Source organism: Loxodonta africana, chromosome 11, assembly GCF_030014295.1.
Source record: "Loxodonta africana isolate mLoxAfr1 chromosome 11, mLoxAfr1.hap2, whole genome shotgun sequence".
Taxonomy (NCBI): Eukaryota; Metazoa; Chordata; class Mammalia; order Proboscidea; family Elephantidae; genus Loxodonta; species Loxodonta africana.
The window spans coordinates 967,914-1,112,092 of NC_087352.1; the positions used below are offsets into that span (position 1 = coordinate 967,914).

The 144,179-nt window shown below is 39.5% G+C and overlaps 4 protein-coding genes and 1 long non-coding RNA gene across 23 annotated transcripts in view; 3 read left to right on the top strand and 2 right to left on the bottom strand.

The window, feature by feature from the left end:
* Positions 1-428: 428 nt before the first annotated feature.
* ZNF529 (zinc finger protein 529) lies at positions 429-24,272 on the bottom strand. Of its 10 annotated transcripts, none has more exons than XM_064293250.1 (6): positions 23,471-24,207; positions 22,872-22,932; positions 19,698-19,760; positions 18,945-19,038; positions 17,680-17,806; positions 431-6,408 (listed from the first exon to the last, which is right to left on the bottom strand). In XM_064293250.1, the coding sequence occupies exons 1-6, from the start codon at positions 23,556-23,558 to the stop codon at positions 4,985-4,987; spliced, it is 1,857 nt and encodes a 618-aa protein (XP_064149320.1). In that variant the 5' UTR covers positions 23,559-24,207; the 3' UTR covers positions 431-4,984. The 10 variants fall into 10 exon arrangements, with proteins under 10 accessions (XP_064149327.1, XP_064149320.1, XP_064149324.1 ...); XM_064293254.1 differs by having other exon boundaries at positions 19,698-19,845; positions 23,471-23,494; XM_064293253.1 differs by having other exon boundaries at positions 19,698-19,794; positions 22,872-23,584.
* On the top strand, positions 24,269-32,618 carry LOC135232706 (uncharacterized). The gene is made up of 3 exons (XR_010323267.1): positions 24,269-24,792; positions 25,279-26,875; positions 27,074-32,618. It is a non-coding gene; the product is annotated as an uncharacterized LOC135232706 (long non-coding RNA).
* Positions 32,619-39,460: 6,842 nt separating this feature from the next.
* Positions 39,461-64,267, top strand: ZNF382 (zinc finger protein 382). Of its 10 annotated transcripts, none has more exons than XM_010601606.3 (7): positions 39,715-39,913; positions 43,045-43,107; positions 44,353-44,454; positions 45,359-45,384; positions 45,592-45,718; positions 45,984-46,079; positions 61,632-64,267. In XM_010601606.3, the coding sequence occupies exons 3-7, from the start codon at positions 44,376-44,378 to the stop codon at positions 63,038-63,040; spliced, it is 1,737 nt and encodes a 578-aa protein (XP_010599908.1). In that variant the 5' UTR covers positions 39,715-39,913; positions 43,045-43,107; positions 44,353-44,375; the 3' UTR covers positions 63,041-64,267. The 10 variants fall into 10 exon arrangements, with proteins under 10 accessions (XP_010599907.3, XP_010599908.1, XP_023397284.1 ...); XM_010601607.3 differs by lacking the exon at positions 39,715-39,913 and adding an exon at positions 41,206-41,238; XM_023541513.2 differs by lacking the exon at positions 39,715-39,913 and adding an exon at positions 42,037-42,913.
* Positions 64,268-80,093: 15,826 nt separating this feature from the next.
* ZNF461 (zinc finger protein 461) lies at positions 80,094-112,528 on the bottom strand. The gene is made up of 5 exons (XM_064293259.1): positions 112,507-112,528; positions 111,112-111,202; positions 91,008-91,134; positions 89,855-89,950; positions 80,094-82,575 (listed from the first exon to the last, which is right to left on the bottom strand). The coding sequence occupies exons 2-5, from the start codon at positions 111,118-111,120 to the stop codon at positions 81,188-81,190; spliced, it is 1,620 nt and encodes a 539-aa protein (XP_064149329.1). The 5' UTR covers positions 111,121-111,202; positions 112,507-112,528; the 3' UTR covers positions 80,094-81,187.
* A 31,482-nt stretch (positions 112,529-144,010) lies between these two features.
* Positions 144,011-144,179, top strand: part of ZNF567 (zinc finger protein 567) — a 22,561-nt gene continuing 22,392 nt past the window's right edge. The window contains exon 1 of the mRNA XM_064293231.1: positions 144,011-144,091. The gene's annotated coding sequence lies outside the window, so the exon portion shown is untranslated. The remainder of the gene's footprint in view (positions 144,092-144,179) is intronic.

The window sequence follows — 144,179 nt, forward strand, 5'->3', positions numbered from 1 at the left end:
TGAGCTACTTGGATCAGGTGGACACTTAAGACTATGTTGGCATCTCCTGTCTGGAGGCGAGATGGGAAGGTAGAGGGGGTTAGAAACTGGCAAAATAGTCACGAATGCAGAGACTGAAGGGAGGGAGCGGGCTGACTCATTGGGGGAGAGTAAATGGAGTATATAATAAGGTGTATATAAGTTTATATGTGAGAGATTGACTTGATTTGTAAACTTTCACTTAAAGCACAATAAAATTTAGAAAAAAAGAATTAGTCGATGTTCAACCATTTGAAGAGGGGGCATATGATCAGCAACCGATTGTACTGAAGGAAGAAGTCCAAGCTGCTCTGAAGGCATTGGTGAAAAACAAGGCTCCAGGAGTTGATAGAATATCAAGTGAGATGTTTCAACAAACAGATGCAGCGCTGGAGGCGCTCACTTGTCTATGACAAGAAATATGGAAGACAGCTTCCTGGCCAACTGACTGGAAGAGATCCATATTTATGCCTATTCCCAAGAAAGGTGATGCAAAATGTGGAAATTATAGAACAATATCATTAATATCGCACAGAAGCAAAATTTTGCTTAAGATCATTCAAAAACGGCTGCAGTAGTATATTGACAGGGAACTGTCAGAAATTCAGGCCAGTTTCAGAAGAGGACATGGAGCCAGGGATATCATTGCTGATGTCTGAGGGATCCTGGCTGAAAGCAGAGAATACCAGAAGGATGTTTACCTGTGTTTTACGGACTACGCAAAGGCATTCGACTGTGTGGATCATAACAAATCACGGATAACATTGCAAAGAATGGGAATTCCAGAACACTAAACTGTGCTCATGAGGAACCTTTACATAAATCAAGAGGTAGTTGTTCGGACAGAACAAGAGGATACTGATTGTTTTAAAGTCAGGAAAGGTGTGCGTCAGGGTTGTATCCTTTCACCATACCTATTCAATCTGTATGCTGAGCAAATAATCCGAGAAGCTGGACTATATGAAGAACGGGGCATCAGGATTGGAGGAAGACTTGTTAACAACCTGCATTATGCAGATGATAAAACCATGCTTGCTGAAAGTGAAGAGTACTTGAAGCACTTACTAATGAAGATCAAAGACCACAGCCTTCAGTATAGACTGCATCTCAACATGAAGAAAACAAAAATCCTCACAACTGGAGCAATGAACGACATCATGCTAAACGGAGAAAAGATTGAAGTTGTCAAGGGTTTCATTTTACTTGGATCCACAATTAACAGCCATGGAAGCAGCAGTCATGAAATCAAAAGATGTATTGCACTGGGTAAATCTGCTGCAAAGGATCTCTTTAAAGTGGTGAAGAGCAAAGATGTCACCTTGAAGACTAAGGTGCACCTTATCCAAGCCATGGTATTTTCAATCGCACCATATACGTATGAAAGCTTGACAATGAACAAGGAAGAATGAAGAAGCATTGACGCCTTTGAATTGTGGTGTTGGCAAAGAATATGGAATATACCATGGACTGCCAAAAGAACTAACAAATCTGTCTTAGAAGAAGTACAGCCAGGATGCTCCTCAGAAGCAAGGATGGTGAGACTGGGTCTTACATACTTTGGACATGTTGTCAGGAAGAATCAATCCCTGGAGAAGGACATCATGCTTGGCAGAGTACAGGGTCAGCGGACAAGAGGAAGACCCTCAACAAGGTGGATTGATACAGTGGCTGCAATAGTGAACTCAAGCATAACAACGATTCTAAGGATGTCGTAGGACCAGGCAGTGTTTCGTTCTGTTGTGTATAGGTTCGCTATGAGTCGGAACCAACTCGACGGCACTTCAGAACAACAATAACAACATCCATGAAAAGACCTACGCATGATTATTCATGGCAGTTTTACCCATAATACCAAAAAACATGAAACAAATCAAATGTCCATCAAGATATAAACGCATTAAAAAAATTGTGGCTTATCATTTTTTTTATCTATATAATATTATCCCATAATGAAGAGAACAAAGTAATACCTAAAAATAAAACATTTGTAAATCTCAAAAATATGTTGGTAAAAGAATCCAAATACAAAATATTACATGCTGTGTGTTCCCATTTGTATGAAATTCTAGGAAATGTAAAATAAATTATACTGATAGAAAGGAGATCAGTGGCTGCCTGGGGCAAGTGGAGATAACGGAAAAGGAGCATGTAGGACTATCTGAGGATACGGAAATGTCACTATCTTGACTGGGAAGTTGATTACACAGATGCATAATTCATTAAAACTAAAACTTCATAATTATGTTAGGTGTGTTTTATTGCATGTAAATCACATCTCAAAGTTGATTTTTCAAAAAATCAATGCAAAAATAAGGTCTTGAAAATACTTTGTCAGTTCTGCCATTAATTTAAAGGTATTTCAACAAGCAGTATTTTTGTATACCACAGTCTCTGTGCACCTCTATCACTCATATTTTACTCTTTAATACTATTTGCCATTAAATGGAACCAAGATTCCTTTAAAAGGAAAAAACAAACCTGTTGCCATCAAGTCGATTCTGACTCACAGTGAACCTACTGGACAGAGTAGAGCTGCCCGATAGGGTTTCCAAGGAGCGGGTGGTGAATTCAAACTGCTGACCTGTTGGTTAGCAGCTGAGCTCTTAACCAGGGCTCCAAGATTCCTTTATAGGGGGTAGCTTATTCCATAGGTCAGGGCAGCAATAAATATCCTCCTCTATTTGGAAAAAAACACAAATACAAAGCTCCCAAATAGGCCAAGCAAAATGCAGAAAGGATAAAGGGGCAGAAGAAAATGGAAAAGAATGATGACATTTTATCAACCTGAGCACCAAACAGTAGTAAAAATAACAATAATAAAACAACAATTCGATGGCTTATTGGAGTAGCACAGTCTGTTAAAAGCCCTGAGGTCATAAAAAAAACTCAAATGAAAAACATTAATGTAACGTGACAAAAATGAATACAAATAAGGGAGACCACGATAAGGATATATTTTATTCATTAATGATTTAAAAAAGTGACAAAACTCATGGTTATTTTGTATAATGTCATTAATTTTATGTTTTTATATAAAGTTTTTTACGTAAAGTTTAGATAGGCTTTTGTGTTAATTTGTTTAAGCTGGAAAGAAAAAAACAACACAAGGAAGTATAGAACAAGGAGTGTTACACCAAGAAGAGGGAAATTAAGCAGCACTGACAGTAACTCAGAATAACCAGAAGACTGGGAACAAGATTAAGTCAGTGGCAGTGGTCACAGAAAATCACAGGAAATAGTGTTCCCCTCTTCCAAAGATACGAAATACGCAAATATTCCGGTAAACAGAGTAGTAACACTCACTGACTTACAGCTCAGGACATGAAATAGCTACAAAGACCCAAAGCACGCCCACTGCTGTCAAGCCGACTCTGACTGTCAGCAACCCTACAGGACAGAGTCGGACTGCCCCCCGGGGTTTCCGCGGCTGTGACCTTTACCGGAGCAGACCGCCACGTCTTCCTCCTGTGGGGTAGCTCAGGGGTGCCGACCGAGCTTTTGGTTAGCAGACAGATGCTTAACCACTGAGCCACCAGCATCCCCTAAAATAGCAGTAAGTTGGATAATTTAAAAAACAGCTTATTTCGATAAAATACTAATAAGGAATACTTAGAAGACAACTCAACATATCCGATAAAAGAATACCTTAGTTACTATTGCTGATCATGCAAAATTGTAATGAGTATACAAACTCTGGGAAAGTCACTCATTTCCAAGATTAAATGATGGTGACATATATGTACCCAACTATAACGGGTAAATTTTCCCATAAAAATATCTAATAACCAGTGGCTCGTGGTCACACTGATTGCATAACCAGGTCTACAGTCCTAAGAGGGACGATGGAAAACTAAGATTTGCAACATCATCTCTTTGTGATTGTCTTGTTTTTTTTCAGTGGAGTCTGGTGAGAATACTCAAACCAAAGAAAGTCTATTGTTTAACTGCCCAAACCCAATTAAGGCAACTCTGACAGAGAAAAAAAAAATAAACCATAGTAAGAAAAGACAGAAACCTCAACTGAAGCCATGGTAATAGTACGGTTGTAAACCCTCTTTATGTAAGTTCAGCGATCAATTTATGGTAACTACATGTGCACTTCTTTTCTCTTTTTAAAGGTGTTTTACAAATTTAAGAAACTGACAGATTCGGTTAGTAATTTTTATCAAACATTTTAAAGTGCTTCTTTCATTTGGATCCTGGTTGGTAATAATCGGAGGTGAAAAGGCTGCTTAAAGGAATTGTGCTGTAGGTATTTAGAGGCAACTTGTGTCAAAAACAAAGTAGAAATTCAAAAAGAATTCAACCATTTGATGAAAACAGAAAGGCGATTACACAGCTATCATTAAAACAAAAACAACAGAAAACAAAAATCTGCAGAGCCACAGAACTTTTAAACCACATTGTATGTAGATGGCAGTTCTAACTAGGGTTCTCTGGAGTGAGACAAGCATGTCGTAAACAAGTAAAGAATTAGGATGCAAAAAAAAATGTATTTGAGTAATATTACAAATCAACAAGCCAAAAACAACAAACAGAAAATAGGGCAAAAGCACAAACAATAAGTCACTATAAACAAAATATGCCTGGACAAGAAACATATGAAAAGATGCTCAAGTCACTAATAATTAGGGAAATACACATTCCACACATTTCTGAAATCGACTAACAGGGACCCTCGTGTGTCAATGAACATTAAGCACTTAAATTGATATAAAAAGGAGAAATACTCGGCAGTTATCTGACAAAGCTGAAAGTATGTACCACTATGACTAAGCAAATCTGTCTTTAAGTACAGAGTGGCCATAAAGTGTGGAAACATTTTTAAAAAGAGAGAGAGACTGAATCCCCTGGATTACTTCTTGAGTGCACAAGTTTTTCCAGTGAAAAACAAGAAACGAAGGGCTTTTATACACTCCTTTTTTTTTCATTCAAATGACTTCTCATCAGTATGACTTTTCTGATGTCAAGTAATGTGCCTACCCAAGCGCAAGGTCTTCCCACATTCTTTACATTCATAGGGTTTCTCACCAGTGTGAATTCTCTGATGCTTTGTAAAGGATGAACTATGTCTAAAGGCCTTCCCACATGCCTTACATTCATAAGGTTTCTCTCCAGTATGAATTCTCTGATGTTCAGTAAGGGCTGAACTGTGTCTAAACGCTTTCCCACATGCCTTACATTCATAGGGTTTCTCCCCACTATGAATTCTCTGATGTTGAATAAGGGCTGAAGTAAGTCTAAAGAACTTTCCACACTCCTTACATTCATAAGGTTTCTGACCACTATGGATTCTCTGATGTCGGGTAAGTTCACTTCCTACCCCAAAAGCTTTCCCACAATCCTTACATTTATATGGTTTTTCACCAGTATGAATTCTCTGATGTCTAGTCAGGGATGAACTATTTCTAAAGACCTTTCCACATGTCTTGCATTTATAGGGTTTCTTACCGGTATGGATTCTCTGGTGTCGAGCAAGTTCTCTACAGACTCCGAAAGCCTTCCCACATTCCCTACACGTATAAGGTTTCTCACCAGTATGAATTCTCTGATGTTCAATAAGCTGTGAACTAATTCTAAAGACCTTTTCGCATTCCATACATTTGTAGGGTTTCTCACCAGTATGAATTCTCTGATGTTCAGTAAGCTGTGATTGAAATCTGAAGTCCTTGCCACATTCCAAACATTTGTAGGGCTTGTCATCACTATGGATTTTTTGATGTCGAGTAAGCTGTGCATGCATCCTAAAGGATTTCCCACAGACCATGCATTCATAGGGTTTCCCACTAGTATGAATCTTCTGAAGTGAAGTCATTTTTCCAACTACTTTAAAAGTCCTTCTGTATTTCTTATATTTATGGTACTTCTCATTATTATGAATTTTCTGGTGTTCACTAACGTCTTCATAAAAATTCAATATATTCTCATATTCAATACACTTAAAAGGTTTCACACCAGTATGGAAATTCAGTTGTACAGGATATGGGACATCCACACCAAAGGAGTTCCAACATTCATTACATTCATATATTTTCTCACCTGCATGTATTCTTTCATATTCTTCAACGTTTGAATCACAACTAAAGATGTTTCCATATTCCTTATATTCATAGGGCTCCTTGTTGTGGTGAATTCTCTGATGTAATAGTCTAAGACATTTATGATTCTTGTAATTGGGCACTTTTTCAGAGATGATTTTCATTTTACCGAAATATCCCACTTCAGGTCCTTGTACTTCAATATTGCTCTTGCTCTGCCAGTCATTTCTGAAAATGAAGCTCTCAAGGCCAATGGACTTACTACTTTCCATCATGTCCCACTGAGAATCACTGTTCTCAATAATGTCTTTTTCTATACCTAAACTCTTTGTTTCATGTCCTGACTCCAAATCTGAAAGAAAAAAAGAAAACAAAATTTCTTTTTTCACCTGTCACAAAAGTAAGGCAATGACAGAAAGTGGAAGAAAAAAATTGAAAATAATTAACAATCTACATGAATAACTAAAACACTGTTATGAAATTTGAAGAAAGGCAAAAAGAGCTCAGAGAATGATAACAGTATGGAAGATTGTGAGGTTTGTGATAATGGAAACAGATTAGGACAGAGGATCTGATATTGAGGTGTTGTTCATCGCCCAGTAATCCTGTCAGAAATACCGATGTTCAGGAACCAATACAGATAAACTGAACCAACACCTACATGCAGGAACTGGCCATCAGTATTTCACAGAGGTACTGCTGATGCAAATCAAAACTTGACAATCTATCCTAAGAATATTTTGATGTTTTCTCTTTTTTCTTACATTAAAATCTAAACACTTTACCATGGATAACAAGCTGTTGGTTTTAAGACCTCAATTCAGCCCACTGTCCCCTTTTTCCTAATCTGTTTTCACCTCCTACATCAATCCTCATTCCCATTTTTTAAAGCTGCTCATAGGCTCTGTGTCACCTCTCGCAAATGAGCTCTTTGTACGGCCAGTACCTTTTCATCATTCAGATGGAAAAGTTAGCACCCTCAAAAAGGATGTACTACCAGACCCTAAGTTAATATGTATATCTCTCTTCTAATATTTAGTTCCTTGCCCTTATATCCATTTTTTAATTATGTATTCAGTAATTTTTTTCTCTTTTTTTAGTAACTTTCTCTTTTGTTATATCACTTATTTTTTAATTCCTTAAACTTAACAAGAACAAATACAATCATTCTTTTCCATGCCACTGAATAACAAGCTCCAAGAACACACACAAATGAAACAGTTGCCGTCAAGTCAATTCCGACTCATGGTGACCACACATGTTGCAGAGCAGAACTGCAATTCAGAGCTTTCAAGGCTAAGGCATTTTGGAAGATCACCAGGCCTTTTTTCCAAGGCACCTTCAGGTAAGTTCAAACTGCTAACCTTTTGATTAGTAGTCAAGCACTTAAGTCTTTGCACTACCAACGGACTCAACAGTTGATAATTCAGTATCTGAAAAGTAGACCATTGGATGAAAAGAATTTAAGTGAGAATAAAGATAAATATTGCACAGATAAATCACTGGAGGAAAAACAGCCAGAATGCTCTTTAGAAGTGAGAACGAGACTTTACTCTAACATACTTTGAACATGTTATCAGGAGGGACCAATCCCTGGAAGACATCATGCCTGGTAAAGTAGAGGGTCAGCAAAAAAGAGGAAGACCCTCGGCGAGATGGACTGACACAGTGGCCAGTGTTTATAAATGACTGTTCTCTGACTGCCTCTCCATTTATCACACACATTGGTATCTCCACCCACTACTCTTCATTCTCTCCTATGCAGAACCATGACTGCTTTTCTTCATTCCACATGTCAATCAGATGAGATGTTTTATTTACTTCTCTTCAGCAGCATTTTTACTATTACTCCTCTATCCTACTAAAATCCCAGCAATTTTTTACTTTGATGCTGTTTCCTAGACATTCCTCTTCATTTTGTTATCCTCAAATTGCTATACTTCCCAGAAAAGTATCACAAAGTTACTTCAAATATTATAATAGGTATACAGAACACTGTAAGGTTTATGCAATTCTGAGCAAAGGCTTCAGACTAAAAATAATATGCTAACAGAATAATATGGTGAAGTAGTGTGAGGCAGGCAAGAGTATAAGGGACTTTTCACAAGAATTTATTGGACACTGGTGGGAGGTTGACAATCAAATGAGGGAATAACCTGAGGAAAATCTAAAGTGACAGATGACCTTTGCAATGATATGGGCAAGAATAATTTCCTGTGACTGAATTATGTGTAACAGAAGTAAAATAATTCAAGCAAAACTATTTGGACTGTAAACAATAAAACTAGGTATGAATGCTAGTATCAGTAAACCAAAAGCACTTCCACCTAGAAATGAAGATGTTCCCTCCAAAGAAATGTTAAGTCAATGTGGAAATGCAACTGAAATTACAATATCTCTACAGAGCCATAATGCTGTAAACATTAAAAATTATGACCTGTGGAACTCAACTACATTGATCAGAAAAAAAGTAAGGATTTAAATGCTTATAATACAATTGTAAGAATAAAAATAAGCAATATACACATCTCACTCAAGAAGTCAGAAGAGAACCAAGTGAGCTGAAGAAAAGGCATGGGGAAAAATTCATAAACATAGAAGCAGAATATAAGTTAGAACGTACAGTAGCTAAAGTGAAGAAGTACAACCAGAAAGCTCCTTAGAAGCAAGGATGGCCAGACTTAGTCTGTACTTCGGACATGTTATCAGGAGTGGCCAGTCCCTGGAGAATGACATCATGCTTGGTAAAGAAGAGGGTCAGCTAAAAAGAGGAAGACCCTCAATGAGACTGACTGACACAGTGGCTGCAACAATGGGCTCAAGCGTAGCAAAGTTTGTGAGGATGGCACAGGACCAGCCAGTGTTTCATTCTGTTGTATATAAGGTTGCTATGAGTCGGAACTGACGCAACAGCACCTAACAACAATAGAAAACACATAACAAACAGAATTAACAAAAATAAAAATAACAAAAGCAAAAGAGACGGTATTTTAAAAAATGTTACAAGAGTCCTACACCATAAATTTGAATTTTGTACACTAATGAATTATTTTCTACATAATATTTAAAATTATCCACAGAAGCCATAAAAGATGAAATTGACTGAACGATGGAAAGAGGGAAAATTGTCAAAGGCTGACCTCTTGCCCAAGCTGTGGCAATGAATCAAGTCACGAACCAAGGCTCCTAGAGCAAAGGTCTGAATTATGGTCTGGAGCAGGGAAAATATAAGAGGTGCCCTGCACTATTACACCAGAATTCAAAAAAAGTTTTAAAACATTAATGGGTCACATCAAAAGAACACAGTAATCACTTTAAAAAGCCAAGCCACCATTTTGATATTGTTGTTAGCTATTATGAACATGGACCCACGGCGACCTCGTGTACAACAGAACAAAAAGTTGCCTAGTTCTGCATTATCTTCACAATCACGAGCATGTTCAAGGCCATCATTCGAGTCCAGCAAGGGCCTCCATGTCCTTAATGGCTCTCCATTTCACCACACATCTCATCCTCCTCTAGCAGCTGATCCCTACTGGTGACATGTCCAAAGCAAACAAGCTGGACAATGTTCTGTTGTGATTCACAAGTTTTCACTGGCTAATTTTCAGAAGTAGATCACCAGGCCTTCCTTTCTAGTCTGTCTTAGCCTCTACTGACAGATGGGTGGTGCCTGTGCTTGAGGTGCATTGGCTGGGAATAGAATTCAGGTCTCTTGCATGGAAAACAGGAATTCTACCACTGAACTATCACTGCTCCCTCTAAAATGAGTACCTCATAGTGACAAAAAAAAAAAAAAAGAAGACCAGAAGAACTCACTTGTAATCAATTCAGGTGTCTAGGGAAGGTACAGGGTTAGTATGGGACAGCTCATGTCAGAAAACAAAAGTAAATTCAAAGATTAAAGGATTAGGTCAAAGGTACACAAAAATCATCATAAGCAATTTACCGTTATGTTCACGAACTGATCATCAATGATAAAAAATATGGTAAGCTAAAATATACTGAACCAGTGAAAATCAATAAATCCATGAGACATAAGCAAGAGAAGGTCAGAAACTTTCAAGTGCAGTACTTGGGGTGGTTAATTAGTTAGAAACACTTAAAGTACATAACCAAGCATTCTTACTGCCTTCTCTCATTAGAACTACATTTCAAGTTTATCAAAGAACTAGCTCTATTTCTTGAGGGCAGCTAATAAATGTACAAGGAATGACAAGGTTAGAAAAACATTAATTCAGACAATGATTGCCAATTGTAAAAATCATTAGGAGAATCATTGTTAGATGTCAAGTTGGTTATAAAATAGAATGAAACACTGCCCGGTCCTGGGCTGTCCTCACAATTGTTGCTTCTCTTTGAGGGTCTTCCTTTTCTTTGCTGACCTTCTAACTTACCAAACATAATATCCTTCTCTAGGGACTGGTCCCTCCTGATAACATGTCGAAAGTATGTGAAATGAAGTGTCGCCACCCTCCCTTACAAGGAACATTCTGTCTGTACCTCTTCCAAGACAAATTTGTTTGTTCTTCTGGCAGTCCGTGGTATATTCAATATTCTTCGCTAACACCATAATTCAAAGGCATCAATTCTTCTTTGGTTTTCCTTATCCATAGTCGACCTTTTGGATGCATATAAGGTGACTGAAAACACCACAGCTTGGCTTTTCAACATTTTAAAGACGTCTTTTCAGCAAATCTGCCCAATGCAATGCATCGTTTCATTTCTTGATTGCTGCTCCCGTGGCTGTTGATTGTGGATCCAAGTTTAAGATGAAATCCTTGACAACTTCAATCTTTTCTCCATTTATCATGAAGTTGTTTACTGGTCCAGTTCTGAGGATTTTTGTTGTCTTTATGTTGAGGTGTAATCTATATCGGAGGCTGTGGTCTTTCATCCTCATCAGTAAGTGCTTCAAGTCTTCTTTCCTTTCAGCAAACACAGTTGGATCATCTGCATATTGCAGGCTGTTCCTGAATCTTCCACCAATCCTAATGCCACATACTTCTTCATATAGACCAGCTTCTCGAATTATTTGCTCAACATACAGATTAAATAAGTATGGTTAAAGGACACAACCCTGATGAACACCTTTCCTGATTTTGAATCATGCAGTATCCCTTTGTTCTGTTCAAACCAATGCCTCTTGATATACAGGTTATTCATGAGCACAAGTGTTCTGGAATTCCCATTCTTCCCAATGTTATGCATAATTTCTTATGATCCACGCAGTCAAATGCCTTTGACTAGTCAATAAAACACAGGTAAGCATCTTTCTGGTATTCTCTGCTTTCAGCCAGCATCCATGTGACATCAGCAATGATATCCCTCATTCTACGTCCTCTTCTGGATCTGGCCTGAATTTCTAGCAGTTACCAGTTGATGTACTGCTGCAACCATTTTTAATTTACCTTCAGCAAAGTTTTACTTGCGGTGATATTAATGATGTTGTTAGTTGCCGTCGAGTCGGTTCCGACTCATAGGGATCATGTGTACAACAGAACGAAACATGGCCCAGTCCTGCGCCATCCTCATGATTGTGGTTATGCTTCAGCCCACTGCTGCAGCCATTATGTCAATCCATTTCATTGAGGGTCTTCTTCTTTTTCATTAATCCTCTACTTTACCAAGCATCATATCCTTCTCTAGGGACTGATCCCTCCCGATAACATGTTCAAAGTACATAAGACAAAGTCTCACAACCCTTGCTTCTAAAGAGCATTCTGGTTGTACGTCTTCCAAAACAGATGTGTTCGTTCTTTTGGCAGTCATAGTATATTCAATATTCGTCAACACCATAATTCAAAGGCATCAATTTTTCTACGATCTTCCTTATTTGTTGTCCAGCTTTTGCATGCATAAGAGGCAATTGAAAACATCGTGGCTTGGGCAAACATCTTAGTCCTTAAAGTAACATCTTTGCTTTTTAACACTTAAAAGAGGTCTTTTGCAGCAGATTTGCCCAATGCAAAGTTGTGTCATCAGTTTGTTGTACTGTAGGGGCTTGTGTGTTGCAGTGATGATGGAAGCTATGCCACTGGTATTCAAATACCAGTAGGGTCACCCGTGGTGGACAGGTTTCAGCTGAGATTCCAGGCTAAAACAGAGTAGGAAGAAGGACCTAGCAGTCTACTTCTGAAAAAAATTAGTCAGTGAAAACCTTGTGAATAGCAGCAGAACATTGTCTAATATAGTGCCAGAAGGTAAGCCCTTCAGGCTGGATGCCTCGAAATATAACTGGGGAAGAGCTGCCTCCTCACAGTACAGTCGACCTTAATGACATGGATAGAGTCAAGCTTTTGGGACCTTCACTTGCTCATGTGGCACGACCCAAAATGAGAAGAAACAGCTGCAAACATCCATTAATAATCAGAAAGTGAATTGTATGAAGCACGAATCTAGGAAAATTGGAAATCATCAAAAATGAAATGGAATGCATAAACATGAATATTCTAGGCATCAGTTAGCTGAAATGGCCTGGTATTGGTCATTTTGAATCGAACAATCATATGGTCTACTATGTCAGGAATGAAAAATTGAACAGGAATGGGGTCACGTTCATTGTCAACAACAGTATTTCAGGACCTATCCTGAAGTACAATGCTATCAGTGGTAGGATAATATCCATATGCCTAAGAAGAAGACCAGTTAATACGACTACTATTCAAATTTATGCACCAACCACTAAGGCCAAAGATGAAGAAACTGAAGATTTTTATCAACTTCTGCAGTCTGAAATTGATCGAACATGCAATCAGGATATTAATGATATTGTTCTACTCAGTTGATTCACCTTTCTTTGGAATGGGCACAAATATGGATCTCTTCCAGTCAGGTGGCCAGGTAGCTGTCTTCCAAATCTCCTGGCATAGATGAGAGGCACTTCCAGTGCCGCATCCATTTGTTGAAACATCTCAATAGGTATTCTGTCAATTCCCAAACCCTTGCTTTTCGCCAATGCTGTCAGCACAGCTGTGGTTTCTTTCTTCAGTACCATCGGTTCTTGATATATGCTACCTCTTGAAATGATTGAATGTCAACCAATTATTTTTGGTACAGTGACTCTTTTTCTTCCACCATCTTCTGATGCTTCCTGCATTGTTCAATATTTTGCCCATAAAAAAAAATAGAATCCTTCAATAGTGTAACTTGCAGCTTGAAGTTGTCTTCAGTTCTTTCAGCTTGAGAAATGCTGAGTGTGTTCTTCACTTTGGGTTTCCTAACTCCAAGTCTTTGTACATTTCCTTATAATACTTTAGTCTTCTCAATCCACCCTTCAAAATCTTCTGTCCAACTGTTTTACTTCATCATTTCTTCCATTTGCTTTAGCTACCCTATGTTGAACAGCAAGTTTGAGAGTCTCTTCTGACATCCATTTTGGTCTTTTCTTTCTTTCCTATCTTTTTAAATGACCTTTTGCTTTCTTCATGTATGATGTCCTTGATGACATCCCATGATTCACCTGGTCTTTGGTCATTAGTGTTCAATGTATCAAATCTATTCTTGGGAGGTCTCTAAATTCAGGTGGGATATACTCAAGGTCATACTTTGGCTCTCATGGACCCGTTCTACTTTTCTTTAGCTTCCACCTGAACTTGTATATGAGCAATTGATGGTCTGTTTCTCGGTTGGCCCCTGGTTGTACTCTGAATAATGATATTGAGCTTCTGCAGTAGCTCTTTCCACAGATGTAGTAGATTTGATTCCCGTGTATTCCATCTGGCAAGGTCTACGTGTATAGTTACTGTTTATGTTGTTGAAAAAAGGTATTTGTAATTAATAAGTCATTGGACTCGCAACATTCTATTACACGATCTCTGGCATAGTTTCTACCAACAAGGCTGTATTTTCTGACTACTCAACCTTCTTTGTTTTCAACTTTTGCATTCCAATCACCAGTAATTATCAATGCATCTTGATTGTATGTCTGATCAATTTCAGCCTGCAGAAGTTGATAAAAATCTTCATCTGCCCTATGCAGATGACATAACCTTGAATGCTTTAAGTGAAGAGGACATCAAGCACTTTCTGATAAAGATCAAAGACTACAGTCTTCAGTATGGATTATACTTCAACACAAAACAAAAATCCTCATAACTGGACCAATAAGGAACATCACGATAAATGGCGAAAATACTGAAGTTGTCGAGGACTTCATTTTACTTGGATCCACAATCAATGCCCATGGAAGCAGCAGTCAAGAAACCAAAAGTCGTATTGCACTGGGCAAATCTGCTGCAAAAGACCTCTTTAAAGTGTTAAAAAGCAAAGACGTCACTTTGAGGACTTAGGTGATTCTTACCCAAGCCGCATTATTTTCAATCACCTCATACGCATTTGAAAGCTGGACAATGAATAAGGAAGATGGAAAAAGAATTGATGCATTTGAATTATGGTGCTGGCAAAGAATATTGAACACACCATGGACTGCGAGAAGAACGAACAAGTCTGTCTTAGAAGAAGTACAACCTGAACGCTCCTTAGATACGACCAATGTGGGACCTTGTCTCATGTACTTTAGACATGTTATCAGGAGGGATGAGTCCCTGGGGAAGGATATTATGCTTGGTAAAGTAGAGGGCCAGTGAAAAAGAGGAAGATCCTCAATGAGATAGACTGACAGTGGCTGCAACCATGGGGTCAAATATATCAACAATTGTGAGGATGGCACAGGATCCGGCAGCGTTTTGTTCTGTTGTACACAGGGTCACTATGAGTTGGAACTGACTGGATGGTACCTGACAACAACAACAGATAATTTATCTTATTTTCCCAACTGCAAATAGACATCTCTAGATCACTTATCTTATCCTCCTTACACTCAACATTCATGTCAAATTATTTATGTCTTCTCTTTCCAACAAAATTATTCCAAACACCTGTCTTGACTTACTCTCATAAATGCCCCCACCTCCCATTCTCTTTAAGTCATACTAGCCATGGCTTTCATCCAAATAACTTCACTGGAACCTCGTTCTCTTGACAAGGTCACTAGCAACTTTCATCTTGTTACATCCTATGTAGTCATTTCCTATCCAGTTAGTCCTATGAGGTAGTAACTTTCTTTAAACATTTCTTTCTATGGCAACATTTTGCCCAGTTTTACCTCCTTCTATTCATCTAGAAGTGTGCCCAAGGGCTCATTTGTACTTCCTTTCCTAGGTGATGTCATCCTGTTCCATGGCTTTAAATTCCAACCGTCTGTCAATGACACCAAATTTGTGTGTGTGGTCCTAATTTCCCCACTGGATTCAGACTGTATATTCAAGAATCTACTCAACTTACAACTTAGAAGATAGTCACTTTAAGTGTAACAAATCCAAAACAGTTCTTTGGAAATTAAACCTTCAACCTACATATTACCTGTCTTCCCCACATCAATAAACTGAATCACATTCATTCACCTGGTTAAGCCATAAACTTACTTGATTTCCCTCTTTTCCTAATATCCCGTTCATAGTCCACTAGCATGTTCCATTAGCTCTACCCCCAAAATATATCATGAATACGATATCACCTTGCTCTTCTAGAGTTTTAATCCAAACACCATCCCCTCTAGACTGGACCACAAAAACAGCCTTGTACCAGGTTTTTCTAATTTTATGCTAATCCACATTCACTTCCTTTTTTACAAAAACTCCAGTGTAATCATTTAAAAACATGGCTTAAAATCACTCCTAAAAAAATCAATTTATTTTATTTTATCATTACCAACAAATCCTTATATAACCTACTGCTTAACTCATCTGTAATTACTTGCTCCCTAACTGTGCTCCAAACCATACTGGGCTCAAAGCTCACTTCCCCTCTTAGGGCCTTTATATTTGCTGTTCCCTATGCTTGAACTGCTCTTCTATCCCATATTCATATGGCTTGAGATCACATTATATTCTTTTTTCAAATATCACCTTCTTAGGAAAGCCTTCCCTGACCATACTATCACAATTAGCTCTGCCTCCTTCATTCTCCACACTCTTATCCCGCTTAATTTTATTTACAGCACGTATCACTATATGATGTATTTTCTATTCATCTGTTTACCAGTTTATTATACATCTCACCTACTAGCACAGTAATTCCAGGAGGGCAAGGTGTCTACTGGTCTTGCTCACACTGTACTGACACAGCTAGTACAGTATCTGGTTCAGTGTAGATACTGAATAAATGTTTAATATATGAATTACCACACTTTTTGTGAATAGAGACATATATGTAAGTCTAAATTCAAAAGGGGAATTGGAATACAGTTGGTTGTATTGGGAGCAATCTTAATTCATTTCCCTGGTATCACTTTTTTTCTACAGGCCTTTGAAGGGAGCTTCTGAACATTACAGAGGTCTACCTCCTCCCTGACCAGATGGTCTTTTTCCTCTGGTGATGGCTTTCCCTGACTCATTAGCCCTCATTCACCTTGCCCGGTTTTCTTGTCACATCCCTTAAGACCCTCCAGAGCGCCTTCCCAGGCTCCAATAAGGTGATCACAACTGACTTAGATATGGAACATCCTGCTTACAACAAAGAAATGTGACATAGTTTATAAAAAACACTTTTGAGAATTTGTTAAAGTTTTACGAAATGTAGTAAAAGTAATATTGATAGAGGCTTCAGAGGAGAGAAATGTGAGGGAATTGAAAGAATATTTACCTTAAAGTGCCCAAGGAATTACAAAGCACAAAGAGACCAAACAAGCAAAGAAAGGTCTAATTTAATTTAAATCAGGCAGTATAGTGTAACACTTAAGAATACCAGCTTTGCTGCAAGATTGCCTGAATACAATACCTGTTTCAGACACCAGCTGGCTGTGTAACCTTGGGGACATTACCTAAATACAGTGTTCTCAAGCAATCTCTTCTATAAAATGGTAAATACAGGTACCTAAATAGTATGTTCTCAAGCAATCTCTTCTATAAAATGTAAAATCTAGTTATCTAAATACTATGTTCTCAAACAATCTCTTCTATAAAAATTAATACAAATGTCATAGGATTGTTGTAAGAATGAAATGAGTCAATATATTTAAAGGGCTTAGAACAGGGCAGGAAGTACCTTAGTTGAGAGGAAAACAAGTAGCTTTCTGGGATGTTAAAATATCTTTTCTGGAGCATTAATGTTAAATGCAAAGTTCTTTAACCACAGAGCAAGTATAAGATAATATTTGTGGCAGGAGGTGAATATGTTCACTTTACTCTTCGATGAATTTTGTTGATTCAACACAGAAATTGTAGAGATTCTTTTGATAATCAGAACAAATCGGGACACATTGTCTTATCTGTTCTCTCTAAAGGAGGGTAAGAAAATAACATAAAAATCTATAGCAATTCTGAGTTCAAATAAAATGTTATATTTTAATTATTACGTTGTATGTATCCCACAAGTCAAATCCAGCTTCCTGGGTATCAAAGAAGGTAGAAGTTACATAAAAGGCCTAAGAAAGATATAAACATCCTGAGGAATGGTGAAGGTGTTTAATGGAAATATCATATCCAACACAACAAAGTTTAATCTACTTTGAACAGGGAGAAATTCACCTAATTTGTTAAAAAGACTATCTTGAGGCCTGCTGAATTATCAGCTGATATTACAGAAAGCATATTCAAAATTGTCTGAGGTAGATTAAATTTACCCAGTGAGACCAAGTTGCTGTAGTTCTCCATCATGACATCCCAGTACAAATCCTTCTGAGAAGAATCCAGATATTCCCACTCCTCCTGAGAGAAGCTGATGACCACATCCCTGAATGTCACCATTTCCTGAAACAACAATCCCATATATTACGGGTAAAACTGATGGAAATTTTTTTGATAAAAAGAAATAAAGAACTGCATCACAGAAAAGGGACTAGATAGTAAACAAGTAGGCCAGGGGTAGAAGCAGATGATATGGGAAGTAAGAAAATTAGTGCTTCCAAACCAGACTATCTACACGTTTTAAAAGAATCTAGTTTATTCAGAGGAATACTCCTACATACTATGAGATTTAATTATCCACATGTTTATAAATCAGTAATCATGCTCTGTGGCTGCCTCATGAAATATCAGTAAAGGTGAATTTTGACATTCTTCCCATTGTACAGGAAAAATCACGATCGTAGAAAATAGGGTAGGCACAAAGTTTTAAAATTTCTTGTAGCCCCAACTTCATCATTATGTCAAGTACCATTATTTCAGATTATATCATAAGAATTATTCCTTCTAAAAAAAAAATACCAAATTATTTAGTAAACACCTTTTAGTGGCTACAGAATATACTGGGTGAAAATACATCAACCTATATTCATGGTTGGAAACCCTGGTGGCGTAGTGGTTAAGAGCTACGGCTGCTAACCAAAAAGTTTGGCAGTTCAAATCCCCCAGGTGCTCCCTGTTAGCCCTATGGGGCAGTTTTACTCTGTCCTATAGGATTGCTGAGTTGGAATCGACTCAATGGCAGTAGTAGCAGTATATTCATGATTAAGACATTTATATTGGACAAGATCTGCCCCAGTTTTGTGAGTCTATAATCATCAACACCAAATCCAATCTACCTTGTAATCTCACGTCTGCAGATAAGTTCAGAGTTTGCCCATGTGTCGCCAAATGGATCCATCTGCTCTTTTTCTCTAGCCAAGAATCTGATAAAAGATGGTAAAATGCCTCCATGTAGGGATTTCATTTCTACTCTAAAACTGATCTTGACAAAAGCCTGAGCACATAGCAATGTTGAACATTATTTGGAGAATAGTCAAGAACGTGGGAGGGATACTGTTTGGCTCCATCCATCATTAGAAGGTGAAAAATGGGATGTGGAGTAAATTATTTATTAGGACTAGTTGGTAGGAAGTATCAGAAAAATGAAATGTTCAAAAAGTGTAAACGATGCTATTGAGGAAAGAGAGAAATAACAACTTACGTGGTCCATGGGTAAAACTGCAAAGAGTTGGTCAGGGAATTCTACTTCTGGCATGACAGCGTGACGTGCTCTGTGGACCTGCTGTCCAGCAAAACTGGTGGGAAATTATTTTAAAAAACATTTAAACTGTCTGGAAACAGCCCAGTGGTCACACAGCAAACAAAGAAACATTTATGAAAGAAAACCTACCAAAACTTGGAAAGAACTGAGAGAGTCCGTGGTGTTCAAACCAAGATCTGTGCTCTCTTTCTCCACTCCCACATCAGCAAGACAGAGATCTACTCTAGACTGGCAGTTTCAAGATCACAGGTCTCTCTTTCCAGCCCCCAGAAGGAAGGCTATCTTCTAATGAGAGACAGGAAGTCAGCATTTCTCACCCTGCCCCCAGCTACCTGTTACTAAGGATAAGTTTCTGTAAGTGTGTGTGTGGCGGGGGGGGGGGCTTCCTTTTCTCACCTCACCCTTACTCATGGACATGGCACCGCTGAGCACACTGGGGCCCTGACAGTCCTTGCCTCAGACTGTAATTTTAAGTATAGCTCTTACTGTGGGTCTGTGAGTCATTCCAGAAAATCATCAAACCCAAAGGAGTTGTGGGAGCCAGTAAGTCAGTAGTTAGGGAGCCCGGGGAGGGGGACTCCTGAGCTCATTGCTGGCATACTGAAGGGGTAGGGGAAAACCCTGAATCTGTAGCCTGCAGGTCTGAAGTTAGGGAGCCCAGGGGGAACTCCTAAGCTTGTGGCTGGAACCTACCTATCCGGCAATCTGAAGGATGGTGCCCTTTTAACTTGTGACATCTGAGCTTGCTCCGGGTGACTATGGTCAGAGAAAGAAGGGCTGCATGTTGTAGCTGGTGTCACAGACGTAAAAAGTGGAGATCTGATTTATGTTCATTATTATCCTAATAGTCACCAAACAGATACACAAGCAAATAACAATAACAAATTCTGAAGGTGGGGACCAGGACCCAGAGTTGCTACAACATATCCTAAAACATTCAGTTTCTAACCGCAACAGGAATTATGAGATGCGCAAAAAAAAATGAAAATATGACCCATATACCAGAAAAAAATGCAGGAAAACAGAACAAAACTGTCCGTAAGAGCAAACAGATGTCATATTTATATAGACAAAGACTTTAGAGAATCCATTGTAAATAGAGTTAAAGAACTAAAGGAAACCATGATAAAAGAAGTATGATGACAGTGTTGCATCAAATCAATAACACTAACAAAGAGAAATAAGAACTCAATGAAAATTCTGGAGTTGAAAAGTACAATACCTAAAATAAAAAATTCATTGGATGGCTTCAGCAGATTTGAACTGGCTGAGGAAAAAAATGAGTGAATTTGAAGACAAAATGATAGAGATTATGCAATCTGAAGAACGCAGAGAAAAAAGAATGAAGAAAAAAGAACAGAGCCTCACAAAAATGAGAGACACAACTAAGCACACAAATATATGGGTAATAGAATTACTAGGACAGGAGAGGAAAGAAACAGAAAGATAGTCAATGAAATAATGCCTGAAAACTTCCCAAACTTGTTGAAAGACTTCTGTCTACACATCCAAGAAGCTCAATGAACTCTAAGGGATCCACGAATAATGTAGGAAAAAATACAGAAAGCTAAATACAAGGACAAAACCTTGAAAGCAGCAATGAAAAAAATGACCCTTCATTTACAAGGGAACTCCAATAAGATTAACAGCTGACTTCTCATCAAAACAATGGAAACCAGAAGGCAGTGAAAGAACATATTCAAAGAGCTCAAAGAAAGAAAAAAAAACCTGTAAACCAAGTTATCTTTCAAAAAATGAAGGCAATGTAAAGGTATTTCCAAATAAAACAAAAACTAAGAGGATTTGTTGTTACGAGTCCTGACTTACAAGTCTCAGAGACCCTAGACAGTAATTCAAATCCGCAGAAAACACAGAGAGCAGTGTTAAACAAAGGTAATTATATAATTATAAAATACCGTATAAATGTATTTCTTCTTTTCTTCTCTTAATTGATTCAAAAGGCAATTATATAAAAAAATGTGTATGATATATTGTTGGGACTATAACATATAGAAATGGAATATATTTGCCAGTAACAATGAACATGGAGCCCTGGTGGTGCTGTGGTTAACAGCCCGGCAGCTAACCAAAACGCTGGCAGTCTGGATTCACCAGCCACTTCTTGGAAACCCCATGGGGCAGTTATACTCTGTCCTACAGGGTAGCTATGAGTCTGAATTGACTTGACAACCACTGGTTTGAATGGGTGAGCCCCACAACAGAGAAAAACTGCTTCAGGTTAATAATTCCTTATGAGAAATTAACTTGAGCTGTAAACTTTCACCTAAAGCACAACTGAAAAAAAAAAAAAAAGAATTCCTACTCTAGGACATTTGCAAACCTGGTTTTTAAATATATTTTTTAAGTGTCCAACAAAATTAACTATGTTTTCTTTGCTCTTGATTTATAGAAAATTTATGGGGAATACTTAAAATCTTCACATAATTAGTTTTTTTTTTTTTCCCCTTGAGGACTTATTTACTGCTAGACACTTCTCTAGGGCTTTAACCATATTAATGTATCCAATCCTCATCAAAACCCCAAAGCACTGATATGATTACTATCTACATTTTACAAGAAACTGACTATTGATCCCTTAAAATGTGGCTAGTGTTACCAAGAATTTTTATTTTCATCTTAACTAATATAAATCTAAATACAAAACTAATATAAATGTAAAATGTTTTTGTATTAAACACAACCTTATTATTTTGGTAGGACTACATTTCATTTTAACCATTGAGAATTTAGCATCCAAACTCAGAAATGCTGTAAGGAGTGGAATATGTACCAGGTTTTGAAAACTTAGTACGAAAATATAAACGTAAAATATCTCATTATTTTTTTATAGTATTACATGTTGAAATACAATTTTGGATATACTGGCTTCATAAAACACATTATTATAATTAATTTCAGCTGTTTCTTTTTACTTTTTAAAATGTGGTTGACAAAAATTTAAAAATTACATATCTGGGTCTCGTTATTTTTGTACCGGACTGTGTGGCTCTCGACTCAAGGACCATCATACTGCACTGCATCTCAAAATCCACACCAATGTGTGATCTGAAACAAGTCACACTACTAAATCTCAACAGTTTTTTTTTTTTGGGGGGGGGTCACCACTCAAATCTCTTCATGGATTCTCTGGAAAAACTCCATGTCCTTATTGACATGGACCTCTCTGTGCAAAAAACCAATTGTATTCCCATTCCTAAACGACTGTAAGGAAACCCTGGTGGCATAGTGGTTAAGAGCTACGGCTAACCAAAAGGTCAGCAGTTCATATCCACCAGGCGCTCCTTGGAAACCCTATGGGGCAGTTCTACGCTGTCCTATAGGGTGGCTATGAGCTGGAATCGACTCAACAGCAATGGGTCTCTGGATCAAATGTCTGTAAAGCTGACTTTGTCACTTACTGATTGAAATCAATCAAATCATCTATTTTGCTTTGTTTGAAAATTCAGTCTGTGAATAAGATCAAACGTATCTAGTGTTACTCTACCTGACCACTGGTCTCTGCTTTAACAAATCATATTCTAAAATAGACCTCTAACATTCGCCAGGTGTACGTCTATACTATACGAATGGTTTGGAGGGGAAAAAAAAGAGCACACAGGGGAGCTGAATGATCTAGCCATTGGTATGTGAATGTTAACTGGAAAGGAGAAGAGCACTTGGAGAGGCAGAGGAGTATAAGGGAACCCACTCTATGGTCCAGTAATTAATTGGGAAGAGACAGCCTAGGCACCATGTAAATGGACAGGCCACAATTAAGCAGGGTAATTTAGGAGGAGGAAAGCAAATATTCCATGTTCTGTGAAACAGAAACGCATCTGACAGGGCAAAGAGAAAACACAGACAGACCTTGAGTTTGCTGTTAAATAAGTAGCGATGCTCTCCTCCTCTTCGTGTGCCTTCTGCAAAACTATAGTACCAGGGAGAAGAGAACTGTGAAACCCCAGGCTGGTGAAGTAAAAACACACTGTCCACCACCAGACACACCCATTATCCACAACGAACACATCCAGACGGAAGCAAGAGGGAAATCAGAATACAGCTGACTCTTCCCAGTATCAAGAGAAAAAGGTCAGCATCACTAATGCCTGGAGCTGGAATCTAAGCTCACAGCAGTTTCTAGGGGGCACAGCTCAGGGAACGCTGTGGTTCTGTAATGTGAAGAGGCCCCAAAGATCATACAAGAATGGTTCTACCACCAAGGGATCCTACTCCTGTGCCCTCCTCTTGTCTTCCCAGGAGTCTGTTTTAGAGGCAAGCACAAGCCTTAAATTCTCATCCCATGAGGTAGCATGGACTTTTCTGCTTTGAACTTTTACTCTAGGGCTAAAATTAATGACTTCCCCACTGATGACCCCTTCTCTGCAGCTGGACCCAACTGGCTACAGGGTGTCAGAACCGAAGCAGAGAATGGAGAGAAACATGTTCCAAGAAACCATGAAACTTACAACCGGACCCTGGATGGGCAACACACACTCCACCAATGCCCCTCTGTGTTAAGCACCAGGATGGTCTCTCGAGACAAGGTGCCCACATGAAGACCACAAAGGGCAAGCTTCAGTGCTGGGAGACTGTTAATACAGGCACCGGCGTCTTCACAGGCACAGGGAGACTCACGGAGGGGGCTTCTTCCGCAGAACTGGAGAAATGAAACGCTACACAACCTAACTCCTACAGGTTAACAGAATAAGGGGGAAGAAAAAAATCAAAACTCCACTTCCTTCGCACTTACGGTCAGTCACAACAGCGCTGTTACACTATCACAATGTCACCTGAATCAATGTCACGGTCACACAATAGGCTTTGCCCCTACTCAGTCACACGAGCCCAATCAGGCACCAGTCAGGGCCTTCCCTGGGAGCACACATCGGGGCCCTGTCACACACACACACACGCACACACACACACACATTCTGTCTCTCACTCAGCTCTCTCACACACACACACATTCTCTGTCACTCAGCTCTCTCTCTCTCACACACACACATTCTCTGTCACTCAGCTCTCTCTCTCTCACACACACACATTCTCTGTCTCTCACTCAGCTCTCTCCCTCACACACACACACACACAACTACGCCGTCACAAACAATCGCACCCACAATCATCGTAGACTTCAGCCCACGCAATACAGACCTGAGGCTCCGGGATCCACATGCCCCATCACCGTCCCAGGGGCCAGCGGCCGCCTCACCGTGAGTTTCTCCCGCAGGCCGATCCCTGGCCACTCAACTCACAGCTCACCTACTTCAATTACCACCACGACACCGGAAGGAAAACCAGACGTCGAAGTTTATTCGCGGGACCTTGGGGCCTCTGGGAAACGTAGTCCAAGGCCGAAAACGTCCAGGCGTTCGATGTGGGGAGCGGAGCCTAGCCGCCGGGAAGATCACCCAAGCCCCGGAGACTCCTGGGAGCTCCAGCCTGCCCAAAGTACGCAGGCGCCAAGGGCTCGCCCTTGATGGAGGCTTGTGGCTATAGCAAAAAAAGGGAACCAAACCCGTTGCCGTCGAGTGGATTCTGACTCATAGCGATCCTATAGGTCAGAGTAGAACTGCCCCATAGAGTTTCCAAGGAGCGCCTGGTAGATTCGAACTGCTGACCTTTTGGCTAGCAGCCTTAGCACTTAACCACTATGCCACCAGGGTTTCCTTGCAGCTATAGTGTCCTCAAAAGGCTGAGGAGGCGAGTGATAGCTCTGTGGGAGCGAGGTGCAGTCGAGGAGGAAACCGGAACCCAGGCTGAAAATCTAATCGGAGCTCTGTGCTGGGTAGGACAGAGAAGGGACCCGGAAGCCCAGGGTAGACCACTGGAAGCCACGTGGGGGCGCAGGGCCGGGGGCCCGGGGCCGGGGGCGGGGGGGGGGCGGGGGGGGCGGGGAGCGAGGAGGGAACTGGAAGCTCCGGCTGGGGACGTTGAGAAGGTCGGAGGGAAAGAGGTACTCCCGAGTGGAAGGCGGTGGAAGGAACTGGAAGGCCAGGCCTGCTAGGGCCAGAAGAAACTGGAATCCTAGGCCAAAAAGAGCTGAAGCTGTTCCTGCAGCTTAAGCTGGGGAGGGCTTTAGTGAGAACAGGAAGTACAGCAGGCAGTTTACCTCCACTCAGGCCTATTGTGGTGGGAGAGACCAAAAAACCCAAACCCATTGCCGTTGAGTCGATTCTGACTCATAGCGACCCTATAGGACAGAGTAGAACTGCCCCATAGAGTTTCCAAGGAGCCCCTGGTGGATTTGAACTGCTGACCAGTTGGTTTCCAGGTGGAAGAAAGGGGATGCAGATGATTGACGCACTGGTAACCGGTTGGAGTTCACCGAGAGGCCCCTTGGAAGAAAAGCCTGGCGATCTTCTTCTGAAAAATCAGCCACTGAAAACTCCCTGGAGCACAGTTCTGTTGTGACACACGTGGGGTCCCCGTGAGGCTGAATGGACTCATGGCAACTGGTTATACGTGAGGCTGAATGGACTCATGGCAACTGGTTATACGGGTTATATGCCCCCAAGGAGGGCCCGGGGCGTGGCCTTTGGGCGTGATCCTAAGGGTGGGAGGGGGCTGTCGGATTGTCAGATCAGTCTCCTGAGGAAGCCTCAGCTTCCAGAACAGGACCTGGTACATAGCAAGAACTCAAGAACTTAAATGTGTGCCTGCCCTGGCACAGTTTTGTACCACCACCTTTAGAAAGTTCTCTCCTGCCATTAGTCCCAAAACAGGCAACCACAGTTCTGACTTCCGTCACCATAGTTCTGTCTGTTCAAAAATTCTAGAATTCTACTCTAGCTCAATCTAATGTATCTGAAATTCGTTAATGTGGAAACGAAACCAGACCCCGTGCCGTAGGGTTGACTCCAGCTCCTAATTTGCCACCCTAGAAGACAGAGATGAACTTTCCCATAGGGTTCCCAAAGAGCAGCTAGTGGATTCAAACTGCTGACCTTTTGGTTAGCAGCCAGGCTCTTAACCACTGTACCACCAGGGCTCTGACTGTACCACCAGGGATCCATTAATGTGTAGTTCATCCTTTTTATTTGGGAACAGTGTGCCTTTGTGTACATATGTCACAATTTGTTCATTTTCCTCTCTTGATGAACGCTTGGTGTTTCTAGGTTTTATTTATTGTGAATAAAGGTGGCATATTTTCATTTTCCTGGGCAAATAACTAGAAGAGAAATGGCTGGGTGATGGGTAAGCTTGTATTTAGTTTTCTAAGAAAGCAATAAACCTTTTAGAATGACTAGTTTTGAGTGATTTGTGTTTCCGATTGTATGCAACCGTTAAGGTAAATGGTTTCTGGGTTTGATTTTGTATTCTTTTATGGACTATCTGATAGGCTCAGTGAGATTGTGTATGTCATGAAGGGCCCATGGGATTGTGGCTGTGTGAAGTGCTGAGATGGTAGGCAACAGTGACTTTGTCTGTATATAATTTACGTCATTGCTTTGTGTGTATGTTCCATGCTGAGACTTACGGTGAATCACTGTTAGCGGTATTAATGAATGACTGAAAAACTGTGTGTGACTATTTTGTTGAGTATATATAATGATGATTTGGCCTAAAGAATTGTGACTGTTGCTAGCAGGTAAAATAAGTATGAGAATTACAAAATAAGATGTAAGCTTACCATAATTTCCAGATGACAGGATTGTATACCTGGAAACACTACATAAATGAAATCCAGTATGTTGAAAAGACTGTGACTCCATAGGTAGCACACAAGAAAAATACTTACCACCCCTGTCTGCCACTTTGTTCAGTTAGATTTGAGTGAGTTCTTTTTCCTCCTTCCTCCTGGATGAAATGATTTAATAACTTCTTCAAGCAGTCTAAGGAAGAATACCTGAAATGCTTCTAATCTCAAGGTCAGTCTTGTAGTATCTAAAATAGCCATTTTCTAATTAAGATACTTACTGTAAAAATCAATATTTCAAACTTCATTTAAAGGAAATTTTTTTTCATCTTTCTGGAGCCTGCAGTGTGGAAAAATTAATATCTGATCAGTTTCTTCTCTGTGTACCCAACCCGTATTACTAAATAGTTAATATTTACTATGTTCTTAGGTGCCATCAAGTTGGTTCCAACTCATAGCAAGCCTGTGTGCAACAGAACGAAACACTGCTCAGTCCTGTGCCATCCTCACAATCGCCGCTATGCTTGAGTCCACTGTTGGAGCCACTGTGTCAGTCCATCTCGTTGAGGGTCTTCCTCTTTTTTGCTGACCCTCTACTTTACCAAGCATGATGTCTTTCTTCAGGGACCAATCCCTCCTGATAACATGTCCAAAGTATGAGAGACATAGTCTCACTATCCTTCGTTCTAAGGAGCATTGGCTGTAGTCCTTCCAAGACAGATTTGTTCATTCTTTTGGCAGTCTGTGGTATATTGAATATTCTTCACCAGCACCATGATTCAAAGGTATCAATTCTTCTTTGGTCTTATTCATTGTTCAGCTTTTACAGGTATATGAGGCAAATGAAAAGATGTTTCAGAAAATGGATGCAGTGCTGGAAGTGCTCACTTGTCTATGCCAAGAAATTTGGAAGAAAGATGATCCAACCAAATGTGGAAATTATTGAACAATATCACTAATATCACACGCAAGTAAGATTTTGCTGAAGGTCATTCAAAAGCGGTTGAAGCAGTACATTGACAGGGAACTGCTAGAAATTCAAGCCCAATTCAGAAGATAGGGATATCACTGCTGATGTCATATGGATCCTGGCTGAAAGCAGAGAATACCAGAAAGATGTTTACCTGTGTTTAACTGACTATGCAAAGGCCTTCAATTGTGTGAATCATAACAAATTATGGATGACACTGGGAAGAATGGGAATTCCAGAACACTTAATTGTGTTCATGAGGAACCTGTACATAGATCAAGAGGCAGCCCTTCGAACAGAACAAGAGGATACTGCATGGTTTACAGTCAGGAAAGGTGCGCGTCAGGGTTGTATCCTTTCACCATGGTTATTTGATCTGTGTTCTGAGCAGATAATATGCGAAGATGGACTATATGAAGAATGGGGCATCAGGATTGGAGGAAGACTCATTAACAACCTATGTGAGGCAGATGACATAACCTTGCTGGCTGAAAGTGAAGAGGATTTGAAGTACTTACTGATGAAGATCAGAAACTACAGCCTTCAGTATAGATTACTCTTCAAAATAAAACAAAAATCCTCACAACCAGACCAATAAGCAACATCATGGTAAATGGAGAAAATATTGAAGTTGTCAAAGATTTCATTTTACCTGGATCCACAATGAACACCCATGGAAGCATTTCCTCCTTTTGATCAGGTTTCTTCTATGGAATGTTTAATCAAAACGTTCAGTAATGGTAGCCAGACACCATTCAGTTTTGGTCTCATGGCAAAGGAGGCAGTTGCTCCTGGAGGCAATTAGCCACACATTCCATATCGTCCTCCTAGTCCTGACTCTCCTTCCACTGTTGCTCCAGGTGAATAAAGACCAATTGTGCCTTGGCTGGCGACTTGTAAGCTTTTAAGACAGCAGGCACTACGCAGTGAACTAAGAGGTAGAACAGAAGCACCAAACACGTTATTAGGCCAATTAACTGGGATGTCCCATGAAACCATGACCCTAAACCTGCAAACCAAGAAACCAAATCCCATGAGGTCGTTGGTTGTACATAAGCAGCCTCAGCAGCTACTCCTTTCTTTTGTCATTATTGTAAATATATCTATCATACAACTTTTGCCACTTTAACTTTTTACAGGTGTACAACTTATTGACAGCAAATACAATAATCGTCCGTGCAACCCTACCCTTAATCAATGTGATTTTTCCATCACCGTTAACCCCTTTTTCTCCCTCCCTGCTGCCCCTGGTAACCACTAATAAACTTTGGTCTGTATACTTTTGCCTTTTCTTGTCTTTTTTATATAAGTGAGGTCATACGATATTTATCCTTTTGTGATTGGCTTATTTCACTCAGCGTAATGGGGTCCAGCTCCATCCATACTGTAGCATGTATCAAGATTTCATTTCTCTTACTGGCTAAGTAGTATTCCATCATATGTATGTACCACATTTTGTTTATCCATTCATCTGCTGATGGGCATTTAGGTTGTTTCCACCTTTTGGTAATTGTGAACGGTGCTGCAATGAACATTGGTGTACAAGTCTCTTTTTGAGTCTCTGGTTTCAAGTTTTTTTGGTATATACCTGGGAGTGCAATTGCTGGGTCTTGTGGTAGTTCTATTTTTAGCTTTTTGGGGACATACCATACTGTTTTCCACAATAGCTGTACCATTTTTGCATTTCCACCAGCAATTAATAAGGGTTCCAATTTTACCACATTCTTGTGAACACTTCTTATTATTTTTTAATCTTAGCCATCCTTGTAGGAGTGAAATGGTATCTCATTGTGGTTTTGATTTGCATGTCTGTGGTGGTTAATAATATTGAGCACTTTTTCATGTGTTTGGTGACCATCTGAATCTCTTCTTTGAAATGTCTACTCAAGTTCTTTGTCCATTTTAGGATTGGGTTATTTGTCTTTTTGTTGTTAAGTTGTTGAAGTTGTATACGTATTTTGGTTATTAGATTCTTGCTGGATATATGGTTTCTAAAGATATTCTCCCACGTGGTGGCTTGTCTTTTCACTTTTTTGGTAGTCTTTTGATGAACATAAGTTTTTAATTTTTATGAGGTCCCATTTATTTATTTTGCTGTTTGTGCTTTTGTTATTTTATTAGATGATCCATTGTTGACAGCTAGGTTTGCCATTGTTGCCCCTACTTGTTCTTCTAAGAGTTTTATGGATTTTAGTTGCATATTTAGGTCCTTAATACATTTTGAATTTGTTTTTGTGTGTGGTGTGAGGCATGGATCCTGCTTCATTTTTCTGCATGTGGAAATCCAGTTTTCCCACCATCATTTATTGCAGAGACTCTCTCTCCCTATTGAATGGACTTAGCCCCCCTCCCCTTTTTTTTTGAGGGAAGTGATAGACTCAACCATGGACTTGAAAAATCTACACCTTCGCCTGGGAATGTGGGCTGCAAATATCTGCTTTTATATTACACGTGTGATACAAGAATTCTAAGCTAAGAAATTAAAAACTAGCACAGAACAAATATACAAAACCTTAAAGTTGGCATGACTCTAGTAATATCAGACAACAGACCTCAAGACAAAGTGTATTACAAGGGATACAGAGGGATACAACATGATTATAAAAGTGATTCATTAAGAATGTGTATGCTTTCATTATATATTCATCAGAAATATATATAACCTATTACAAGACCATTAAATTTCATGAAGCAAAAACTGACAGAATAAAAGATAAATCCAAAGTCATACTTGGAAAGCCATAATTACATCCCAGTAACTCATAGAACTTATAGGCAAGACACTGAATAAGTATACAGAAGATGTTAACACTATCGACCAAAATGACCTAATTGACGGTTACATAACAGTACAACCCACCACTGAAAATTTGTTTTTCATGTATATGGACTTTCTCCAAGATCAGTTATGTGCTCAACAGAAAATAAGTCTCATCAATAAATTTCAGAAGACATAAAATGGAAACCAATAGCATTAAGAAATCTACAAAATCCCCAATATTTGCAGATTAAATAACACGTTGATCAAAGACGAACTCACAAGGAAATTAGAAAATGTTTTGAACCAAATGAAAATAACAATGCAACATATAAAATAACGACAAAAAGACAACCCAATCCTAAAATGGACAAAGAACTTGAATAGACATTTCATCAAAGAGGAGATTCAGATGGCCACAAAACACATGAAATGTGATGCAGTTGAAGAATTTTCTAGAGGGACATTTATAGTTTAAAAATGGCAGTACTACAAAGAGCGGAAAGACTTCAAATAAGTGATCTGTGTTTCCACTTTAAGAAACCTGGCGGGGTGGGGAGGGCAAACTAAACCCAAAGTAAAAAAGAAAATAAAGATAAGGGCAGGAATCAATGAAGTAGAAAACATCCAGAAAATAGGGGAAATGAACAAAACCAAAAATTGTTTGTATTAAAAGATTTCAGAAATTGAGAAATCACTGCTAAAAATTCATAAAAGAATAAATTGCCAATGTCAGAAATGAAAATGAGGATATCATTATAGATACTACAGAGAATTAAAAATAAGGGGATATTATGAAAACCTTATTCCAATAAATTCAACAACTTGGATGAAATCAAATTTCTTGAAAAGCACAACTTCGTAAAACAGACTCATGAAGAAACAAAAAAGAATGAATATCAAATTTAATTTTTAATTGTTGAAAATATACACAGCAGAACATACACCAATTTCTATATGTACAATTCAGTGACATTGATTACATTCTTAAAGTTGTACAACCATTCTCACCCTCCTCTTCTGAATTGTTCCTCCCCCATTCACATAAACTCACTTCCCTCTAAGCTTCCTATCTAACCATTTGAATTGTTGTTGTCAATTTGATCCCATATAGATAGTTCTTTAAACGAACACACTGCTCAAAGCTGACATTCTTTACTACCAATTAAGCTGAACAGTTGCTTGCTTTCATGAAGACTTAAGGAGAAATTTTTGGTTTAAGGCTTAACAGTTATTCTCCGGGGAGTAGTTTTGGGGGGTTCATCTAGCCTGAGTGGCTTCAGAAACTGGCTTCCACGAGAATTTGAAATTGTTTTGAATTTCTGCCCCTTTTGATCAGGATTCATCTATCGAATCTTTGATCAAAACATTCAGTAATAGTAGCTGGGAGCTATCCAGTTCTAGTCTCATGGCAAACAGGTAGTTGTTCATGGAGGCAATTAGCCATGTGTTGCATTTTCTTCCTCCTGTTCCTGACTCTCTTGCCTCCATTGCTGCAGGCTAATGGAGACGATTTGTACCTTTGATGGCCACTATGAACTTGGAAGAAAAAACTCAAGTCTGGAGTTACAATATTGAAGGATTCTATGGGGAAAATATTAAATGACGCAGAAAGCATCAAAAGAAGATGGAATACACAGAGTCACTGTACCAAAAAGAATTGTTCAACGTTCAACCATTTCAGGAGGTAGGATATATATGATCAAGAACCAATGGTACTCTCACTCCAACAAGGCTGGCATTAATCCAAAAAACACAAAATGATAAATGTTGGAGAGGATGTGGAGAGATTGGAACACTTACACACTCTGGTGGGAATGTAAAATGGTACAACCACTTTGGAAATCGATCTGGCGCTTCCTTAAAAAAAGCGAGAAATAGAACTACCACACGACCCAGCAATCCCACTCCTCGGAATATATCCTAGAGAAATAAGAGCCTTTACATGAACAGATATATGCACACCCATGTTTATTGCAGCACTGTTTACAATAGCAAAAAGATGGACGCAACCAAGGTGTCTATCAACGGATGAATGGATAAATTATGGTATATTCACACAGCGGAATACTATGCATTGATAAAGAACAGTGATGAATCTGTGAAACATTTCATAACATGGAGGAACCTGGAAGGCATTATGCTAAGTGAAATTAGTCAGCTGCAAAAGGACAAATACTGTATAAGACTGCTATTATAAGATCTTGAGAAATAGTTTAAACTGAGAAGAACACACTCTTTTGTGGTCACGAGAAGGGGGAGGAAGGGAGGGTGGGACAGGGGTATTTACCAATCAGTAGATAAAAACTACTTTAGGTGAAGGGAAGGACAACACTCAATACAGGGGAGGTTAACACAACTGGACTAAACCAAAAGCAAAGAAGTTTCCTGAATAAACTGAATGCTTCGAAGGTCAGCAAAGCAGGGGCAGGGGTTTGGGGACTATGGCTTCAGGGGACATCTAAGTCAAATGGCAAACTAAAATCTATTAAAACATTCTGCATTCCACTTTGAAGTGTGGCATCTGGGGTCTTAAACGCTAGCAAGCAGCCATCTAAGATGCATCAATGAGTCTCGACCCACCTGGAGCAAAGGAGAATGAAGAACACCAAGCTCACCAGGTAATTATGAGCCCAAGAGACAGAAAGGGCTACATGAACTAGAGACTACATCATCCTGAGACCAGAAGAACTAGATGGTGCCCGGCCACAACCGATGACTGCCCTGACAGGGAACACAACAGAGAACCCCTGAGGGAGCAGGAGAACAGTGGGATGCAGACCCCAAATTCTCATAAAAAGACCAGACTTAATGGTCTGACTAAGACCAAAAGGACCCCGGTGGTCAGGGTCCCCAAGCCTTCTGTTGGCCCAGGACAGGAACCATTCCTGAAGCCAACTCATCGGACACGGATTGGACTGGACAATGGGTTGGAGAGAGATGCTGATGAGGAGTGAGCTACTTGCACCATGTGGACGCTTGAGACTATGTTGGCATCTCCTGTCTGGAGGGGAGATGGGAGGTTAGAGGGGGTTAGAAACTGGCAAAATGGTCACAAAAGGAGAGACTGGAACAAAGGAGCAGGCTGACTCATTAGGGGGAGAGTAAATGGGAGCATGTAATAAGGTGTATATAAGTTTATATGTGAGAGACTGACTTGATTTGTAAACTTTCCCTTAAAGCACAATAAAAATTATTAAAAAAAAAAAAAAAAGAAGAAGAACCAATGGTATTGAAGGAAGAGGTCCAGGCTGCACTGAAGGCACTGGAGAAAAATAAGGTTCTAGGACTTGATAAAATACAATTTGATATGTTCCAACAAATGCATGCAGCATTAGAAGTGCTCACTCATTTATGGCAAGAAATTTGGAAGACAGTTACCTGGCCAGGTGACTGGAAGAGATCCATATTTGTGCCCATTCCAAAGAAAGGTGATCCAACAGAATGCAGAAATTATCAAACAGTATCATTAATATCACACACAAGTAAAATTTTGCTGAAGATCACTCAAAAGCGGTTGTGGCAATGCATCGACAGGGAAGTGCCAGAAATTCAATCCGGATTCAGAAGAGGATGTGGAACCAGGGATATCATAGCTGATGTCAGATGGTCCTGGCTGAAAGCAGAGAATACCAGAAGGATGTTTACCTGTGTTTTATTGACTATGCAAAGGCTTCAACTCTGTGGATCGTAATAAATTATGGATAACAATGTGAAGAACGGGAATTCCAGAACACTTAATTGTGCTCATGAGGAACGTGTACATACCAAGAAGCAGTTGTTTGAACAGAACAAGGGGATACTGCATGGCTTAAACTCACGAAAGGTGTTCATCAGGGTTGTAGCCTTTCACCATACTTACTCAATCTGCATGCTTAGCAATAATCTAAGAAGCTGGACTGTATGAAGAATGGAGCACTGGGATTGGAGGAATACTCATTAATAACCTGCGATATGCAGATGGCACAACCTTGCTTGCTGAAAGAGGACTTGCAGCACTTACTGATGAAGATCAAAGATTACAGCCTTCAGTATGAATTACACCTCAACATAAAACAAAAATCCTCACAACTGGACATCATGATAAATGGAGAAAATATTGAAGTTGTCAAGGATTTCATTTTACTTGGATCCACAATTAATGTCCACAATTAACACCCATGGAAGCAGCACTCAAGAAATCAAATGACACATTGCATTGGGCAAAGCCACTGCAAAAGACCCCTTTAAAGCGTTAAAAATTAAAGATGTTACTTTAAGGACTAAGGTGCACCTGACGCAAGCCCTGGTGTTTTCAGTCGCTTCATATGCATGTGAAAGCTGGACAATGAAAACAGAAGATGAAAGAACTGACATCTTTGAATTGTGTTGGTGAAGAATATTGAATATACCAGGGACTTCCAGAAGAATGAACAGGTCTGTCTTCAAAGAGGTACAGCCAGAATGCTCATTAGAGGCAAGGGTAGCAAGACTGGGTCTCACATACTTTGGACATGTTATCAGGAGGGACCAGTCCCTCGAGGAGGACATCATGCTTGGTAAAGTAGAGGGTCAGTGAAATAGAGGAAGACCCTCAACAAGATGGATTGACACAGTGGCTGCAACAATGGGCTAAAGCATAACAACAATTATGAGGATGGCACAGGACCTGGCGGTGTTTGATTCTGTTGTACATATGGTCGGTATGAGTCGGAATTGACTCAGTGGCATCTAAACAACAAATTGAGTTTATTCCTATACATATTTGATCTTCTTTGCATAATGGTGAGGAACTTATCACTTTTTAATGCTCAGGACTCCTCAATTACTAGAATAAGGTCTGGCGTGTTGTGGGCAGTAAATTTTTCCACAGGAAATAAATAGATTTAAAAGTAGGATATTCATCACAAAGTAGTTTTTGGTAACCATATATCCAAGGGTAGGGAAGAGGTTAACTGAGTTATGGGTAGCTTTTTTTTTTTTTTTTTTTTAACCGTGGTAGCAGAGCAGTTAAGAGCTACAGCTGCTAACCAAAAGGTAGGCAGTTTGAATCCACCAGGCACTCTTTGAAACTCTATGGGGCAGTTCTGTCCTATAGGGTCGCTGTGAGTTGGAATCAACTGGACAGCAGTGGGTTTGGTTTTTGGTTTATTATTAATATAAGGAGACCTGGTGCTGCAGTGGTTAAAGCCACTGACTGGTAACTGAAAGTTCAGCAGCTTGAAACCACCAGCGGCCTAATGGGAGAAAGACACCAGCGGCCCCGTGGGTGAAAGACACGGCAGTCTGCTTCCATAGAGATTTACAGCGTTGGAAACCTTATGGGGTCTCTATGAGTTAGAAGTGACTCTGTGACAGTGTGTTTATTATTAATACAACAGCCCTGGTGGTGCAATGGTTCAAACACTCTGCTGCCAACCAAAAGTTCGGCGGTTCAAACCCACCAGCTGCTCCATGGGAAGATGTGGCCATCTGCTTCCGTGAAGACTACAACCTTGGAAACTCTATGGGGCAGTTCTGCTCTGTCCTACAGGGTTGCTCTGAGTCAGAATGAACTCGATGGCAATGGGTTTTGGGTTACTAATATAAGGTGTTCTGGTGGTGCACAGTTAAGCATAGGCTGCTAGCCAGAAGGTTGGCGGTGTGGGTTTAGTGTCTCTGCAGGAGAAACGACATGGCAGTCTGCTCCCATAAAGATTACATCCTAGGAAATCCTATGGGGCAGTTCTACTCTGTCACTTGGAGTCACTGTGAGTCGAAATTGACTCGGTGGCACCTAGCAACAATTATTAATATGTGTGTTGCTTGGTAAAGTAGAGGGTGAGCGAAAAACAGGAAGACCCTCAAGGTGATGGCTGCAACAGTGGGCTCACGCGTAATGATTGTGAGGATGGCACAGGACCCCGCAGTGTTTTGCTCTCTTTACATAGGGTCACTGTGCATCGGAACTGACTTGATGGCACCTAACAACAACATTTTTATTGATGATGAGACTATTTCATGCCTTTCAATCCATTATTATTAAAGAAGATTCTTTTATGGCCTTAACATTTTTTCTGAGTAAAATATGAGTTTGTTAGGCCTGCTCCTTCTTATATGGTATTACAGAGCACAGCCTGCAAATGTAATTAGTCTTCACTAAGAAAACTAACCACAAAGATTTTCAGAAAGAAGAGGAGGACAGCAGCTACAGCAAGACAGACCATTCTGCCTCATAAAACTAGTTCCGAGAATCTGGCCTGATTAGGTAAAAAATGGAGAATATTATCAAAACATCCTTGTTCCTTGTCCAACTTGAGACTTTTGTACATATTTATAAGTGTGCATCTAAGTATTAGCATGTAATTCTGTTATCTGAAATTATAAATTCATCCTTGGCGGTGTGATTTGTATAATGTAAGACATCTGGTGAGAGATCATTGCTGTCTCACGAAAGTTATTTAAATCTGTTTAAAATACTAATAATTCTGAGATGCTGCCTTACTTGATAATTTGTTCTCCTGGTAATTATCCATAAATTGATAGTGCCTAGTTCCAAAAGACGTAAATACTGAGAAGGTTTGTCTTAATCAGTTGGATATCACTTTTTATCTCTACATGCACAGAAGTGTAACAAAACCGGTGACTGGGGTGGATTACTTTTACAAACGAAGAGTTAAAGAGGTCTTTTCTCATTTAAATGACCAATTAGTGTGATTTTTTTCCTAAGGAAACAAACAAAAACCCATGAAATATGCACAAACAAAAAATGTGGAAGAAGGTACAGTGATTATTTCTGGATGCTGGAACCGTGAGTACTTTTAACTTTCTGTTTTATAAGTGCAACTAAGTTTACTCAAATTTTTTTCAACAGGTCTGTGTTAATCATCAGGAATATGTAATAAAACTTATTTTCATTTAAAGCCTTTTTTCTAAAAAGAGTTGGAGGGAGGGCTATACTCATTATGAAAACCAAGCAAAGAGCTGGCAAACGGATATGAAACAGCACTAAAATCGCTGTGACTGAAATAAATCAGCTGATCAAGCCTCATGAATGCTTTTAATGTGTCACTTTGAATATTACGATTGTCCTGTGAATGAGGATAATTGAGATAAGTGGCACTTTCAGACTGAATAATTCTGGCCCACTATAGAGGCTTAATAATTGTAGCTTTATCATTTGCCTCTCTTCATTGACTGACCAATTAATGTATCATGTTGGATATAGTCCTTGAAAAAACTGCTTATAAATGCCTGTCATAGTTAAACTGAATTTATGATTTAGTAATTTCTTGAGTACTTTTGACAAAGACATGAATATTGCAAATGTTACATCTTATATTTTTATATTAGTATCTTATTTATAATATATCACTTGAATGTAATGGAATTAATGTTTTACATAATACCAAAGTTATTCTTGGACGGCCTCCTCCTAAAGTTCATTACTAAGTGTTAAGGTATTGATTCTAGGTCAGTGAGTCAAAGTCTTTTTCAGCCATTGTCACTTTTGGTAGTCTCACCAAATTATAGACTTTCTCCTCAGAAAAATATGCATTGGTTAAAAATAAACATACAATAATTTGCTGTGTAATTGTAAGATAATTAAATTTCAGGTTCAGAATTCCTGCTGTTAGACAATAGGAGCATCTGGCTCATTTTTTTACTTCCAAGTGCTCATCACGATGAGCTGCCTGTTTCATTGCTCTGATCTATGGGTGTGTAATGACTTAGAATATAACACAAGAGATTTTTTATTTAGGCAATTATTGTAAGCCACTGTTTTAGTTCTGTTTCTATTAACTCTCCCGATGCTCATAAAAACTCTTTGAAATTCCTGCTATTACTATTTGCATTTTACAAATAAACTATTGAACATAAAGATACTGTGTTTATTGTCCAAACTTACACATAGTAAGTGGCAAAGCCAAGATTTTAATTCAAGTACTCTAAATTAGGGGTTGGCAAACTGTGTCAGTGAACTGTTAAGGGCCAAATACTAAGTATTTTATGCTTTATGAGTCATGAGAAAAAACAAATTTCAATAAATATTTTATTGAAAAAATATGATGGACACTGAAATTTAAATTTCATATAATTTTACAATTATCACAAAATAGTTCTTTTAATTTGTTGTCAACTGCTGAAAAATGTAAAAACCATGTACATGGGTCATACAAAAATAGGCTACAAACTGAATGTGGCCCATAGGAGGTAGTGTGCTGACCCTTACTCTAGATCTAGAAGACTATACACTGTTACTGCCTCTCACAGTCTACACAACTGAAAAAACAATGCCTGGTTGGTACCACACAAATCCTGGGATCTTGCATTCTCTAGGAAAAAAGTCCCACCCATCTTGACAGATCTCTCTTCGCACATTCCCGATCCTAATCTGACTCCTAAATACCTCACAAATAGACCTTACTGAAGCCAGTCAGACCATGTCCTACCTTGTTTTCACAGTGCTCTCTAAGGAAGATATAAAGGATCTTGTATGCAACTCTACCTAAATTGTACTTAAAATTGACCCCTGAATACGCTACACGTTGGGCTGCCTGCCCACTGCGTATTAAGCATTAAGCTAGACAACGGATATTAAGCGTTAAACTGAGGAAGGCTACAGAGGCCATGCTTTAGAAGAGGCGGCTTCAGTGGTTAAGGAGGGCCTCGACTGGGACAGATGGAGTCACAGGGGATCCTGCCCACAGAGGGGGTCCTCAGCCTCAGAATTGCGGAAAGGAAGCTCTGGCCTCTTAGGAGGAAACCCTGGTGGCGCAGTGGTTAAGAGCTCCAGCTGCTCACCAAAGGTCAGCAGTGGGAATCCACCAGCTGCTCCTTGGAAACGCTATGGGGCGCTTCTACTCTGTCCTGTAGGGTTGCTATGAGTCCGGATCGATCCGATGGTGGTGGGTTTGGTTTTTTAGTTTGGTTACCCTCTTAAGAGGAAAAAAAAAAAAAAAGCTACACTCGGCCACATTTGATTCGTCTTGCAATCGGTCCCAAGAGCGCGGTAACAGTGTGTCACACCTCAGTCACCACCGACCACGGTCCTACAAGAGGTCCCGCCCCCACTCACAATAAGGACCAGAGATTCGCTACCGCGCGCGCAACGTGGCTGCGTCTCTCACACACACACACACACACACACACACACACTCACTCTCACTCATAATCACACCCCACACTGACGCAGTCACACACAACCACGATCACCCTCGTCCGCAGGTCACACACACGCACAAGTAACTCTGAGGTTCCAACCTCCACACACCTCATCCGCGCCAGAGGAACTCCAGGCCTCCACACTGAGTTCCGGACCCGGGTCACCTTAACTCACCACACGGATGCCGAAGACCACAAGGCCAAATGCAAATGAACCAGAGCTCAAAGTTCATTCGCCACCCGGGGTCCTGTGAGAAGCGTAACCTCACCCGGAAAAGCCCGGACGCCGACACACAGCAGAGCACCGGAAGCCAGGGGCGCGCCACTCCTCACACGACCTCCCGGGAGGCTCCCCGGAGCGCCGGCCCACGCGGGAGTGCGCACGCGCACTCGGCCGGTCCTCGCGCGGGCTGCGGCTGGTGGGTCCGGGGGGCCGGGAGAAGGCCGAGGGGGGGAGCGTGCGCTCAGGGCCGGAAGGCGACACGGGGAGCGGGAGCCGCGCGGGGAGGCGGGCAGGGTGCCGAAGCCCGGGCCGGGCCCGATGATTCTGAGGAGGGAACCGGAGCTGGCCCCGCGGTTTCCAGACACCCAGACCTGTAGGAGCGGGGGCCCCGGGTGCGGCCCGTGGGCGTGACCCCGAGGGTGAACGTTTGGAGCGAGCTCCACGGGGCCGGGCGGGGAGTTGTCTGTTTTGACCTAGGGAAGCCCCGGCGCCGGGAGCGGGCCTGGCAGCACCGGGCGTTCCTGTGTGCCGTGTGTGTGCTGTGGGCGGGCGGGTGTACCGAACGGGGGCGGTCTCCTGGGCCCCACCTGCAGCTTTTTGGATGCGTGCTGCTCCGGTTTGGTGCGGCGATTGCGTGTGCAAGTGGACACAGCCGTGTTGTTGTGCGGGGTTTCCTCCACTTGTGTCTGTTTTCAGATTAGGTGTGAGTTGTGTGTGGGACTGTGACTGAAAACGCGAAAGTGTTTTGTGACTTTTCCTGGAATTGTGCATGCGCTGTCTGAGATTGTGAGTGGCATGTGGGGACTACGGTGTTGTGGTTTTGTGAAGTATGTGTGATTGAATGTACCTGTATATGTGTGTGTAAGGAGCCCTGGTGGTGCGGTGGTTACAGCGATGGACTGCTAATGAAATGTTGGCAGTTCAAACCACCAGTGGCTTCGAGGGAGAAAGATGTGGCAGTCTGCTTCCGCAGAAATTTACAGCCTTGGAAACCCTATGGGGTCGCTGTGAGTCGCAGTCCCCTGGAGGGCAGTGGGTTTGGGTTTTTGGTATACATGTGTCTGTAACGTACTGTTACTTGTGATGGTTTTGTGACCAAGTTGACCTAGATAGTTGAATGAGAAACTCTCTTTGTATGCCCATGTCTAGTTAGGTATGTGAAATTTGATTATCTGGACATTGGCCATTAAGTGTGCCTCCAGAGTTGTGACTCAGTAGCAATTTAGCAAATAAAATTAGAGGTATAAGTAGTGGAAAGGAAGAGGTAGGAGATTTTCATAGTTGCCAGATGGTTAGGTTATCTGGAAACATCGCATGTTGAAATGAATAGTGCTCCATGGGTATAGCATGGGGGGGGGGACTATTTTCACCCATAACCCAGTGTGTTGACATGAATAGTGCTCCATGGATATAGCATGAAGGAGAAAAAAAGAAAACAAAACTATTTTTACCCGTAACTACCACTTTCAACACTTCTATAGGAGTGAGCTTTCCTGCTCCTGGATGAAATCTATAACCAGGGTGAGTAGCTTCTTCTAGCATTTTAAGATAATAAAAAGTATTTGGAACACTTAATCACAAAGCTGGACTCATTTTAGTAATTAAAATAGCTGTGTTACTAGTTAAAATATTCATTGTGGAAGTCAATATTTCAGACTTCATTTAGCAAAATATTATCCTCTCTGTCTAGATGCACACAGAGGGGAAAGAGTACCTATCAGTTTCTTTTCTATTTCCGCTACCTGGGCTACTAAAGGAGCCCTGGTGCGCAACGGCTAAGCGTTTCCCTGCTAGTCAAAAAGTCGGCAGTTCAAGTCCATCAGGCGCTCCTTAGAAACTGTATGGGGCAGTTCTACTCTGTCCAGTAGGGTCGCTATGAGTCGGAATTGCCTTAATGGCAACGGGTTTGGTTTTGGTTTGGACTACTAAAAAAGAGCCCTAGTGGCGCATTGGTTTACCGAAAGGTCAGAGGTTGAAACCCACCAGTCAATTCTGGGGAGAAAGATGTAACAGTCTGCTTCTGTAAAGATTTACAGCCTTGGAAACCCTATGGTGGCAGTTCTACTCTGTCATATAGGGTCCCTGTGAGTCGGAGGGAGCCCTGGTGGTGCAGTAGTTAAGTGCTCGGCTGCTAACCGAAAAGTGGGTGGTTGGAACCCACCAGCCATTGGGAGGGAAAAAGATGTGGCCGTCTACTTCTCTAAAGATTACATACAGCCTTGGAAACCCTATGGGGCAGTTCTAGTCTGTCCTATGGGGTCCCTATGAGTCAGAATAGACGCACCTGGTTTTGCTTTTTTTTTTTTTTTGAGTCAGAATCGACTTGATGGCAATAGGTTTGGGTTTTTTTGGACTACTAAAAAGTATTGTTCAGTAGTTAATACTTACATTAACTATTAGTGAACTAATGATAAAAGTAGTTAATTTTTAAAAATTAACTGTGCTTGTTAAGTAGTATGATACAGGCAAATCAGTAAGGAGATGTAGTAGAGAAATAGAAAATCCAGATATTTCAAACATATAGGGGGAGGTAGTATGAGAAAGATGGCATTTCACATCAATTGAGGAAATGTACATTATACAACATGTGGTATTGCTAAAACAACAGACCATACGGGGGAAAAACGTTCACAAGGCAAAAATACTTGGTCATACGAGAAACTAAGAAAAATTATTTGCAACTTAGAACAGGTAAAGGGTTAATTTCCTAAATTTTTAGAAAAAGAGAGAATGCCAAATAATTAGGAAATGAAAACCCACTAGAAAAATAGGCGTACTATAAGGAAACAAAAAAATTCTTAAATGCCTTAGAAGATTATTCTCAGTTATAAGAAACATATCAATCAGAACTATAATAGAGACCTGATCGGCAAAGATTACAAAGTTATCATCAGCTGTATTCATCAGGTTGTGGGGAGTCAAATATTCTCACACATTCCTGGTAATAGTGTAAGGTGGTAGAAGGTCCATGAAGAGCACTTTGAAACTATGTCACAAACCTGTGCTGCATGGGTGACGGAAGGCAGAGCTGCAGGGGCAAAGCATGGTGTTCCCCCTCTCCAGGTTACAACAGGGTGCCCAGAATCCATTCAGCTTCACCAAGAGACTGGATTCTGGCACTGCGGAAGGAGGAGGATTTGTCCATTCTCTCACAGATCTTGCTGCTGGGTTTGTGGGGGATACACAGAGTGTGCAGGTACTAAACCGGGGAAAATTGATGCAGATTTACCTGAGAGTTATTCTGGGAGATATTCAAGTCAAGTGTGGTTTCACATGATTGTTTGGTCTCACATGGTTCCTTATATCCTTCCATCTCTGCCTTTTCAGAACTCCTCCCAGAGCTCAAAAGAGAAAGTTTCATCTCTTGCAAATCTCAAAGCCATGTCTCAGGTGAGATAAGGTTTCCTTTCTCCTTTCTGAAATAACTTTTTTTTTGTCCTCTCCAGGATATATGAACATTCGCTTCCCTATCTTTAAAGTCCTGGATATTGGGATTTGTTTCCATGAAAGTGGTTTCCAGTCAGGGTCAACTAGGGTGGGGCAAACATGTAGCCTACAGGGCAAAATTTAAGGACACGCTCACTCTCAGGGCTGTGTCTCTTTAAATTTTGCACCTTTGGTGCCTCTCCTACCTCATGATAGTACTGATTTTTTCACAGTTTCTCCCACTCCAGCCAGATAAATTTTAACCTTTTCCAAGTGCACCTTCTACTTGTAGCCAGTGTTAATGTATTGATTGGGTATGTCATTCATCATCTCTTTTCTCAGTCTTCTCTCAGAACTGCGGCTGGACTAGAAATTTATTATCTTGATTTAAATGAGAATATATGACTTGGAGGCATCTACCTTGTCTAGACACTGATTTGAGATCTAAGTTGTGAGTGGTCCGGGGGCGGACAAGGAAAAGCGACCATCTCCACCGACCTAGGTTTTACAATAACAGGATAGAAAGTAGAATTGGTAGATCATATTATTAGTTTGTGGCAAGATATTCTGTCTTGTGAGATTTTCAGAGTAGAAGTGGAATTGCAAGCCTGTACAGACACTGAGATTTTGCATTCCTCCTCTCCGATCCCTCTATGTCACCCACAACTGCCAGCAATTCCTACAAACCAGTCAGCCAATGAAAACCTTCCAGTATTCCAATGCTATTCCAGACTTATTCTGATCTTTTTAGTTTCTCGTAATTATTTTATGTAGCTGCAGGAGAGAGCAGTGCGTATGCTTAGTTCACCCTACTCAACTAGAGGTGTAACTCTTGAAATATTTAGTTCTTGACTTAAAGGTGGTACTTTGTGCTGCTTTCATATCTTTTTTTCAGAAAATTCCTCTTCATCTACCAACATTTAAAATATTGGTGTCCTCCAGATGCTATATTGGTTCTGTTCCCTCTTTTTCTCTATGCATAATCAGATGCACTCTGAAGGCTCCTCTGATCATGTGTCTTCCAATGACTCTCAAAATACCTCTCTCCATCTTAGACTCTGTCCAGAGTGTCAGAACCATACATCCAGCCTCCAGCAGGTAGAACCACGTGTACGTTCCACGGACACTTCGAGTGCATTTCCAAGGCTGACCTCATTACCTCCTTCAGTCTAGCCTACTCCTTATTCTATTTCTATTTCTCTTTTCTAGTCCCAGCATCCACCCATTTGCCTATGCAGATAACCCAAGAGCTACTCTCTCTTTTTTTCACTGTACAACCAATTTATGACCAATCCTTTTGCTGCTCATCAGGTAGGAACCAGTTCTTCCCTGTCCAGCCCACTAATACCACTGTAATCTAGGTGGCATCTCTCACAGTAGTTATGTAATTGTCTTTCCCGTCTAACACACCTCAAGCCTTCTGCAGTCGTCAAGAGTGTAGCCTCTAAAGTATAAATTTTCTCACATAATATATGTGCTGATGCAAAGTGGGAGAAATACCACAGTGGAATGTGTAAGACATTACACTGTGGGGAGGAAAGTCTTTACAATCTACACCAAAGACTAGTAATCATTAACAGTGTTGATTGCCATTAATGCCTATTGATGATTAATAAATATATTGGGAGTGTCCTTGATATGGTTTTTCAGATCATTGCTCTGAAAGAAGAAATCCAGTATTATTTCATAATATGCCCACTGCCTATTTATCCAAAAAAAAAAATCAAACCTGTTGCTCTTGAGTCAATTCCAACTTATAGTGACCCTATGGATAGGGTAGAACTGCTCCATAGGGTTTCCTAGGAGTGACTCGTGGATTCAAAGTGCCAACCTTTTGGTTAGCAGCCAAGCTCTTAACCACTGCACCACCAGGGCTATCTCTATACACCCTTTTATTCTTAGAAACAGCCCAAAGACTGTTTCCTAACATACTGAGCTTTTTCCTATTTCCTTATTTACTAATTGATTTTCCTGTCCCTTTGAATTTTTGAAAGCTGATACCCTGTATTCCTACAAAACAGATTTTATTGTGAATACAACAATTCTATGTCTTCAGTGAAACTAAGAGTATAAAATAAAATTTTTCTTTGTGTTGTGACAATTTACCTTATACATACTTCTATCGTTGGAACTGTAACACTTGTTATTTATTTACATGTATGCCTGTCTTAGCTTGTAACTTCTCATGAGCAGGGTCTGTGTTTTTTGCTTTTAGGTCTACCAGGCAACCAGTCACTCAAGGTAAATAGGATAATCTCAGTATATATTTTTAGCATAAGATGATAATAAATACAGAGGAATACATTTTTACAGTGTTTTTTCTGTAATATAACACATTCAAGAAGAAAACTAGTTCTGACCAGTGAATATGGTCAGAACTAGGTCCCCAATATCTAGTTTTCATCCAGCTCCAACCACTAAAGGATGAACTAGAGTGTGCCCTTACAGGGGTCAGTGTCATTCAAGGATGTGACTGTGGACTTCACCCAGGAGGAGTGGCAGCAACTGGACCCCGCTCAGAAAGCGCTCTACAGGGATGTCATGCTGGAAAACTATTGTCACCTCATCTCTGTGGGTAAGGAAAACTTGAATCTTTCAGTGTTACGCATCTCTTTCAATAATTCCTGAAACATATGAAACTTTGAATTTAAGGGATCATAGGTGACGAATCTCTCTCGTTAGCAGAAAGTGGTATTCTGCCCTCAGTTGCTCAGTGCAAGATACTAACTTTGGTAAGACGTAAATGTATACCTAATTTGCCACCCTGAAGCTGTACCTTTATCTTCCCTCAATAGCTCTGAAGCCCAAGCAGCTTAGACCGTCTCATTTTTCGTTATCAGGGTGTCACATGACTAAACCCGACATGATCCACAAGTTGGAACAAGGAGAAGAGCCATGGACAACAGAGAGAGTTTATCCAAGTCACGCCTACCTAGGTGAGTCTGATTAGATGGAACCTGGCAGACATTAAATCTCAGGTAGTTGACATCTTTAAACGTTTTTTTCCCTATCTTTCTTTTTTGTTATTCTTGTAAAAACACATGATACAACATTTGCCAACTCAACATTTTTTGCGTGCACAATTTAGTGACATCATTTACATTAATCATTTTGTGCAATTTTCACCAATAATCATTGCCAAATTTTCCATCACCATAAACAGAAACTCACTGTGTCCTAAATAATGACTCCCCTTTTCTCCTTCCTTCCTGCCCCTGGTAACCACGAATAAACTCTGTTCTCTGTACATTTGCCTAGTCTAGATATTTCATATAGGCAAGATCATACAATATTTATCTTCTTGTGACTGACATGTTTCTCTCACCATAATGTTTTCAAGGTTCATCCATGTTGTAGCATGTGTAGGACTTCATTTCTCTTTATGGCTGAGTATTATTTCATTGTATGTATGTACCACATTTTCTTTATCTGCTTATCTGTTGGTGGACATTTAGGTTGTTTCCACCTTTTGGCTATTGAGAAGAGTGCTGCAGTGAACACTGGTGTACATGTGTCTGTGTTGCTGCTTTCAAGTCTCTTGGGTATATGCCTAGGAGTGGAATTGTTGGGTCATATGGTAGTTCTGTGTTTACTTTTTTGAGGAACCACCAAACTGTTTTTCACAACAGCTGTACTATTTCGAATACTCACCAGTAGTGGATAAGGATTCCAGTTTCTCTACATCCTCGCCAACATTTGCTGTTTTCTACTTTTTTTATCTTAGCCATCCTAGTGGGAGTGAAATGGTATCTCATTGTGGTTTTGATTTGCATCTCCCTAATAGCTAATGATGGAAACCCTGGTGGCATAGTGGTTAAGTGCTACAGCTGCCCACCAAAGGGTCAGCAGTTTGAATCCACCAGGCGCTCCTTGGAAACTCTATGGGGCAGTTCTACTCTGTCCTATAGGGTTGCTAGGAGTCAGAATCGACTCGATAGCACTGGGGTTTTTAATAGTAATGATGTTGAACATTGTTGGCCGTTTGTATGCCTTCTTTAGTGAGATGTCTATTCAAGTCCTTTGCCCATTTTTTTGATTGGCTTTTCTGTCTTGTTGTTGTTAATTTGTAGAAGGTCTTTGTATATTCTAGATATTAAACCTTTACCCTATATATGGAGTTCTGGTGGCACTGTGATTAAGCGTTTGGCTGCTGACCAGAAGGTCGGCAGTTCAGATCCACCAGCTGCTCCTTGGAAACCCTATAGGGCAGTTCTACTCTGTCCTTACAGGGTCGCTGTAAGTCGGAATTGACTCAATGGCACTGGGTTTTCTTGATGTTTGGTATCCTGTATATGGTTCCCCAAAATTTTCTTCCAGTCTGTAGGTCATCTCTTCACTTTGTTGTTAAAGTCCTTTGTTGAACATAGGGCTCTATTTTTGAAGGCCTGAGATCTTTGAAGTGAATATACATGGTTGACTTCCATGCCTCTGAAATCGAAATTTTAGTTTTGAACATCACTATCCCTGTGTAAATCCTTTCCTTGTTTGCCTTGTATTTAAAGAAATATTGGCTGTTTTTACCTTACCAAGAATCCCCTCCCTGCTTTGTAGTATAATTTGCACAGAGATCTTGAGTGTAAAGTTCTTTGAGTTCTGACAGAACTATAAACCTAGGTATCCCACACCCCAGTCAAGGATGACCCGCAGAGTTCCATCAGGCCCTTTTCAAGTCAGTCGCTCCCACTCGGGCAGTCACAGTTATGACTTCTACCAGCATAGACCGCTTTGCTCTATTCTAGACCTTTTCATGTCAGCTGTCTTTCACTTAGCTTAATGTCTGAGAGATTCATACATGTTTTTGCATGTGTAAATAATTTAATTGCTGACTAGCATTCCATTGTACAAGTGTACCAGTTTGTGTATATATTTCCTATTGGTGGACATTTGGGACGTTTCCAGGTTTGGGCTATTACGGATAAAGCTGCTCTGTACATTCGTGTAAAGATATTTCTGTGGACATGTGTTTTTATTGCTCCTCAGGAAACACCTAGTAATCGTATTGCTAATTCATGGGGCAGGTGTAGGTTTAGCTATTTTAGAAACTGCCAAAAAGTTTTTAAAAGTTACTATACCATTTTATACTTTCACCAACAGTGTATGAGAATTCCAGTTGCCCTACATTCTCTCCTACTGTTGATATTGTCTGTGTGTCCATTTTGACTGTTCTGATGGGTATATTATGGTATGTCTTTGCAGTTCTAGTTTAGATTTCTCCTGTGGCTAATGATGTTGAGAATTTTTTCAAGTGCTTTTTATATCTTTTTTGGGAGTGTTTGTTCAAGAGTTTTACCTATTTTTTATTGGGCTGTATATATTTTTCCTTGAATAGTAGAAGCTCCTTCCATATTCTATATAGAAGTCTTTTGTCAATACATGCATTTCAAATATTTCCCCTAGTCTGTGGCTTCCCGTTCATTTAACAGACTTTTGATGAGCAGAACTTTGATGAAGTCCAATTTATCTCTTTTTTTCTTTCATGATTAGTTCTTTCAAACAAATACTTGCCTACCTCCTTGGCTGTGAAGATATTTCCTTTATTTTCTTGTAAAAATATTGTGTATTTTTTGCTTCTATTATTAGTTCTGTGGTCCATCTCATGTTAAGTTTTACATATGGTATGAGGTAGGGTCGAGGGGCTATTTTCTTCCATGCGATTATCAATTTGTTCCATCATGATTTGTTAAAATGAATTTCTCTGGTGATCTTGTTGGAAGTTATTGTATGTGTGTGTCGGCCTGTTTCTGGGCTGTCTGTTCTCTCCTTTGATGCGCTTTAAGTCCTCTTGCCAGTATCATCTACTCTTTGATTACTGTAACTCGATAAGTCTTGAAGTCAGAGTAAGTTCTCCAACTTTCTCTAAAATTATTTTGGCTATTCTACAGCCTGTTCTTTGTCAAATACATTTTAGAAGTAGCTCTTGATTTCTTTAAATAAATGTGCTGGGATTTTGGGGTGAGAATTGACATTTTAGCAACATCGAGTCTTCTGGTTCATGATCACGCTGTATCTTTGTATTTTATCTAGCTTCTTTAATTCCTGTAAGCAGTGATTTATTATTTTTAGCATAGAAGTCTTACACATATTTCATTAAATTTATCTCTAAACTTTTTATATTTTTTGATGCAGTTGTCAGTGGTGGGTGTATTGGTTTCCCAGGACTGCTGAAACAAATCATCACACAGTGGGTGTGGCTTAAAAGAACAGATATGTATTCTCTCACAGTTCTGGAGGCTAGAAGTTTGAAATCAAGGTGTTGGTAGGGCCATGCCCCCTCCAAAGCTTCTAGCAGAGTATCCTTCCTTCCTTCCTTCTTCCAGCTTCTGGTTGCCTTGGGTTGTGGCAGCATAGCTCCAATTTCTGTGTCTGTCTTCATGTGGCTGTCTTCCTATGCATCTGTCTGGCTCTGTGTGACTTCTCCTCTCTTATAAGGACCCTAGTCATATTGGATTAAGGCCCACCCTGCTCCAGCATGACCTCATGTTAACCAATTAGATCTGCAAAGACCCTGTTTCCAGATAAGGTCATGTTCACAGATGCCTGGGGTTAGGACTTCAACATATCTTTTGGGGGAATACAATTCAACACATAACAATAGAAATTTGTTTTTTTTTTTTTTTATTGCAGTTTGTTGCTAATATATATAAAAGCAATTGATTTTTTGTATTTTGACTTTGCATACTCCTACTTTGATAATTCACTGATTGTAGTAAGTTTTGTTTGTACATTCCTTTGGACTTTCTATGTATAAAACATGTCCTCTTCAAATAAAGAGACTGCATTTCTACATTTGGAAATTTTATTCCTTTCGTTTCTCTCTCTTATTCTGTTGCACTGGCTGGGATCTACAGTACAATATTGAATAGAAGTGGTGATAGTGAATATTCTTAGCAGTTCGCTAAATTTAGAGGCATTTAATATTTTACCTTTAAGGCTTAACGTTAACCGTAGGTTTTTCATAAATGTCCTTTATCAGATTATGGAAATTTTCTTCTTTTTGTAGTTTCCTGACCATTTTAACTGTGAATTAAGCTCACAATTAACAAATGCTTTTTTTTTGCACCAGTTGAGATGATCATATGATTTTTCTTTTTTAAACTGTTACTATGGTGTATGACGGCAACAGGTTTGGTTTTTTCCAACGGATTTATGGTATATTATATTGATTAATCTGAATCATAAACCAGCTTTGGACTCGTGAAATGAATCCCACTTGGACAGGATGCATTATCTTCTTACAGATTGTTGAAATTGGCTTGCTTATATTTTGGTTAAGGTTTATGTATGTTTTCACAAGGGTTATTGGTCTGTAGTTTTCTTTTCTTGTAACATCCTGGAAAAGTCTTTTTTTTTTTTTTCTTTTAAATCAGAGCTGTATTAGCCATATCAGACAAAGAAGACAAAACTGGGGGTGTTTCCTCCTTATCTATTTTGTAACACACTTTGATAAGCTTAGTATTACTGCTTCCTGAAGGGTTTGGTGAAAATCATCACCAAGCCTTCTAGACCTGTGTTTTGTTAATAATTCAAGACTTCTGCTTCCAGCCCTGAGAGAGTAACAAGGTCTGCAATTATCCTCCTAAGATAGTTAATAAATTTGGATAAATTAGCCCTGTAGTAAAGACTGTGCACGTTTTGTCCTAAAAGAGCTTAAACACAAGCGTCAGAAGGATTAAACTAATCCAAAAACAACTGAAACAACCAGAAAAGAGGACAAAAATGTTTTCAGATAAATTGAACAACAGGCGACATAGGTCTGGATTCTTGAGAAAAGAAAAACAAATAGTGAGTCCTGCTTTATTCCAGGCTCTTCATCTGGAGGCAACTTCCAGACTGTAGTCCAGAGAAGGGAATCCAAAACACCTGAAAATTTTACTGATTGAAGGGGACCAACATTGGAGTTGCGGGGGGCTGAGGTAGTTAGAATTTGCGGGACGCAGTTCCCAAGGATCAGGAGCTATGCAGAGGCTTCTCCAGAGCTGCAGAGGGCTCCCCAGTTTTTCAAATCTGCAAAGGGTTCCCCTTGCTTGTGTGTAGGTGAAACTCTATGAGACTCGGTAAGGACCTGTTCCAAGGAAAATACAGTTAGTTGCCACTGTGCTGTAAGGTGAGCAATTCCCAGCCCCTACACCGCACCGGGAATCATTTTACTTCCCCATAGCCACAGTGGAAGGAACCTGTTAATATACAGGCCATTAGATGGACACCCTGGAAAGGCCACACGTAAGTGTGGCTAAATTAGCCCTACAGTAAAGACTGTGCATGTTTTGCCCTAGAAGAGCTTAAACACACATCTAAAGGATTAAAGTAATCCACAAATAAATGTTAGGCGTCTGTTAGGTCCTCCAGGAAGGAGTTGCAGAGGTGGAGTAAAACTGTAATGTGTTTTTTATATATTGTGACATCTGTGAAAAATAAAAGGAGAAGAAAGCAAGATTCGGCATAGTAAGCCATCAGACCGTGCTACAGATCTGACAGCAGGATTGGCTGGGGAGAGCCTGTGATCATCATGCAGATCTGAAAAAGTCTCAACCAACCAAACAGGGCAAAGATTATCCACTAGAGAAGTCTCTCATGAGCACTAGAGATGACCAGCCCCTAGTGCCCTCATGGTGTTCAGCCATTGGATGACGGCTCCTTCAGAAGACCCTGGCTTTGGCTCACAATCTAAGGAGCCTCCTGAAGACACAAACAATTAGAAGCTGTCAACAAACTTGACTTATTGCACATGAATGACAAGTCCTTCTTGAAGAGAGGTCTTAGTAGCACAACTCTGTAACTCCCACAGAATACCAGAAAGAGACTAATAACCTTTATGAGAATAAAGCCATATCATGAACTCAACAACATAAAACTCACGGTGTCTGGCATCCAATAAGGAGCCCTGGCGGTGCAGTAGTTAAGTGCTTGGCTGCTAACCAAAAGGTTGGCAGTTCAAATCCACCATCTGCTCCTTGAAAACCCTATGGGGCAGTTCTACTATGTCCTGTAGGGTCACAAAGAGTCAGAATTGACTCAGTGGCAACAGATTTGGTTTTTTGGTTTGGTTTGGCAGCCAATAAAAAGTTATTAGACCTGTGAAGAATTTGGTTCAGATGTCGAGATCAACATCTGACATAATGAGGCTTTGTATGGAAAACAGGGACGATTCCCAAACTGGCCCTATGGCGTGTCTGGCTTTGACTTTTATTCTGTGGCTAGAGGGTGGGGCCAGGGTGAGGATTACACACCAGGCCAGGGCATGCATGGTCTGAACTTCCCGCCAGCACCAAGGGAGAGAGCACGTGGGCTTTCTGATTGGCTTGCCAGGTGTGAGGGAAGAGGGGAATAGGGAAAAAAGCGTCTCAAACGTTGTCAGCAGTAAGACATCAAAAATGCAGTCAGATGCTGTTACACACGCAGACACTAAGCAGAAGAAAATGGGAGTGGCTGTATATCAGAAAAAGATTTCAGAACACAACATTAAAAGCAACAAAGAGGGACATTTCATCAGAAGTCGTGACAATCTTTAACAGAGATTTAGTATACAAAGGTGTTTCTCACCATTTTTTTTTTTCCTTTCATTATCACTTCTTCCATGGAGCCTTTTTAGACTTTTTTTTTCTAAATGGCCCTCCCCCATGAAATTTTAGTACCACAAATATATATATTATGTATCTGTTTATGTTGCTTTTTGGAGTGCCACAATTCATTGTAATATCTGATACTTTTTTTGGCCTTCCCCCAAAATAATTTTTCCCTCCTTAGGGGCAGTGTCATCCCCATTGAGAATGCACTAAATATGTGATGTGAAAACTGACAGAACTAAAAAGAGCAATGTAATTATAGTTGGAGATATCAACGGCCCTCCCTCAGTAATTGAGAGAACAAAGAGAAAGAAAATCGTAAGGCTGTAGAAGACTTGAAAAACACTATCAATCAATTGCACCAAATTAACGTTTACAAAATATTCTGCACGGATCATTCCCAAAGATAGACCATACATACTGGGCCATAAAACAATTCTTAAAAAATTTAACAGGATTGCAATCATATAGGGTATGATCTCTGACCATAACAGAATTAATTTAGAAATCTGAAACAGAAAAAAACCTCCAAATTCCCTGATTATTAGGAAATTAATCAACCGATTTCCTAATCACCTATGGATCAAAGCAGAAATCCTAAATTAGAAGATACATTGAGCCAAATGATAATTAAGACACAACGTAGCCAAATCTGAGATGGAAAAATAAAAGGGAAAAGAAAGACTGTTTCTAAGAAAAAAAGTCAAGAAAATTCATTACCAGGAAACCAGCACTCTAAGAAATGTTAAATGAAGCTCTTCTCAGGAGAAAAAAAAAAATTATGCCAGATGGGAATTTGAATCTGCAAAAAGGAATGAAGAGCACTGGAAATGGCATATATTTTGATATATATAAAAAATGGCGATTTTTCTAACTTTTAAATCTCTTACAATGATAATTGACTTTTTAAAGCAAAAGTTGTAACAGTGCATTGTTTAGCACACTTACACACTGTGTTTATATCTAACAACAGAACTTTAAAACACATGAATCAAAACTAATAGAACTGAAAGATATAGACAGATCTACAATTATAGTTGTACATTTCAACATGCTTCTCATTAATTGTTGAAACCGAAAAACACCACTCTAATTTACCTTTATATAACCGTCTGTTCAACAGAAGTAGAATATATATTCTTTTCAAATGCACATGGAACATTCGCAGTGGTAGACCATATTCTGGGCTATAAAATAAGTCTCCATAAATATAGGAGGTTTGAAATCAAACAGATAGGTTCTTGGACTACAGGGAAGGTGAGAATTCAGTAACAGAATGATACCTGGAAACTCCCCAGATATTAGGGAGTTGAATACCTTAATGCGTTCCTATTCACAAAGGGACATGGCAGCAGTGTTTAGAGAAGCTTTATGTGTGGTTATGTGCCACACGGAAATAATAAAAATGTCCATCAACAAGAGCGAACAAAAAATTATAAATAGAATACTAAAGAACAGTAAATATTCATAAAACACAGATATAGGAAACAACATGAATGGATCTCAACTGGTATTTTCAACAAAAAATGAGAGGCAGAATATAACAAACTTTATGAGTCCATTTACACAAATTAACAAAAACAGGGATAATTAAGGCCCCTTTCTATAAATATGCTTAGGTGAGAATACTATAACAAATCAATAATTTACCATAATTCCAGAATACAGTGACTAACTCCAACAGAGGAGATATGATTGGAGAGGAAGCATGAAGAGGGTTTCATGAGGGTGATGACTGTTCTGTTTCTTCATCTAGGAGGTGTTCACTTTTTAATAAATCATTGAGCTTTAAATGACAGTTTTTATAATTTAAAATAATAGCTAACTAACATAATTAATGTAATTGATATCACTAGATTGTAACCTGAAAAATGCTGAATTGCAAACTGTTATATATATATATATATATATATATATATAAATAATACCTTAAAAAATCTGTGGGATGCACTAAAATAGCATTAAAAAAATTGTCCTTTTAATTCAGGGTCTGAAATCATCAGGGATCTAAGCTCTCACCCTAAGTAGCTAGAAAAGCAAAGCAAATCAAACTCAAAGTTAATAAAAGGAAAAAAAAAAAGACTAAGGTGGGAGTCAATGAAACGCGTAACAGAAACACAGTAGTGAAAATGATTGAAACCAGAATTGATTCATTAAAATAATTAATAAACCATAGACTAATCAAGGAAAAAGACAGAGATTACAAATATCAAACTTGAAAGAGGCTACATCATTATAGATCAATAAAATTAAAAAGATAATTAAGGAATATACAATTTTATGCCAAAAGAGAAAGTAGGCAACACTTCCCAACTCATTTCATAAGACCAGCATTATCCTCATGGAGCCCTGCTGGTACAGTGGTTAAGAGTTCGGCTGCTAAGAAGCCGGTATAAAAAAAAACCTCCAGTTGATAATAATTATAAACTATGGACCAAAACGTCAGCAGTTCAAATCCACCAGTCACTCCTTGGGAACCTTGTGAGGGACTGCTACTCTGTCCTATAAGGTCGCTATGAGGCAGAGTCAACTCGATGGCAACAGGTTTTTGAGTATTATTCTCATACCAGACCCAGACAAAGACTATGAGAATAGAAACTATACATCAATATCCCAAATGAAGCTAGACAGAAAAATTCTTAACAAAATATTGGAAAACTGACTCCAGTAATATTTATGAAGGATAATGCATCATGACCAAGAAGCAAAGTTAGTTTAGTATTCAAATCTATAAATCAATGTAATTTGCCATATAAAGGTGAAAAGGGTCTAAAATCAAGGATCTGAACTGCCACCCTAAGTAGCTAGAAAAGGACTAAAGGAGAAAAACCATAATAAGATCATCTCAGATGCAGGAAATAAAACAAATTTAATCCCTGTTTATAACAAAACTGCTGAACAAATGAGCAGTCACAGGGAATTCCTTCGGCTTCGTAAAGGGTATCTTTGAATATCCTATAGCTGCCATCACTTAGTGGTGAAAGCCTGAATGTTTTTCCCTAAGATTAAGAACAAAGAAAGATGCGTACTGTCACCACTTCTGTTGATATTGTACTGAGGCCTTAGAGAGGAATTGTCTTTATTTGTAGGTGACATGATTGTGTACATAGTAAATTCTAAGAAATTTACAAAAAAGCTTTTAGAACTAATAAGTCAGTTTAGTAAGTTTTAGATCAAAGTTGGGAAGATTTTGGTCGATATTTTTACAATTATTTTTTTTGCCCCATTCTCAATTATATTTTAAACTGCTTTATGCTGTCCTATAAGTCGTTGGGATCTATCATTCTTTTTTTTTTTTTTTTTAAGTTTGGGTAATTTCTGCTAACCAGACTTCCATTTTACTGATCACTTACTCTCTTGCATTTATTTGTTGTTAAACCTATCCAGTGAATTTTATATCTGAGATATTGTGGTTTTTTTGTTTATAGTTTCCTTATTTCTCCTGAATAATCTGCCCATTATTTCCCTATAGATTTATTTAACATATTTATCATACTCACTGCCGTCGAGTCGATTACGACTCATAGCGACCCTATTTATCATTTTAAATTCCTTGTTTGCTGATTTCACCATATGGGACATAGTATCAGGTGTGTTTCTGTTGACTGTTTTCAGTCTCTCTGTTGGTCGCATTCTCCCGTTCTTCCCAGGAAGGCCTAGGCTATGTTGTGAAGACGCTGCATCCTTTTTCTTCCTCTGAAGATTGCCGAGTGTTAGTCTATCAGGCAGTTATTTGAAGCTCATGTTGATTCTTCTGTAAGACTGCTTTAAAGTTTTTTAGGTTATTTATATTTTAGTTTCAGGGTGTCTTAGGGTGTTGCTCCAAGCCCTGGGATGCGGCCTTTACTTCTAAGAATGGCTTTTCTGCGGCTTCACTGGAAAGATCAAGGTTTTAAAAGCCTCAGGACTGGAATTGCAAAACTGTTTCCCGGAGCTAAGCAGTTGCTGAAATCTTTGCCCAGTTCTTTCATCGCTCTAGCTTTCTTTCTCCTTTGGGCTCCGAGCAGTCTTACCCTGCATGAGTGCAGTTAACCAAGGATTTGAGGGAAGTTTATGCCAGCTTTGGGGCACTCCTTCTATGACTTCTCCGTTCCAGGATCTTGTCCTTAATGTGCAGTCACTATGGTAGCCCTGAACTCCAGCTCCCTGAGATCTGTCCCTTTACGTGCTTCATCACGTGCTGAGGGCACACAGTGGAAAAGCTGGAGACGTGTGGATCTTCTCAGGTGTGGTTTCCTTCAAAGGCTGTATCCACTCCAGTTTCTGTCTGCTCTTGGTCACTCTTTAGTACCTTCAAACAAGTTGTTTTTAACAGTTGGCCCATAAAAAATCCGTTGCCATCAAGTCGATTCCAACTCACAGCGACCCTATAGGACAGAGTAGAACTGCCCCATAGAGTTTCCAAGGAGCACTTGGCGGATTGGAACTGCTGACCTTTTGGTCCATAGTTTATAATTATTGTCAACTGGAGGGTTGTTTTGATGCCAGCTTCTTTGCTGTTACCAGAATCTGGATGTCAAAGCCAGCAATTCTCAAACTTTTCAATCTTGCGACTTCTTTACACTCTTAAAATTATTAAAGACTTAAAAGAGCTTTGTGTGTGTGTGTATGCGTGCATGCATGCATATATGTGTATACCCTATTAGGAATTGAAATATAAAATTTAAAAATATTCACTTATTAATTTATTTAAAACAATAATAAACCTATTATATATTGGCATAAAAAGCCTATTTTTACAAAAAAAAAAATTTCTGAAAGAAAAAAATTGTGAGGAAAGTGGCATTATTTTACATTATTGAAAATTTATTTAATCTCCAGCTTGAGAAGATAGCTGATTTCTACATCTGATTACATTGAATCTGTTGCAATACGTTGTTCTAATCAAAATATATGAAGAAAATTTACCCGCACACATATACCATATTTTTACACACATAACATGTGCCTTCTACATTTGCCAACCGCACCACCCACAAGGTATTTTCATAAGCACTGCTATGCCCATTGATTTTACATGTTGCTGTAAAAAACATCGTAGTGCCCTTACAAAAATACCTCACACGGGGAGGGCGCAGTTGGCAAACAAATGTAGAAAGCACACATTATGTGCATAAAAATATGGTATGTAGTTTGAAAACACATAAGTACCTTAATATCCTTTTTAGATTATCATGGATATTCTTCTTTGATACTACAGCCAAATTTAACAAGTGGTAATTTTTTAACAGTTATTTGCAATATAGAATCTGAAACCGTAATGGTGAACTCTTGTATATTGTTACATAAAAATTCATTGTATATTTTGCATTTTGAATGAATATTTTATCCATGCATTTTTTTATAATATGTATTGGTCATTTGGGAAGTATCGACTTATTGACTTATATAAATCTTCTAAATGTTGACACATTTCCCTATACAATATTTAAAGGCAAAAAAAGGCACCCCACATTTGTTATTATCACCAGTGATCTCATCAGAAAGTCTTTAATTATTGGAAAGCTGACAAACTCACAGTGGCAAGTACATGCTCTCCAACATAATGATATTCACTTGAAAATTTGAATTTTATCATGGCAACAAATATTTACAGATGTTTTCCTTAAAGCAACAGGCTCCCTCTGTTTGTTTTCAAGAAAATGTCTACCACGTACCCAAGTCTGAATAACTCGCAGTCATACTTTCAAATGAAAATACTGTTCCCAGAAAAGTGGATATTCAGTTCTCAACTCAAATGACACGAGAACTTTTCCTCATGAAATACATTACACTCTAGTGTGTAACGGAAGTGCTGCATGCATGCTTCTTAATTCACACACAGAATATAGAAAAAATCTGTACACAGGTAGTAGATTTAATAAAATTTGTGATTTTTTCCTGCTTTTTTAAGAACATTCTAAAGTGAAACTTCTCTTTCCTGTGAGTGTGCGGCAGTTAAAAATACAGTGACTACTCTCACAGATGGAAACCCTGGTGGCGCAGTGGTTAAGAGGTACGGCTGCTCACCAAAACGTCAGCAGTTGGAATCCACCAGCCACTCCTGGAAACCCTGTGGGGCAGTTCTGCTTTGTGCTATAGGGTCGCTATGAGTCGGAATTGACTGGATGGCAACAGGTTTGTTGTTGTTGTTGTTGTTGTACTATCACAGATTGGTGCCAGTGGTCTAAAATTAATTAAGGTGCCAGCATTTTACTTGCCATTGCTTTTGCCCCATTAGTGCAAATGGTAACTCAGTAAAAGACAAATGAAGTGGTGTTATATTCATGAAAATAGTTTGACCTTGAAGCCCTCCCCCTAAGTATCTTGGCTACGACAGGGTCCATGAATCACACCTCGGGAATGGCTTGCTTATTTAGGCCTTTGTTGTTTTTCTTGTTTCTTTAGCATTTTCAGTTCTGTATCTTACTTAGACTCCTGTATTTAGGAATTTTTAAATCTATCCCCAAAATAAAAAGGAAATCCTTGTCTAATATTTGTCTTCCTCTTAGTTTTCATTTTCTTTCTTTCCATTCCGTTACTTCTTTTCTGTATTCAGTCTCACATCCCATTCTCATCGAAAGACCTGCACTCAGATTTCAAAATCTGTATGACTTAGGCCAAACTGATACTTTTAGAGTCACCATTTTCTTTCCAGTAACCTTTGTGCTTCATATCATAGTAGTGGGCATCATTGCTGATATCTACCCACCTTTTTCCCTGAGTGTTTTTTCATGTCTTACTTGTTTATCTTCCCTTTGTCAAGCAATAAATATTGGTTGAATAAATGAATTTTGTTTCATTAGGCTCTCATTGGTGTCCTTCTGATGTGTCCCTAAAGGAACTTTATTCAGTTCTTTATAAATGTCTTGCAAGCTACAGTAATCCAATCCATTCTCCACTTGTGATTTGTTTTATATGAATGGCTTTCGGATGGACGTTTTCGGCCTGTTTCTCCCACTTGCACTCTAGTGATTTATTTTAATCTACCTACAGGAAAACAACAGCGGGCTGTCTCACCTTTTGGTTATCAATAACGTCAAAAGTAATGGTTGTTATCTTAATTTTATCCTTATTTATTTCTGTATCCTTTTTTTCCCCATAGTCAGCCTTTATAGTACCAGGTTCATTTTATAATCTCTGTTGTACTTTCTTAATGATCTCTCTACAATTTATGGTATTTTTTCACTCTGTGAAATATTTTTACATTCTCTCATAATCTCATTGCCACTGACATCTTCCAAAATGAGAGCCATAATTGTTTCATATGTGGAGTACTGTGATTACTATTTGGATTTGTCATAAAATTTTCCCAGTTCTTTAAGTTTATATTAACAATATCATAAAAAGATATTAGTATATGAATTTTAAATCCTTTCTTTTTCAAAGGCTGACAATAATACTGCATCTAGTTATTCCAAATGTATTTCTGTGACAGAGAACTTGCTAATCTCTATTTGTTCTAGTTTCCTACAATATGCCATACAATTGGGTTTATTCTTACACTGCAATTTTGATTATGTTACAGATACTCTGTGTCCATCATAGATCCTACATATCCTTTAGTTAAAGGATCAACTGTCACTTCCTCCATGAAATGTTCCTTGACTACTCCAGACCATGTCTATCCTTTTTTTCTATATTCCGTTTCTACTTTGTGTCTGTGACACATGAACAAACATATCCTCATATATAATCCAATAGTTTGATAACCTGATTCAACATTGTTTTGTCTGAGGCTTCTTTCCCCGTCTGGATAATTCCTCCAAAACAATGTCTTCTGTTTTTACCATTCCATACTACAGTTTGTAACTGAGGCTAGGTATTAATAATTTACCCCATTGGTTGCCTGTGATACCATGCAGGGAAGATATCTTTCTCATCTATTCAGAAATCATTTACGGTAAGTTCTCCGTATGTGTACCTGCTGAGATTACATCCCCTTCCCTCAGATGACAGTGCATTAATGTATAATCAGAAGGATTCAAAGAAGATAGTCAATAAAATATTGATTTCCAAGAGCATAAGTTTTAATTTAGAAGTCAATATTATAAAAATGGATCATTTTACATATTTATGTAAAGATATCAGGTTGTTGGAAGATTTATTGAAATAAATGATCCAGGCCATAATTATATTCCAATTTTGGACATATTAAGTCATTGAACAGTACAAAAAATATGTGAAAGCTTTTGGAAAAATTGGATCGTAGCATGTCCCTGAAGGTACCTGAGGTTCTCGGGAAGGCAGCCTACGCCCATTGATGGCAGCAACAATTGGGATATACAGGTGTTATTACTTGTGTTGCAGATAGGCTTTGCCTTCTGGCTTATTTTATATTCCTAATGGGAAAAGTTTTCCTAATTCTCCCCTCTCAAGAGAAAATAAATGGCAGCTACATGGAGAGTTGGGGCCTAGATTATTGATTAGTGTTTCCCAAAATACTAGGAAATGAGCTTTAGAGAAAGTTTATTTGCCGTGGATCGGCTAAATGGAAGTGAGAAAGAAACAAGTGGAAGCATTTTATGACAGTTATTTAGACATTAGGAGGTAAATGCATAGGCTGTCATCGCCACCTGAACAATTTTCCTTGTCACCATTGCTTACTGTTTAGTACTATATGAATCTGCCCATCTCAGGAACAATCCCTCTTTCACCATCCTTTGTCTTCTGCCGACTTAACTTTGTGTTTGTTACACGTTGGTTCAGCTTATACTTGCAACATGTCAGAGACATGAGTGTTTTTGCATATGCCAATTTCTCCTCATTTTAACAGGGTTTGAGTTAATGTTTTGTTCTTTTTCCCTACCAAGAGATAATTTATTTTGGTCTTTTTGTAAACCACAGCAACTAGACAGATAGTCCCACATAGGTTGTTTGTATCTAAATCCGGTCCACAGCAAATATATGAAAATTCACAGCATTGTTAACTGTATTCTTTTTTAGAAGAAGATGGAAAAGCTGAAGATGTTTTAGTGAAAATCAGAGAATATCAAGACAAGCATTCCCGATCAGGTGTATTCATCAACCACAGAAAACTAATTAAGGAACGAAGTAATATTTATGGAAAAACATTTACTCTAGGCAAGAACCGTATTACTTCAAAAACATTATGTGAATATAAAACTGATGGAAAAGTTTTGAAAAATATATCAGAATTAGTCATTAGAAATATAAACTCTATAAGAGAGAAATTTGGTGAGAGTAATGGATGGGAGAAATCACTCCTCAATACTAAGCATGAGAAAATTCATCCTGCAGTGAATCTCCATAAACAAACAGAGAGGAGTCTCAGTTGTAAACAGGAGCTTATTCAACATCAGAAGGTCCAAACTCCAGAAAACCTATTAGAACATAATGAATGTGAAAAATCCTTTCTTATGAAAGGAATGTTATTTACACACACCAGAGTTCACAGAGGTAGAAGACCATTTGAATACAATAAAGATGGAATAGCCTTCATCCAGAAGTCAAATATTGATGTCCATCCACAAACTCTTATGGAAAAGAAGCCCTATTCATACAGTAAATACGGGAAGTTCTTCTGCAGGAAGTCTGTTTTTATAATGTGTGAGAGATCACAGGCAGAGGAGAAACCCTTTCAATGTCCTTACTGTGGGAATGGCTTTAGGAGGAAGTCATACCTCATTGAACATCAGCGAATTCACACAGGTGAAAAGCCTTATGTTTGTAGTCAATGTGGGAAGGCCTTCCGTCAGAAGACAGCCCTCACACTTCATGAGAAAACACATATAGAGGGGAAACCCTATATTTGTATTGATTGTGGGAAGTCCTTCCGCCAGAAGGCAACCCTCACTAGACATCACAAAACACATACAGGAGAGAAAGCCTATGAATGTACTCAGTGTGGGAGTGCCTTTAGAAAGAAATCATACCTTATTGATCACCAGAGAACTCACACAGGAGAGAAACCATATCAATGTAATGAATGTGGGAAGGCATTTATCCAGAAGACAACTCTCACTGTACATCAGAGAACTCACACAGGAGAGAAACCTTATATTTGTACCGAATGTGGGAAATCCTTCTGCCAAAAGACAACCCTAACTCTCCATCAAAGAATTCATACTGGGGAAAAACCCTATATTTGTAATGAATGTGGGAAGTCCTTCCGCCAGAAGGCAATCCTCACTGTTCATCACCGAATACATACAGGAGAGAAATCCAATGGATGTCCTCAGTGTGGAAAAGCCTTTAGTAGGAAGTCAAACCTCATTCGCCATCAGAAAACTCACACAGGAGAGAAACCATATGAGTGTAAAGAATGTGGAAAGTTCTTCAGTTGTAAGTCAAACCTCATTGTCCATCATAAAACTCACAAGGAGAAACTGTAGGAATTTAGTAAATGATGTGACTTTTTTGGTAAAAACTTTTTAAGTCATAGTAGACCTGATACCCTGTTTATAAGTATAATACTCCACAGTTTAAGGTACTATATCACATATTTACCTACTGTTTGTTAACCTATATAACGTAAAAAATGAGTTACTAGACAAATGACAAAAGTCATTGAAAATTGAAAGTGACAAGCCAGGTTTTTTATTATTAGGTGAGGTAGACATAAACTTCTCTGTCAAATTGCTAGGGGTCCTGATGGTGCAGTGGTTAGAAGCTTGGCTGCTAACCAAAAGGTCGGCAGTTTGAATCCACCAGCTGGTCCTTGGAAACCCTGTGGGGCAGTTCTGCTCTGTCTTATAGGGTCGCAATGAGTCAGAATCTACTTGATGGCAATGGGTTTCATTTTGTTTATTTTCAAATTTCTATAAACATGTAAAATTACTTATTTCAATACATATATTCTTGTGAACCTGTAATAAACAGTTGGCTAACTGGCACTGTTCCATGAAGTGTGAACTGTATTTCTCATTGCAGTATGGAACAAAAATTAGTTGTAACCTCCTCGGAGTTAACCACAGTTCTGACTTCTAACATTATAAATTAATTTTTGCATATTGTAAAGCTATATAAATTAGGAAATACACTGTGTATAAGGAGCCCCGGTTGCACAATCGTTAAGCTCTTGGCTGCTAATCGAAAATTTGGCCGTTCAAACCCGCCCAGCCATTCCATGGGAGAAATACCTGGTGATCTGCTTCTATAAAGATGACAGTCTAGGAAACCCTATGGGGCAGTTCTACTCTGTCCCATAGGGTCGCTATGAGTCAAAATGGACTCAACGACACCTAACCACAACACCATCGTTACGTATTTTTTCATACATGGATGTTCCGCTCATCATTACTTCTCAAAGACTCATCATGATGGCATGTGGCAGAAGTTCGTTTATGTTCATTCTGTGTAGAAGTGTATTATATGACTATATCACCATATTTTGTTGTTGATGGAGTTTTTCATTGCTTACAACTTAGGGTCATAAAAAATGCCTCTGTGAACATATTTGTCTTTGGGCATACATATGTATGCATTTCTCTTGTGTATGTACCTGATAGTGGAATTGCTGGGTTTTTTACAGCGTATGTGGAGCCCTGGTGGTACAGTGTAAGAGCTCAGCTGCTAACCAAAAGTTCAGCATTTCAAATCCACCAGCTGCTCCTTGGAAACCCAGTGGGGCAGTTCTAACCCTGTCCTATAGGATCGCTATGAGTCGGAATCAACTTGATGGCAACAGGTTTGGCTTTTTGGATTTAGGGCATATGTATGTTCCATCAGTTTTGATATACTGCCAAACAACTCAGAACGTTCACAGCATAATTCACTCTGAATGGAAAACAATTATGAACATGGCCGATATGGTGGTGGTTCAAACCAGGGTATACAGGTATAATACATGTAGAAAGGTTTTTTTTAGTCACAGCCCAAAACTTATGTAATACCAGACAAATGTAATAAACCCGGGATTGACTTTCCAAAAAAAAAACCCGTTGCCATCGAGTCAATTCCGACTCATAGCGACACTATAGGACAGAGTAGAACTGCCCCCATAGGGTTTCCAAGGAGCAGCTGGTGGATTTGAACTGCCAGCCTTTTGGTTAGCAGCTGAGCTCTTAACCACTGTACTACCAGGGCTTTAGTCACAATTAATACCTTATTTGAAATAACGTCATGATAGAGAAAGGGAGATACTCAGCATCTCCCTTGCTCAACATTGGGGAATTCTAACTAGAGAAAAATGCTATGAGTATAAATGAAAGGGGGTATCCTTTAACAATGGCCTACATCTTACTGATCATATAAAAATAATGAATATGGAAAAGGCTGTAGGCAAGGTTCACTCCTTATACAACATCAAGGGATTCATACTAAAGAAAGGACGACTAAAAAGAACATGAGGCCTGTCTTGAGGGGGGATGGGAGGATAGAGAGAGTTGGAAGCTGGCAGAATTGTCACGAAAGGATAGACTGGAAGGGTTGACTCATTAGGGGGAGAGCAAGTGGGAGTACGGAGTAAGGTGTATATAAACTTATATGTGACAGTCTGACTTGATTTGTAAACATTGACTTGAAGCTCAAAGTTAATAAAAAAAAAAAAAAAAGAACATGAGGCTTGGGACTCTGACTGGGGAAAGCTAGCTGCCATGAAAAGTTCAGTCATACTGTGACTGTAATGCTAAAGAGTCCATGTGTAGGCGCTCCAGTCAGTACCCGCAGGTGAGCTCACAGTCAGCCAGCATCAGCTGCCACCATGTGAGTGAACCATCTTGGACATCCAGTCCAAGGCGCAGACAGCACCACTGCCCTTATCTCAAGCAAGAGTCGAAGCCAGATATTCAGGCATCACTGAGATACTGTGACAGCTTTTCTAGTCCACCGCCTACAAAACATGGTTTTCACATCTCCAGTGTATTTTCTGATAATGTGTGTACGTGAACAAGCAAGTGTCCTGACGCCCTGTCTCCCCAGTATCAAATCGTGCACAGTGCATCTCAGACTTTCTTGCCAGGTAATGTTTGAATCTCCACTCAATTTCTGATCCACCAATAAAGCCAGGCTTGCTGTGCCCTGCCTCACAAGTAATACATAACAGCAAAAGCCATAGGCCTCAACTCTGACCTCCATCTGGGATGTTTTCCCATTGGAGATATCCATCAGTTCATAATCTGTGGTTTTTCAAAACCCCAGGTATATGGCAATACCAAGTGCTAGCAAGGATAAGAGTGAACTCTTATGCGTTGCTAATGGGAAAGCAAAATGTTACAGCCTGTCTGGAAAACAATTTGACAGTTCCTTAAAAAGTTAAACAGACACTTACCATATGACCCAGCAATATTACTTATGGGTATTTATCCTAGAGAAATAAAAATGTATGTTCACACGAAAACCTACGTGTAGTTGTTTATACTATCATAAAAAAAATAATCACCCCAAAATGGAAACAACCCAAATATTCTTAAGTGGGTATATAGATACATTATGGTATATCCACACAATGGAATGGAGCCCTGGTGGTGAAGTGGTTAAGAGCTCAGGCTGCTAACCAAAAGGTCGGCAGTTCAAATCCATCAGCTGCTCCTTGGAAGCCCTATGGGGCAGTTCTACTCGGTCCTATAGGTTGCTATGAGTTGAAACCAACGCGACGGCACACACCACCACCACAGTGGACTACTACTCACCAATAAAAATAATGAGCTATTGATACATGTGACAACATGGATGAACTTCAAATGCATTATGCTTATGAAAGAACCTAGTCTCAAAAAATTACATACTGTATGATTGAGTTTTTATGACATTCTGGAAAAGACAAAAATATAAGAATGGAACAGATCAGTGGTTGCCAGGGGTTAGAGATGGGGGGAGGTCTGATTACAAAGGAATTCTTTCAAGTGTTGGGATTGTTCTGTATCCTGTTTGTGTCTGTGGATACAAAAATCTATGCATGTGTAAAAATTCTTAAAACCAAAAAAAATTTTTTTTGAGTTTTGTACTGTTTGTAAATTTTTTTTAATTAATAAAATCCTAGATATGTTCTCCAGCTCCATTATCAGCACAACCTCTTGGTTTATCCTCTCCCCCCACCCCACTAAAAAAAAAAGGAACGTTAGACTGACCTAATTTTATATTCCAAAAGCCTGTACATACACTGGCTTTGCCCACCTTGTCCCGTAGTTACTTGTTGCCCACATCAACTCACCTGCACCACAAAGGACACACTGTACTTGGCCCGTGTTTGTAACCGCTGTTCAGCTGACGGCGCCCTCCTCTCCACAGAAGCTCCAGGGTTCATGTCTGGGGGGTGGGGTTGGAGCGTACACCTATGGGATGGGAAGATGTAATATAGGCTTTGTGTTTGGTGGGGCTTTCTCCAACAGACCACCAGGCAGTGCACACACATCAGTGCGCACGCGATCATTAGGAAGAATGGTAAGCGGAGCCAATCCTGTGTCTGTCTACCCCTTGGTTCTCAGGCATTCTTCCTATCTGGAACACAGTGTCACAGAGGTCTCTGTATGTGTGTACTGCATCCTTAAGAATGGTACAGGTAGTCCCCAACTCCATTGTAAGTCAGTTCTGGTGTAAGTTGAATACTTTTTTTTTTTTAGTTTTCATTATGATTACCTTTCATTATCACTATCTTTATAAGTTTGATCTTTATTTGTCTTTGGGGGTTGGAAGCATTACATATAAACTTACAGATATATTGTCATACATACATACATTAAAAAATACACAAATCATAATTTACTCTGACGAAGAGTTGGACGATGTTGGCATTTTGTCAGTTGCAGTAATAACTCCACTTGTGGAAGGTTCTGGATCATCTGGGTTATACCTGGCAATAGGGTTGGTGATTCTAGTCAGATAATTAGGGAGTTGCCTGTATGGTCCTTTTTTCTCCATATCTTTCATGGTAACATCTCACTGCTTCCCAAATCTGCCTACTGACTTTAGCAAAACGATCAGTATTTGGGTCCATGTTTTCAAGCAACTGAAGCCCCTGATCTAAAAATTCCAGCTAATCCTTTCATTGTAAAATCTTTTGACAACTTCTCTCCCTCCTCTTCCTCATTATTTTTTTTCTTCATTTCTTTCCTCTTCAAAATCCATTAAACCCTGATCTGTCAATTCCCCTTCTTCATGATCTGTGAGCTGCTTCACGTTGGCAATATCAAGGTCTGAAGAGTTCTTGCCATATGGATGATTTTTTCACCAATCTCTTCCATCACATTATCCTGATCAAATGGGTGGAATATGTTCACATGACTCAGCATTTTTTTTCCATATCCCCTGCATGTGTTTTTCCATAACTCCCTCCCAGGAAGATGGCAATGTTCCTGATAAGCGGAACATCTGTGAGTGAACATCTGGGAATGATAAGCAAATTATACACTGCAACACTGTATGTAATACATATTACTAATAAGATGTAAAAAAAATGAAGGTCGGATTTCGTCATAACTCAAATACCTCTTAAATCAAGGACTTGCTGTACTTCATCCCTACAGAACATCACCTTTGTGCCTGCACATTGGCCATTCCAGTGCTTCCTCAGCTGGGACACTTCTAGATGGTGTGGTATGACCTGTTCATCCCATTGTTATGGACCTCCTCCCACACCTTTTTTGTCATAAAGTGACTTGTCAAGATGCTCTGTTGTCTGAGATCCCGTACCTTTATATCAGGCATTCTGTAAGCACACAGATGGTGGTGCCGGCTGGGGTGTTATGGGCAGGAAACGCAGACCCACATCCAAAAATACACGTCTGTTCCCCTGGGAACAAACTGCTGACTCCTGCAGGATGGAAGAGACCCATTATGGTTAACTTGGCACCAAGTGGCCCAATTGGTCGTCTCAGAACTTCTCAGCTTTTGTCTCTGTTACTAGGAGACTGGGCATCGGTGGTAGCGGTGACTAGATCACCCTTGGTAAGTGGGAATCCATGATATTGAGGCCATGCATGCCCTCCAGCTCTGCCACTGTGGCCAGTTCCTGTGCTCGTATGCCTGCACTGGAGTGCCAGGTGACGGGGCTGTCTAATAACAATAGCCTAAGTCATTTTTTTTCTATTTGGATGCTGAATGACTCTTCATGGTGAATAGGCGTTAGTGTGTGATACAAAGATCTTCACACTTCATGCCCAGTTTCGTATGTCCATCAACATGTGTTTACTGCATACCTTCTTGTCTCTGATTGTGATGGTCAGTTTTGTGTCAACTTGGGTATACAACAGTCCCAGTTATTCAATCAAACACTAATCTAGGTGTTGCTGTGAAGATATCTTGTAGATGTGATTAAAGTCTATTTAATCAGCCAACTTTAAGTAAGGGAGATTATTTTAGATAATCTGGGTTGGCCTGATTCAATAAACTCAACCCCCTTAAGAAAATTGCCCAAAGAAGAAATTCCACTTGGGGACAGCAACTTCAGCTTGTTCCTGAAAGTTCCACTCTTCCCTCCTGACAGCCTGCTCTACAGATTTCAGACTTGCCTTAACAGCCCCCACAACCATGTAAGCCAATTTATTACAATAAATACCTAAATATATATCTCCTACTGGTTTTGTTTCTTTGGTTGAAACCTGACTGACACAACGATCTTCTAACATTTCTTCTTCCAGACCCCTGACTAGGCCATTTGGCCCTACCCAGAAGTATAATTCTTTTACTCTTGAGATACTTCTTCCACACGAAGTTGATGACCAAGCACAATAACTCAAGTTCCTCCCACTGGGAAAATTTTCCCTTACCAATATCTTTCAAGGCCACCTATGTGAAGCTCCAGTGTAATGCTGCTGCTGTTTATTTCAGTTAGCACCCATATAAGGAGCCAACCAACTGTAAACCAAGCTCAATCTTTTTCTTCTTCCCTCAGCTGGTTATATGGGACCCCATAGGTCTGTAAGAGTGCACTGAGAGAGGGTGAAACTGTGATGGGTGACATGCTCATGTAGCTTGCATGTGCCCTGTAGACCTTCTTGTGCTCAATCCTGGATGTACCATTTTATCTTTCGAGGACTGCTGCTGAGCTCACCGAACTTAATCATGTTGTGCTTCCCACAGGACCTAGCTCATAATAGGCATTTCAGCAGGTATGGTCACTGGGTGTCATGTGGCCTAGCTCATAAGGGGCAGTTCAGCAGGTATGGTCACTGGGTGTCACATGGCCAAACGGCCCAGTAATGTGCCGGCAGCTCATTTTCAAAAAGTGTATAATTAATTATCTGACATAGATGGCATGTTCTTGCACTGAAACCCCAGGATACTAGGTTCTATGACTGGTTCCTGCCATGAATTACACGCTGCATCCCTTCCATCCAGATCTCTTCACACTGTACTTTGACAGTGGAGGTGAAATTATAACTAAATATTTTGTCTCTTCCTTGCTAACTGTTTCTTATTGCTTTTCCTAATTGGGATAGAAACTAACACAATCTCCCAAATAAATGACTGTATGCCATATACCTGAGCCCATATTAACCTGCTAGAGCAAAAATACCACTAAAATAAAATATATTAAGAGCGATTGAATTGTATACTGTAAATGGATGAATTGTATGGTACGTGAATTATATCTCAAAAAAGCTTTAAAAATAAGAACGAGATTCATGTAGTCTCGCCATCCTTGCTTCTAAGGAGCATTCTGGCTGTACTTCTTCGAAGACAGATTTGTTCGTTCATTTGGCAGTCCATGGTATATTCAATATTCTTCGCCAACACCGCAACTCAAAGGCGTCAATTCTTCTTCAGTCTTCCTTATTCATCGTCCAGCTTTTGTGTGCACATGATGTGATTGAAAACACCATGGCTTGAGTCAGGTGCACTTTAGTCTTCAAAGTGATTTCGTTGCTTTTCAACATTTTAAAGAGGTCTTTTGCAGCAGATCTGCCCAATGCAGATTTCTTGACTGCTGCTTCCATGAGTGCTGACTGTGAGTCCAAATAAAATTAAATTCTTGACAACTTCAATCTTTTCTCCATTTACTATGATATTTCTTATTAGTTCAGTTGTGAGCATTTTTGTTTTATGTTGAGGTGTAACCCATACTGAAGGCTGTGGTCTTTGATCTTCATCCGTAAGTGCTTGAAGTCCTCTTCACTTTCAGCAAGCAAGGTTGTGTCATCTGCATAATGCAGGTTGTTAATGAGTCTTCCTCCAATCCTGATACCCTGTTCTTCTTCATATAGTCCAGTTTCTCAGATTATTTGCCCAGCATACAGATTGAATAGGTATGGTGAAAGAATACAACCCTGAAGCACACATTTCCTGACTTTAAACCATGTGGTATCCCCTTGTTCTGTTCCAATGACTGCCTCTTGATCTATGTACAGGTTCCTCATGAGCACAACTAAGTGTTCTGGAATTCCTATTCTTTGCAATGTTATCCATAATTTGTTATGATCCACACTGTTGAATGCCCTTGCATAGTCAATAAAACACAGGGAAACATCCTTCTGGTATTCTCTGCTTTCAGCCAGGACCATCTGACATCAGCTATGATATCCCTGGTTCCACATCCTCTTCTGAATCTGGTTTGAATTTCTGACAATTCCCTGTCGATATACTGCTTCAGTGGTTTTGAATGATCTTCAGCAAAATTTTAGTTGTGTGTGATATTAATGATATTGTTCGATAACTTCCACATTTGGTGGGGTCACCTTTCTTTGGAATAGGCATAAATATGGATCTCTTCCAGTCAGTTGGCCAGGTAGCTGCCTTCCAATTTTCTTGACATAGACAAGTGAGCACTTCCAGTGCTGCATCCATTTCTTGAAACATCTCAGTTGGTATTGCATCAATTCCTGGAGCCTTGTTTTTCGCCAATGCCTCCAGTGCACCTTGGACCTCTTCCTTCACTACCATTGGTTCCTGATCATATACTATCTTCTGAAATGGTTGGATGTCGACGAATTTTTTGTTACAGTGACTCTGTGTATTCTTTCTATCTTATTTTGATGCTTCCTGCATCATTTAATATTTTCCCCCATAGAATTCTTCAATATTGCAATTCGAGGCTTGAACTTTTTCTTCAGCTTGAGAAATGCTAATGCTAAGCATGTTCTTCTCTTTTGATTTTCTATCTCCAGATCTTTGCACATGTCAGTAGAATGCTTTGTCTTCTTGAGCCACCCTTTGAAATCTTCTGCTCAGCTCTTTTACTTCATCATTTCTTCCTTTTGTTTTAGCTACTCAGCATTCAAGAACAATTGAAAGGGGAGTAATAGAAAGTGAATAAATCTTCCACCCCCAAAAGCTCCTTATGAAAAACCACTTTTTTCTGATTATAAATTGATTTGGGTTTCTCTGGTGCACCCGCACATAATCTGGGGGGAGAAATAGTAATCTTACCTCTTCCTTTCAGATTTTTTAACCTTTAATTTTTTCTCTTCTCTAATTACTGTGGTTATTACCTCCAAAAAATTGATGGTTGATAGGTCTTGTTCCCCATAATGAGAATGTATTTAGCGTATCCCAATTAAGCATTTGGTTGGCTTTTAAGATCCAGTGTCTTTCTACTCATTCTCTTATGAAATTCTACTCAGTATATTGCCTCTCCAGAGCTCCTCTCATTAAGGCTGGGATAGATAAAGTCTCCAACGAAGTGCAGATGATTTGAGGGTGGGAGGAATGCTGTTAAAAGATGATGACAGAAGGAATCCAGAGCCTCTCAACATAGAACAGGAGCACAGACTGGAAGGACCCAGCCCACTTTTAAGGAAATTCAGATGGAAGGTCCAAGACTCAGTGGTACTGTGGAAACTGATTCTCATCTTGACTTTTATATATGAAAAATACAAGTCTTTCAGCTAACTCATCTTCAAGCACACCAAATATAAAAGAAATCATATAAAGTTTCTATTTTTGGATTTTCTTAAGTGTGTATGAAAAATATCATAACTCCTCAAAATATTCATTACATTTAAGTCAACCTGAATCGCTACATTGTATTTGGATAAGGTGAACCACAAACAAAAAGATTCTATTTTGTAAACTTAGCTTTATCCTTCATAGAAATATGCATAAGACATGGAAAGACTGGAAGTGCTATGATCTGAGGTGTAGATTAAACATTATTGTAGTTTCCCAAGAAGTTATACCCAACCACTGCCATCGAGTCGATTCTGACTCATAGCGAAGCTATACATATTTCTATTTATGCCTTTGTTTGTCACTTCAGAGATATTCTCATCTCAGAGGAATATACCAGTAAGATCTTGAATGAGTTTGGTGTGTACTTTTATGAAAAAGGTGAAGGTGAGCCTAGCTCATTCTCTGGCAGATCAACTTTGAAAAAAGAAAATATAGAATTTGAGTTTCTCGGAATTGGTTCTCTTAAAACCAGGTGTGTATACTTACCCTTTATAAAGTCTTTGCATACCTCCCCTCAGAGTATTTGTATTCCTGGCTTAGCATACCCCTTGGCATATCAGTGCACACCCACAAAGGTAGCAATCTTGGACATTTCTTCTTTCAACTAGAAAGAACCTAATTGAAAAGTGTTGTAACTTACTCAGCACATACTATTCTCTTATCAACCAAATATTTACTGAGTACCTCCTATGTGCTGGCCATTGTGTTAGATGACAGAAATTCTGTACAACAGAAAAACATGGACACAAAGTCTTGCTCTTATAAATTTCAGAGTTCAGAAGGGACACCAACATTACAAAACAATATTAAAAATGCTATGATGGGGAAACTGCAGGACTCAGAGAACACCCTAGTCAAGGGAAACCAGGAAGGCATTTATGAAAACTTCCCAGGCACTATGTCTAAACAGTAATGTGAAGGATGAAGAGAAGGCAGCCACAGGAAGAAATGGAGGAAAAGTAGTCCCAGGAAAAATAAACAGATATCCAAGGTACCAGAGCTGAGTTTGAACACATTGAAATAGTTCTCTCTGTTTGGATCATAGAGCACAAGGGGAGTTGAGAAAAGATAAGACTTGAGAGAGTGGGAGATCATGAAGAGCACTGTGAGCAACGTGAACATCCCTGGATTTTGTCCTATCTAGTGGGCAGCTACAGGGGAGTAAATATCCCACTTTGTTTTAAACAGATATCTCTAGTTTCACAGTGGTGAATGGTGTTATGGGCATCAAACAAAAGGCAGACCAGTAGTAAAATATTTACAGACATAATCTCTAATCCTCACAATCATTTGCAGAATGCTTCTCCAAGGTCTCATCTTCCCCTTTTATCTGGAGAGACATTCATATTTATCCCTTTTCCTCTCTAAGGTTCCTGTATCTTTTACATCTGCCCTCAGACATTGGGCTCCCCTTCCAGGTATCTCCTTCTGGCCATCCCCTGAGTTAAGGAACTTCTCTGGGGTTCTAAACTTCCCCAAGCAGGATGGGCAGGAATCATCACACTTGGGTAGCTCTGAACTATCACAGCAGGAATCATCACACTTGGGTAGCTCTGAACTCCACAACTCTTCAACTCTGCACCCTAAAGAACATCCTCCCAGGTTGACTTCCTGCTCCTATGGGTTCTTCTTTCTTCCTGTGAAGCTGACAGTTCTTGTGTGACCAGGTGCTGCCAGATGGGGACAAAGTGACCATTCCTGGCTGTGAGTGACTTAGAGTCCCTTAAAATATAATTATTAACTTTAAAATATGAGAAATTAACATTCTGTTGAATGATAAGCCAGGTTCTGACTTCTCTTTCTAGCAACAACCTGAAAATCTTCCTATAATAGCTAGGGATTCCACTACGAGTAATAGAGACTTGAAAAGCAGTTTTATTTATCTAAGGAAATAGAATGTTAAGAGGAAGATGGTTCCTGGCCTTACAGGAGCCCTTCAAGGATATCACAGCTAAGGGCTCTGCAAGTCTCCTGCCTTTCATCTCATGGAAATCTCGTGGCTGCAAAACAGCTGTTCTACCTGCAGCAGTACCATATCTGCATTCTATGCAGGAAGGGAAAGGGAAAAAAGAATTTTATGCCAACGGAGTCTGCCACTCTTTACAAAAGCTTTCTAGGACATTTCACCGGGCAACTTTGGCTTATATCTCATTAACCAGAACTGGGACACATGACTACTCTGTCTTTAAGGGAATCAAGAAAATATGTTTTCTTCTTTATTTAGGTTGGACATACTGCTGCTCAAAAACATCATTGATCCTATATGAATGAAGAATGAGAGAATAGATATAGTAGGCAAAAGAATTAACAGTATAGTAAACATGAGTGGTACAAAACACATTGGTATGGGAGCAATGTAAGAAAATGCAAAGCACAAAAGTCTAGGATGAAGGGTTACAAGAAAGGTGGTCAATATCATTTAAAAACAGACAATGTTTTGTTTCAAAATAGATCAGGCATAGCGTTCAAAAGAAATTCTAGTAGAGAACATTAACAGAAGGGTATGGAGGTTGAAAAATTAGACAATCCAAACAGGTTAGAAGTTATTAAAGAAATGAGGAAATAATTTGCATAGTGTTCAGTGACAAAAACATATACGGTGTCTAGGTTGGAAGCCCTAAAAAACAGCAACTAGATGAATATATTCAGCACAGTTCCAACCAGATCTAAGCAGGATTGTTGTTCTTGTTCATCTTGTTCATCTCAAGGTCAAATAGAAAACAGTAATATATAATCACAGCTACCACTGAAAATAAGTGGTTTCATACCCACGTACATTAAAGAGGGGAGGGTTAGTTGTAGACAGTATAGGTTCCAGCGGACTGAGGGAACACTAGTCTGGTAATTTCCATTATATTAGAGGAATAATGAACTGAGGATTAAATGGAAGGTATTTGTCCCTAACACCATCCCATAAGTCCTGAACCTTTAAATATTTATGGATCTAGATGGCAGCTAGAGGAAAAGCCAAGCTTGGAACATTTAGGGGGATTAATGGCTGTGAAAAAACAAATAGGAAAAATTTTAAAAATCAACAACAATGAAATGTTTTGTCAACCAAAATTTCCAGTAACAGTGAGCAAATAATTTGAACCCCCTCCCAGGGAAAGCAGCAAAAAGTTTATGGATAAAACATTAAAAAAAAAATCTATAAAAGCATTCAAGGACTCACAAGATAGTAAGAAAACACCAGGAAAAACTCATGGGAAAACAAAAATCCAGATGGGTGTATGACACAGAAGTATTAAGCTTTATATCAATTTGGAGAGGGTTGACATCTATGTTGAGTATTCTGATTCATGAACATGTTATATCTCCCCATTTATTGAAAATCGTCTCTGCTTTCTTGCATTAGCATTTTGTACTTTTCAGCATACAAGTCCTGTGTGCATGTTTTGGTAGATTTCCTCCTATTTCATTTTTTTGAAATAGTAAATGGTATTGTATTTTTAGTTCTGGCTTCCATGTGTTCATTCTTAGTATATAGAAGTACAATTGATTTTTATATATTGACCTTGCAGTCTGCAACCTTACTTAGCTCACTAGTTCTAGCAATTTGTTTTGTAGCATCCTTGGAATTTTTTATGTAGACGATCATGTCATCTGAAAATAGAGACATTTTATATCTATGTTTGTAATATGTGTGCCTTTTAATCCCTTTCTTGCTTTATTGCACTGGGTAAAACATGCAGCAGTGTGTTAAATAAGAGTGGTGAAAATGAACATCCCTGCTTCGGTCCTGATTTTAGGAGGAAAGCATTCAGTCTTTCACCATTAAGTACGATGTTGGCTGTAGAATGTTTGTAGATGCCCTTTATAAGATTGAGGAAGTTCCCCTCTATTCCTGTTTTTTAAAGTTTTTATCATGAATGGGTGTTTTTTGTCAAATGCTTATTTCCTGCATTTATTGATATGATTGTGTAATTTTCTTCTTTACCATGTCAATATGTTGGATTACATTGATTGATTTGTGAACATTGAACCAGCCTTGCTTCTCTGGAAAAATTCTTACTTTGTCAGGGTGTATAATTCTTTTTATATATTGCTGAATTCTACATGCTAAACTTTTGCTAAAGTTCTTATCATCTATATTCATCAGGGATATTGGTATGTATTTTTTTGTAATATCTTTGGTTTGAGTATCAAGGTATTACTAGCTTCAAAAAATAAATTGGGAAATGTTCCTTCGGTTTCTGTTTTCAAAATAGTTGGGTAGAATTGGTGTTAATTCTTCTTTAAATGGTTAGTAGAATTCACTAATGAAACCATCTAGGCCTGGGGATTGCTTTTGTGGGAGTTCTAAGATTATGTATTCAATTTCCTTATTAGTTACATGTTTATTCAAATTATTTTGGGTCAGTTTGTGATTTTCGAGGAGGTACTCCATTTCATCCAAGTTGTCAAATTTATCTGTGTAGAGTTGTTTGTAGTATTTCCACATTATTACTTTGATGTTATGCCGAGTTAGATATTCCCTGAGACCCTGGTCCCCACAGCCCTCAGCCCAGCACTTCGGTCCCTCAGGGTGTTTGGATGTGTCTACGGAGCTACCATGATCTTGCCTTGTACAGGTTGTGCTGGCTTCCCCAGTGAGAACTTATTTTTGACATTATTTATGACTAGTTCTTCTACCACCAAATTAACTTAGTTTTTCTTCATCTTAGCATGTCATCATTTCTCCTCCACTCTTGATGGACAGTTTTCCGGGACATAAAATTCACAATTAACAGTTCTTTTCTTTCAGCACTTGAAATACCTTGTGCCTTCCTGACTTCTGATGAGAAATCCACTGTCATTTGAATTGTGTTTCCCCTAAAAGGAAGGTGTTGTTTGTCTCTCACTGCTTGCAAGATTCTGTCTTTAGTTTTCCGAAGTTTGTGTATGATGTGTGAATTTTGGGTGGCTTACCTTGTTTGGGGTTGGCTCAGCTTCATTAACCTGATCGTCTTTTGCCAAATTTGGGACGTTTTCGAGGAGTCCTGGTGGTGCAGCGCTTACAGCACTGAGCTGCTAGCTGAAAGGTCAGCTGTTTGAATCCAACAGCCGCTCTGCAGGAGAAAGATGTCCGTTTCTGTAAAGATTCACAGCCTTGGAAATCCTCCAGGGCAGTTCTACTCTGTCCTATTGGGTTCCTATGAGCCGGAATTGACTCGATGGCAATGGATTTTTTTTTGTTTGTTTGGGAAGTTTTCTGCCATTATTTATTTATTCTTTCATCTCTCCACCCTCTCTCTTCTGTGACTTTGATGATAAAAACGTTAGATTTGTTATAGTCCCAAAGGTTCCTGAGTCTCTGTTCATTTACTTTTTCTCTGTTGTTTAGCCTTGGTAATTTCTATTGTTCTATCTTGTAGTTCATGAATCTTCTTCTCCGTCCCCTCCATTCTTAAATATTACTTATTGGATTTTTTTATTTCTAAAATGTCTGTTTGGTTCTTCTTTATATCTTTTTTTTTTTTCCTGTTGCTTATTTTTTTTAATTTTAATTGTGCTTTAAGTGAAAGTTTACAAATCAAGTCAGTCTCTCATACAAAAATTTATGAACACCTTGCTATATACTGCTAGTTGCTCTCCCCCTAATGGGACAGCACACTCCTTCTCTCCACTCTGTTTTCGTGTCTCTTAGGCCAGCCTCTGACCCCCTCTGCCCTCTCATCTCCCCTCCAGACAGGAGCTGCCCACATAGTCTTATGTGACCACTCTTTTATATCTTCTAATTTCTTTACTGAGAATTTATATTTCTTTGCAGGGACTTTCTATTCATATTCATAATTGATTGTTCAAGCATTTCTATAATTGCTGCTTTAAAATCATTGTCAGATAAACCTAACATTACTGTCATGTCTGTGTTGACATCTATAATTATCTTTTATCATTCAGTTTGAGATCTTCCTGGTTCTTGCTATGATGAATGATTTTTATTTAAACCTGGATGTTTTGGGTGTTGAGATTCTGGATCATATCTAAACCTGGTTTTAGCTGGCCAAATGGACACGAAAATAGAGCGGGGAGAGGAGTGTGCTATCTTATTAGGGGGAGAGTAACTAGGAGTATATAGCAAGGTGTATATAAATTTTTGTATGAGAGGCTGACTTGATTTGTAAACTTTCTCTTAAAGTTCAATAAAATTTTTTTAAAAAGCTCTTTTCATAAAAAAAGATTGTCATAAAGGGAAACTATGTAGGGATGTTTATTGTATATGGACTCTCATAAGATACTACTTAGTAAGACATAAAAGGGTTCTCAAAAGAGCCATGCTAGGGCAGACCCCCAGAGGAATCCGGTGGCTACAAATAAAGTATAGACACAAACATAACTACCACAGTGGAGATTAGAAAAATAAAAATATGCCATTCAAAAACAAGACAATACACCAGGACTACATGCTTTTGCAATTAAATTCATATAGCCTTTAGAAAACAGATTGTTGTAATGCTATATTAATTATTCCAGCCTAGCTAAAAGATGAAAAGATCCTCAACTATTTTATAAAGCTAGCATTAGAACAAAATAGATTAAAAAATAATAAACTTATTTATGGCAACACAAACATTCTAAACAAAACATTAGCAAACAGAATCCTACACTATATATTAAAGAATTAGTAAATCACAGAACACTGTAGTTGACTTTGGAATGGGTCAACACCAGGAAATGTATCAACACAGCTCATAACATGAACAGACTAGAAAGAAAACCACATGACTACACCAAGATAAAATTCAATCAGCATTTATAATAAAAAAGGAAGCCAAATAGGGATAGAAGGGATCTATTTAGATGTAAAAATTACCCCCCTCAAAGTAAACATCCTTCTAAATGGTGAAACACTGGAGCAATTTCCATTAAATTGTGAAAAAGAGAGCTCCACTGAACCTCAGAACTTGCGGGGAAGCCACCCAAAAGGGTGCCAGGGGAGGCTGCCGGAAGCTGCTGGCTCTTGCAATGCCGCAGAAGCCAGGTGCAGGAGAAGATGCAGGCACTGCAGGAGTCTGAAAAGAGGAGCGCAAAAAAACTGGGAAGAGAAAAACCACTCGTCCTCCAGTGTCACTCCAGTGCTCTGTACTGACAAAGCTTAACATCATGCCAGCTATCAAAAAAGGAGTATTACCGAGTCCAGTTCTATTGTTACAGAGCAGGCAATGAAGTATTTGGAGCTAAGAGGCAGTAAGTTGATAACTGACATAATGTTTGTATTTCTAGAATATTTTCAAAATAAATAATGAAAGTGGGTCCAATGTGGACCAATAATGAGAATGTGTCATGATATAGACTTAGGATTAATTCACTTTTGTCCAAGGGATTTAAAAATTTTTACCTGGAATATCAGCGATATTCAAGAAGACTACAAAAGTAACTGGTAGCAATGGTTGCCCCTGTCAAGGGCAAGGAGGTGACTGTGATGGTTAAGATTGTGTGTCAACTTGGCTGGGCCATGATTCTCAGTGTTTATATGTGATCACTCCCGTGACTGAATCTGCTGCGAGTAGCCAATCAGCTGAAAGGGGGTTTCCTTGGAGGTGTGGCCTGCATCTAAATATAAGCAGACATTCTGACTTTTTTGCTCACTCTGGATCCTGTGGCTGTCTCCTGTTTGTCCAACCTCCAGTTCTTGCGACTTGAGCTACCAGCTTATCTGCTGATTTTGGGATTCGTCAGTCTTCACAGCCTGCGAGCAAGAGCCCTGCTCTCCAACCTGCAGATCTTGGGTTTGCCAGCCCCTGTGGCTACACGAATCAAGAGAAGCCTCTATCCTGATCCACAAATTTGGGATACAATCACATGAGCCATTTCCTTGATATAAATCTCTCTCTACATATATTTATATGCTTCACTGGTTTTGCTTCTCTAGAGAACCCAGCCTAAGACAGTGACTATAGGACTCGATATTAGGGGAGTTTATTTTTCATTTTACTTTTTTGTAATTTTTGGATTTTGTAACATTTACTTTATTATCTAAACAAAAAATAAAAACACCTTTGAAAGATTAATGTACTGTCAAAACATACACACATGCACATACAATCCAGATACTCTTTGATCCAAGAATCTCACTGTTGGGAATCTATCTACTCAACAGAAATAAAAGAATGACCACATAAGGATATTTATTGCATGGTAGTTTCTGGTAAAAATGAAATAGAAATAACTTGAATGTTTACAGTAGAAAATGGCTCAAAGTGCTTACATTTCATACTAGAACTTTATATTCTGAATATAATGAACGTGGGAAGGCTTTTTAAAGCTTTAAGAAGAATGAGTTAAATCTATATTGACCTGGAAAATGTCTGTGATTATGTATTAAGCAAAAAAGGCAAGTTGCAGTGAAATATGTCATGACAGGAGGTAAAACCTCCTTCACACACATGCAACAAACCCTTCAAGTGTTCAGGTATGTTTCAGCATGAAGAAAGGAGCAACACACATGTATTGATTACTTCAGGGATTTGTGGGAGGAGAAGAGATTGTTTTCATTTTATTTCTGCCATACTTCATTGGTTTCAGTGAAAATATGTTAGATCATTTTAGAAAATTTTATTTACAATACTTATTACATTAACTTAGACACTGTGTTAAAACCACACCCAATTTTCCATTTTCCGACTTGAAATAGAATATTCAATTTTTCAAGGATTACTGAAATAAAGCAATACTAATAAAACTCATTATCAAGTTTTTCCTTTAAAAAAAATTTTCAATTTCCAAGAATAAATTCATGGCACTAGACTAAAACGGTGAGGGAGGAGAGAAAATTTTACTGGCTTTTCACCAGTATGAAGTGTCTGATGTGGATTATGTTGTGAGCCATGATTAAAGAGCTTCCCACATTCATATGGTTTCTTCCTAGAATGAATTCTCTGATGGTGTGAGAAACTTGATTGATAGCTAAAGGCCTTCCCACATTCCCTACATTCATAGGGTTTCTCACCAGTATGAATTCTTTGATGTTGCATAAGGTGTGAATGAAGCCTAAAAGCCTTACCACATATCATACATTCATGAGGCTTCTCACCAGTATGAATTCTCTGATGTCTTTTAAGATGTGAGCACTGTCTAAAAGTCTTTCCACATTCCTTACATTCATAGGGTTTCTCACCAGTATGAATCCTCCGATGTAGAGTAAGTTGTAAGCCATCACAAAAGGCCTTCCCACATTCATTACATTCATAAGGTTTCTTGCCAGAGTGAATTTTCTGATGGTGAGAGAAGCTTGAGTGATAGCTAAAGGCCTTCCCGCATTCTGTACATTCATAGGGTTTCTCACCAGTATGAATTCTCTGATGTATGGTAAGGTGTGAGCGATGCCTAAAAGTTTTTCCGCATTGCTTACATTCATGGGGTTTCTCACCAGTATGGAGTCTCAGATGTTCAGTAAGTTGAAAGCCACGAATAAAAGCCTTCCCACATTGCTTACATTCATAGGGTTTCTCACCAGTATGAAGTCTCTGATGCTGAGTAAGTTGTGAACGCTGTCTAAAGGCCTTTCCACATTCCTTACATTCATAAGGTTTCTCGCCAGTATGAATTCTGTGATGTAGGGTGAGTTCTGAGCCATAATTAAAAGCCTTCCCACATTCTTTACATTCGTAGCGCTTTTCGCAACTATGAATTCTTAGATGTTGTTTGAGTTGTGAGCAATGCATAAAGACTTTCCAACTTTCCTTATATTCATTGTATTTGTCATTATTTTGAGTTCTCTGTTGTTTAATAAGGTATGATGGATTAATAATTTCTGCACATTCTTTACATTCATAAAGTTTTTCTTTAGAATGAATTATTTTGTGGTGACCAAAGAATAAATGGCAACTGAAGTTTTCTCTACATTGCTTACATTCAGAGATTTTTCGTCTATTAAAAAATTCCTGAGTGAGTAAAGTATGTGGGTTAAAGATAGACATGTTTTCATGGTTGATCATCAATTGCCTGAAATAGCCCTCCTGTTGTCCCTCAAACTGACTTTTGCATTCCCAAATATCTCTGAAAATTGATCTCTCAGGACTAATGTTTTTAAGTTGTTCCACGATAGCCCATTGGGATGATACTGTTTCATAAATGTCCCTTTTTGGAGAGAACTTCTTGGGCTCACACCTGGATACCAAGTCTGAAAGATAAGAAACAAATTTTAATTACTGCTTTCCTATTATAAGAGAAATAAAATATCTATGGTAGAAATGAGAGCTAACTGAAAGTAATTCACATACAAAATGAAAGTCTTGGAGAGGTCTTACATACTGTCATGCATTTGAAAGAATAAAGGCTAAGAAGAACACAGAAATGAGAGCTCATGAAAGAAAGTGAAGGAAGTTAATTATGGAAACAAGTTGGGTCACTGGTTCTGAAATTTTGATCAACCTCAGAATCACCTTGGGAACTTGTAGCAATTACAGATGTTTTCTAAACACCCTAGATCAAATGAATAAAAATCTACGAGTGTCAGTCTTAAAATGAGATCAAATGAATCAGAATCTACAAGAGTCTGTGTATTTAACGCTCTCCATCAGGTCAAAGGCTTATATGTCAGAGACTGCTAGTTATCCCCAATTATCTATTCTTCCCTTTTTGTGTATTTTCAAAACCTTTGGTTTTTACTTTAGAATAAGGCTGCCCAATATAAACGTTGCATTTCCCAGGCTCCTCTGCAGCTGGGTATGCCTTATAACTGGGTTCTCCCTAAACAAATGTAGAACTTTCCTACAGAGCCAACCAGCCCACACCTACAGCCTCTTCCTCAGCATTGCTGGTCGCAGTGTGGACGTGGTGTCATACCTGGCACATGACTCTGCATAACAGAGCTGCCATTCCAGCCTGGACTTCAATGCATGAGAAAACGAAATTTCTACATAGTTTAAACCACTATATTATTTTGAGTCTCTGTCACATGCAGCTAAACCTATGCCCAAACTAATACAGCTTACCACTCAACTGAAATTTTAAAAATCTAACTCATTACCACGAGAATATAAGGTTTCTGCTTACCTCTAAGACCTCATTTTGAGTCTGTTTCCCTTTTACTCATTATGCTACAACCACACTAACTTCCTTTCAACAACTATCTTATAGCTTTTCACTAGCTATTCCAACCGCCAGGAATCCTCTCAACAAGATTCGTTGTATGGCTGGCTCCTTTTCATCCAAGTCTCAGATTAAAAGTCATTCCCTCAAAGGGGTACTCCAAATAATATCTAATTAAGTCCTTGCTTTAAGTTCTATTGTTGGAATTACATATTCATTTATTTATTCATCTTTTCAATCTGTTTATTTTCTTACTCCTAAAGCTACTCAAGGATAGAAAAACCACAATATAACCAATCTCTAAAAGATAATAGGTATTCAATAATCAATTGCTGAATAAATTAATTAAATGATTAAAGAAAGGGAATTAAGATGAGAATAAAGATAAATTATATAGATGTAACTGCTGAGAATCATAATCACTTAAAGTCCTTAAATTTGTAATAACGAGTAGACATGTCTCCACGACTCTATTCACTCCCACCTCTACTGCAGTGACTTTATATGTAAATGCATGAACTCACGCTCAGTTATAACAAACTACCCTAAAGGTAACAAGCATCAGTATTACTGTTATCTCTCAGATCTAGGAACGAACTGCTCAGCCAGGCATTCCTCACTCAGAGTTTCTACACTTGTAATCAGACAATGGTTGAGCTGGAGTCACAGCATCCTCACTCACATGTCTGGAACCCGAGCTGAGATCCGAACAGGTGGGACTCCTGGGGCTCTCCATCTTTATGTTCTCTCTCCAGCACAGTTGTTTCAAGGTATCAGGTGCCTCTTACATGAAGCTCAAGGTTCCAAAAGCATGTTTCTTGAGAAAGAGCGTGAAAGAGCACAAGCAAGAGCGAGCCAGGCAGAAGCTGTACCTACTTTTGTGACTAAGCTGCGTGAGGCATGCAGGGGCACGTCTGCCATACTGTATTTGTGAGAAGGAAGTCACTAAGGCCAGCCCATTTTCAAGGGGAGGAGAGTTAGATTCTGTATTTTTGATGAGAGGACTGTCAAAAAATGTGCAGACATGTTTTTAGTCTACCATAAAACTCACACACACACATAAAAACACACTTTCCTATATCGCTTACAGATCACATTTTTCACTGAGTAAACACACGCAAAACACCACCACTTCACCAAGAAACAGAACATGAGCAGCAGCCCTGAAGTCTCCCTCAAGCTTCTTCCCCGTCACACCCATGCACCAAAGGTAAGCGCTATCCTGACTTCTTACCCTACAGACTGATTTTGTCTGTTCTTAAACTTCAGATAATTGGAATCATATAGCATGTACTTTATTTCCTCCAAATTTTTTCACTCAATATTACATACACAAAAACCAAACCACCTGCTGTTGAGCGAACTCTGACTCACGGCGACCCCGTGTGTTTCAGAGCAAAACCATGCAGAGGGTTGTCGATGGCTCTGAACTTTTGGAAGCGGATCACTAGGCCTTTCTTCCAAAGTGCCTCAGGCTGTACTCGAACTTCCAACCTCTCTGTTAGTAGCTGAACACTTAATTGTTTGTGCCACCTAGGGACTCCCTAATATTGTGTATAGCAGTAGTTTATTCATTTCCGTTGCTCTATAGCAGTAGTACTCAAAAAGTGGTACAGGGACTCCCGACAGTGCCCAGGACCCTCTCAGGAGGTCTGTAAAGTCAAAACTATCTTCAAAATAATACTAAGACATCCTTTGCCTTTTTCACTCATTTTTTTCCGCTAGCATACAGTGTGGAGTTTTCTAGAGGCTACGGTGATGACATCATGTCTGAAATCTAACAGAATGTGTAACTGTGTATTTTTGTGTGTTCTAGAATTTTCTGAAGGAGTAGATTTAGGGTATAAACATGTGCATCTTTCAGAGATTAACTTGGTTTGTTCTCAGTACTTCACCTGTGCTCCTAGTAACTACATTTGGTTATACTTGTTTTTCTCTCTGTAACCTCTTTGTTATGTAAGAAATTGTTATTTTGAAATCCCAAAGTTTTTCATGTGCCAGCATGGAAACAAAAAGAAACAATTCATTTTAGAGTAATATTTTTAAATAATTTATAATGTGTTCTTATATTTAAGGGTAGATGTTAGCTTTTAAAACAGAGAAGACTAGCTTTCTCAATCCACAGGTGCACTGCCTACATCTAAGGATACTGAAAAAGATAAACTGACATTCTCTGATTCATGGCAGAAAGGAATCCAAACAAACTGTGCAATAAGAAATGAACACACAGCAAAAGCTAGATTTCCCTTTGCTTTAGATATATTAACAGTTGGTCTTATTATATCTTATCCAACAGGACTTTTCAAACAGTACTGTAATGCTAGTTAAGTTGCCATGTCATTTTCAGACCAGTCATTCAGAGCTTAAAGAAAAGCAACTGAATATTTTAAACACAGACAGGATGAGCTCTTCAAAAGCCAAAGTAGATTCAACTAGTCAAACAAAAAATTAAAAAGCACCTGAAGCATCTTATAGGTAAATCACTGACTGGAGAAATACACACAACAGCTGAGAGACCTGTACTTGTGACGTCCCTAAATGCCTGCTGGTTAAAACGTCATAAAGAAATGACAGCAGTACCACTTTCCAATAATATAGTAACTTGTCAGATTAAAGATTTAGCTGTAAACATGAAGGTAGTTAATATTTAATATGCAGAACTGTGCTTTTGTCTTACAAATGGATGAACCTACAGACAGCTGAATTTGGTGTTCTGTCTGTATTCATCCAGTATTGGTACCAACTAACTGTTGAAGCAGATCCTCTTGTATATGCATCACTATAGTATTAAACTATCCCAAGGAAATAAGTTTTCTTAATCTCATGAATCTTCCTGGAAAATTGTGTTATTTGCAATGAGGGTACAAAGGAAATGGTAAGTAAAACTGCTGGTATCTTAGTGCAAACAAACGCATCGGTGCCACAGTGTGCTGGTAGTCACTGTTTCCTTCCCTGCCACGCCTCACGATAAAAAAGGGCCAGTTTCACTTAAAATCTCTGTGACAAAGCAGTAAAAACCATTCGTTTTATTAACCTCATTCGTCAATATACATCTCTTTAATATTCTGTGTGACAAATCAGGTTTCTGATGTATATCAAGTAAATTGGTTATTTCAAGGAAAAACATGCATTTGATCATTGTCAAAGAGAATTCCAAAACTAAGGCATTTGACGTGACTGAGGCTTCTGACTGGAGCGTAGGCGCGACTCCATTTTGGCAACTTGACTATTTCTAAGAAGTTACATCTGCTTTGCCATTGTCGGGAAGTATGCGTGAAAAGTCAAAATTGCCAGAAAGATTTTTTTTTCTCTCTCATTTTCCAGGAAACACCTGGCTGAACTGTGGTCAGCCAGTTTCTAAGGCTAATTTCATGGTTAAACCCCAACCAACGAGACTTACCCATAAACAACTGCTGTAAATGTCAACCAATCAAATGCTTGCATAGCTGTCTCTGGCTCCCTCCTCATTTCTGCCCTATGAAAGGGCTCCCTCATCCCCCTGTACTTTGGAACACTCCAACGCTCTGGCTTTGTGTTTCCCGATTTGAATAGTTTCTATTCCTCAGTAAAACTCTTTACTTTTTCCTTGCTAGACTCAGGGAATTTACTCTACGACACTGTTTTAGTTGCAAGTTGAACTAGCCACATTTTTCATAGAATTCTACTTTTACTCAAAAGAAAATAGATAAGCTATCGTGATTCAGACTTGGATATTTGGCAGACAAAAAATAATCTTCACTTTAAGAAAAACTCACTGTATTTACCAAAGATACAATTCTAGGTTTCCCCAAGTAAAAACTAGAATTTTGAAAAACCTGTATCCATCCCTCTTAGCCTGATACCTTCCCAATACTTAGTTTTTTTTTTTTTTTTTGATGAGATCAGGCATTAAACAGATGTGCAAAAATGTAAAACATCACCACTTTTCTCACTAAATATTTACGTTTTCAAAAATACAGTTATCGTAAAATGTCATTTATATTAACATGCTGTTGTTGTAAGGTGCCATCAAGTCGGTTCCTTTTCTCCATTTATCGTGGTGTTGCTTATTAATCCAGTTGTGAGGATTTTTGTTTTCTTTATGTTGAGGGGTTGTCCATGCTGATAGCTGTAGTCAGTAAGTAATTCAAGTCCTCTTCACTTTCAACAAGCGAGGTTGTATATCATCTGCAAATCACAAGTTGTTAATGAGTCTTCCTCCAATCCCGATGCCCCATTCTTCTTCATACAATCCAGCTTTTCTGATTATTTGCTTAGCATACAGATTGAGAAAGTATGGTGAAAGAATACAACCCTGATGCACACCTCTTCTGACTTTAAACCACACAGTATCCCTTCGTTCTGGTTGAACACCTACCTCTTGGTCAAAGAACAGGTTCTGCATGAGCACAATTAAGTGTTCTGGAATTCCCATTCTTTGCAATGTTTATTCATAATTTGTTATGATCCACATAGTCAAATCCCTTTGAATAGTTGATAAAACACAGGTAAACATCTTTCTGGTGCTCTCTGCTTTAAGCCAAGATCCATCTGACATCAGCAGTCATATCCCTGGCTCCACGTCCTCTTCTCAATTCGGCTTGAATTTCTTCTGTAACCTTTTTTTTAATTATCTTCAGCAAAATTTTACCTGCATATGTGTCTTAGTTATCTAGTGCTGCTATAACAGAAATACCATAAGTGCATGGCTTTAACAAACAGAATTTTATTCTCTCACAGTGTAGGAGGCTAGAAGTCTGAATTCAGGACGCCAGCTCCAGGGGAAGGCTTTATGTGTCTGTCGGCTCTGGAGGATGATCCTGGTCATCAATCTTCCCCTGGTCTAGAGGCTTCTTGACACAGGGACCTCTGGTCCAAAGGAAGTGCTCCATTCCCAGATCTTCTTTCTTAGTGGTAGGAGGTCCCGCTCCTCTCTGCTTGCTTCTCTCTTTGTATCTCAAGAGATTGACTCAAGGTACAACCTAATCCTATAAAATATGTCCTGCCTCATTAACATAACTGCCTCTAACCCTACCTCATTAATATCATAGAGGCAGGATTTACAACACATAGGATAATTACATCAGATCACAAAATGGAGGAAAGCCACACAATACTGGGAATCATGGCTTAGCCAAGTTGATACACATTTTTGGAGGACACAATTCAATCCATAACGCTATGATATTGTTCAATAATTTCTGCATTCTGTTGAATCACTTTTCTTTGGAATGGGCACAAATACTATTACCATTGTTCAATCTCTACACAACAACCAGAATGATCTTAAAACATGTATCTAACTACTTCATTTACTGCACAAAATCCTCCAATGGTTTCCCCATCAAATATAAAACAAAATTCAAACTTCTTCTAATGGCTTCTTGTTGTTAGTCACCATCTAGTCAATTGTGACTCATGGCGACCCCATGTGCAGAGTAGAACTGCTTCATAGGGTTTTCAAGGCTGTGACCTTTTAGAAGCAGAGCACCAGGAAAGTTTCCAAGGCACCTTGAGGTGGGTTCGAACCACCAAACTTTCAACTAGTGGTCAAGTGCTTAACTGTGCCACCCAGATGACCTGGCCTAGCCTAATCTCTAACCTCATCTCTTCCTACTTTCCCCATCACTCAGTCTGCTCTAACTATAGAGACCTTCTTGCCATTTCTCAAATGCAAAGTTTATCCCCACGTCAGGATTTGTGCAACTACTAGTCTCTCTGCCTAGAACTACTGTTCTTTCCCCTTCTCCCCCCAGATATTTAGATATTTGCACGGATTACTCTCTCAAGTTTTTCAGATCTTTGTTGGAGTCTCCAACCAGACAGGTCTTCCCTAATTATTCTGTGTAAAATAACCCTGCCAACCCAACATTCTTCAAATATTATCTATACCCTTACCTTGCTCTTCTTCATGGACACTGGAATGCTTATTTCTTCATTCCCCACTCCAGTACAAACTACATGAAAGTAGATTATTCTGTTAATATGCCTGGCCCCTATGACAGTATCCGGCACACAGCAGGCACTCAGTAAATACTGCTGAATCAATGAATCATGGATCCATCAACAGATAGATGGATTTTTAGGCAATGAAGACTCATATATAGAAAACTTTAAAAAGAAAAAAGAAACTGGGTTCAAAGAATAGGTAAAAGGATGATCCTTGGAGAGGAGAGAGAGTACCTTCTGTTTTAAGATGGAAAACAATAGAGAAGTGAAGCAGGGAAGCAGAAAGTTGGGGTATAAGCAAAGTTCTGTGGCAGTTTATGCCAAAACGATCTCACTTTTCTCCGCAGGCCTTAGGCCTTCGAGGGCGGATTCCCAAGAGCTCTCCCAAAGGCGCAGCGCCTGCTCAGAATGGCCCTCGCTGCCCGGCCCTGCACGCTCACCTGGGCACCATCCTCCTCGTATGCCCCTCACCGCCATCCAAGGCTCCTTCCCTTGCTCCAGTGATGAGATCACAGCAGGCTTAGAGATGGAAAGTCCTGGTCGTAAGAAAAGGAATGGAGGTATGTTGGAAATGGAAGTCCCCAAACAGTGTGATTCAGGATTGATTACAATTAGAATAGTCTAGAGGTCAAAATGATCGTTCATAAAGTCTACACAGGAAAGACGAGAGAGGGGATGAAACACTCTGGAGGTGAACTCAGGGTCCTAGGAAACAAAGCAAACCAACCCGTGATAACATATTTATACGTATGTAAGCTCTCTCCCTCGTATTTTGCTGGGGGTGGCGGAGGGGCGGGGAAGAAGCTTCCTGAGACATTTATTCTAGATACTTTTTCAATGTGAAATGCAAAGTTCTTAGAATGTAACTTCCAAATACAAATCATTTAAAAGAGATTGTGCTTGTTTTAGGAAATGCAACATTGTTCGTCTGAGTTATAAGTGATAAATTTAGAGCGGCTAACCAAAATGTCGGCAGTTGGAATCCACCTGCCCTCCTTGGAAACCCTATGGGGCAGTTCTACTCTGTCCTATAGGGTCGCTATGAGTTGGAACTGACTTGATGGCAATGGGGTTGGTTTTTTTGAGGGGTTTACCACTACATTAATCTGGAAGGTTAAAGAGCTTCACACCTAGGATCCATGTGTTTAGTTTTAATCTTGGCTAGTGAACTTGTAGGTTTCGTCCAGTGGGAGTAAAACAAAATACAAAGCTTGATTTCTTTAACAATGTTATGCTTTAATGTCACAGAATTCCGTTTCTGCCTCCTTAATCATCCAAGAAGACAGATAGTGATAAGAAGGACGAAAGGAAGGCATGAGGATGGGGAAAATGAAGGTACACCTCCATCTAGCTATGCCTATTTCCACCCAAAGAGAAAATTCACCTAGTTATTTGAAAGGTAGCCCTAAAATTTACAGGGGGAAAAGCAGTCATTCCAAAAAACAAGATTTGTGAGCCAAACAATGATTGTAGTTGCTTTAATCTACTAATTTTGGGGGTGGTTTATTTTTTATCATACAGCAAAAGTAACATTTCTTTTCAACTGCTTGTATAACATTTGATTTTACAAATAAAAGGGACGGATAACTTTACCCAGTGAAGCCAAGTTGCTATAGTTCTCTAACATGACATCTTTGTATAAACTCTTCTGGGCAGGATTCAGGCATTCCCATTCCTCCTGAGAGACATCTATAGCTACATCTCTGAACATCACCAACGCCTGCAATGACAAATCAGAGCACTTTTTAAAAGAAGGGAGAAGTGCTAAAAGAAGGCACTGCAGGGAGGGGGTGGTATAGTGAGTGAACAGACTGAGGCTGGAAGCCAGCGACATGGGTCAAGAAGGGATTCATTGTGTCTAAGGCGTAGGGGCTACACACTCTAAAACAATTCAATTTCCGGAGACACACCCTTTCGCATAGAACAGGAAACTTCTGTAATCAGACAAGTCGAGAAATTAGTACGTACTAGAGATTCCCCATGGTTGAAAAGCTCCTTACACCTTTCCAGAATGTCTTACAAAAATATCCATCTTGAGTAAAAGGACTTGAAAGCTCCTCATCATTATGACTATTGTGTCTTAAGCATTTTTTACTTGTCATGCAAATTATTTAGTAAACATCTGGCACCGATTTTATTTTTCAAAGGTGGACACAGCAGTATCTCTCATCCTATATGCTCTTCTTCACTGTTACAGGGACATGCTTCTCAATGGAATGTTCCCTTTCCATGACGCTTGGATAACATTTGTGACTTATTCTACCTGTAGAGTATAACAGAATTGACTGCAACCTCTGCAGTTAGATCATAAAAATGCTTCATACTCCCACCTTACTCTCTTGGGACTCTTGTCCTTCAAACCCAACCACCATGTTCCTAGGAATCCCAAGAAGACCGCAGAATGACTACGTGGAAAGGAACTGAGCCTTGGCTTAGCTCCTAGACCAACAGCCAGCAACAACTTACAAGCCATGTGAGGGAACCATCTTTTTTTTTTTTTGTAATTTTTATTGTGCTTTAAGTGAAAGCTTACAAATCAAGTCAGTCTCATACAAAAATTTATACACACCTTGCTATATACTCCTAATTGCTCTCCCCCTAATAAGACAGCACACTCATTCCCTCTACTCTCTCTTTTCTAGTCCATTTGGCCAGCTTCTGACCCCCTCCAGACAGGAGATGCCAAAGTAGTCTCTTGTGTCTACTTGATCCAAGAAGCTCACTCTTCACCAGTGTCATTTTCTATCCCATTATCCAGTCCAATCCCTGTCTTAAGAGTTTGGGAATGGTTCCTGTCCTGGGCTAACAGAAGGTCTGGGGACCATGATCACTGGGGTCCTTCTAGTCTCAGACGATTGAGTCTGGTCTTTTTACAAGAATTTGGGGTCTGCATCCCACTGCTCTCCTGCTCCCTCAGGGGTTCTCTGTTGTGTTGAGAGAACCATCTTGAAAGTGGATACTCTATTCCCAGTCAACCCATCTAAGCTGTACCACATGGAAGACGGGTGAGCCAGCATCATGAATCCTATACAGATTGCAGATTTGTGAGCTAAACCATGATTACTGTTTTAATCTGCTAACTTTTGGGGTGGCTTGTTACGTAGTAATTGTTGGTGTTAAGTGCTGTCCAGTCGGTTCCGACTCCTAGCAACCCTATGCACAACAGAACGCTGCCCCGTCCTGCGCCATCCTCACAATTGCTGTTATGCTTGAGCTCACTGTTGCAGCCACTGTGTCAATCCATCTCGTTGAGGGTCTTCCTCTTTTTCACTGACCGCTGCATCAATAGTAACATCTTATTTTTAATTGTTGGCATAAATTTGATTTTATAAATAAAAGATTTAATCATTCTCTTAAACTTGCATCTCTGGGGTGAACAAAGTCTCTAAGGTCTTTTCCAGTTTTGGGATTCTGCAATTACACTGTTAGCATCCACCACCCGTCCCTGTACACTTTCCATGTTCTTAAGTTAGAGGGTACTGATGCAGAACGATTCAGACTCACACAGATGTAACCTACATCTAGCATATCCTGTTCAGTCTAATATGGACTTTGTAACTAGTCTCATCTGTTTCCTGGCGAGACCCTCAATCTATATGAAGGCAGTAATCTTACTGCCACCAAATCCTAGAGCCTCACAAAGCAAAAGGTCTCCCTACCCAGTGATTCCCATATCTAATTGGAAAACCCAAAATTGTGGAGAAATTAAAAGATTTTGCATATGTGATCTAATTAACCGTTTATCCCTAGGACACCACCTCCCCGAGGGACACCTCAAGTGGTGGCTGTTTTTTCTCCCACAACCTTCCCACCGCTGTCCTCCTTACTCCTCATCGCTGGTATGAGAAAGCTACCCCTCCTTCTTCTCTAAACTCTAATGTTATCATTTCATCACACTAGACCATGCATTACATCCCTGCTGCGATGATTTGGCGCCCTAGTGGTGCAGTGGTTAAGTGTTTCACTGCTAACCAAAATGTTAGCAGTTTGAACCTACTAGCTGCTCCTTGGGAACCCTGTGGGGCAGTTCTACTCTGTCCTGTAGGGCTCCTCTGAGCTGGAATCGACTCGACCAATGCATTTGGTTTTTTGGTGGTTGCAATGATTTGCTGACATCTAGGTTTGTGCCCCTCAGGAGTTTTAGCTCCTGATCAGAGTCACTATCTCCAATATTATTCCTGTCTTAATTCTCAGGGACTTCAAATAATCACAGTCCTATTCTTTCTAGCAGAGCCCTGGTGGCACAATGGTTATGTGATGGGCTGCTAATTGAAAGGTCAGCAGTTTGAACCCACCAGCTGCTCCGCTCCATGGGAGAAAGATATGAGAGTCTGCTTCTGTAAATATTTACATACTTGGAAACCTTGTGAGGGAGTTCTACCCTGTCACACAGGGTCACTATGAGTTGGAATTGACTCAGCAGCAATGGTTTTGGTTTAGGTGGGTTTTATTCTTTCTAACATCCTGACCTTCCAATTCCAGCACCTCCTCTACTTCAACGACTGTCATCCATTCTATTTCACTTACTTCCCAGGTTACTATCTTAGACCTTGTCATTAGCAATAAATTGCAACATTTCCAAGATACCAATTTAAGTATCCCTCCCTAATCATCTTTATACTGTCATTCACTCCGCTCTACTTCTCCCCTTCTTATGCAACTTAAATTCCATACCGAACTAATCACTCAACTTCATCATCACTTTCAACACGAATTTCTCTGACCCTCTCATTTCATACTCAGTTTGCAAAGCCTGAATCCTAGATAAATCCTACTGTCTTCCTACCTCCTCAATGCATTAAGTAGCTGAACATGGCTAGGGAAGATCATCAACTTTAATGACACACCTTTCTTTTTATATTTTATTTTTCTCTCCTAAAAAGTTCAGAACTAAAAAGGTATCCATTCAGATGTCTTGCTCCTGCCCCGGCCTATTCATTTGTCTCCTACCTCCTGCCACCTATAAAGCCAACCAACCAGTTGCTGTCGAGTCTGTTCTGACTATGGTGACCCCATGAACACCTCACAGAGTTGGCAACAGCTATGATATTTTGGAAGTACATCACCAGAGTTTTCTTCTAAGGTACCTCTGGGCAGATTTGAACCACCACCATTTCTATTAGTAGCAGAGCGCTTATCCATTTGCGCTACCCAGGGAGTCCCTTGCCTCCTACAGATAAGCACATTATATGATTCTTGTATGTCTTTCCAGTGTTTTTAAGCAAATACAGGTAAACATGCATATATACTTTTCCACAAAAGGTTTTTGCTGTTGTTAGGTGCCCTGGAATCGGTTCCCACTCAGAGCAACTGTCGCAGTCATCTAGTGCTGCTGTAATAGAATTACCACAAGCAGATGGCTTTAACAAAGAGAAGTTTATTTCCTCACAATAAAGTAGACTGAAAGTCCAAATTCAGGGTGTCAGCTCCAGGGGAATGCTTTCTCTCTCAGTCAGCCTGCTCATCAATCTTCCCCCGGACTAGAACTTCTCTGCGCAGGGACCACAGGTCCAAAGGATGCACTCTGCTCCGGGCACTGCTTTCTTGGTGGTATGACATCCCCCGTCTCTGCTCGCTTCCCTTTCCTTTTTATCTCTTGAGAGATAAAAGGTGGTGCAGGCCACACCGCAGGGAAACGCCCTTTACATTAGATCAGGGATATGACCTGGGTAAGGGTGTTACAATCCCACCCTAACCCTCTTTAACATAAAATTACAATCACAAAATGGAGGACATAATACTGGGAATCATGGCCTAACCAAGTCAACACATATTTTGGGGGGATACAATTCAATCCATGACAGTGACTCTACATACAACAGAAGGAAACATTGCCTGATCCTGTGCGATCTTCACAATTGTTGCTATGTTTGAGCCCACTGTTCCAGGCACTGTGTCAATCCATCTCATTGAAACTCTTCCTCTCTTTCACTGATCCTCTACTTTACCAAGCATGATGACCTTCTCAAGGGACTGGTCCCTCCTGATAACATGTCCTAAGTACATGAGATGCAGTCTCGACATTCTTGATTCTGAGGAGCATACTGGTTATACTTCCTTGAAGACAGATTTGTTCTTTCTTCTGGCAATCCATCGTATATTCAATATTCTTCGCCAACGCCATAATTCAAATGCATCAATTCTTCTTTGGTCTTCTTTATTCACTCTCCGGTTTTCGCATGCATATGAGGCCACTGAAAATAGCACTTTAGTCTTCAAAGTGATATCTTTGCATTTGAACACTCGAAAGAGGTCCTTTGTAGCAGATTTGCCCAATGCAATACGTCATTTGATTTCTCGACTGTTGGGTATTGATTGTGGATCCAAGTAAAATGAAATCCTTGACAACTTCAATCTTTTCTCTGTTTATCCTGATGTTGCTTATTTATACAGTTGTCAGGATTTTTGTTCTCTTTATGTTAAGGGGTTATCCATACTGAGGGCTATGGTCTTTGATCTTCATCAGTAAGTGCTTCAAGTCCTTTTCACTTTCACAAGCAAGGCCATATCATCTGCAAATTAGAAGTTGTTAATGAGTCTTCTTCCAATCCTGATGCCGCACTCTTCTTCATATAGTCTACCTTTTCCAATTATTTGCTCAGCATACAGACTAAGTATGGTGAAAGGATACAACCCTGACACACACCTTTCCTGGTTTTAAACTATGCAGTATCCCTTGCTCTGTTCGCATGACTGTCTCTTGGTCTATGTACAGGTCCCTCATAAGCACAATTAAGTGTTCTGGAATTCTCATTCATCGCAGTGTTATCTATAGTTTATTATGATCCACATAGTCGAATGCCTTTGCATAGTTAACAAAACACAGGTAAACATCTTTCTGGTATTCTCTTTCAGCCAAGATCCATCTAACATCAGCAATGGTATCCTCATTCCATGTCCTCTTCTGAATCTGGCATGAATTTCTGGCAGCTCCCTGTCAATGAACTGCTGCAGCCATTTTTGACTTATCATCAGCAAAATTTTACTTGTGTGTCAATCAGATATATGCACACCCATGTTCATTGCAGCACTGTTTACAATAGCAAAAAGATGGAAGCAACCAAAGTGCCCATCAACAGATGAATGGGTAAATTATGGTATATTCACATAATGGAGTACTACACAACAATTAAGAACAATGATGAATCCATGAAACGTCTCATAATATAGAGGAATCTGGAAAGCATTATGCTGAGTGAAATTAGTCAGCTGCAAAAGGACACATATTGTATGAGACCACTATTATAAGAACTCAAAAAAAAGTTTAAACACAGAAGAAAATATTCTTTGATGGTTACGAGGGTGGGAAGGGAGGGAGAGAGGGTATTCACTAATTAGATAGTAGACTGGAACTATTTTAGGTGAAGGGAAAGACAACACACAATACAGGAGAGGTCAGCACAACTGGACTAAACCAAAAGCAGTTTCCCGAATATGACTGAACGCTTCGAAGACCGGAGTAGCAGGGACGGGGGTTTGGGGACCATGGCTTCAGGGGACATCTAAGTCAACTGGCATAGTACATTGTATTAAGAAAATGTTCTGCATCCCACTTTGGTGAGAGGTGCCTGGGGTCTTAAACACTAGCAAACGCCCATCTAAGATGCATCAATTGGTCTCAACCCACCTGGAGCAAAGGAGAATAAAGAACATCAAAGACATATGGTAAAGATGAGCCCAAAGACAGAAAGGGCCACAGAAACCAGAGGCTACATCAGCCTGAGACCAGCTATCATTGATTACTGCCTTGACAGGGAATACAACAGAGAATCCCTGATGGAGCAGGAGAACTGTGGGATGCAGATCTCAAATTCTCATAAAAAGACCAGACTTAAGGGTCTGACTAAGACTAGAAGGACCCTAGAGGTCATGGTTCCCAGACTCTTTGTCAGCCCAAGACTGGAACCATTCCCAAAGCCAACTCTTCAGACAAGTATTGGACTGGACTATAAGATAGAAAATGATACCAGTGAGGAGTGAGCTTCTTGGCTCAAGTAGACACATGAGACTATGTGAGAAACTCCTGTTTGGAGGTGAGATGAGAAGGCAGAGGGCAACAGAAGCTGGTTGAATGGACACAAGGAATACAGGGTGGAGAGGAGTGTGCTATCTCATTCGTGGGAGAGCAGCTAGGATTAAGTAGCAAGGTGTATATAACTTTGTGTATAAAGACTGACTTGATTTGTAAACATTCATTTAAAGCACAATAAAAAAATTTTTTTTTTGGTTACTTGTGTGTGATATAAATGATATTGTTTGATAATTTCCGCATTGTTGGATCACCTTTCTTTGGAATGGGCACAAATATGGATCTCTTCCAGTTGGTTTGCCAGGCGGCTGTCTTCCAAATTTCTTGGCATAGACAAATGAGCGCTTCCAGTCTTGCATTCTTTGTTGAAACATCTCAATTGGTATTCTGTCAGTTCCTGGAGCCTTGTTTTTCACCAATGCCTTCAGTGCAGCTTGGATTTCTTCATTCAATACCATTGGTTCTTAATCATATACTACCTCCTGAAATGGTTGAACATCAACAAATTCTTTTTGGTACAGTGACTCAATGTACTCCTTCGATCTTCTTTTGATGTGTCCTGTGTCATTCAATATGTTCCCCCACAGAATCCTTCAATATTGCATCCCAAGGCTTGAATGTTTTCTTCAGTTCTTTCAGCTTGAAAAATGTTAAGCTTGTTCTTTCCTTTTTGTTTTCTAACTCCAGGTCTTTGCACAATTCATTATAATACTCTACTTTATATTCTCTTGCCACCCTTTGAAATTTTCTGTTCAGCTCTTTTACCTCATCATTTCTTCCATTTGCTTTAGCAACTCTACGTTCAAGAGCAAATTTCAGTCTTTTCTGACATCGATTTTGATCTTTTCTTTCTTTCCTGTTTTGTTAGTGATATATTACTTTATTTGTGTATGAAGTCCTGATGCCATTCCACAACTTGTCTGGTCTTCAATCGTTAGTTTCAGTGTGTCAAATCTATTCTTAAGATGGTCTCTAAATTCAGGTGGGATATACTCAAGGTCGTACTTTGGCTCTCATGGACTTGTTTTAATTTTCTTCAGCTTCAAATTGAACTTGCATATGAGCAACTGATGGTCTGTTCTGCAGTCAGCCCCTGGCCTTGTTCTGAGTGATGATATTGAGGTTCTCCACTGTAGTCAATTTCATTCCTGTGTATTTTATCTGGCATGGTTCATGTGTATAGTTGCCATTTATGTTGTTGGAAAAAGGTATTTGAAATGAAGAAGTCATTGGTCTTACAAAATTCTATCATGTGATCTCTGGCGTCATGTCTATCACCATGCCATATTTTCCAACTACCGATTCTTCTTCTTTGTGTCCAACTTTTGTATTCCAATTACCAGTAATTATCAATGCATCTTGATTGCATGTTTGATCAATTTCAGACTGCAGAAGTTGGTAAAAAAATTCAGTTTCTTCATATTTGGCCTTAGTGGTCGGTGCATAAATTTCAATATTCCGTTCCATTGCTGAGTCAATTCCAACTCATAGCAACCCTATAGGACAGAGTAGAACTGCCCCATGGGGTTTCCGAACAGTGACTGGTGAGTTCAAACTACCAACCTTTTAGTTAGCAGCCATAGCTCTTAACCACTGCGCCGCTAGGGCTCCAAAAAATTTCAGTAATAGTCATATTAAATAGTCTTCTTTGTAGGCATATGGATATTATCCTATTACTGATAGCATTGTACTTCAGGATAGATCTTGAAATGTTCTTTTCGATGATGAATGTAAAGCCATTAATTTGGTAACGGCCAGCACAGTAGACCATAAGATAGTCTGATTCACAGTGGCTAATACCAGTCCATTCAGCTCACTAATGCTTAGGATATCAATCTTTCTGCATTTCATTTTTGTTGACTTCCAATTTTCCTTCATTCATACTTCATACATTCCATGTTCCTATTAATGGCTGTTTGCAGCTCTATTTTCTCATTTTGAGTTGTGCCACATCAGCAAACGAAGGTCCTGACAGCTTGACACCATCCACGTCATTAAGGTCGACTCTACTTTGAGGAGGCAGCTCTTCCCCAGTCACATTTTGAGTGCCTTCCAACTTGAGCAACTCATCTTCCAGCACTGTATCAGACAATGTTTTGCTGCTATTCATAAGGTTTTCACTGGCAAATTTTTTAGAAGCAGATCACCAGCTCCTTCTAGTCTGTCTTAGTCAGGAAGCTCTGCTGAAATCCACAGTAGGTGACCCTGCTGGTACTTGAAATATGGATGGCATAGCTTCCAACATCACAGCAACACTCAAGCCACCACAGTACGGCAAACTGACAGATGTGTGGTGGACATAAAAGGTAATATACTATATGTATAATATATAAGTTGTTCTGTACTTGTTTTGTTCACTTATCTTGCCATTACTGGCTAATAGCTCCCTTATTCTTTTTTTTATAGGCATATATCATTCCATTTTTTGTACTTACCATTGTATAGTTAACCAGACCTCTATAGATGGACATTGGGATTGTTTCCAGTCCTTTGCTATTACAAACAATGGTGCAATGTATAATCCTATAAATATATCATTTCGTATATATATATACAGATATTTTTGTAAGAAAAAGTCCCAGGATTGAGATTGCTGGATACAAACAGAAAAAAAAAAAAATTGTAATTTTGTTAGAAACTGTCAAATTGCCCTCCATAGGAGTTGATACATTTTGCTCTACACCAACAACATGTGAGAATGCCTCTTTTCTCATAGCCTTATCAACAGTGTTTTGTCAAAACATTTTACTTTTACTAGTCTAACAGGGGAGAGATTATATGTCAGCAGAGTTTTAATTAGCATTTCTTTAATTCTGAGTTGAGCATTCTTTTTATAAGGGCCCTTTATATTTATTTTTCTGAACTCTCTGTTCATGGCCTTTGACTCTTTACCTACTGGGCTGTTGATCTTCCTTGCATGAGTTGTAAATACTTCCCCCAGTTTGTCATTTGTCTATTGAGTGCTTACAAGCATTTCTTGCCATGAAGTATTTTATTTTTATTAGTCAAATGTGCAATCTTTTCTTTTTTAGTTTCTGGATTTGAGTCATAGTTAGAAAGCCCTTCTTTACACCCAAGTTAATGAAAGAATTCACCTATGTTTTATTTTAGTACTGTTATGGTTGTATTTTTTATACTGAAATTATTCAATATATTTGGAGTTTATTCTGTATGGCACATGAGATATAGATCAGGCTTTATCTTTTTCAAGATGGCTGCTTAGCTATCTAGCAGCACTTATCACGAGTCCATCTTTAGCCTGCTGATTTGAGATATAACCTTTATCACAGGTTAAATTTCCATTTCTATACATGTCTGTGTTTTCTATTCTGTTCCCTTGATCTGTCTACTTATGCACCAGTAACAAACTGTTTCAAGTTTTGTGCATTCACATTATGTGTAATTATATATAATTATATGGTCCTAATATCCCCTCTTCAGAGGGAATTAACAGAATCCAGAGTCCACAACATACAATATGCAATGTCAAGTATACAATAAAAAATTACCAGACATACAAAAGAAGAGGAAAACGTGATCCATACTCAAGAGAAAATCAGTTAATAAACCCACAAATGGCACAGACGGTAGGATTAGCAAAGACTTTTAAAAACTATTATAATACATTAAAGAGTCTACAGGGGAAATCATAGGTATAAGGGGTAATAATATAAGGAATTTAGGGGAAAATTAAAAACTCTAAAACAGAACCAAAGGCAAATCTTAAAACTGAGAAATAAACTATTTGAAATTTAAAAATCACTGGATTGGACCTATAGCAGATTAAACACAAAAGAAGGATCAGTAAACTTGAAGACAAGTCAGTAGGAATCACTTACTGAAGCCCAAAGAGAAAAAACCTGAAAATAGAACTTTAATGACCTAACCCCCAGAAAACCAAAATCCGTGCCCATCAAGTCAATTCTGACTCATGGTGACCTTATAGGACAGAGCAGACCTGTCCGAAAGGGTTTCCAAGAAGCGGCTGGTGTATTCAAACTGCTGACCTTTTGGTTAGCAGCCGAGCTCTTAACCACTCTGCCACCAAGGCTATAAATCCAGCATATATGAAAGTGGAGCTTCAGAAGAAGAAATGGTAGAACAGGAAAATAATCTGAAGAAACACTGACCAAGATATTTCCCAAATTTGATTAAAAAAAAAAAGGAAACAGCAATCCCTAGATTCAAGAAGCTCAATGAACCCAAAGTAAGATAAATACAAAGAAAATTACTCCTAGGCTCATTATAATCAAATTGGTGAACACCAAACAAAGGGAAAGAACTTAAAAAACAGAAAAGAAACATTAGACATAGGATGACAACAATAAGAATTAGAGGATAGTTCTCAATAATAACAATGGCGGTAATTAAGACAGTAGAACAAAATCTTTAAAGTGCTGAAAGAAAGCTGTCGATCTGTAATTCCATATACATATAAATCCTTCAAAATGAAGATGAAATAAAGGTTTTTTTTTTTCCCCCTCAGACAAATAGAAGCTGAGAGAATCTGTCACCAGAAGACCTGTGTTACAAAAAAATATTAAAATCCCTCAGGTTGAGAAAAATTGGTACTAGGTAGAAGCTTGCATCTATACAGAGGAATGAAGAGCACCAGAAATAGTAAACATGAAGGTAAATTGAAAAAAAAAAAAAAACTTTTTCCTTTGTATTATATTAATTTCTTTACAATATAATTGACTGTCTAAAGAAAAAAAAAGGCATATGTGCTTTAAACATATTTAGAAAGTAAAATGTATGACAATAGCCAAAACGCTGAGAAGATGAAATGGAAGGTTGTAAGGTTTTCCATTACACATGAAGTGGTACAAAATTATAGGGAGACTGTAATAAACTTTTTAAAAAGGCACACTGCAAACTCTAAAACAAACCCTACAATAGTAAAACAAAAAGAAATAGCTGTACAGACACATGCACACCTATGTTCACTGCAGCACTATTCACAACAACAAAAAGACGGAAACAACCTAAGTGCCCATCAACAGATGAATGGATAAGTGAAATGTGGCATATACATGCAATGGAATACTACTCAGCAATAAAGAAAAATGAGTTCCCAAAACATCTCGGAACATGGATGAACCTGGAGCACATTATGTTGAGCAAAATAAGTCAATCACAAAAAAACAAACATCGTATGTTCTCACTTTTATGAAATGACATGAACAAGTAAATACACAGAAACTAATGTTCGTTAGTGGTTACCAGGGGAAGGGAGAGAGATTCACTCTCTCGATAGTAGAGATGGTGATGGGAAACGTAACATCGAATGAGGATGAAGTACATACAGCTTGATGAAAGTGAACGACATCACTAAAAAGCACACAAGAAAAAAAGGCCAGATTGTGATGTCATATATAATATTGAAACAAGAAGCAAAAACAACCAAAAAATATATGTGTAGGTATAGATGTATGAATGTAGGCATATATGTGCATAGGTATGTATATATGTGTATCTATAGGTATATGCATAGAAATATGCATCTATGTGACTGCATACACATATATTCATATATATAATAGAGCACATGGGGGCACCACTACAAATACTTCTTAGATATAACCAAATACCTCATGGGATTAGATTTCTGGGTTTGAAGGATTAGGACCATAGTCTTGAAGGGACAGCTTGCTCAGTTGGCATAATATAGTTCATAAAGTTATGTTCAACATTCCAGTTTGGTGAGTCGTGTCTGGGGTCTTAAAAGCTTTCAAGCGGCAATCTAAAATACAACTATTGGTCTCTACTCATCAGGAGCAGAAGAGAAAAGGAAACAAAAGACTCAAAGAAGAAACTAGTCTATAGGACAAATAGGCTACATGAACCATGGCCTCATCTACCCTAAGACCAGAAGAACTAGATGGTGCCTGGCTACTGCTACCAACCATTCTAATCAGGCTCACAATAGATGGAACTTGATAGAATGGGAGAAAAATGTAAAAACAACCTTAAACTCCTCAAAAAAAAAAAAATATCTACTATATGGTTGAAACTGGAGGACTCACTGAGACTACTGCCCTGAGTTACTCTTCAAACCTTAAACTGAAATTAACCCCTGAAGTCACCTAGTAGTTAAGTAACAAATGGGCTAAAAAAATTATGAATATGAACCATAAGAACTGTGCTCCTTTAAAAAATCACCTATATGAGACCAAATGGTCAACAATTACTTGAAAACAAAGATGAGCATGTAAGGGGGTAGGAAAACTAGATTAACAGAAATGAAACAACCAGAACAGAAATAATGAGAATGTTTACATGCTGTGAAGAAGATAACCAATGTCACTGAACAACTTGCGTAGAAATTGTGGAATGGGAACCTAACTACTGACAAATCTTCACCGAAAACACAATAAAATACTATTTAAAAAAAAAAAAAGGAATAGTTAACTGCTCTATACCCATTGCCGTTGAGTCAATTCTGACTCATAGTGACCCTATAGGACAGAACAGAACTGCCCCATAGGGTTTCCAAGGCTGTACTCTTGATGGAAAGAGACCGTCACATCTTTCTCTCGGGGAGCAGCTGGTGAGTTCAAACTGCCGACCTTTCAGGCGCAGCCAAGCACTTAACCACTATACTACCAGGTCCCCTTAAAGAAATAGTTAATAATCCTCTAAGAGAAATAACAGGGACACTAAGAAATACTAAATTAATCTAAGAGAATACACGAAAATGAGAGGGTGGGGAGGAAGAAAGAACAGATGATAAGATGGCAGACCAAAATCAAACTATGTCAATAATTACATTAAATTTCAGTGGTCTAAACCAGTGCTCGACAATCTTTTTCTGTAAAGGGCTAGACAGTAAATATTTTAGGCTCTATGGACCACATATAATCTGTATCATATATTCTTTTGTTCGCTTATTTACAACTCTGAAAACATGTACAACCATTCTTAGCTTGAGGGCCACATGGAAACAGGCTGAGGGCTGGATTTGGCCTGCACTCCGTAACTTGCCAAACTCAGGTCTAAAATTTCAAAGGCAGAGATTTTCAGGCTGGATAAAAAAGCAAGACCCAACTACATGCTATTTGTTAATAACGAATGGATACACTTAAACTACCAAAAAACAAACAAATAAAACAAAAACCAACCCGTTGTCACTGAATCAATTCTGACTCACACCAATCCTACAGGACCGAGTAGAACTGCCCCGTAAGGTTTCCAAGGAGCAGATGGTGAATTCGAACTGCTGAACTTTTGGTTAGCAGGTAAGTTCTTAATCACTGTGCCACCAGGACTCCACAGTTAAAATAAATAGGTTAAAAGAAAAGAATAAAATATATAAATATATATATAAAATATATATGTATATATATATACCATTAAATACCAGTAAAGGACAGCTGACGTAGCTATATTATTAGTATATCAGATAGAACAGAATTCAAGTAAAAGAATATTACCAAGGATTAAAAGGAATGTTTCAAAATGATAAAGGAGTCAGTTCATCAAAAGGACATAATAATCCTAAATGGTGCATGTACCTAATAACAAGCTTCTAAATACATAGAGCAAAAACTGACAGAACTGAAAGGAATAATAGACAAACGCACAATTTTAATTGGAGGTCTCAACATTCCTCTCATAGTAATTGATAGAGCAAGTTGATCTGACTGACAAACATTCTGTCCAACAACCAAAAAAACCAAACCCACTGCTATCGAGTCAATTCTGACTCATAGCGACCCTACAGGACAGAGTAGAACTGCCCCAAAGGGTTTCCAAGGAGCACCTGGCGGATTCGAACTGCTGACCTTTTGGTTAGCAGCTGTAGCACTTAACCACTACGCCACCAGGGTTTCCTGTCCAACAACAGTACAATACATTTTTGTTTTCAAGTGCACATGGAGCATTCACTAAGATAGTTCAAATTTGGAGCCATAAAACAAGTCTCAGTAAATTAAAAAACATTGAAATCATAGGGTATGTTCTCTGACCACATCAGAATTAAATAAAAAATGAATCATCAGAAAAATAATCTGAAAAAAAATCCCTAAATATTTAGAAGTTAAACAACACACTTCTAAATAACCCGTGAGTCACAGAAGAAATCACATGGGAAATTTAAGCTAGTAATAGAAAAGAAAATTAAACCCAAAGTATACCAAAGGAATGAAAGAATAAATAAGATCAGCGATCAATGAAACAGAACAGGGGCAAACGAGAAAAATGAAAAAAATAAAAATCTGGTTCTTTTACAAGATCAGTAAAAATGATAAACCTCTAGTTATACTGATCAAGAAAAGAAGACATAAGTTACCCATATCAGGAATTAAAGAAGGGACATCACTATAGATATGACAGGCATTAAAAGGATAAGGGAAAATTATAAATAACTTTATGCCAATAAATTCAACATTTAAGGTGATATTAACAAATTCCTTCAATCAACTAATTCAGGAAGAAATAAAAAACCCAAAGAGCACTATATCTTTTAAAGGAATTAAATTTGTAATTAAAAATCTCCGCACAAAGAAGTTCCAGGTTCAAATGGTTTATTAGTTTTCTATTGCTTTTTTTTTAGTGGTTTACCAAAAAAAAAAAAAAAACCAAACGTGTTGCCATCAATTCCAACTCATGTAGACCTACCCCATAGAGTTTCCAAAGAGAGGCTGGTGATTTCGAACTGCCTACCTTTTGGTTAGCAACCGAGCTCTTAACCACTGTACCACTAGAGCTCTGGAAATGGGATACGTACGTATACACATATGTATATGTGTATATATATTATTTTCCAAAGAATCATTTCACGAGATTCTTTTCAATTTTTGTTCTGTGGATTTCTCTATTTTCATTTTGTGTATTTGTGCTTTCTTCCCCTGAACCACCCCCCACCATTTTTCCTGATTCCAGGTTTAGTGATCTATTTCATTGATTTTGTAAAAGAACCAGCTTACTACTTCTAGTGTTTGTTTTCTGCAACACATATGGTTCCTTATCTCGTAAATACCTTACATATTTCATCCTATTGACTTTTAAGTCATGTACTTTCATTCTTTTTTATTGGTAAAAGTATTTAAAGCTATGAGTTTTCCTCAGAATTCTGCTTTAACTAAACTCTATGGGTTCCAGATTGTAGTGCTATCATCGATTACCAGAAATTTTGTACTTTTGGATTATATTTCCTCTTTGACCCAGGAGTTAGTAAGACAATTTACACATTGTCAGTAGGAGTACCTTCAATTTTCTATTACTAAATTCTAGTCATATTTCACTTTGTTCCAAGAATGTTCTTTATTATTCGTATTCTTTGGATTTTACTATGACCTAATATTTTGTCTTTTCTGAGTGTTCTATGGGCACTTGAAAAGAATGCATACTCACTGTTATCAGGATACAGAAATTAATATATATCAATAAGGTGGATCTGATTAATTACATGATTTGGTACTTTGATCTCCTTATTGCCATCCGTAAGACTTCAACTGGCTTTTTTTTTTTTCTTCCAGAAGTAGATTGCCAGGTCCTTCTCCCTAGTCTGGAAGCTCCACCAAAACCCGTCCACCATGAGTTACCCTGCTGTATTTAAAATACTGGTAACATAGCTCCCAGCATCACAGCAACAAACAAGCCACCACAGCAAGACAAACGACAGACAAGTGGTGACTGGAATTACCATTTTTTTTCCTTTGGTTTGTTTTCAAATGTACATAAAGCATTCACTAAAATGGAGTGAAATGCCAAAGCTGGAAACAAAGAAGAAGCATCAGTAATTGGAAAATACGGCCTCGGTGATAAAAACATGTGGAGAATGCATGATAGAATTTTACAAGCCCAATGATTTATTTATCGGAAATATCTTTTTTCAAAAACATAAATGACAACTATACATGTGGACCTAGATACGGAATACACTGAAATCAAATCAACTACCTCAGAACAAGGCCAGGGGCTGACTGCACAATGGACCATCAATTGCTATATGGAAGTTCAAGCTAAAGATGAAAAATATTAAAACAAGTCAAGGAAAGCCAAAGTACGACCTTGGGTATATCCTACCTGAATTTAGACAGCATCTCAAGAATAGATTTGGCATATTGAACACTAAGGACCCAAGTCAAGAAGACTTGTGGGATAACATCAAGGACATCATACATAAAGAAAGTAAAAGGTCATTAAAAAGACAGGAAAGAAAGAAAAGACCAAAATGGATGAGAGAAGAGACTCTGAACCTTGCTCTTGAACGCAGAGTAGCCAAACGAATGGAGGAAATGATGAAGTAAAAGCTGAACAGAAAATTTCAAAGGGTGGCTCAAGAAAATGAAGTATTAAAATGAAATGTGCAAACACCTGGAATTAGAAAACCAAAAGAGGAGAATACAGTTGGCATTTCTCAAGCTAAAAGAACTAAACAAAAAATTCAAGCCTCAAGGTGCAATATGGAAGGGTTCTATGGGCAAAAAATTCAATGACGCAGGAACAATCAAAAGAAGATACATGGAATGCACAGAATCACTGTCCCCCCAAAAAACTGGTGGATGTTCAACCATTTCAGGTGGTAACTTATGATCCAGAATGAATGGTACGGAAGAAAGAAGTCCAAGCAGAACTGAAGGCACTGGCGAAAACCAGGCTCCAGGAATTGACAGAATACCAGCTGAGATGCTTCGGCAAATGAATGCAGCACAAAGACTGCTCACTCGTCTATGGCGAGAAATTTGGAAGAGAGCTTCTCGGCCAACCGAATGGAAGATACCTATAGTCGTGCCCGTTCCAAGAAAGGTGACCCAACGGAATGCAGAAATTATTGAACAAGACCATTAATATCACATGCAAGTAAACTTTTGCTGAAGATCATTCAAAAATGGAAGCAGCAGTGCATCAACAGGGAACTGCCAGAAGTTCGAGCAGATTCAAATGAGGGCGTGGAATGGATATCACTGCCGATGTCAGGTGGATCTGGACTGAAAGCAGCAAACACCAGAGAGATGTCTACCTGTGTTTTACTGATTATGCAACAGATTCAACTGTGTGGGTCATAACAAATTACGGATAACATTGCAAAGAATGGGAATTCCAGAACACTTAATTGTGCTCATGCTGAACCTGTACATAGACCAAGAGGCAGTTATTTGAACAGAACAAGAGGATATTGCACGTTTAAAACAGGAAAAGGTGTGTGTCAGGGTCACATCCTTTCACCATACTTATTCAATCTGTATGCTGAGCAAATAATCCAAGAAGCTGGACTATATGAAGAAGAATGGGGCATCAGGATTGGTGGAAGACCCATTAATAACCTGCAGATGACACAACCTTGCTTGCTGAAAGTGAAGAGGACTTGAAGCACTTACCGAAAAAGATGAAAGACTACAGCCTTCAGTATGGATTACACCTCAACATAAAGACAACAAAAATTCTCACAACCGGACCAATAGGCAACATCATGATAAACAGAGAAAAGACTGACGTCGTCAAGGATTTCATTTTACTTGGATCTGTAATCAAAGCCCCTGAAAGCAGCAGTTAAGAAATCAAACAATGTATTGCATTGGGCAAATCTGCAGCAAAAGGCCTTTTTAAAGTGTTAAAAAGCAAAGTGTCACTTTGAGGATTAAGGGACACCTGATCCAAGGCATGACATTTTCAATCAGCTCATATGCATGGGAAAGCTGGACAATGAGTAAGGAAGGATATTGAATATACCATGGACTGCGAAAAGAATGAGCAAATCTGTCTTGGAAGAAGTACAGCCAGAATGCTTCTTAGAAGTGTGGCTGTTGATGGGACTTCATCTCAGCTACTTTGGAAATGTTATCAGGAGGGACCAATCCTTGGAGAAGGACATCATGGTAGAAAAAGTACAGGGTCACTGAAAAAGTGGAAGACCCTTAAAGAGATGGATAGAACAATGGCTGCAACAGTGGGCTCAAACATAGAAACAATTGTGAGAATGGTACAGGGCCAGGTAAAGTTTCATTCTGTTGTACACAGGGTTGCTTCAAGTAGGAACTGACTCAACAGCACCTAACAACAACATTTCCTTATTAAATTTTGTCCACTTGGCCTGGCTGGACTGAGAGGTGATTAAAAAAAAAAAAATTTTTTTTTTTTTTTAGTGTCTGTCAAGTCCCTGGAGAAGGGCATCATGCTTGATAAGGTAGAGGGTCAGTGAAAAAAGAGGAAGACCCTCAACGAGATGGATTGACACAGTGGCTACAACAATAGGCTCAAGGATAACAACGATTGTGAGGATGGGGCAGGACTAGGCAGCGCTTTCTGTTGTACACAGGGTCGCTCTAAGTCGGAACTGATTCGACAGCACCTAACAACAACTGTGTCTGTCAGTTTGTCATACTGTGGTGGTTTGAGTGTCGCATAGTAGACTGTGAGGATACCGCAGGACGAGGTAGTGTTTCGTTCTGTTGTGCATAGGGTCGCTGTGAGCTGGAACCAACATGATGGCACCTAACAACAACGGTGTAGGCAAGTGTCTGTATCTTCTTGTAGATGCTCTAAATTTTGCTTTAGGAAAAGTTGCTGCTATATTTGATGTAGAGACATTCGTGACTAGTGTACGTTCATTGTGAACTGTACACTTTAGAATTTTATAGTGTCCTTCTTTGCCTGGTTCACTGCTATGACATAGCCCACATTTCACTTTATCTATTTTCTTTTAGTGTCCACTTGTCTGGTATAATTTGTCTATCCTTTTATTTCAACCTGTCTGAATCACTTTGTTTTCGGTGTCTGATGTGTACAGCAGGGAGTCCCTGAGGAGTGCAAACAGGCAACATGCTGAACTGCTAACCAAAAGGCTGGTGGTTTGAGTCCATATCAGCCACTGAAAACCCTACGGGGCACAGTTCTATTCTGACACGCATAGAGTTGCCATGGGTTGGAGGTGACTCGATAGCAACCGGTTTGTTTGTTTTTTATAAAGCAGAGTTGAAGTTTTCTTTGTAACTCAACATGAGTCTTTAAGAGGTGAGTTAAGGCCATATAAATTTATTGATAATATATTTGGTCTTTTTCTTAGTTTTATCATGTAATTATTTTGTTAATTCTTTTTACTTTTTATATGTGTGGGGTGTGGTGTTTTAAGTCTTGCACTATATCATTTAGGAGCCCTGACGGCACAGTGATTAAGAGCTTGTTTGCTAACCAAAATGTCAGCAGTTCGACTCTACCAGCCACTCCTTGGAAATCCTATGAGGCAGTTCTACTCTGTCCTATAGGGTCACTATGAGTCTGAATTGATTCAACAGCAACAGTTCGTTTTTTTTTTCCTACTCCATAAGGAAAGATTTTTTGCATGTGATTTTTTTTCACTTATTTTTTTATCCCTAGTTACCTAGAAGAGTGCCTGATACATAGTAGGTAGCTGGTAAATACCTGTTCAATCACCTCACTAAACCAAAGTTATGACAAGAGAAACACCTATACTTCAAAAAAATATTATTTCAGTTTTCTCCATGTTCCCAGCAAAAGACTAAGCACATGAGAGATGAAGAACGATTTACTGAGGAAAGGAACAAAAAGAGAGGGCCCTGAACTTCTGGCACTATCACTTACCCACTTCTAAGTTACTGTATGAGTCTCAGCTAGGTAACAATGTCAGGATAAACAACGCAAATGTTCAGATGACCTGTACAAAAAAGGACTACTTCAATTAAAAGCAAGAAAACACCAACTTACATGAGCCATGGCTTTTTTTAAATTGAATATATTTATTAGTCCTCTTCTGGGTTCCACTATAGGATAAACTCAGAGTCCAAAGAAGGTGTTGCTGAGTGGTGGGGAGAGGGAAGATAAAAAAAGACATGAGACAATCTTGCTTCTGAGCTCCCAAAATGCTAATTTAGAATGACATTTTTCTTCCCCTTTTTGTCTCCTACTCCCAACCCCCATACACACATACAAAAGAGATTAGAGGAAATATGGACAAATCCTAGCTTACTCAAAACCATACAAGCTAGATGGATACAAGGAAGACTGGACCCAGGCTCCTCAGCAGGAAGGATTCAGGCCAGACCAGTGCCCCAATCCTGTGATGAAATGGACCCCAAACAGAGCTGATCAGACCTGCCATGAGAATAGAAAATAAATCCCAAAGGCCCAATGTATGTCTAACAGGGATTTCAAAAATAGAGGCTAAAACATCACAGATGGAGTCTGAATCAACTTGACAGCAAAGCTTTTGGTTGTTTTTTGTTCTTCTTGTTTGTTTTTCCTCCTGGGTATTTCTAAGTGGAATAGTAGAAGCAGTGAGATAAGAGAAGAATTACAAGACACCAGGCCTTTCTTAAAGAGCCCTGGTGGTACAATGGTGAAAGTGCTCCACTGCTAAAGAAAGCTCGGTGGTTTTAACACACCAGCCTCGGAGGGTTGCAGGAGAAAAGACCTGGTGATCTGCTCCGGTAAAGATCACAGCCTAGGCAAACTTCTGAGGCAGTTGTACCCCATCACATAGTGCTGAGTCGGAATCAACTGGGTGGCACACAACAACAAGAGGCCTTTCTTGGAGCTCAAACTTTGTGTGACCTTAAGTGTGATGTGGAGTAGATGGTGGCTGTGGAAATGGGTGAATATATTTCTATGACTCTTGAGTGAGCTCTTCAGATAACTGCTGGGAGCGAGGACTAAGCGGGCATTAGTTTTTGTTTTGTTGTTCTTTTTACTATCTATGTGGCTTTGTCTGAGCCTGTGATGATGGATAGATGTGAGGTGGACTATGTGATTTCAACTTTGTGTCGTGTGTGTGTGTGTGTGAGAGAGAGAGAGAATCTAGGCTGAGTCCTCAAGTGTGTAAGTGCCTGACTGAGCGTGAGTGTTAACGGTTTAAGTGTGCTTTTATTTCATCTAAGTCTGAATGCGACTTACACAAATAGCCACCCACAGTCATGGCCACAGTCACAAACTCCACTCACACACATCCAGTCTGTCACACAAGCACAGTCACGCACCCTGTCGCTGTCATAACTAACAGCCCCCGTCAAGCACGCTCACAACACAACCCACCCCTCCTACACTCAGGGGCCTAACACTCCGGATAATCCTCTTCCCCAGCCCTGGGACTCCAGTATTCCTCACCTTCAGCCTCCGCAGGAAGGGTTCGGATCCAGGTTCTGATACCGACGCCGAACTCTGACTTGTTGCCAGTAGCGGGACGCATTCACCTGCTTCACAAACTAGACCGTTCCACCAAGTCGCCCACCGGAAGGAGCGTTCGCAGCGGTGTCCTCTGGAAAATGTAGTCCGAGAGGAAGAGCCCGGAACCGAACGCCGTGAGTCCGCCGTGAGTGCGGACTGCGCCTGCGCGGTTCTACACAGGCCGGGAGTGGTGGCGCATCGGTTTCGTTTCTATAACGCAGACCAAGATTTGGGTTCAGGACCGGGTCGTCGACTTTCCTTGAGGACAGATGTCAGGCCTGGCACAGTGGCTGGCCGTACCCCTCAATTTGTTGGTGCGCGCGCTGAGGCGTAAGAGAATTAGAGTTTGAAGCTGAGGGCTCCCGACTCCGACTGTGAAGTTGTGGTGTGGGCTGTTTTGTGTGAGGCCGCACGTGCGCGCGTCCGGAGGTGAGTCCGATGGAGAGGGAGAGGGTGTCGTGTGTGAGGAAGCTGGCATGTGAAACGGCGCGGCCTCACGCCTGGCTTTGCGTCTCTCCCCGTGGGTTCACGTGCACAGCGATAGGGAGGCGTTAGGATGCCGTGCGGTGCCTGTGTGAGCGGCAGCGTGAGGTGGCCTCATCGTGCCCGTCTGCAGCGGCGGCCCCGCGGGCACTGGCCTTGTGGCGCCTCGGTTTTCAACGTATGCTGGGAGGGTCTAGTGGCCGTGGCGGCGCCGCAGGTGAATTTGATCCCAGAGAGAAAAGTAGAGAACCGAGAAAAAAAACCGAGGGAAACCCTGAATGAGATTGTTGTTCTTAGGTGCCGTGGAGTTGGCAACCCCATGTACAACAGAACGAAGCACTGCCCGGACCTGCGCCATCCTCATAATCCTTACCTTTGAGCCCATTATGGCACCCGCTGTGTCAATCCATCTCGTTGAGAGTCTTCCTCTTTTTCGCTGGTCCTCTACCAAGCATGATATCCTTCTCCAGGGACCGATCCCTCCGATAACATGTCCAAAGTATGTGAGACGTAGTCGCCGTCCTTGCTTCTAAGGAGCATTCTGGCTTTACTTCTTCCAAAACAGATTTGTTGTTCTTTTGGCAGTCCGTGGTATATTCAGTATTATTTGTCAACACCACAATTCAAAGGCGTCAGTTCTCCTTCAGTCCTCCTTACGCTTCCTTATTCATTGTCGAGCTTTCACTTGCATATGTGATTGAAAACACCATGGCTTGGGTCAGGCGCACCTTAGTCCTCAAGGTGACATCTTTCTTTTTAACCCTTTAAAGAGGTCTTTTGCAGCAGATGTGCCCAATGCAACGCGTCTTTTGATTTTTTGACTGCTGCTTCCATAGGTGTTGATTGTGGATCCAAATAAAATGAAATCCTTGACAACTTCAGTCTTTTCTCCATTTATCGTGATGTTGCTTATTGGTCCAGTTGTGAGGATTTTTATTTTATGTTGAGGTGTAATCCGTACTTAAGGCTGTGGTCTTTGATCTTTATCCGTAAGTGCTTCAAGTCGTCTTCACTTTCAGCAAGCAAGGTTGTGTTGTCTGCATAACAGAGGTTGTTAATGAGGCTTCCTTCAATCCTGATGCCACATTCTTCATATAGTCCAGCTTGTCAGATTATTTGCTCAGCAGACAGACTGAATAAGTGTGGTGAAAGGATACAGCCCTGACACACACCTTTCCTGACTTTAAACCATGCAGTATCCCCTTGTTCTGTTCAAATGACTGCCTCTTGATCCATGTACAGGTTCCTCATGAGCACAGTTAAGTGTATGGAGTTCTCATTCTTCGCAATGTTATCTGTAATTTGTTATGATCGACACAGTCGAATGCCTTTGCATAGTCAATAAAACACAATGAGATGGAGAGACACAGTAGCTGCAACAATGTACTCAAACAACGCGATAACCACAAAGATGGCCCAGGACAACATTTCGCTCTGTTACAGGGTCACTATGAGTCGGAATCGACTCGACGGCAATGGGTTTGGGTTTTTTTGTTTGTGTATGTATAATGTAGCCATGAGTCAGAACCAGACTTATCTGGCAACTAACGAAGGCTTGCAGATATATGCAGCAGAGCAGTGTGAGGTGACTTTGTGGGTTAATTTTGTGTCCTGGCCTCCAGTGTGGGTCAGCTCAGGCAGGCGCTATGAGCTGACTCAGTTTTCCAAAAAGACATTTTCTGAGGGTGGACGTTTGAGGGGAGTGAGGACCCTGAGTATGGACAGTCAGGGAGGGTGATGGGGCCTTTCGAGCTCTGGGTGAAGACAGGCAGGAGGGGATCTGGCAGAGGAGGACACAGGCTGGTTCTGGCTCTGGTGGGGGCCAGTGAGACTTCCAGAAGTTGGGGAGCCCCAGGAAGTGAGGAGAGCGGGGCAAGGCCAGGCCAGCCCAGCGAGCAATCAGTGTAGGGCCTGGTAGGCAGCACTGGCCCAGACAGTGACACTAGGAGCGACTCAGGGGTGGACGCTTATATAGATGACGTTCCAGAAGGAACAAATCCTGGCTAAAAGTTTTCAACGTCGCTGAGGGGCCAGAAACCCCATGAAGTGTGATATTAGGAAATGCGGTATCTGGTGAGTAAGTGATTGTGTTCTGATTCTTGGTCGTGCGTGAGACGGTTTGCACTTGAGATTGTCACAGGTGAGAGGACAATGATTATGTGAATGTGGTTTGTGACTGTACTCAAATCTGTGGCTGAACTGTGTCACAGTGATAGGATAGGCGATTATGCTGTTGTGGCTTTGAGGTTAATGCATGTGAGGTTTAACTGGGAGCCCTGGTGGCGCAGTGGGTAAAGCAATCTAACCAGAAGGTCATTGGTTCAAAACTACCAGCCACGCCCCAGGAGCTTCTGTGGAGATTTTTACAGCCTTGGAAATCGTATGGGGTTTGAAATCAACTCAGTGGCAGTGAGTTTGGATTTATGATTGAGTGGGAGATATGTGCAGAGAGATTTTGGTAAACGCTTTTCTGTGTGTTTGATTGTGACTTATGAGAGTTAAAAACTGGATGGAAGATTGTGTATGTGTTTGTGTATGTGTGTGCTATTGTGATCTGAATGTAGTAATTATGAGAGACTGTGATATCACGCGGATACCCTGGTGGCATAGTGGTAAATAGCTACAGCTGCTAACCAAAAGGTTGGCAGTTCGAATCCACCAGGCGCCCCTTGGAAACTGTATGGGGCAGTTCTTCTCTGTCCTATAGGGTCGCTATGAGTCGGAATCAACTCGACTGCAATGAATTTGCTTTTGGTTTGGTGATATGAGTGTGTCTGTGAGATTGAGTATGACATGGTACCTAGTCTAAAGCCTCGTTTTCCTTATCTCTAAAAAGATAACTATGGTTATGCTTCCTGAAGGATCAGTTTTACTTGAAAATTTGGAGGGAAATTTAAAAGATCAAAGCAATAATTTAAACCAGATTTTTAAAATATAAAATGATAATTCATTGTGATGAAGACTGCAAAATCACCATGAAAGGAGATTCAAAGAAAATCTGTTATAGGGTAACTGTTTGGGAGTGTGTCTTAGACACCCCTTTCCCACCGTAATCCCCTTACCCTCTCAGGGTTGGTATTATTTGGTGGACTTTGAGAAAGATTGAAAAGCAGAGAACTAAGGAAGTAGCTTTATTCTTTGCTATCAGTGTATTGTGGTTCAGAGAGCTAAGAAATGGACAGATATCCAGAGTTCTTAAGTGTTACCCTCATATCTCAACTGATAATACCATAGGTCAAAGCAGGTCACGGAACTCGTTTACACTGCACTGTTGATGTGTGATTCAGGATTAGAATCTACTCTTCTGTTCAATTTCTTACAAGCTATGTGTCTTCTATGATACCAATATCTTACACATAAAGATGGTTTTTCCAACGTAACCACCACATTGCCTATGCTTAAAAAGCAAACTTATAAATGCATATGGTTAAAAATAACCAATTTGTTTTATAAGGCTTATAGTGGATAGCCATCTTATGCATCCACTACCATTGTATCCCCTTTCCTTCTTCTAGAAGAAATCACTTACAGCTCTTAAGGCTGTTTCTTTTGGCATTCACCTGTGTCAAAATCTTAAACTGTAACTTTTATTTTTCAATTTTAGGCATTTTTTTATTTACCACTATTGGATTTTTTTTTTTTATTGGATAGTATGATTTACCAACTTTATTGCCATTCCCACACCCCTCCATGCACACTTGCTCTCAACCACCCTCCTGATATATAATAATAGCGTTTGTATTATTAGAATTGTGTAAACACTATTAAACTGAGGTATTATTTACTGCGTTTGCATTTCCTTTAAAACTCTTTGTCTCTGGAGTTATAATTATGTTTATTTGAATAGTTTTCTATATCCCTATCACCAGTTCATACCCACACCTTGGAATAAGTAGGTTTTCCTCTGAAGATGCCAAAATATCTGAGCTAGTCTTAATCAGTTTCACCTCTGGGTCATCTTTCCTTAAGACTTTGGCTTTGCTACAGTCTGGACTGATTGTTTGCTAGGCCTGATGCTCATTCGCATCCTGGAATCTCTCTTTGTTATTATCCTGGGGATCCCCTTCTTTTCTGTGTTGGATCTCCTCTTTCTTGGAGCCCATATCTTCCTCTTATTTGGTTTATTCCCTCATTTTGGTACGGAACATTCTCAATTAGCTTCCTGAGAAAGGGTATTTGGTGGGTAAATTTTTGGAGACCTAGTACGTCTGAAAAATTTTCTTCTACGCTCACAGTTGATAATTTCTCTGGGTATAGAAATCCACAGCCTGTTTTCTTTTATTCCTTGAACGTCTTAACTTTGTCCCCTAGTATTATGAAGTTTCATGATGGTATACATGGTGTGAATCAGTTTTCATTCATCTTTCTTCAGTTTTGGGAAATCCCATCATTCCTTTGAAAACATTTCTTTCATTTCTCTCTCTCTCTCTTTGGAATTCTTATTACTCAATACTGAATTTCCTAGACTAGTCCATTATTTTTTTTGTTGTTAGTTTTTCAGTCTTATTTTCCATTTCTTTGTGTTTTTATAGTACTTTCTGAGAGATTTCTTTAATAGAAATTAAAAACTCAGAAAGTTTAAGTTAGTTTATTTTTCCAAAGACTCTCTTTTTTTCTGGTAATGTTTCCCTTTTTTATAATATCCTGTACTTGTTTTTTGGATGCAATATTTTATCTCTGAGGGTATTAATGATAGTTTTGTTCTTTAAAATTTCCTTCCCTCTATGACATTTCCATTTCCTCCAATTTTTTTTTCTTTTCTTTTAGTCTCTGTGTTCTATGTCTTCTAGTCTCTGTCTTTAAGTAATCCTTGACTGTCTGCTCATATTTAAGAGTAGTTCTAAAAACTACCGAAAACTATGTGTGTATGAGTGTGGTTTCTTGACCTATGGGATTTATTGATTTCTTTCATTGGGGAAACCCCAAACGTTGGTATGCTCTTGGGTGACTCAGATGCTCCAGAGAAGATTCTTCCATTCCCTCCTCTGGAAGATATGGGCCTGGCTCACAGCATTCTAGGAGCTGAGTGCACTTAGTACTTATTCCCAAACTCCTTCCCATTTTCAGTTTGGTAGCTGTATCAGTTTCAAACTGCTACTACAACAAATTACCGCAAACGTAGTTGTTTACGTAATACAAATTCATTATCTTGCCATTCTCTAGGTCAGAAGTCCGGCGTGTATCAGTGGGCTAAAATCAGTATTTTGTCAGGGCTGCTTTCCTTTCTAGAGGCTCTAGGGAAGATTCTGTTTCCTTGCCTTTTCCAGCTTCTAGAGGCCACCCACATTTTTGGCTTGTGGCCCCCTTCCTCCATATTCCAAGGAAGCAAGAGCAGGTGGAATCCTGCTCATATAGGAGCACTCTGACTCCTTCTTCTAGTTTTAAGGACTTTTGAGATTACATCAGGCATATCCAGATAATCCAGGATAATCTCTTTAATTTAAAGTCAGCTGATTAGCAACCTTAAATCCATTTGCAACTTTAATTCCCCTTTGCCATGTTGGTAACATATTCATAGGTTCCAGGGATTAAAGTATACTCTAGCTGTGCATGCAGTCTTCAAATTCAGAGTCCCTCCAATTCTTCCTCTCCAGTGGGTCAAACCTTGTTATCTCTTAACATGGGGGAAGGGCCCTTATCCTGAATGTCAAAGTGGAATAGGATATCTATGAGTTTCCTTGATTCTTAACAGCTCTCAGCTAGTCTTTCTGTTTTAGGTCTGTTTTCTCCAGGGTTGTTTGATTTTACCAATTTTTAGCCTTTCTGGGCATCTGCAGTGCAAGCAAGGTTCTTTCATGGCTTCTCTGACTGTCAGTGTAGGTTTTAGAATTTTAAGATCTGCTAGTTCCTTCTGTTTTTTCTTGTGTCCTCATGTTCCTTAGACTCATATTAGTGCGTACGAAGAGGAAATAGAGGTAAATACTTATGTTAAGTCTTTCATCTTTAATTAGAAGTTCCACCACATTGACTATACACACATGCTGGCATAGGAGACAATGGGTTGTATTCACCCTTTGGTTACTATGGATTAATCAAAAGAGGGCTAGTATTAAAGTCAGATATACCCTGACTTTGATACAAACTCTGGTTCTTAATAGCATTTTGGTCTTTGACAATTTATTTAGCCTCATCTGAAAAATAAGGAAAGCAATACCTTTTTTGCAGAGTTGTAGAAAGATAATATGAAACAATGCAATGTATGCAAATTATCTAACACAACTATTATTAATACTTTTACTAAATGTAATACTTTTACTAAATGAGGAGGTGACACAGAGGTTAGATTTCACACTTTGTAACCTCAATGCAAGAGGGACAGAATTTTAAATTCAAACTACCTGAAGTCACTCACAATTAAAGTTTCTATCCCCAGGAACCTGTAATGGGCTCAGGAAGAAAGTCCAGTCCTCAACAGCACATAATCCTTGTCCTACGCATATATCCTGAAAAGTGGTAGGTTATTTTCAATTCTCAAGTATTTTTCTCTATGTGATCTAGTGGCATCTCTAACTTCAGGAGGAGGTATGAAAATCACCATCAATAGCCCAAAGCTGATTCCTATGAGGTGGAAGTCAGATACAGCTCCACACTCCAACTTCATCACCATTTCTGACACCAGCCGCCTTCCCCATGGCACACTGTATTCTCTGCTGGGTACAATAATTCACTGCAATGGCCACACAGAACTTACAGACCATACTTACAGTTAAATGGCTTATTAATAAAGTAACATGGTACAACTTGGGATCAGGACCAACAGGCTACAACTCAGGATCAAGATCAGGAAACATGTAGGCAAAGCCTTGAAGCCTCCCCGGAAGTGGAGAGCACATCCCTCCCTCCTTCGGTGTAGGACAATTCTCTCGGCATCTCTCGGCTGTGCAAGCAAGCAGCACCTTCTCCCAGCTGTGCCGGCCTCCTCAGCCAGCTGTGCAGGCCTCCTCTTAGCCCTCTCAGGATAGGCCTCCTCCCAGCCCCTTCAGGACGGGCCTCCTCTTGGCCGGCATGCCCCCTCTTAGCCATGCAGGCCTCTTTGCCTTCGGCTTCCCTGCCATTGGCCTCTCCACTGCTAAATACCCAAGTTCATAGCCAGTTTAGCAGCTTTGTTCAGCTCCCTCAGCTGCACCTGTAGCAGGAGGTTTCTACTGTCACTACCAACTTTGCCGCAGGGCCCCTTCCAGGCCTATCACCACTGGCTATGCCACTGGGCCTCTTCCAGGCCTCTCACTGTCTTCATTGTTACAGCCCTTGACCCATGTTACAGCGCTTTTAGGAGGTTCTTCACCTCCCTTCTATTTCTTCTCTCATCTCTTGTCACCTCTGTGGGGCTGGCTACTTATATAAGAAAACTTGCTGTAAATTTCAATGCATGGCCATCCTAGCAGGGCCGTGTACTGACCAGTCCCCTCAGTGGACCACAAGTCACTTGATTTGCATAGTAAACTGACCAATCCCTGCAAGTTACATAACATAGACCAATCACAGAGCAGACTGCAGCCCAGGGCTAGACAGAAGTATGAAACCATCAAGTTGTTTACAGCTTACCCAGGAAATATCAATCAACTTGGACAAAAAGTAACCAACCCTCTGGGGTAGAAAACTAGGGCAAAGGTAACTTACTCAGAGCTTAGGGAAAAAAATCTCAAGCTAAAGAATCAAAGCAAAAAGCCACATAAAGGAACTCATTTCTCTACAATGTATCAGCTAAAATAAAAGGTTTAAATAAGATCCAGAGTCTAAAGAAATAACGTATAAAATGTCTCATGCTTCACAGTCTGTAATGTTAACTTCTCATAATAAGAACCAGGAAAATCTCAAAGTGAATGGAAAAAGATAATAGATTCCAACAGCGAGATAATAGATACTAGAATTATCTGACAAAAATTTTAAAGTAGGCACCATAAAAATGCCTAAATGAGAAATTATGTAGATGGTTGAAACAAGTGAAAAAAATAGAAAGTCTCAGCAAAAAAAGAAAGGAAGTCTCAACAAAGAAACTAAAAGGTATGAAGAACCAGATAAAACTTTTAGAGCTGAAAAATATGATAAGTAAAATTTTAAAAACTCATGGATGGACTCAACAGCAGACATGGTAGAGACAGCATAAAGAATCAGTGAACTGGAAGACAGAACAACAGAAATGACCAAATCTGAACAACAAAGTAAAAATAGGACAAAAAAGAACAGAGACTTGGAGCTGTCAGTTGATAAAAAAAACTTAACATTCATATCATCAGATTCCTGTAAGGAGAGAAAAAAGGTGAGGCTGAAAAAGTACTCAGCTAATAACTGAAAGTTCCCAAATTTGGCAAAAGACATACATGTTCAAGAAACTGAGCCAGTTGTGAACAAAATAAGGCCAAAGAAATGTATGTGAAAAACAGTCAAACTTCTGAAGACGAAAGACAAATCTCAAAAGCAGCAAGAGAAACACAACACCTTACCTGTATGGAAAAACAATTCAAGTGACAGCAGATTTCTCCTAACAAACCATGAAGGCCAGAAGGAAGTGATAGAACATTTTTCAAAAACTGGAAGACTTGTCAACTCAGAATCCTATATTCTGGGAAAATATCCTTCAGGAATACTTTGTAACTTTCATTTGTGATATATGTTGCAAATGTTTTTACCAGCTTACCATTTTATTTTTTTTCTCATACAAAAGTTTATTCTTATTTTATGTAGTTGAATTTATCAATATTTTCAATTATTGCATCTGAAAGTTTGAAAGGCTTTCCACACACATAGTTTATAAAGGGAATTACCCATGGTTTTTCTTGTCTTGATATTTCTTGGTTACATTTTTGACATTTAGAACTCTGATCCATTTGATGTATGATGTGAGATATTGATCCAGTTTTTCTTTTTTCCAATAGATATACAGTTATCCCAAAAACATTTATTTAAAAAGCTATCTTTTCATTGGTGATTTGAAATACTACCTTTATTGTATACTTAATTTTCATATTTATGCTTGGTTTTTTTCTTTTTATTTTATTGTATTGGTTTATTTGCCTATTTCTGTGCCAATTATACAAGATTCTTGCAGGTATATTTTTTCATACGAACTTTTGAGTCAACGTACCTAACTCTACAAAAAAAAAAAAATTTTGTATTTTTACGGGATATTACATTATATTTAAATATTAACTTGGAGAGAATTGACGTATGTATAGTGCTATTTATTTCTATTTGTTCAAGTACTTTTGTGTCTTTCAGAAGGGTATTAAAATGGAAAATCCTCAAATATACGTAGAAGGGCAAGGCACTCCAAATAGCTAAAGCAATGGTGAAGGAGAAGACTAAAGTAGTAGGATGAACAGTTCCTGATTTCCAAAGATAAAGCTACAGTAATTAAAACAATGCGGTACTGGTATAATAATAGACATATAGACCAGTGGAATAGAATTTAAAGTCCAGAAATAAATCCACAAATCTATGGTCAACTGATTTTTTACAAGGGTGCTAAGTCCATTCAATAGGGAAGGAAGAGTCTCTTCAACAAATTTGTTGTTGTTGTTAGGTGCTGTTGAGTTGGTTCCAACTCGTAGTAACCCTGTGTACAACAGAACAAAACACTGCCCAATCCTGCACCTCACAATTGTTGCTGTTAGAGCCCATTGTTGCAGCTACTATGTCAGTCTATCTTGTTGAGGGTCTTCCTCTTTTTTGCTGACCCTCTCCTTTACCTGGCCTGAGGTCCTTCTCCAGGGACTGATCCCTCCTGATAACATGTCCAAAGTATGTGAGATGAAGTCTCATCATCCTCAGTTCTAAGGAGCTTTCTGGCCGTACTTCTTCGAAGACAGATTTTTTTTTTGTTCTTCTGGCAGTGCATGGTATATTCATTATTCGTCACCAACACCATGATTCAAGGGCATCAGTTCTTCAATCTTCCGTATTCATTGTTCAGCTTTCATATGTATATGAGGCGATTGAAAATACTCTGGCTTGGGTCAGGCAAACCTTAGTCCTTAAAGTGACATCTTTGCTTTTTTTAACACTTTAAAGAGGTCTTTTGCATATTTGCCCAATGCAATATATTGTTTGATTTCTTGACTGCTGCTTCTATGGGAACTGACCGTGGATCCAAGTAAAAGGAAATCCATGACAGCTTCAATATTTTCTCCATTATTCAACAAGTGGTGCTGAGAAAATTGGATTTCTACATGCAGAAGAATCAGTATTTATGCCTCACACTGTACACAAAAACCAATTAAAAATGGATCAAGAACCTAAATATGAAAACTAAAATCATAAAATTCATAGAAGAAAATGTAGTGGTGAGGTTGTGGGACCTCGTATTTAACAATAAATTATCAGATGTGACAACAAAAGCTTAAGCAGCAAAATAAAAAATAGGTAAATGGGACCTTATAAAAATTAAATCTTTTGTACAACAAAGTGCAAAGACAACCTACAGATTGGGACAGAATTTTCCAGAACCACATATCAGATAAGAGCCTAGTATAAAATATATATATATAAAACTTCTACAACTTAACAACAAAAAGACAACCCAATCAAAAAATGGGCAAAGGTCTTGTGCAGTTGACCAAAGAGGATATTCAAATGGCCAACAACCACATGAGCTATTGTTAGGTGCTATCGGTTTGGTTCTGACTTACACCAACCTTATATACAACAAAACGAAATACTGCCTGGTCCTGTGCTATCCCAACAATAATTGATATGTTTGAGCCCCTTGTTGCAGCCACTGTGTCAATCCGTCTCATTGAGGGTCTTCTTTTTCACTGACCCTCTACCTAACCAAGCATGATGTCCTTCTCCTGGGACTGGTCCCTCCTGCTAACATGTCCAGAGTATGTGTGACGAAGTCTCGCCATCCTTGCTTCCAAGGCTGTACTTCTTCCAAGACAGACTTGTTTGTTTTTCTGGCTGTCCATGGTATTGTCAGTATTTTTTGCCAACATCATAATTCAAATGAATCAATTTTCCTTCAGTCTTCCTTATTTCTTGTCCAGATTTCATATGCATATGAGGTGACTGAAAATATTGTGGCTTCGGTCAGGTGTATCTTGATCCTTATAGTGACACCTTTGCTTTTCAACACTTTAAAGATATCTTTTGTAAGCAGATTTGCCTTGTACTATGTTCCTTTAAAAAAATGCCTATAGGAGACCAAACCGTCAACAGCCACTTTAAAACAAAGATGAGAATTAAGGGGGCAGGGAAAACTAGATTAATGGAAATGGAACAACCAGAACAAATATAATGAGAATGTTCACACATTATGGAGAATGTAACCAGTATTACTGAACAACTTGTATAGGAATTGTTGAATGGGAACCTAAACTGCTGTGTGAACCTTCACTGAAAATACGATAAAACATATATTTTTTTTTAAATTCTAAAGTGACTTTAGGTGACGGGAAAGACAACACACAATACAGGCGAGGTCAGCACAACTGGACTAAACCAAAAGCAAAGAAGTTTCTAGAATAAACAGAATGCTTCAAAGGCCAGTGTAGCAGGGCGGGGGTTTGGGGGACATGGTTTCAGGGGACATCTAAGTCAACTGGCATAATAAAATCTATTAAGAAAACATTCTATATCCCACCTTGGAGAGAGGCGTCTCGGGTCTTAAACGCTACCAAGCAGCCATCTAAGATGCATCAATTGGTCTCAACCCACCTGGATCAAAGGAGAATGAAGAACACCAAGGACGCAAGGTAATTATGAGCCCAAGAGACAGACAGGGCCACGTAAACCAGAGACTACATCAGCTTGAGACCAGAAAAGCTAGATGGTACCCAGCTACAACCAATGACTGCCCTGACAGGGAACACAATAGAGAACCCCTGAGGGTGCAAGAGAGCAGTGGGATGCAGACCCCAATTTCTCGTAAAAAGACCAGACTTAATAGTCTGAGACTAGAAGGACCCCGGTGGTCGTGGCCCCCTAACCTTCTGTTGGCCCAGGACAGAAACCATTCCCAAAGACAACTCTTCAGACAGGGATTGGACTGGACAGTGGGTTGGAGAGGGGTGCTGGTGAGAAATGAGCTTCTCGGATCAGGTGGACACTTGAGACTATGTTGGTATCTCCTCCCTGGAGGGGAGATGAGAGGGTAGAGGGGGTTAGAAGCTGACGAAATGGATGTGAAAAGAGAGAGTGGAGGGAGGGAGCGGGTTGTCTTATTAGGGGGAGAGCAATTGGGAGTATGTAGCAAGCTGCGTATGATTCTTTGTGAGACACTGACTTGGTTTGTAAACTTAAAGCACAATAGCAATTAAAAAAAAAAATTCTAAAATGAAGAATGTTAAGAAAGGGCACTCACTGCTCCTGGATGTTTATCAAGCTTACCTGTAAGGAAAGGACATAGGTCATCAAATACTGAAGCCATCATTTCATAGATATGGCCAGCTGCAGTCTTCTTTGGATTTTCATAATCCAACTCTCTGGCAAACTTATAGAACAATATTACTTCAGGAAGAAGGACAAATTTTTTTAACGTAATGTGTTTTAAGTAATAAATCATTCTGGAAGAAAAAAAATCCACAATGAGATATCACCCTCATTAAAATGGAAATGATAAAAAACAAAACAATAACAAAAATGGAAAACAAGTGTTGGTGAGATTGTGGAGAAACTGGAACCCTCATGCATTGTTTGTGGGAATGTAAAATGGTGCAGTCCCTGTGGGGAGCAGTTTGGCGGTCCCTCATAAAGTTGAACATGACCCAGCAATCCCAATCCTAGATATATATCCAGAAGAAGTGAAGGCAGGAATGCAAACAGAAATCCATGCACCAGTGTTAATTGCAGCACTTTCCACAATAGGTAAACGGTAGAAGCAACTGAAATGTCCATCAACAAGTGAATAAATAAACAAAATGTGGTCTATACAGACAATGGACTCCTACGCAGCTGTAAAAAGAAACGAAATTCTAATGCATCCCCCAGCATCGATTAACCTTTAAAACATTATGCTTAACAAAATATGTCAGTCACAAAACATATCGTATGACCTCACTTATATGAAATAAGCAAATATATAGAAACCAAAGAATATTAATGGTTACCAGGGGTGAGAAGGTGGGGAAAAGAGAGTTTTTGTTTAGGGGGAGGGGACTGAGTTCACGTAAATGTTGGTGGGATATTTTGGAAAAGGATAGCAATAATGGTGACAACATGAAAAACGTAATGAGTCTCGAACTGTAAATGTGAAAGTTGTTATATTGGTGAATGTTTTGGTGTGTATCTTTTCAACACAATTAAAAAGTGTGTTAAAATTTCCTTTATATAGGTTTTGCACATTTCTTGTTGTTTTTCCCACATATTTTATCTTTTCCATCATTATCTCTTCTAAGTGGTTATTATTTGCATATATGAAATGTATTGATTTTGTATGTTAATTTTATATCCTGATCCTTATGATTTTAGTTTATCATTAATTATCTTGTATTTCCAGGTATGCTACCATATCTGTAAATACTTTTACTTCTTTTTCAATTTGTATGGCTTTAATTGTTACGGTTGCGTTGGCAAATGCCTCCAATACAGTGTTAAATAAGATTGGAGATAAAAAGCATCCTTCCTTTCTTTCTGACCTAGGTGGGTTAGCTTTAAGGCTAATACCACATTTTTTAAAAAATTGCCATCAAGTCCATTCCAACTCATGGTGACCCCATGTGTGTCATAATAGAACTGTGCTCCATAGGATTTTCAACGGCTGAGACAGCCCTCAGTGGGCCTGGACCTCCAGCCCGTCAGGTAACAGCTAAGCATGTTTTCCATCTGCACCACCCAGGGACTCCGATGTTACACGCACACATGCGCGCACACACATATGTGTATGTATATATGTTCTGTGTTTGTGTAGACACACGCAGGCGTAAGCACACACACGCACACATACATATATGGAGTAGAGGTGGTTCAGTGGTGGAATTCTTGCCTTCTGTTCTTGCCTTCCGCGTGGGAGATCTGGGTTCAATCCTTGGCCAGTGCACCTAACGCAGTCACCACTGGTCGATCAGTGCAGGCTTGTGTGTTGCTTGCTGTACGCTGAATAGGTTTCAGCTGAGCTTGCAGACTGAGACTAGGAAGAAAGGCCTAACGGCCTACTTCCAATACTCAGCCACTGAATAATCCTGCCGCTCACAGCGGCCCAGTCTGTAACAGATCATGAGGGTGGTGCAGAATCAGGCAGCATTTGCTTCCACTGTGCCCCGAATGGGGTGCAACTCAACGGCAGCTGACAACATTTATATATAAACGTACACTGTTAAGGAATAGTCATCAATTTCTGTTTCACTGAGTGACTTGTCAGATGTGGGAACTGAACTTTGTTAAAGGCCTTTTTTTTTTACCATCTGTGGAGGTAATCATATGGTTTTTTCTCCTCAGATTTATTAATACAGTGAATTATTTTAAGAATTTCCTAAAAGTGAACCATTATTTCATTCCTAGGGTAAATTCCACTTGGTCATGATCTATTATTTCTTTAAGTGCTGTTGGATTCTGTTTGCTAATACTTTATTCAGGATTTGGCATTTATATTCATAAGTGAGACTGGTCTTTTTTATGTGTGTGTCTTCCCTCAGATTTATATATTGATGTTACACTTGTTTCACAAAAAGAAAACGAAAAATTGCCTTCTTTTTCTATGCTGTTAAACTATTTAAGAATCATTGGGATAGTCTTTAAAACTTTGGTACCATCCCATGTAAAATCATCTGACCCTAGTGCTTTTGTGTGGGGCAGTTCTATTGTAACTCTGTCTACTTCTGTGAAAATTGGTTCAGCTTTCCATTCACTGGGGTCAATTTTGGTAGAGTGTATTTTTCTATGAGTGCATGTTTTTCCACTGAAGATTTTGAACTTGTTTGCTTAGAATTGTGCAAAATAATCTCATAATGTAAAAATTTCCCAAATTCCTGCCCATTTCCTTGATTAGGTTAGCTATTGGCTTATCTATTGATTTTTTCCTACAGAATCATCATTTACTATAGACCTGTTTTTCTGTTTTCCATCTAGTTAATTTCTGTGTTTATTATTTATTTTCTTCTGCTTTATTTTGTCTTTTGATGTATTCCTAGATTTTTCAGTTAGAAATTTTGATTCATTTCTCTTTAGTCTTTCATTTTTATTAATACACAAGTTTAAGTCTATGAGTGTTCCTCCGATTGCTGCTTTAATTGTATCCCACATATTCTGATACATAGTATATTTATTATTATTACTTTGACAGTTTTCATTGAATTTCCACGTTCACTCAAAAGCTGCTTAATATAGCTTTAAATTTTCTAGGTGGAAGAGCCTTTTGATTTTACATTGTATTGTTAATTTCTATTTTTATTGCATTATGATCACTTACTGCACTTATATTTTTTCTATTTTATATAATTTATTGATGTTTCTTTGTGACCTAATATAAAGTCAGTTTTCATGAATGTTCCAGGTGTGTTTGAGAAGAATCTATGTATTTTCTATTATCAGTGTGTAAAGTTTTATGTATGTCCATATTCTCCTTATTGAGCATGTTGTTAGGTTTTCCAACTGACCTGTCTTGAACTGAGAGTGGTATGTTAAAGTCTCATATTAGCGTGTTTCTATTTCTCCTTGGGTCTTGTATAAGTACTGCAATACTAAGGTGGTTAAGGTGTTACAGAGATTCATAATGGTTATACTTTCATCGCGAAGTGTAGCCTTCAGCGTTGTATTTTTGTCTCAGTTATTATTTTGGTGTTTGAATTCTGCCTTTTATAATACCAGAATTACAATCTTTGCTTTCTTTTCTTATTGTTGTATTTTTCTGATATACCTTTCCCCATTACATTATTTATGCCTTTCTGAATCATTTTATGTCAATAAATTTAGAACTTAGATAATATAAACAAATAAATTCAAACCACACCACCCGTGCTCCATTAGGAATAAACAGAGCATCTAAATAGTCTTATAAATATTAAATAAATTGAAATGAGAAAAATTTTCCCACAAAGAAGACTCCAGACCCAGATGGTTTCACTAACAAATTCTTCCAAACATTAATGACATCAATCTTACATGAAATTTACCAGAATTAGAAAATGAACACTACCCAAATTATTTTATGTCTGCAGAATCTTGAAGTCAACAGATAACAAGGACATTATGATAAGGGTAATTACAGACTCTTCTCATTCATCAGTAAACATGCAGAAATAATAAAAAATAATTAACAAGTTAATCTAGCAATATATAAAAAGGATGATATGATCAGTTGGATTTATTCTGAGAATGTATGGTTAGTTTCAATTTTTAAAAAATCAATGTGGGTGATGTCAGAAGGTTGAAGGGGCTCCCATGGCCATTTCGAACAATCTAAACATCAAAAAGAGTAACAATGGTAATAGATTATGGTAAATTTAATTTTTTTTAATCCAGAAATCCACAGTAATGAAAAAGATAAAAAGGAAAGCTTTTCTCTAAAGAATAATTCCAGCTAATAAATTTAGGAGGAATGAGAGAAGTAGAAAATGATGATTTTGCAATCATCTAATCATAACTGATTCACGTGAGGATCATCAATGGATGCAGCAACCGCCGAGTGAAAAACTGCAGAACAAGGTACATGTTTCAAAGTATCTCTTTTTTACTCTGTTTAATCAAATTCAATCAAACTGCAGATCCTAGTATATTAGCTATCTATTGCTGCAAAACAACTTACCCCAAAATTCAACAGCTGAAAACAACAAACGTTATCTCATACGGATTTAGTATGGAATCCAGGACTGCTGGTCTCTCAAGCTGTTGCCCAGGGGTGCAGTCATCTCAAGGACTGACTGGGGCTGAAGAATCTGCTTCCACAAAAGTGGTTGTTGGAAAGCCTCCATTTCTTGCGTGCTGTTGCTGGAGGCCTTCACTCCTCACTACACGAACCTCTCCATAATCTCCACAACAGGGCAGCTTGCTTAAAAAAAAAAAAAAAAAATTTTTTTTTTTATGAGTCATAAAGAGAGAGGAGAGAAAGACCAAGACACAAGTTGCAGTCTTTAATAACCTAATCTCAGAAGTGATATGCCCTCACTTCTCCTATATGGCGTTAGATACAAAGACCAATCATAGTAGCGTGGGAGAGGACTACACAAGGCTGTGAATACCAGTAAGGCAGGGACCATAAGGGGCCATCTTGGAGACTGGCTACTCACTGGCCCAACAGTATTCATGATCTTCCCACATGAAAAATACACTCAACATATCCCAAGGCTCCAAAAAGTCCCATCCCATTAAAACATCAGCACAAAGTCCAGAGATTCAGGTCTAGGTAGATGTGAACATTGTACTTAGTTCCTTAAGTACACTTTCTCTTGACCTGTGAAACTAAAGAGGCAAGTTATCTGCCCCTCACCCCGCACACACAACATACAATGGTGGGAACAGGTATAGTATAGCTATAGACATGCCTATTCAAAATAGGGGGAAAATGGTACTGGAAGTTAATTAGACAAGAAAAATAAGGAAACAGCACCCAGGTTGGAAAGGAAGAAGCAAAATTATCTCTGCAGTTGAAATAATCTTGTATATAGAAACTCCCACAAAAAAATTGGAATAAATACATTTAGCAATGTTGTAGGATAAAAGATCAAAATAAAAAAAAATTGTATTTTTACATATTAGCAATGAAAGAAAAAAATATAAGAAAATGGTTCCAGGTACAATAGCATCAAAAAGAATAAAATATGTACGGATTAAATTTAACAAAAAAGTACATTGTTTAAAGGAAGATCTAAATAAATGGAAAGACACTCCAAGTTCAAGGATTGGAAGACTTAATATTGTTAAGATTGCAATACTCACCAAATTGATCTACAGATTCAACATAAGCCCTATCAGAATTCCAACTGGCTTTTTGGAAAAGTTGATAAGCTGATCCTAAAGTTCATATGAAAATGTAAGGGGCCCAGAAGAGCCAAAAATATCTTGAAGAAAACTGTTGGAGGATTCATATTTCCCAATTTCAAAACTTACTACAAATCTACAGTAATCAAGACACTGTGGTACTAGCACAAGGATACACATATAGATCAATGGAATAAAATTGAGAGTCCAGAAATAAACCCTTAAATTTGTGGTCAATAGATTTTTGGCAAGGGTGCCAAGACAATTCGGTGAGGGTGAAATAAGTTTTTTTTTTTTTAACAAATGATGTTGGGACAGCTGCATATTCACATGCAAAAGAATGAAGTTGAACCCCTGCCTACCTCACACCATATATATACACACACACATATATATATATACTCAAAATGCACCAGAGATCTTAATGTAAAAACTAAAATTATAAAACTCTTAGAAGAAAACTTAGGAGTAAATCTTCATCACCTTGGTTGACAATGGTTTCTTAGATATGACAAAAGAAAAAATACCATGTATTTTTATGAAATGTTGACTCTTGAGCACATATCTTTAAAATCAGTGTGATGAAATGGTAACTACACATAAACCATTTCTGCTGTATATTGAAGTAAGATTATTGTCTCAAAGAGAAGCATGTGAGCAATTGAACTGTGAGCTGAACTAGCCACTTTTCTTCAAGGAACACCATTTTCATTTGAAAGGACTGACAGACTATGATTTTTCAGACTTGTGTATTTGGCAGACATTTTTTCAGAAATGAGTGAAGTCTGTCACTTCAAGGAAAACAATTTAGAGTATTTGATGCCAATGATAACATTTGAATTTTTACGCAAAATTTGGAATTTTCAAAAATTTGTATCTTCCACTATAAGCATGACAGCTTCCCAGTATTTCAAGACTTTTTGGATAAAATTAGTACTGATATTAACTAATGTAATTCTCTAATATAGTATAATGAAATGTGTCAACTTATGGAAGATCTGCAAAACTCAGTGAACCAGTATTTTCCAAACAGCCAGCTGTCCTGATTACTTCTTATTCACTCCATTGGTGAAGGGGGAATTCCCTCCCCTTAAATAGTATAAGATGGCCAAACACATGATACCTAACACTGGACAGATGAGATTGACAGTAGTTTATTAGTTACGTAACTCACAGTCCTGGGTAGGAGGACATTGCACGCCATTGCCATGCAGGGACACGTGGGAGTTGCACTCCGGAGCAGAGTGAATCAATAGGGGCTGTTGAGGCAAGCTTTGTAGTAACCAGGGGATGGGGTGATGCCTGGATCCTATGAGAGGATGTTTTAATAGTTCTGTGGGCTGGCAATGAGGGGAAACTTAGGCTGAAGATGGGTAGGGTACAGCTGGTCCAGCTGACAGGGAACTAGCCAGAGGGGGAGCCTCTCCTGCTAAGTGGTGGGGAGCATATCTGGTGAGTACAGGGGAGCTCAGAGTTAGGCCATTCTGGGGCCCTGTGAAGCTCAAAGATGTCAACAGAGCACTAAAAAATTTAGGTCTTAGATATACCAATGCACATTATAAAATCATGCATGGGTGACAGATCCATTCAAAGCACAAGATAAACCAAGTAAATTTTATTGGAACAGAGTATAAGAAGTTTATTGCTTTTAATGTTTCATATTACACATTATAACTAACCTCAAGAAACTACTACTTGTTGAGTTTTGGTGTAATATCAAACAAAAATATCCACAATTATCTTAAAAAGCTATTAAAATACTCTTCCCTATTCCAGTTTTATAGGTATCAGACAATGAATTTTCTTCATATACTTCAACAAAAACAATATATTACTAGAGATTGTAGAAATAGGAGAATCCAGCAGTCTTCTGTTAAGCCAGACATTACAAAGACTTGCAGAAATGTAAAATAATGCCACTCTTTTCACTAACTTCTGTTTGGGAAAATATAGTTTTTATTTCAAAACGTGTTATTTCCATCAACATATAATGGGTTGTTATTTTTAAATTAATAAAATTTCTCAACTTTAATTTCTAATACAGTAAAAATTGTTGGTTATAAACCAGATAAAGAAAAGCTCCTTGAAGGTCTCAATAATTGCTAAAAATTTAAGGAGTACCAAGACTAAAAACTTGAGAACACCTGCTTTAGGCTGAAGGAAAGTAAAGAGTATGTAAGTCTTATACAATGAATAAAACTTCATTGGGTCTCAGATTTTTTTCTTCCTTAATGAAGATTTTTGACACATTTGGGAAATTTGAACATGAGCTGTACATTTCATAATTATATTGAATTAATGTTAATTTTCTAACGTGTGATAATGGTATTGCAATTATGTAGATAATGCCCTTTTTCTTAGGAAATGCTCATAGACAAACTTAACACCTGAGCTATCTGCCTCAGGTTATCATTTTTGGGTAAAATAAAACATTGCTCAGTGTTCTGTCCCTTAGGTGGGAAATTAGTCAAGACATACTGCGGTCCCTACCAAATGAGGGCAAACTGCTTTTGGTGTTGTCTGATCATTGGGAAACGGGAAAGATGGTTTGTACCAGTGGCCTGACCACATCTGGAGGAGCAGCAATGTTTGGAGCCACTTAACTAATGAAAATTGTCTGTCATTTTCCCCTTCTTCATAGACCAAACAGGGAAATTAAATAGGCTACTGTTGCAGACACTGCTAGTTGTCACCACATTATCCATTTTTCTTTGGTAGTAGAACCCTTGATTTTTTTTTTAGCTAGGCACATGGCTCCTGGAATAAAGATATTTCCCAGGCTCTCTTTTAGCTACTTGTAGTCAAGAGACCGATATGAAATAGTGTATGCAGCTTTTGGGATTTGTCCTTGAAGCATGGGGTGTCTCCTTTATAATCTTTACCTAAAATGTAAACCTGGCTGGGAGATCAGGCACCAATGTGGGATCTGTGAGAATGTAGGCTACACGCTGAAGATGGTAGAAGAAAACGTAAAAGTTGTGGTTACTTGATATGATGAATCAAGATTGCAGTCATGGGCATCTATATGAGAGAGAAAACTCTATCTTGTTTAAGCCACAATTATTTTTGAATTTTGCCACTCCAACAAAACATAATCCTGACTAAAATAGAAAATGATGAGAATCATCAACCTTGAATTTAAGTCTTTGGTGGTGGCATTGCGATTTCCTCAGGGATATATTACCTTTAGTCTACTATTTTGGAAAGAAAGAGGGCATCCAGGGGCTTTTACTTGGCCCTTCCTTCCATAAGTGGCCTCACTACTTGAGACCTGGAGCTAACGTGGGGGTTCTTTTAGATGCTGAGAATGTATGTTCCAGGAGCACATGACAAAACATAGAATGAGGTCCCTAACCAACTCCACCTCACATAACAAGTATTCAAGATCATCACATAAAATGGCTTTGTAATTCTACTCTTGATATATCCTAGGAAGATTCTCAGACTTTAATTTTCACTTGACCCTCATAAGTCATCACTCTGACTACTGGATCACAGTGGTCTTCTGGGTCCTCAGGGATTACTGTTAGCTCAGGGACAGTTTTCAATAATAGCCCCAAAAGTATGCATATTTCCATTTACCTAGAACATGGTTTCCCTTGCAAATGGCTACAGGTTCCTTTGGGGACATTGGAGGTAGATTTACAGAACATAATTGTGATGCTATAGAACTCTCCTCAAGAGATAGGTTTCATTCCCAGGACGTTTTGTGATTTGACCCTAGAAATAGGAGTGAGGGTCTTCCTCTTTTTCGCTGACCCTCTACTTTAACAAGGATGATGTTCTCCAGAGACTGGTCCCTCCTGATAACATATCCAAAGTCCGCTAAGATGAAGTCTTGCCATCTCCCTTCTAAGAAGCATTCTGGCTGTACTTTTTCCAAGACAGATTTGTTCATTCTTCTGGCAGTCCATGGTATACTGAATATTCTTCACCAACACCATAATTAAAAGGCATCAATTCTTCTTTGGTCTTCCTTTTTTATTGTCCAGAGGAGAGTACAGAGTCAGTGAAAAAGAGGAAGCCACTCAATGAGATGGACTGACACAGTGGCTTCGATCAAGGGTATAGTCTCTTGCTTACGGATTACCGCTGATTCTGGTACCTGCAGCTGCATCCCTGGTCTTGGGACTATACAGTGGGACCAACATCATCCCCCACCCCCTTCTCCCCCAGAGAAGCATAGGACTCTGCCCAGTGGTGATTCTCCCTTTGCCTCCCTCATGTTGAATGTAAGCACACAGTCATGAAGGTGTGTGAGCCACCCCTTTGTGCCTGTTGTTAGGTACCTTCGAGTCAGTTCCGACTCATAGCAACCCTATGCACAACAGAACGAAACACTGCCCAGTCCTGCGCCATCCTTACAATCATTGTTATGCTTGAGCTCATTGTTGCAGCCACTGTGTCAATCCACCTCATTGAGGGTCTTCCTCTTTTCTGTTGACCCTGTACTTTGCCAAGCATGGTATCCTTCTCCAGGGACTGATCCCTCCTGACAACATGTCCCAAGTATGTAAGACACAGTCTCGCCATCCTTGCTTCTAAGGAGCATTCTGGTTGTACTACTTCTAAGACAGATTTGTTCGTTCTTTTGGCAGTCCATGGTATATTCAATATTCTTCGCCGACACCACAATTCAAAGGCATCAGTTCTTCTTCGGTCTTCCTTATTCATTGTCCAGCTTTCACATGCATATGATGCGATTGAAAATACCATGGTTTGGGTCAGGAGCACCTTAGTCTTCAAGGTGACATTTTTGCTCTTCAACACTTTGAAGAGGTCCTTTGCAGCAGATTTACCCAATGCAACGCATCTTTTGATTTCTTGACTGCTGCTTCTATGGCTGTTGATTGTCTGTCAGTTTGTTGTACTGTGGGGGCTTGCATGTTGCTGTGATGCTGGAAGCTATCCCACCGGTATTCAGATACCAGCGGGGTCACCCATGGAGGACAGGTTTCAGCTGAGCTTCCAGATTAAGACAGACTAGGAAGAAGGACCCGGCAGTCTACTTCTGAAAAGCATCAGCCAGTGAAAGCCTTATGAATAGCAGCAGAACATTGTCTGATACAGTGTTGGAAGATGAGCCCCCCAGGTTGGAAGGCACTCAAAAGATGACTGCGGAAGAGCTGCCTCCTCAAAGTAGAAAGTCAGCCTTAATGACGTGGATGGGGTAAAGCTTTCCGGACCTTCATTTGCTGATGTGGCACGACTCAAAATGAGAAGAAACAGCTGCAAACATCCATTAATAATCGGAACCTGGAATGTACGAAGTATGAATCTAGGAAAACTGGAAATCGTCAAAAATGAAATGGAACACATAAACATCGATATCCTAGGCATAAGTTAGCTGAAATGGACTGGTATTGGCCATTTTGAATCAGACAATCATATAGTCTCCTATGCTGGGAATGACAACTTGAAGAGGAATGGTGTTGCATTCATCGTCAAAAGGAACGTTTCAAGATCTATCCTGAAGTACAATGCTGTCAGTGATAGGATAATATCCATACGCCTACAAGGAAGATCAGTTAATACGACTATTATTCAAATTTACACACCAACCACTAGGGCCAAAGATGAAGAAACAGAAGATTTTCATCAGCTGCTGCAGTCTGAAATTGATTGAACATGCAATCAGGATGCACTGATAATTACTGGTTATTGGAACGTGAAAGTTAGAAGCAAAGCTGAAGGATCAGTAGTTGAGAAATATGGCCTTGGTGATAGAAACAATGCTGGAGATCGAATGATAGAATTTTGCAAGATAAACTACTTCTTCATTGCAAATACCTTCTTTCACCAACATAAACGGTAACTATACGCATGGACCTCGCCAGATGGAACATGAAGAAATCAAATTGACTACATCTGTGGAAAGAGATGATGGAAAAGCTCAGTATCATCAGTCTGAACAAGGACAGGGGCTGACTGTGGAACAGACCATCAATTACTCATATGCAAGTTCAAGCAGAAACTCAAGAAAATCAGAGAAAGTCCACAAGAGCCAAAATAAGACCTTGAGTATATCCCACCTAAACTTAGAGACTATCTGAAGAATAGATTTGATGCATTGAATGCTAGTGACCAAAGACCAGACGAGTTGTGGGATGACATCAAGGACATCATCCATGAAGAAGGCAAGAGGTCATTGAAAAGACAGGAAAGAAAGAAAAGACCAAGATGGATGTCAGAGGAGACTCTGAAACTTGCTCTCAAACGTCAAGCAGCTAAAGCAAAAGGAAGAATTGATGAAGTAAAAGAACTGAACAGAAGATTTCAAAGGGCAGCTTGAGAAGACAAAGTGAAGTATTATAATGACATGTGCAAAGAACTGGAGATGGCAAACCAAAAGGGAAGAACACGCTGGGTGTTTCTCAAGCTGAAAAAACTGAAGAAAAAATTCAAGCCTTGAGTTGCAATAGTGAAGAATTCTATGGTAAAAACATTAAAAGACGCAGGAAGCATCAAAAGAAGATGGAAGGAACACAGAGTCATACCAAAAAGAATTAGTCGATGTTCAACCATTTCAAGAGGTGGCATATGATCAGGAACCGATGGTACTGAAGGAAGAAGTCCAAGCTGCTCTGAAGGCAGTGGCGAAAAACAAGTCTCCAGGAATTGATGGAATATCAATTGAGATGTTTGAACAAACAGATGCAGCACTGGAGGTGCTCACTCATCTATGCCAAGAAATATGGAAGACAGCTTCCTGGCCAACTGACTGGAAGAGATCCATATTTATGCCTAGTCCCAGGAAAGGCGATCCAACCGAACATGGAAATTATAGAACAATATCATTAATATCACACACAAGCAGAATTTTGCTGAAGATCATTAAAAACGGCTGCAGCAGTATATCAACAGGGAACTGCCAGAAATTCAGGCCAGTTTCAGTAGAGGACGTGGAACCAGGGATATCATTGCTGATGTCAGATGGATCCTGGCTGAAAGCAGAGAATACCAGAAGGATGCTTACCTGTGTTTTATTGACTATGCAAAGAATTCAACTGTGTGGATCATAAGAAATTATGGATAACATTGTGAAGAATGGGAATTCCTGGAACACTTAATTGTGCTCAAGAGGAACCTTTACATAGATCAGGAGGTAGTTGTTCAGACAGAACAAGGGGATATTGATTGGTTTAGAGTCAGGAAAGGTGTGCGTCAGTGTTATATTCTTTCACCGTACCTGTTCAATCTGTATGCTGAGCAAATAATTGGAGAAGCTGGACTATATGAAGAACAACGGGGCATGAGGATTGGGGGAAGACTCATTAACAACCTGCGTTATACAGACGACACCACCTTGCTTGCTGAAAGTGAAAAGGACTTGAAGCACTTACTGATGAAGATCAAAGACCACAGCCTTCAGTATGGATTGCACCTCAACATAAAGAAAACAAAAATCCTCACAACTGGACCAATGAGCAACATCATGATAAACAGACGAAAGATTGTGCCTCTATCTCCCCCCATTTTAGATAACGGAGCCCTTGTGGCACAATGGTTAAGATTTCGGCTGATAACCAAAAGATCAGCAGTCTGAATCCACCAGCCGCTCCTTGGAAACTCTATGGGGCAATACTACTCTGTTCTACAGGGTTGCTATGAGTCAGAATCAACTTGATGGCAGTGGTTTTTTTAAAGTTTAGATAACAAAAGCTTCAATTGCCTGTTCCAATTCTCTATCAAACCATTACTCTGAGGGATGTATGCAACATGATATGTCCATTTAATATGATGTTTCTTGGCATATTGCCATTCCCTGTGGTGCAAGATAGATGTAGTAGAGCTTGCCAACTGCAATGGTTAAGGTTGTGTGTCACCTTGCCTGGGCTATGATTCTCAGTTGTTTGGCAGCTATGTAATGATGTAATCATCTCCATAATGAGATCTGATATAATGCAGTCACCTCCATAATGAGACCTGCCATGAACATCCTATCAGTTGAAAGGGAGTTTCCTTGATGTGGCCTGCATCCAGTATATGTAGACTTTCTGGCAAAGCTCACAGGCTTTTACCCGCTCTGGATCCTGCACCTGGCTCCTGTTCATCTGACCTCTGGTTCTTGGGACTTGAGCTAGCATTTTACCTGCCAGTCTTGGGATTCGTGTCAGCCTTCGCGGCCTGTGAGCCAGCGGCCTGCCCGTTTACCTGCGAATCTTGGGGCATTAGCCCCTGTAGCTACATGAGTCAGGAGAAGCCTCCAGCCTGACCCACAGGCTTGGGCCTTTCCAGCCTCTACAACTGCATGAGCAATTCCTTGACATAAATATCTATCTCTCTCTGTACATATATATATACACATTTCACTGGTTTTGCTTCTTTAGAGAACCTAGCCTAAGACACCAACCCACAGAACTAAGAGTTATAACACTTGCCTGAAAAGGCCCCCACCAGGGCCCAGTGGCAAAAGGCTCTCAGCAGGGCCCAGCAGCAGAGGGTGAGAAGAAGCTGTACTAATTGAGGAACTGCATCTGGAGTTATTCCTGTTACTTCCAAGTTGATCCGGATCCCAAGTTGTACCCTGTTACTTCCCCAATAAACCACTTAACTGTAAGTACGGTTTGTGAGTTCTGTGAGACGCTGCAGCAAATTACCAAACCCAAAGACATGAGGGCAAGTACTGAGGGGAAGGAGGGTAGTTGATGTTGGAGATGACAGGGTGGTACGGCAGTTTGGAGTTGGAAGTTTGGGACATCTTTAACCTCTGTCTCATAGGAACCAGCTATGTGCTGATCCTTATAAATTACTCATTTAAAGACTCTGCTCAAAAGCAATAATTATACCTGTGCCCCAAAGGGGTATTCAATAAAACTGTTTAACAGAAAAATGCTAAAAAGAACTTAAATATCCTACAATAGGGAAACAACTAAATAAGTTATGATAATCCAGACAAAACAATGCAATCATTAAAAAGTGAGAGTTCATAATTTGATGACATGAAAAGTTCAATATATTTTATTAGATGAAGAAGGTAGATTACAAAACAGTATATGTAATATGGCCTTGTTTTGAGTGAAAAAAATTTCTATATGCCTATATTCACGTGCTTATTCACAGAGGATGTTCATACAACTCTGAATGTTTACACAGGACACAACACAGAAAATGACAAAAATTGACCTCGATGTTTCAGACTAGTGGTATAGCGAATCTAAAGTGATTATTAGATAGCAGAGTTCAGAGAAGGTTGTTCCATTCAAGATTCTTTGAGGACAGTGGGAGAATTATGGGCTAGAAGGAAGGAAGGTATCAGGTGCAAATACTTACATAAATTAGGAGACTAGATGAAGTCTCTAAGAACAAGAAAAATATATATACCAAGACATATCCTTAAAAAAAGAAAATAAGAAATATGAAGAGGAAAAAAAATGAAGAAACAAAAGGTTAACCAGAGCACTAAGAGAACCAAAGCCTGAGAACGAAAAGTGGGCATCTATAATGGAATTGGGACCAATTAACAGTTAAGAGTGTAGATAATACAGATAGAACTAAGTGGTTCTTAATCAGAATGAACTATCATTAATTGCATTATCTAGAAGGACGAAAGAGAAGCAGTGCTTCAGAGAGGCACCTTAGTGCATCAGTCCAGCCTACTTCTCCAAATTCCCTTTTCTACCCATAAATCTAATGTATTAGACCACGTGCATTTTGTAATGTTTTTAGTCATGTATATTAGGAATCATTTTGGCCCAGCAAAATCCTGAATCCTACAAAACTAAGCAAATCTAGCCAACAGGTAAGCATATACCAGATAATGTATCCTTTAAAATACAAACAAAACTAGTACTAGAGTTTTTTAAAAGAACAATTTCTATTAGAATAGTGCCATAAGAAAGAAAAAATAATTGTTCCTAAGTGGCAAAAATGTTTCCTGATTTAGAATCATGGTCTTTTAAAAATAACTCTAAGACTTGACAGATTATTTAGAGAAAAAGAAACTAAGGCATAGAAAGGCTACACCTGTCAAAGATCATGCAGCTAGTTCGAGGAAGAGACCTGCTAGAGCTAGGATCCTTGTCTTGCTTCCCTCCCACTTAGAACTAATGGTACTGACAAAATTTATCATAAAAATTAACACAGGCAACACAAAAATCACTATGTGGTTTCCATAAGGAGAGAAAATTCTTCCAAGCAAAAGTTAATTTTTGCCTTCTCTTTCAATGTTCAAGGATAAAAAAGTAGCCTGCAGCTCCAAGTGGGCAGAAGGGCAAGTGTAAACACTGGCATGCTTAAACGAGCTCTGATAATAGGTTTACACATGGGCCAGTATCATCCACCTCCACTTTTCCTGTGAACTCCCCTACATCTCATGTCAAAGGACTAGAAGAAAGGGGTTGAATTCCCAACCTTTTCAAGGCTGACATGGTGGCCAATTTGCCTCCCGTTCACCCTACCCTATATGAAGCCCTGATGGTGCAGTGGTTAAGCACTCCGCTGCTAACTGATAAGTCGGTGGTTCGAACCCACCAGCCACTCTGCTGGAGAAAGATGTGGCAGTCTGCTTCCACAAAGATTTACAGCCTTGGAAACCCCATGGCGCAGTTCTACCCTGTCCTATAGGGTTGCTATGAGTCGGAATCGACTTGACAGCCGTGGGTTTGGTTTTGCTTGGTTTGGTCACCCAACCCTCATCTCTGAGAGTATAGACTAGTGCCTCGCCACAAAAATATCTGTGACACCTAACAAAGACCAACTTCTGAGGTCATTATGGGTGAAGAACAAGCAAAATTATGGTCAGAAAAAGTCAGGACTACAGGTCTTGCCTGTGTTTTGTAAGTGCTTAGACTAAAGACTTTTAATCATCGAACACTTTCTCCCTGTGTCAAAACTGTATTTATAATCAGAGTTCAGCATTCAACTGGTTCATAATTCCTTCACGAATGTTAATTTTCTGCTATAAGTTCTTTGAAGTTAATGACCATGTCTTTGTTTTTGTATTTCCATGGTATCTGTTTATTGTAGGCACAGAGTAGGTACTAAATATATGCATATTAATTTACTATCACAGCAGCTACCTTAAACAACTGAAATCAAAGTGATCATGGGGATGTGGGAACAGAGATTTTCCAACAGAAGACAAAACAAAAACACACAAAAGAACACCAGTGCTATAATTTCAGGAAACCAGCTGTGGCAAATGCAGCAAAAAGTAGAGTTGGGCTCTTTCTAGATCCCTCCTCGCCCCAGTATCACAGATTATCCTTCAGGATAATCGAATTTGCAGTGTGTTAAACTCAGGTGTCTGTTTGATACAGGAATTTGGAAGCCAAGGTCTAAGATCTCAGTGCAATTACAAAAAAAAAACAAACAAAAAACCCAAACCCATTGCCTTCAAGTCAGATTCATAGGAACCCTCTAGGACAGAGCAGAGCTGCCCTATAGGGTTTCCAAGACTGTAACCTTTATAGAAGCAGATTGCCACATCTTTCTCCCACCCCGCAGCTCACGGGTTCCAACTGCCCACCTTTGGGGTAGTAGCTGAGCACTTAACCACTGTGCCACCTTTTTCAATTACAAATACTTCCTATAAAAAGCACCAAATGGGAATATTCTATGATAGTTTCTCAAAGCTTTCATTAAAAACTTTAAAAAAGGTGAAAAAAAAAATAAAGCAAAACAAAAAACTGACCTTAGGCTTGGTTTTCAGATATGCTCAGTAATGCTTTCCTTTTCCTCCTGGCTTTTAGAGAGCAGCAGGGGAGTGGGAGTGAGGGGAAGAAGGGATCACCAAACACCAGACCTTCCTTGGAGCCCAGGCTGGCTAAGTCACTACAAATTCTTCAGTGCAACCCAAGCTCCCATCACCTACCACACACATACCCAGAGGAAAGTAAAAGGGAGACTGGCCTACTGCTAACCCTTCTCAGTATCAGAGGGAAAGGCAGGGTCACTGCTACCTAGGGCTGGCGACTTTCTCCAAGTTCACAGCAGTTTCCCGGAAGAGAGTTCTGGGAACGATGTGGTTCTGAAACACGGAACTTGCCCTCACAGAGCTCCCAAAGGAGGTCCTCTACTCTTGGGCTCTCCCCATCATGTCTTCCTAGGAGACTGTCTAACGGATACTTCCAACTCTAAAACCCTCATCTCAAAAACAAGTTAGTGTTTTTTGTTGCTACCTTTATTATGTGACTCTAATATCTGACTGTCCTTTTGATGACCATTTCTCAGCAGCTGTGGTCCATGTGGCTCCGAGGCAGGAGAACAGAGGAAGCAGCGGGGAAAGGAACCCAGGGATACAGGTGTCAAGAAACGACTGGTGTCTGGGCGGGCAACACTCACTGCCCGTTTTCAGCACCGGGCTGGGCACTAGAGGCAGAAGGGAGACTGAGTGCCCTGCTGGAAAAAAAAAAAAAAAAACCACCACCACAAGCCACACTTCAGTGCAGGAGGACGCTGGTTAACACAGGCTTCGACGTCTTCACAGGCACGGGTATACATCCTCTCAGGGAGATCTTCCACAGACCCCCTCGGTCCATCTTCACACCCAGAGCTGCAGAACGAAGCTGTACTCTGATACACAACCGAACTCCAACAGCATCACTGAATAAAAAAGGCTCTTCAGTCACACTCACGGTCGGTCACAACTGGCACATCATGGACGATCTCAAACTGCCCAGTGTCACAAACCCCACATCTCAGCCGATCACGGCCACCCACAAGATCCCGCATCCGAGCAGCGACACACCAGCACACTCACCCGCCAAGACCTCATCACCGCGCTCACACCCCAGACTCGTCACGGTCACAAACGCAAAACAACACACACACACACACACACACACACACACGTACACGCGCATTCACAGGCCTGAGCTCCGGCCTCCACACACTCGTCCGCGCCCGGAGAAGCCCGGAGCCTCCTCACCGTGAGCGCCTCCAACGTGAGGACACGGATCACCCAAATTCACCACTAGGAGATAGCGGACTTCTGAGGGGAATTAGAAGTCAAAGGTCAAGCGCAGCGCGGGGATCTGTGGGAAATGTAGTCCAAGGCCGACATGAACACCTAATACCGAGAAGCAGGCGGCAAGGGCCGCGCTGCTCTGGCCCGGCCCCGCGGAGGCTCCTGGGAGGTCCAGCCTGCGCCGGAGGACGCAGGCGCAGACGGCTGGCCAGTGGCCGAGGGTGAGGCTGGCGGGGGTACGCCGATCGCGGAGGAGGCGTGTGATGCCGGGACCGTGGGAAGGTGGAGACTGGAAGTGGGAGCCAGGGAAGGCAGTGGAGGGAAGCAGGAGCCTGGGCTGGGGAAAGCGAGGAGGGCAGCGGGAACCTGG

Bases quoted from the DNA above. Each gene is read 5' to 3' on its own strand.
- ZNF529 (XM_010601603.3), bottom strand. From the start codon at position 24,186: ATGGGGCATGTGGATCCCGGAGCCTCAG. The intron at 23,694-24,158 runs GTCTGTATTGCG...GTTAACCTGTAG, and splicing joins TGTGGATCCCGGAGCCTCAG to GAGTTAGGTTGTGTAGCGTT. The intron at 17,807-18,944 runs GTAAGTTGTTAT...TTGTTGTTTCAG, and splicing joins CAGTTTTACCCATGGACCAC to GAAATGGTGACATTCAGGGA.
- ZNF382 (XM_023541512.2), top strand. From the start codon at position 42,706: ATGTCACAAACCTGTGCTGCATGGGTGACGGAAGGCAGAGCTGCAGGG. The intron at 45,719-45,983 runs GTAAGGAAAACT...TTTCGTTATCAG, and splicing joins TTGTCACCTCATCTCTGTGG to GGTGTCACATGACTAAACCC. The intron at 46,080-61,631 runs GTGAGTCTGATT...ATTCTTTTTTAG, and splicing joins TCCAAGTCACGCCTACCTAG to AAGAAGATGGAAAAGCTGAA.
- ZNF461 (XM_064293259.1), bottom strand. The intron at 89,951-91,007 runs GTAAAGTTATCC...TCTTACGACCAG, and splicing joins TAGCAACTTGGCTTCACTGG to GACTTTCCATCTCTAAGCCT. The intron at 82,576-89,854 runs GTGAGCGTGCAG...CTTATCTTTCAG, and splicing joins ACGAGGAGGATGGTGCCCAG to ACTTGGTATCCAGGTGTGAG.